The following is a 137547-nucleotide window of genomic DNA, read 5'->3' on the forward strand; positions in this document are numbered from 1 at the left end:
AGAAATGAACGAATGAAACATTTCCATTTTTGTCCACATTTTGGGTAAATTAAATGTTGCCTTGATTTTGTCCTCCTCTGACAGTAGCAGTTGATATCTAGGATCAAGGTACATAAATGAAAGAAAATATATTTTTCAAAACAGATTTGTTCTTGTTTTTTCATTGAAGACAGTAAAAAGAGAAGAGACTTTTGATGTTTCTAGTTTGCATTTTAACCCAGTATCATAAAAATCACCCATGGTCAGTTCATATTGGATCATGGATCAGACCCAAGGTCCATCTAGCCCAGATAGTGGCCAATGCCAGGTGCCACAGAGGGAATGAACAGAGCAGGAAATAAGTGATCTATCCCGTCGCCCATTCCCAACTTCCTGCCCATCCTTGCTAATTGCCATTGATGAATTTATCTAGTTCTTTTTTGAATCCTGTTATAGTCTTGGCCTTCACAACATCCTCTGGCAAAGAGTTCCACGGGTTGACTGTGCATTGTGTGAAGAAATACTTCCTTTTGATTGTTTTAAACCTGCTGCCTATTAATTTCATTTGTTGACCCCTAGTTCTTGTGTTATGAGAAGAAGTAAATAACACTTCCTTCTTTACTTTCTCTACACCAGTCATGATTTTATAGACCTCTATCATATCCCCCTTAGTCGTCTCTTTTCCAAGTTTAAAAGTCCTAGTCTTTTTAATCTCTTCTCATATGGAAGCTGTTCCATACCCTGAATCATTTTTGTTCAGAAAAGAGCAACCTTTTTCAATCCCAATATATGTTTTTTGAGATGGGTTGACCACATCTGTACTCAGTATTCAAGATGTGGACGAACCATGGATTTATATAGAGGCAATATATTTTCTATCTTATTATCTATCACTATCTAATGATTACCAATATTGTTTGGTTTCTCTATTTTTTAGATATCAAGCTTTACAAGTTATGGTAGAGATTGCACATTCCTTCAATGAGTCTTCAACAGCAAGTTGCAAGTGCATGGGCAGAACAGTGACCTCCCTGCAATGTCACATCTATTGCCTCCTAAGTTTAGTTTCTTCAACCACATGAATCAAATCAGTTCAATCTTGGTCCATATCTTCTTGAGCAGCTTCCCTGAAGAGTAAATTCTGTGTTTCCCCTTTATTTTCAATTTGTTATGCTTGTTCTTCAGTTTTCTGGTCCTAATTAACATCGTTTTCACCATGTTTGCTCCATGAACATAATACTACATGTGTGCCTTGGAGTGATTCCATATATAGCAACAACTTTAAGAATAACTGATTTTACATAGTCAGAGGTGTGTCTCTCCTCAATTGCTTTCTTATTTTATAAAGCAAATAAGATCAGTAGTTTTTTAAACTGGAGAGCTTAAAAAATATTTTAACCATAAGCCAAATTTTGTTTTACTGACAAAATTGTGGTTCAGATTTAGTTCTGGTTCAAGTAAAAATATTGGTTTGAAATGGTTCTGGGTTGACTTGCTGCCCTGCTAATCACAACCCAGTAGCAGGTAGAGGGTGGGGTGTGGTTAGTGCTGCACTACTGGCCAGTTGTCTTGCAAGCACCATGCTGCATGTTCTCTGCACTGCGGAGACACTCATACAAAATCATTCCTGCTTCCTAAACTGCTATTAGTCTGGGGCCAAGATTTCTGCAGTGCTGGGCGGAGGTTTCTTACACCAAGTGGCAGGCTGATCACAGATGGGAAAAACATAGTTCGACTTCCACAGCAGCTTGGGCAGACCCATGTTGCTGCTTTGTGGTGCCTGCCCCAGCTGTTCCCCTCCGGCCAAGGTGCCTGAGCATGAAGTGCAGCTTGGTGGGTGCAGATGCTAATCAGGTTCCTGTTCAGGCACCACCAGGGCCCAAGGAGCTTCCAGCTGAGGGTTGCCAGTTTTGTGGGAGGTATTCCTGGGGATTTCATCACAAAATATAATTGTAATTCCTGGAGACTCCAGGCTAATCCTGGAGGCTTGGCAATCCTATTGCAGCTGATAAAATTTGGGCTATTTTTAACCACAGTCAAGTTAGCCTGCGGAACTCCCCCCCAGTAGCTGCCCTAGGGGCCACGGCTGGAAGAGCGGCAGGTGTACGCAGACCTCGGGCCCCGCCCTGGTCCGAGCCCGCCCCTAGAGGGCCCTACGCTCGCTCGTGGGGCGGGCCGCCAGCTGCCCGAGCGCGTGGGCACTCCCGTCTCGCGCAGGCGCATATCTCAGACGCCCCACTCCTGGTAACCAACCCCCGGGGGCAGAGAACCTCAGGGACCAGAAGCGGAAATGGCGTCATGCCCTCAGCGGGGCGGAGTGATGCTTGCGCAGCCCCATCCCTTCCGGCGGAGACACGCCCCGGGGCGGAGCCAAGAGAGTGGAGCGGAGCCGGTAGGAGGCCGGCTGGCAAGTGGCGAAGGGTGAGTGTGTGTGCGCGCGTGCGCGGAGGGGTACGGGACCCCCGCCCCTAATCTGCGGCGGGGGCCTGTCTGCGTGACTGTGTGTGTGGGTCAGAGCTAGCCCCACCCTCCCACTGGCTGTACTGGGGGGGTCCCCGTGGGGGATGCAGGGCTAGCCCCACCCTCCCACTGGCTGTACTGGGGGGGTCCCCGTGGGGGATGCAGGGCTAGCCCCACCCTCCCACTGGCTGTACTGGGGGGGTCCCCGTGGGGGGTGCAGGGCTAGCCCCACCCTCCCACTGGCTGTACTGGGGGATCCCCGTGGGGGGTGCAGGGCTAGCCCCACCCTCCCACTGGCTGTACTGGGGTGTCCCCGTGGCGGGTGCAGGGCTAGTCCCACCCTCCCACCGGCTGTACTTGGGGGGTCCGTGTCTGGGGTGTGTGCGCGCAGGGCTAGCCCCACCTCTCCACAGCCTGTACTGGGAGGGTCCCTGTGCGTGTGTGGGGGCGCTTGGCTAGTCCCACCCCCACAGCCCATACTGGGGGGAGGGTGGGTCCCTTTGTGTGGGGGTAGTATAGGGCTAGCCCCATCCCCTACAGCTTGTACTGGGGGGTTCCTGTATGTAGTGCCCTCCCCCTTACAGCTTGTACCCGTCATGACTGGTCCTTATGACTTTGTGTATGTGTGTGGAGGGGAATGGACAGTGCTATTCCCTCATCCCCTACAACTTTTTTTTTGGGGGGGTGGGGGTTTCCCATGACTCCCTTTTATGGGGCTGGGCCCCTTCTGGTGACTCTCCCGTGCAGGGTCCTTCCCAGCCACTAGGGCCCCTGAGGGCGTGGAATTTACCAGTATGGGGCTTGGTGGGGAGGGGCAGCACCCACATTGCCCCATGTGCTGGGGAGTGGCGGGACTGCAGTGGATAGCTGGTTCTTTGGGGCCCTCTGGAAAGTGGCCACAGACACCCATCACCAGGCTTCAGCAGTTTGTACGGCACCCCGTAACGCTTGGTTTGTCTATATGCCTCTCATGCCTGAACATGTGATCGCTTGCCTGGCTAAAATACATGAATTGTCTTTAATTGCTCCTATCTGTCTCTGTGCGGCTCTGGGCACTGATGCTCAGATTAAGAATAGTTTATTTCAGTTCCGTTTAAATTGTGTAAACTAAATTGAAATAAACCTGTTTAATTTGCAATAAGTGTGTCTGGTTACAGACTTTCCATAAATAACAAAAGAGTCTAATTAAAAGCACTCAAGCTAATTTCATTGCCAATTTGTGTGTAGGCAAGTCCTCCTCTCATCCTCCCCAGCCATATTGCTCATCTGGCTACAAATTGCAGATCACGGCCACGAACAGATTATTCATAACTTGAGTTGAGACAAAACAAAAACAAACAAAAGGAAGTATTTCTTCACACAACGCAGTCAGCCTCTGGAACTCTTTGCCAGAGGATGTTGTGAAGGCCAAGACTATAACAAGGTTCAAAAAATAACTAGATAAGTTCATGGAAGATAGGCCCATCAATGGCTATTAGCCAAGTTGACAGGGATGGTGTCCCTAGCCTCTGTTTGCCAGAAGCTGGGAATAGGCAATGGGAATGGATCATTTGATGATTACTTGTTCTATTCATTCCTTTTGAAGCACCTGGCGTTGGCCACTGTCAGAAGACAGGATACTGGACTAGATGGGCCTTTGGTCTGACCCAGTATGGCCATTCTTATGTTCCCTGTGCACCTTACAACCTGCACACTGAAGCCCATATTTACATCTCAGTCACACTGGGTACACCTACATGGCAGACAGAAATCCACAGCACTGAGCCTCAGAGGCCAGGTGTACAGACTAGCTCTATAGATGTTCGGGCTCAGGTTGGAGCTCAGGCTCTGAAACCTGCCACCCTCCCTAGACTTCAGAGTCTAAGCTAAAAGAAGAACAGGAGTACTTGTGGCACCTTAGAGACTAACAAATTTATTAGAGCACAAGCTTTCGTGGACTACAGCCCACTTCTTCGGATGCATATAGAATGGAACATATAATGAGGAGATATATATACACACATACAGAGAGCATAAACAGGTGGGAGTTGTCTTACCAACTCTGAGAGGCCAATTAATTAAGAGAAAAAAAAAAAACTTTTGAAGTGATAATCAAGCTAGCCCAGTACAGACAGTTAAGAAGTGTGAGAATACTTACAAGGGGAGATAGATTCAATGTTTGTAATGGCTCAGCCATTCCCAGTCCTTATTCAAACCGGAGTTGATTGTGTCTAGTTTGCATATCAATTCTAGCTCAGCAGTCTCTCGTTGGAGTCTGTTTTTGAAGTTTTTCTGTTGTAATATAGCCACCCGCAGGTCTGTCACTGAATGACCAGACAGGTTAAAGTGTTCTCCCACTGGTTTTTGAGTATTTTGATTCCTGATGTCAGATTTGTGTCCATTAATTCTTTTGCGTAGAGACTGTCCGGTTTGGCCAATGTACATGGCAGAGGGGCATTGCTGGCACATGATGGCATATATCACATTGGTAGATGTGCAGGTGAACGAGCCCCTGATGGTATGGCTGATGTGATTAGGTCCTATGATGATGTCACTTGAATAGATATGTGGACAGAGTTGGCATCGGGGTTTGTTACAAGGATAGGTCTAAGATAGAGTCTAAGCTCTAGCCCAAGCTTGAATGTCTACACAGCTATTTTTAATGCTGTAGTGGGAGCCTACAGTCTGTAGCAGGGCTCTGAGACCTGCTGCTATAGGTTTCTACTTGTTGTGTAGATGTACCCATTGACATAAATTAAGGTCAAAGTACAAGAAGTACAAAGATCAAGAGATAAATAGAATGGAGTTACTCTGGATTTATACTGCTGTAACTGAAAATGGATTCTGGCCCTGAATAATACAGAGATTATCATGACCCCTACCATCAGTTATTGAACACCATCCAACCTATACACAGAAAGATGCAGTGATCCAGAGGGAAAAAAGTATTGCTGTGCCATTATGAACTACACAATGTATACACAAGGGACAGAGGTTAGAGTTGTGTGTGTAACCTTAACTTTGGCTTTTTTTGACTTTTGAGCACTTACTAGAAAAATGTTAAAGCTGCAAAGTTTCATTAGAAGTAACTAAACACCCCAGGTTCTTCTATTCTTCCCCTGATGTTCAGAAATCAACAACTATTCACACTGTAATGAGCATAGCCCTTTATCTCAGACTGAACTGACATGGAACCTACAAGACTGCTGCTAACATATTTTCTGTAAACTGAATGCTCCCATGAAAACACACTCCCTAAAGCAAAGTTTTATAAAAGCTTAAGATAACACTCTGTTCAGTGACACAATGGATTTGGATATGCACTTTTGTTGCACTTACAGATGCCTTTTTGATCTCTAATGCTTACGGTCAACTTATAAAAAATCAGAAGAGAATAAACCTGGGTCCAGTGTTTGTACTGCACAAGCACACTATGCCTCCACCCAGATGTCAGGTGAATGTTCCATGGAATCAGGCCCCAAGACATTACTGTTTTCATTTCAGGAATTTCCAACAGTTGGCATTGCTCACTTATTTTTAGTACAGTTCAACTCACAAGAATTACTTTCAAAGATATCCTCTAACCACACAAAACTAACTGAGTTTCTTTTGGCTTGATATATGGAAAGCGGTATTCTATACAGCTAACAGAACTTCAAGCTGCACTTATTCATTCTTTTATCTCCAGGTACTCTATAGTTCCTCAGCAGGGGCTGACAGAGTACGCTACATACAACTGGATTCTGTATGACATCCAAAACTGAGGTCTAAAACTTTTCACATGAGTGAAGGTGTTAGCCCAAAGCTCCTTGCCAAATTTCAACTTGATTAATGCAATTCAGTCTCCCCAACATTCCCCAGGTAGTTTCAAATGTATGCCGTACTCCTCTCAGATTAAACTGTTGTGTGATGTGCAAGTTCAACACTTGAGTTTCCTGCCAAAAGTAACTCCAGTTCAGTGACAGGCAATGAAATTCTTACATTAGTTTGCTATGTGCTCTGAGGCACATACTGAAGTAACCAAACCTGCTACATTTCACTGTTGAAAAACGTGATTTCAGACAAACATTTTAGACTACTTAGTTTTTCCATTTTTGGGAATGCAAGGAAAGAAGAGACACCCTACATCATAAGAACGTCCAAACTGGGTCAGACCAAAGGTCCATGTCCTGTCTTCTGATAGTGGCCAATGCCAGGTGCCCCAGAGGGAATGAACAGAACAGGTAATCATCAAATGATCCATCCCTTGTTGCCCATTCCAAACAAGGTGGGGTGCCCTCATTAATAGTAAGGATAAGAATAACTCTTATGTTTTTTAAATTTTTTAAAACATTACCAATATTTAATTTCCATAGAGGAAAGTTGCTTTAATGTTGGTAAATAGGGATTGTGGTGTGTAACCACCACCTTCACCTCTGCGTTACAGTCTGTGCACTGCTTGATGCAGAGGTTGTATGGAAAAATAGTACATGTTGATGTAACTAGTGTATATTGAAATGCATACACATGGAGATAGAATAAAGGTGGCACAGGCAACCTCCATATTGTCACTTGTTGTCTTTTGAGTGCATTGCTTGCAACCGTAACATTGAGTGTAGTTTTTTTTTTAGGGCGCTATAGAAATCGAGGACCTGTTTATACTGTAGCTCTGCTTTTGTACTGCAATACTGATCTGCAGAGTTCCCGGCTGTTCCAGGTCTCTTGAATATTGTGTTGAATTTTGTAATTTTATTTTTTATATTTACTCAAATGTGCATTATTGGCTAGGATTCCTCTAGCAAGCTCTCTTCTAACATTGGCGAAAGGCTATGGTAGTAATCCACAGGGCCAATGAGTCCCCTTTTGTCCATTCACTTAAATGACTGCATAATGACAGCCAAGCCTGGGCTTTTCAGTGCTTGTGGAAAGGTCCATTAGTGCAGTGATGTGTGTTAGCAGCTTGTTTTTCCCCTCATATGAAGCAATGATTTAGATAAATTGTTCTTAGCTGCACGCTCTGAAACCAAAGTCTGCAAGCTCCGTTTTATTGACTTTGGAGCCAAGAATAGTTCATTTAATTCCATCAACCCAGTGCAGCTAACGTCTAATACAAATTGTGGCAGCTTGTTTTTAACCTTGTGCACTAAAGATCTTTGGAGCAGAAGGACAAAATGATGACTTTTTGTTCCTACATTTTAAAAAATGGCTTGAATGATGAGATTGGAAGGATTTGTGTGTATACAAGGAAACACACCTTGTAACAATGTTACTTGTGTAATGTGCCTGCTGCACACCTGGAGAAGGGAATAGATTTGATTCTAGAGCACAGGTTCTCAGACTGTGGTCCGCGAGCTCCATTCAGGTGGTCCATGGATAAGGTGGACCTGGGCAGCCGCACACGAGTGAATGAAGGCCACCCTCCTAATTAGTGGAGCCGAGCAGGCTTGGCTCCTCTAATTAGGTGCCTGGATCCTGGAGAAAATGCACATGTAAGGTGAGGCGGTGGCCTTGGGGGGATTAGGGAGTAGGTGGGAGAGGGAAGTGGGATGAAAAGAGGGGGTGGGGGGAATTTGGGACGTGCAGGGCTGCAGTGGCGAGAGAAAGAGGCAACTTTCCCCAGCTCCAGGACTGCGGCTGCCAGGGAGAGACCTCCCTTCTTCCGAGCCCCAGCTCTGGGGCTACTGTGGCGAGGGAGAGAGACCCCCCCCCGCTCCTTTCCAGCCCCAGCTTGGGGGCTGCCGCGGCGGGAGGGAGAGGGCACATCCATCTCATTAGAAAGGTAAGACTACTGATATTAAAATATGAGTTGTGTGCTTTTATTTGTAGAACAAAAAAAGTTAATAATTAAGGTTTTATATAGCACTTTTATCCAAAGCGCTTTACAATAGTTACCTAACGGTGCAAACAACATTTGGAAAGATCATTAAGAGGTCCGCCGAGACCCTCAGCAATTTTCAAGTGGTCTGCGGAAAAAAAAGTTTAAGAACCACTGTTCTAGGGAAAGGATGCGATGGTAAATTGACGATGTTGTGTCCGGTGGATGGCCACCCTTGACAACTGACCAGGGAACTGAGGGCTGTGTTTAGCTGGTATGAATCAGATTGGTTGCAGCTGCCTTTGTCTTTAAGGTCCGGCTTGATAAGGCTGTTCAGCGCAAGGTGGAACGTTGCAGTACTGGGAACTTTCATCTCCATGGGCTGAACTTCCATATGTTAAAGATGAAGATTTTCTCCTCCCAAATTGTCCCTTCTCCTCTCTGAGAGAGGTTCCCTAATATCTACTGTGATTGTGATTTCTAACCAAAACAATTCCTGCAGTCTCCTGCTTTCTGCTGCGTGATGGCCTCAGCCATTTGGTACTGGCTAAGGGAGTTTGGAGTGGGCGATGGGGAGGGTTCAGTAAAAAATTGCGTTCACACAACCTGCTCACAGTGTTAGAATTCAAAATGTTAAACACTTGCCCAGCTTATCAGCATTCATTAGTCAATTTATCACATTTTCTTACTTCTTTCTGCAGAGTCACAATTTAAGTGTTCTAATCCTCTTTCTTTCCTTGGATTGAATTAATTCATTTTAGATGACTGTGACACATAGCAATGCTGAGGAGGCACTTGCCTTGTAAGCCACTGCCTCCAAGTGCTTTCTATCTTGCTGAAAAAAACACCCTGTTGTTTAGCACTCAAAACTTGGTTTTCTGGCTGGTTTGTTACATTCTATTTAGGGTGCATTGATTTAAATCACCAAGTGGAAAGCCTCAATTTAAATAATTGATTGTAATCAACATTTCTATTTATAGTTCAGTGATTGCCTAGAGAAAGGTGCATTCTCATTGGTTGATATAACCATTAAAACGTTGATTTACAGCTAAATAGCGCCTTTACACTAGATTTGATAATCTTTTTCTACTTAGGAGGTACACTATTTACATTGATTTAAGCAATTATAGCTTAATATTTTCAGGTTCTTATTAATTGCACATTTTTAGTATGTTAGAAAATAGTGAATGATATATTGCTCATTTACTAGCTAATTAACTTTTTGCTTGTAAATTGTGTCAAGCTACATTAGGGATGGTGATGGTAAATGGAATTTAATTCAACACAACATATACAATTTATTTTTATTAAACAAAACAATCTTAAATGTTTTGCATATGTAAACTTCTCTTATCAAAACATGTTTAACATTTACAACTAAATGAGTTATTAAAGAAACAGAGGGATTAACTGTAATCAGTGAATTAAAAGGATTATTTCAAGTCAGCCTGAGAAAAATTTTAAATATGCCCATGTGAAAGTGACTGGGGCCAGCGGGCATGGCCCCATCACTTTTTACTGGCTATAAGGGCAAGCAAGCGGTTCAGGGGAAAGGGGTGGTGCGGGAGGACGGGTTCAGGGGGAAGGGATGGCGTGGGGCCTCCCCACTTTTAGGGAGCTTCCATCGCTCCTGACTGGAGCATAAATTCTTACTTGCCTAAGTCTCTTGAAAATGAGTGTAACTTTAGGCTGAGCTATTGTGCATTATTTATAAAGTTTGACCTCAAAAGTTGGATGTTTTTCCACTGATTCTTTCTTTATATAGACAAACAGCCTTTAACTCTAAGGGTAGGTCTATACTTACCTCCGGGTCCGGCGGTAAGCAATCAATATTCTGGGATCGATTTATCGTGTCTTGTCTAGACACGATAAATTGATCCCAGATCGATCCCAGAAGTGCTCGCCGTCTACGCCGGTACTCCTGCTCCGCAAGAGGAGTACGCGGAGTCGATGGGGGAGCCTGCCTGCCGCGTCTGGACCCTCGGTAAGTTGGAACTAAGGTACTTCAACTTCAGCTACATTATTCACGTAGCTGAAGTTGCGTATCTTAGTTCGAAGTGGGGGGTTAGTGTGGACCAGGCCTTAGAGTTCATGGTAGATGCTCATGGATTCAGCATATTTATTTTTTATTTAAATGTTTTAAGATATAGTAAGTTTAGTCCTTAACATATTTTGTATTAAACTCAGATTTCAATTTAAGCAGGTTTATTTTTAGAAAGAGAAACTTATTATTTAAATAAAATCAAAAATAACAGTTTAAAATAAATTATTTTTCATTTAAAATCATTTTCATTAATCCACTCTCTCTATTTGGCCATTTTATTGGGGGGGTAGGGGCTTTGTGCTCCTCCTCCCTCAAATGGATAACCAAAATCAATTTAATTTTTACAACTTCACACTTGCAGACTTGGTCCTAACAGGGAGAAAAATCCTTTAACGTGTTAAGAAATGACCAGAGTGTGTATGTGTGAAATCACAACTTCTTACTAATTCTTTTTAAAAACTAAAACTTTTTTCTGAAAGGAACACATGACTGCACGCTGCAAAAGGCTGCAAATTTAAATGAGGATTATTCCAGATTGGCATGGAAGGAGAGTTGGTGAGATTAGAAGTGGCAATCAACTTGATTTTCTGAAAAACACTCCCAGATGAGGTAAATAGTTTTTCCTTAAAGGTGTAGGCAACCATTTTAAAAATGGAAGTGCCGAGAGAGAGCACCCAAGGGGTTAACTAATTTTTCTTCAATCTCAACTCACATTGGGTTTTGGAAGAGTTAGTGGGACAGAACAATCTTATTAAAAATATTAATTGAAAAGCCAGGTGATATAAATTGCAAATCAGGTAATCCCCTGCCCTCCATTTTGCCATGATTTCTTAAGTATCTTGTGGGTTATCCGTGGTGTCTTTGTATTCCATAAAAATTGTTGTACAACTCTATTCTTGTGAAAGGTGAAGCAGGAAATTTAAGTGGAATTAAAATAAACATATATGTTAATCTTGGTCCTACATTCATTTTAATAGCTTCTACCTTTCCCAATAAATATATTGGTAGTGAATGCCATTTCTCAATGTCTTTTGTCACTTCTGTGAGTATGACATTCATGTTTGCAGATACTATCTTTGATAAATCAGAGCATATCCTGATGCCTAAATAGGTTATCTCTTTGCATGAATGAAAGGAGAATGATTGTATTTGAGATGGATTTGGTCTACAAGAAATGTCCGTCACTTGAGACTTGTTCCAGTTTATCCAAAATCTGGGATCTCACTGAAGTAGGTTACTGCAGGTAGAATCGAAGAGGAAGGATTTTTGAGAGCGAGCAGAATATCATCCAGTTATAGGCTAATCTTGTACTCTTTACCCCAAATGGTAATTCCTTCAATGGAGGGGTGAGTGTCTGATATATGCTGCTCATGATTCCATGGCTGTATCAAATAATCGAGGCAATCGAGGGTACCCCAGACACATTCCTTGAGTTAACTGAAAAGTGGAGGAGATAACACCATTTGTCAGAATTGGTCAAATAGATTGGAATTGAACTTGCTGTGAGATGTATGAAGGGGTGCATAAAAGTCTTTATACTGTTAATTTTATCAGGTTCTAGTACAGAATGACTGTTGTCCTGTAGCAAAGAGGATGTAGTGTTACTGGATAAAGCCATTTTAATTTTCCTCGCAAGGAGTTTGCTCGCTTTATCCACGCATTCTTAATGCCGCTGTTTAATTCTGTAAGCATGAATTCAATCTGGGTGAACATACGTTCGTTGTATTTGTATTCTGAGGCAATGAGAGAGTGCAGAAGCTCATTATTCTAAGGATCATCTTTGTTTTTTTCCCCACACTTAGGCTATGTCTACACTGCGCAGCTTTTTGTGACAGGGCTGTACCACTACAGCAGTGCTGCTAAAAGGCGCACAGTGTAGCCGCTGTTTGTCTGCAGGAGAGAGCTCTCCCGCCGACGACAAATTTCCACCCCCAATGAGCGGTGTTAGCGAGTGGCGTTACCGTTGTCAGCAGGAGAGTGCTCCTGCCGATAAAGTACTGTTCACATCAGTGCTTGTCCTCAGACAAAACTTTTGTCTTTCGGGGTGGTTTTTTTTTTTTTAAACACCTTTGAAGGACAAAAGTTTTATTTTTCACTGGCCAGCGTACACAAAACCTTAGCAGCCTCCTCTGTTAAAGAACTAAGTAATTTATTTATTTCTTCTCAGATGCAAATTTTATGCATTCTCCCCTTAAGATAGCCTTCAGTGCTTCCCATAAAGTTGGAGTAGAGGAGACAGTATTTGTATTTTCCTTCCGGAAGTTGGTAATGGAAGTTTCAATCATCTGAAGAAATGTAGGGTCTTTATTAAGGAGATGTGTGTTTAACTTCCATCTTGAGGCTCTTGTAGCACTATGACCACTATCTATGTGAAGAGAAATTGGAGCATGATCAGAGATGATGATATTACTGACTTGAGCCTCCAGGCACGTAGGAGCTAGCACCTTAAATTTCATAAACAAATCGGATCTGGAATAGGAGGCATGAACCGTGGAGAAATGTGTGTAGTCACGCTTTGTAGGGTGCTTCAGTCTCCAAATACTCACTAGTCCAATATACTTCAGTAGAGATAATGGATGGTTTGCACAGGCCTGAGATTTTCATCTGGAACACAGATTTGTCTCTCTCATCCATGACAGCATTCCATTCTCCTCCTAGCTCCACTGGGCCATCAGCTCTATGAAAATGTCAGTTATTTCTGTGCTAAAGGGTGTGTTCCCACCACTAGGATTATATACACTCCCCACAAATTATCCTCTTAGTATTGAAAATACTTTCAGCTATTATGTACCTGCCCTCTGGATCTGACCATGATTGACTAGGAGCTTGGCTACACTTGCAGATGTAGAGCGCTGGGAGTTAAACCAGCCTTCAGAGACCGCAGCAGGGAAAGCGCTGCCATGTGTTTACACTGTCAGCTGCAAGTGCACTGGCGTGGCAACATTAGTTTCTCTTGCAGTGCCACAAATCGCAGTGCATTGTGGTAGCTATCCCAGTGTGCAAGTGGCTGCAACATGCTTTTCATATGGGGGGGGTGGTGAAGTGTGATAGGGAGTGTGTTGTGTGTATGTGGGGGGAGAGACAGTGTGTTTTGGGGGGCTGAGCACGTGTCAGCATGCTGTCTTGTAAGTTCAGACAGCAGCAGACCCCCCCCCCTCCTCCCCTCCCACACAGTCACAGCAGCAGCATTCCACAGTAATGGTTTGCTTTGTCCCGGAGCAGATAAGCATGCTGGCTGTCAGAAATGGGGCTTTGAAAGGGGATATCCGCATGCTTGCAGCTGATTTCAAAACAATGAGAAGAGTGGCCACTTGACTTCAGGGGATTATGGGATGTTTCCGGAGGCCAATCACAGCGCAGTAATGCAACACTTTGTCCACATTAACGCCCGGGCGTTTCAGCCAGAGCGCAGCAAGCTTTATGCTTCTCATGGAGGTGGGTTACCAGGAGCGCTCCAGCTAGGGTGACTAGATGTCCCGATTTTATAGGGACAGTCCCGTTATTTAGGGTTTTTTTTATATGGGCTTCTATTAGCCCCCCCATCCTCTGTCACGATTTTTCACACTTTTCTCTCTGGTCGCCGTAGCTCCAGCTGCAGAGTCCAGGCGCTGTACATGCCTTGCCAGTATGGACACCTCAGGAGTTAGGGCGCCTGGGGCTGCTTTAATGCACTCTAACTTGCAAGTGTAGCCAAGCCCTAGATTGAAGAGTTAAGCTCTTGTGGATTAGTATCACAACTCCCTTGCTTCTGAAAGAGATGTGATAGTAATGCCCCACCCATAGTTTTTTAATTCTGTCTGCATCTTCATTCCTTAAATGGGTCTCCTGAAAGGAAGCTATATGACATCCATTTGATTACATGCCTCAGAGTTTTGATTCTCTTGGAGGGTCCATTAAGCCCGCAGTATGTTCCAGGAACAAAACTTAATAGAATTCATGAAAAATCAGTGGTTGTTCAGATGCTAGTTGATGCCCAATAGATTGACAGCCTCTGAGTTCCTCTCCATGCAAATACTACCTGCCTTACCCATGACATCCCAGATTTCCAGTACAGGCACATTCAGATCTCACCTGGTGTATGCCTGCACCCACCCTCCCCCTCACCCCTGCAATATGAATTTATTAGGAATCTGCCAGAAATATACCTATGTTTACCAAAATACTTAGATGTGCCAAGGTGTATAAATGAATTAAACCTATAGCTTCATAGATATGAATGCATAAGTAATAGCATATAGTATATAAATACCAATATGGATATGGTATATAAATATTTATACAAGTAGACTAATGGAAAAAGATTAACGTGAAGTGACATAAATGATATGTTTGCAAACAAATCTGAATATATTACCACCATACACGTATTTTAATGTATATAAACTTTAAGTACGGGTAGAAACGTAACAATAAATATGCAAGTGGCCATATCACAACTAACATGCAAGTAAACAGTTATGGTGAGCTTGGCTGCCAGTGGGTGCAGAGCACCCACTAATTTTTCCCCGTTGGTGCTACAGCCCCGGAGCACCCACAGAGTCAGCACCTATGCATGATAACACAACAAAAAGGGTCCCCCTCATCTAATTAATACATTTCAGAGAAAGTTATGGTTTATATACTTGGGAACCCTTAATTGACGAGGATTAGTGTGGGGTGGGGGGTTGAAAAGACCAGGAGTCAGGCAGCCACCTTTTCTATATGCCACGTGACACCCTTTCCCCCCACCCCCAACAATTGTAGCTTTAGTTTTAATTTAAAATCATATTTAATATATTAATAAGTGCACCACGGTGTGTTTTGACAAGGAACTAGTTTTAGTAATGAGAGACCCCGCAGAAACCTCTGCTATTTAATCTTTGGGAAGTGTGGAGAAGTCACTACACTTTCATTGCCGATTATACCACCTGTGGATGAATGAGGTGTGGGTTGAATAATTTCTGCAGTAATCAATACAGATACTGTTAAGTTGCTGACTATTACAGATAGACCACTCATACTAAAAAACTAATCAGCCGAACAAGTGGCATTGGACTGAAGCTGCGTAGTCTGCAGGGCAGTAAATGGCACTTGTGTGTATGACATCTGATTGTTTGATGTACCAGGAAGTTAGTAGTAATAACCAGTAGTCAGTCACCCTCATATTCCTGCTGAGTTAATGCTACGTTCCTATTTGATTTTAATAACTTACTATGCCCATTGACCCACTTCAGGGGGGAAAACCAGCAAATGTCTCACAATTTGAACACATGATCATAATGAGAACTATTCCAGACAGGATGACTGTTCTCTTACAAAATGGCAAATGCATTACTTTCTAAGATATGAAGTGGAATACCACTCTGAGAAGCTTAAAACACTTGCTGTGAATGCTCTCTGGTTTATGTTGTTCACCTGCAGTAGAGGGTTAAGATAAGTCTCTTGGATGAGATATGTGCTGCTTTCAAGAGAAGTTTGGTGCCAGTGGCAGAATGAGAAGAGTGAGAAATGAACGACCTCACAGGAAACAAACTCTAGATACAGCTTAATGCACTACCAGGGTCCTTTGTTCTCTTTGGGGCATGGTCTGATTCTTGCCTGCATATTTATACCTGCCTCTGGAACTTTCCATTACATGCGTCTGACGAAATGGGTATTCACCCACGAAAGCTTATGCTCCAATACATCGGTTAGTCTATAAGGTGCCACAGGACTTTGTTGCTTTTTGCAAGGAAGATGAAACAGAATGCCAGTGAGGGAGTGATGGACGTGGCACTTGGATGCAAATTGACAATAAGGAGGTGAGAAATGACTCATGCCACACGGGGGGCCCAAAAAGGAGCAGTGTCTCCTCAGAACCACCCTCCTCCTCGCCATCCTGAGCTATCGTTATAACTGACAGGGAGATGGGTTAAAGTGGCTGATGGAGTTTTGCCTTGTGACTATTTGGCTTCCAGTATGTATTCAAAATATTATTTGTCTGAAGCTAAATTCCAGGCTTTTGCCCAAATAGCTATCCAGAGCAAAAGTTTAGTACAACCCTAGTGTTGTGGGTGTTTCAAAGTGACTTTGCTGCTTGTCTTTTTGGAGAGGAAAAATTCTTTTTGATTTTTGCAAAGTTTCTTGCAGATTTCAAGTTGGCCGTACTTGGTGCTCTCCAAGCATTGACATCAGCAGGGCAGAATTTGGCCCAGTCAGGCCCTGATTCTGCAGGTGGGTCCCTAGTGAGTTCAGTGAGGCTCCACATGGACACATGTAGAATGCAGCAAAACCTCAAGAAAAATGGCAGCAGATCATGGGTGGTTGTGGGAGACATCAAGTGGGAAAGGAATGCTGCTTGAGAGAATGTAACTTTTTACACAGAGAACAGTTTGTGGAAGCTATTTTTTCATCCTGTCAATCATGTTCTATAGTTTCAAACATTTTGTCCTGCATACAGAAATGTTTCACCCTTAAGGTATGTGAAAACACTGCGTTTAGTTCCTAAAATGGCAAGTTGTGTTTCAGACAGATTTCTCCATCTGGGAAAGATGTAAACAAACTGTACTTGAGCCTCAGATCTAGAAAAAGTTACTTGCCCATGATGCATTGTTCAGGGATGAGGCAAAACTGGCATCATGTGGGATATTACTGTAGGTAGAGGCATGATGGCTCAGTGTTTCAGATAGGGTGAACAGATCACAGGGATGAAATATCGGGACGCGGGGGGAGGAGGCGGAGCAAAAAAAAAAAAAGAAGCAGTTTCGCAGGGGGCGGGGGCATTAGCAGGCCCCAGCCATGCTGCCGGACCGCACACAGTGCCCCGGCCACGCGCATGGCCTTCCCCGCGGAGCCTCCCGGCCCGCCCCAGGCACATGCGGCGCGTCCCGCCACCAGCGGGGAGCCCCGCACCTCTCCTGCTTGGCTGCGCTCCAGCGGCTCCTTCCTGGCGGGGCGAGCCGCTGGAGTGCAGCCGAGCGGGAGTGGTTCGGGGCTCCCCAGCAGCAGCAGGGAAGTTTATCGGTTCGGGGGACCCCAGCCGGCTCCTCGACCCTGGGCGTCCCGCCTGGGACAAGTCTTGCCCCCGCAGCCCCTCTCCACCGCGTGTCTCCGGCGGGTGGCCCACACTCCCAGGTCGTGCCGCCCACCTGGGCCCTGCCTGCTCCATGCTGCCCCCGGACCCACCGGGGCTGCAGGGCTGGAGCAGCCTCCACGCTACACTGCAGCGCTCCCGGCCAGCCATGGCTCGTGTGCCTAGGCTGCTGCACAGGGGCGTCTCCTCCCCAGGCCCGGCTCGGGATCCAATGGGGCAGTGAGGGGGCGGGGATTTGGGGAGGGATCCAATGGGGGACGGAGGGGGTGGAGTCAGGGCGGGGGGAGCGAGAGCCCCTTGGGGCTCCGCCTGTGCGCTGGAGCGGAGGGCAAAATTGTTTTTGTCCAGTGTCCTGACCGATGTTCGGTCGGGACGCAGGACAAACAAGTAAATATCAGGATAAAATCGGGACGTCTGGTCACCCTAGTTTCAGACCATGGAAAGTGAGCTAATCCATCCAGCAGAGTGACATGAGAACAAGTGAGAGGTTTGAGCTCAACAGCTGCTCTACAGGTAATTTGAAAGGAGAAGCTTGGCGGGTAGCTATACCTAGTACAGGGTAAGTTATTAGTCATTCTTGAAATGTAGTGGTACATTGCTTCTTAAAGGCTAAAGGGAGAAAAAGGAAGAAAACCTGGAGAGAAGAAGGGGGATTGACTGATGAAAGGCAGAGAGTTAATTGTAAACATTTTAGTGATTTAAATAGCATGTTTCATTCACAATTACATCACAGGAGTGCAGCTGCAGCAGAGGGGTAGAGTCAAATCCCACAGTGATGAGTGAATGTGTCTTCTGGCTGCGGCACTGGCAACCTACCCTGTTGTATGGAAAGCACACGCTGTTGTGTGCTGATATTTGAAAATTGGGCATTCCCTAGCAAAAGGCAGGGCCATAGGGGGTTGCTTTGCAGGTTCCATTCCATGCTCTTCTTCACTTTGACCTGTGACTGATTCTAATCTTTTATCTCCACTTAGAAATTTGAAGATGGTCAGTTTGTAATGTGGACTAAATCTGTAAGTGTGTGAAATCCTCTGCTAAGGAATTGGTTCCCAGCCTTATGGCCTAGGAGCCCTTCTTGGGCTGTGCGGATTTGTTGGTGCCTGTCCCATTGTTCCATGCCCTGTGCAGTTACCATCGTGTCTCCTTTTCTCTCCCTTTCCCCCCCTTGTTGTTTGTTCTTTTTTGGTGGTATTCTCCGTCATAATTTTTAGCTCCTTTCCCCTGGTGGCCCTCCATTCCCATTCCCTCACTCACCAGAAAGCTGCATCCTTGAGAGAGAGCTTCATGGGGAGCCACCTACAACCGCTACCCACAGGAGCAGAAGCGTACTTGCAGTAGGGGATCTCATGACTGCAAGGCCATGGAGCTTCTCTCTTCTGTGCCTGCACCGTTTGGACTAGTCTGGGGCTCCCCTGGGCTGAGAGAGTCTACTTTAGGATATAAAGTGGTGACAGTCCAACAGCTGTTCATTCAAGCTTTTGATACATATTACATGCTGGGGATTCCAAAGTATAACATGTAAATGGTTTTTCAAATAAGAAACCTCTTTTGAGCAGTGAGTCTGAGTCAGTGGGAGTTAAGATGCTGATTACACAGCTGAGTTTAATTACATAATTGCATACTTAACCAGATTTGAACACCTGTTTTGGATTAATTTAACAAACGGGAGTAATCTGTGTTCTATACTACTGGCAGACAAAACATCAGCTGTTAAAGGCCTGGAGAAAATATCTGAAAGTGGGGCTATTGTTTATTTGGAGACGAATGGAAAACTAATTACCAGATTTCTTTGTGATTCAAAGAGCAAACACTTTGGGGTAGGGCTGGGCTGTTCTTTGCCATTTTCGGGGTCTGAGCTTTCCAGCTGCATTTGAATCACCTGCAGATTGGATTTCCAAATGGGAACTCTAACCCTCCCTTTACTGCAGTGGTGTGAGGCCAGGTCTATACTACAGACCTATATCAGTATAACTATGTCACTCGGGGTGTGGATTATGCATAGTTATACCATCCTAACCCACCCATGTAGACAGGGCTAGGTTGGCAGGAGAGCTTCTCCCATTGGCATAGCTACTGCCTCTCGGGGAGGTGGATTTACTATGCCAATGGAAGAAGCTCTCCCATCAGTGTAGGAGCATCTTCACTAAAGGACTAGAGCAGCACAGCTGCACTGCTGTAGTGTTGTATGTGAAGATGAGCCCTGGTCTGCACTACAGAATTACTTCGGTATAACTACGTCACTCGGGTGTGAATAATCCACACCCCTGAGCGACATAGTTATACCAATATAAGTCTGTAGTGTAAACCTGGCCTCACACCTACACGCTAGTGTAGACAGCACTCTGTCGGTGGGAGAGCGCTCTGTCATTGGCTTAGAGAATCTTCACCAGAAGGGCTACAGCAGTGCAGCTGAAAATCTGAAGTGTAGACCTGCCCTGAATACTGCCCAAATAGAGAAACAAATGCTGTGGGTCATATTTTTGAGTTACTCATTGTTGCAAATGAAGGGAAAGTTGCTGAGATTATCAGTATAATTACCTCAGAATTTATTACCCTTGTCCAACCTTAAATGACTTTGAAGTGATTTGTATCACATTATAAAAATAACTTCTCACGGAAGGGTTTGGGACATTGTTGTTATCAAACCGAGTCCAGTGGAGAATCCACTTTCCTGCTATTGTGGTAGGATAGAGGGAGTGTTTAATTATTTTTATTATGGGTGATGGATGCATTCTATCATGTCAGAAGCTGCTCTAGCTTTATAGTTGGAGCATGACGGCACAGCTCCTAGTGCAGAAATGCTGGGCTGAGCTACCCTGGGACTTCCAGTTGATGCTTAATGTAGCAATGAGCAGCACTACTTGGATGCTCAGCCTGTGGCTGGAGAATCATCCCAAGAACCTGTCCTGGTGCTCAGGGCTTCCTTCGTGGTGCTTACCAGTGCAATATTACCTGTATTGCCAGGACCTCCTGCTACAAGAACTGAATGATACCTGGTTCACTTGCTCAGACAGATGATCAAGGAGGAGAAAGTGGCAAACCAGCAAAATGGCCAAATCTGAGTGGGAAATCTGTATGCAAGACCATTCGTTCCTCTGTTCCATTCCTAGTTGGAATGCTTCCTAGCATTGACTCTTCCCATGTCAAGTTTCTGGCCAGCAGAGCTGGTGGATGTGCAGCACCCAGTGTCACAAGGAAGCAAGTTGCGTCTGCCATAGGATTGCCAGGCGTCTGGTTTTTGAAAAGAACACCCAGTTGAAAAATTAAAAGTCTGGTCGGCAGCGCAGCAGGGGCCCAGGGCTAAGGCAGCTCTCTGCCTGCCCTAGCTCCGTGCGGCTCCCGAAAACGGCCGCTAGGTCCCTGCAGCCCCCAGGCGCATGGACGACCAGGGAGGCTCCACGCGCTGCCTGCGCCCTGAGTGCAGGGCAAGCAAGTCCCGTTGGCCAGGAACCGTGACCAATGGGAGCTGCAGGGGCAGTGCCTGCAGGCGCAAGGGCAGCACGTGGAGCCACGGGCCGCAGAGACCTGGTGGCCGCTTCCTGGGAGCCACGGTAAGCGCTGCTGGGACCCCACATCCCCTCCTGCACCCCAACCCTCTGTCCCAGCGCAGAGCCCCCTCCTGCACCCCAAACCCCTCATCCCTCCCCCCACCCCAGAGCCTACACCCCTAGCCGGAGGCTGCACCCCCCCTGCATCCCAACCCCCTGCCCCAGCCCAGAGCCTTCTCGCGCACCATACACCCCTCATTTCTGGTCCCACCTGGAGCCTGCACCCCCAGTCCAGAGATCATAGCCTCCTGCATCCAAACCCCTCATCCCCAGCCTCACCCCAGAGCCTGCACCCCAAGTTGCAGCCATCACCCCCCTCCCACACCCCAACCCCCTGTCTCAGCCTGGTGAAAGTGAGTGAGAGTGGGGGAGAGCAAGCAACAGAGGGAGGGGGGATGGAGTGAGTGGGGGCAGAGCCTCAGAGAAGGGGCAGGGCTTCAGGGAAGGAGCATGGCAGGGTATTTGGTTTTGTTTGATTAGAAAGTTGGCAACCCTAGTCCACCATCCAGTTTTCTCTGACTTCTGGGGCAGGTTGATTTACTAGATGTGGAGTAGAGGTCTCTAGAAAAAGGTGAGGTTTTTAAATTATTGCTGACTGTTGTGGTGATATGGAGGCAGTTATAGCTGTTGGAGCTCTATTTTTGTATAAAATGATGTTTTTTAAAAAAAATTTGCCAGGGATTTATGCTGCTTAAAACATATTTGAATAAATCTAACGAAATGTAGTAGGTGGATGGGTGAGCTGGCCAGTCTGATTCCCCTTATGAGACACCTACTGGCTGTTCACGTGAGCTCCTGCCACTGGCTCTGGTAGCACCATGGTTTTCTCAGTGCTCTCATTCCTCTGCTTCAAGGCCCTTTGTTTTTGGTCACCACTTTGCAGCCTCCCCCTCAGCCCCCCCCTTCTCTCCCCCTGTTCCCCGATGGCTCTTATGGGGGTAGAAATGAAGTGGTAAGCTCTCCACCTCAGACAGAAACAGTTTGCTTCCCGAAACACTGGAGTTGTTAGATTTCAGTAGGTCTTCCCATGCTAAGCTTGTCTTTTCGTTTGTTCCCACTTTACTAGTTTGGATAAAATGGAACCCAGATGCAAACAACCCCTGATCAACAAGGCCATCTCAATTCTCCTTTTCTTTAATCAGATATTTGAAGCAGCTATGTCCACCTTTTATCTGGGATTTTCCATTGGAGGGCTAGGCACCATCTTATGCCATACCATTAGGCACATAGGATTCTTACTACTCACCCTTGCCAGTTGGAAAAAATGCAGCATAAGAGTTGATCCAGGTCTGAGGGAGGAAGCAGTTCTGTTCGTGCAGTATCTGCTCCAGAGGACCCGTGGCCTCAGGCCGTAATGACCATGTGTGTTTCCTTTTAGCACTGAAGGATGTGTGTGAGAGGGAGTGTCCCTCTCTCTCTCTGGCTGGTGAATCTTGCCCACATGCTCAGGGTCTAACTGATTGCCATATTTGGGGTTAGTAAGGAATTTTGCCCCAGGTCAGATAGCAGAGACCCTAGAGGGATTTCGCCTTCCTCTGCAGCGTGGTGCACGGGTCACTTGTAGGTTTAAACTAGTGTGAATGATGGATTCTCTAACTTGAAGTCTTTAAATCATGATTTGAGGCCTTCAGTAACTCAGCAGAGGTTATGCATAAGGCTGCGATTCTATCATGGAGGTCAAAGATTCCATGATACTAAGAGATGTTTTTGCGTTCTTGAAAATTCCAATGAAAGCGTTAGATTTGAGGAAAAAATGAGAAATCACTTATTTCCTTTAAAATCTGCAGTACAAGAAGTGTCAAAAATCCCATTTCGTGCACCATTGTTGCCAGGGCCTGCGTTAAGGGGTAGCAAGCAGGGCAGTTGCCCGGGGCCCCAAACCACAGGGGGCCCTATGAAGCCCAGGCAGCAGGACTCGGGCATCAGCCCCGGGTGACGGGGCTTGGGCTATAGCTTTTTGTATATTTCCATGATTTATTGTTTATTGCCTGCATCCTGTCCATGACTTTTAATAAAAAATATCCGGGCCAAAATCATAGCCTTAGTTATGCGTCTATTACAGGAGTGGGTGAGTGAGGTTCTGTGGCTTGCAATGGGCAGGAGGTCAGATGAGATTATCTTGATGGTCCCTTCTGACCTTAAATTCTATGAGATCTGCTGCTGAGACTCCTGGAGAGGTAAATTATTCAGACAGAATTTGGGCATGTGACTGTTCAGGGCATGGCTCTGGAAAATTGGCTTTGTCATCATGTTTATTGGCTCTTAAATCTTTTATGACAAGCTGTAGTGCAGCTTTTGTTCAAGGCCATTGGAACATTATATTTTTCATTCTTCCTTTCTCTTTTCCCTAACAGTTTAATGAGGCCTGAAAACTAACCTGGTGTAAAGCTGATTTTTATTATGATTGTAGGTTTTAAGCTCTGGGTTTCTGTAACGTGCCTGATTTTTTTAAAGCTATTACTTGTGGCTTTTGGAATAAATTAACAAGCAAACCAACCTGATTATTTGCTTACATGACACATGAGCTGTACTGGTCTCATGAATGTGACTCTGTTTTGACAGACATAGAAACAAAAAAACCCAGGAGTACTTGTGGCACCTTAGAGATTAACAAATTTATTTGAGCATCTGATGAAGTGGGTTTTAGCCCACGAAAGCTTATGCTCAAATACATTTGTTAGTCTCTAAGGTGCCACAAGTACTCCTGTTCTTTTTGCGGATACAGACTAACATGGCTGCTACTCTGAAACCTGTCATAGAAACAAAAGATGCCTTGGTAGACCCAAAGGAAGGAGTTTACCCAAGCTCATTTTTGTCTATATCTACTATTTTTCATTTATTTCCCTTCTGATCCTCACTTTTTGCTGAGGGTTGAGACTGGCTGATCAGGGTCATGGGATTGTAAGTTCACTTGGGAGGTAGGAAGCTCACAAGTAAGGGTCTAGTGCTCTTCGGGTCCTGCACTTTGCAGTGCAGACATAAAGCCACACAATTCCCTTCGCTCCCTGGGGCGCGTGGTAATGCTATCAGGGCACTGCCTGCTCTCTTCTGCCATGCGTGAAAGAGAGGTTTTCAGTAAACTGCCCAAATAACGGGATGCTGGTTATAAATTATTTGCTGATTGCCAGAAAGAAAGTCATGTCTTTGACAAATACTGTTTGACTATCTATAAAATTGGATGAATAAGGGAGAAAATTAATGGCTGAGTAATTTATTCAACTGCTGATAGAAAAGCATAACAAATATTACTGACTGACTCTAGTTTAAGCTCCTACCTTTCATTTTATTCTGGGAAGGAGTCTTCGTCCCCAGATGCTGCAGTCTGTTAGCCCACCCCCTTGCTTTCCTGTCTGAGGCTGGAACTGGTGTGTAGCAGTGTCCGGTGCACTTTGGTTTCTCAGAGACGGGGTTAATGGGCTTGTTTAGCTCCTGTGTAGAATGTCTCAGTGTTTGCTTTTCTCTCTCCTGGGAAAACTCCTGTATCCATTACACTAGGGAATGACTTTCTGATTTGTGTCAGCATATGAGGCTCACCGTCTCCCTCCACCTATATGGCCCTGGAATTGTACTGAAATCTATATTAAACGGCAAGGATCAGTGTGCCAGTGAAAGAAGCGTTCAGTGCATGCTTTTCCCCAAAGGTGACCTACAGATCAGGTGAGGGCCCTCCAGTCTAGAATACTGAAGGCTTGTGGCCCTTCTTTATCTTCCCTATTCCAGCCTGAGTACTGATTTTTTTCAGGTGAATGTCAACAGAGCTATATTTCTTCATCCACATTTTCTCCCCTCCTTGCAGCGTGGGAATCTTCTAATACCAGTCGTTGTTTCCTGTTTCACATGAAGCTGTGCTGAGGCCATGTGATATTTGCTTAGCCCCTATTTAACATCTAGAGTTTTTTTCCTGTGCCATTGTTAATAACTCAGTGCTTTCCAATCCGAAGCTCTGAGGTAGAGACTGAATATCTTGTACCTTGCTTTCTTTGATCTATTCCAAAGTCTATTGTAACACTGTCCTTTCTGTTACTGCAGGTGACGCAAATTGTCTGATGAATTCTGATGAGTATTCTGTGATGGATAACAAGGACTTGGAAGCAGAGATCCACCCTCTGAAGAATGAGGATGGGAAAGCTCCAGATAACCATGAGAACTGTGCAGAGAAAGAAGGTCTCTGCAGGAAGCCCACCCGCTTGTCTCAGCTCTCCCGATGGCGCACTGCTGCCTTCTTCCTCTCATTATTCCTGTGCCTGATTGTGGTGTTTGCCTTTTCGTTCATCATCCCGTGTCCAGTGAGGCCTGTTTCACAAAGGACATGGAACAGGAAATATGACCGTGCGGGTGAGTCTGATGGACTAAACAGTATTTCTAAGCGCTCATTTCCCTGTGCTCATCGTAATCAGGATTGTAGAACCTTGCCCAAAGTGTGGCCTCAATCTAGGGCAAGGGTTGGCAACCTTTCAGAAGTGGTGTGCCGAGTCTTCATTTATTCACTCTAATTTAAGGTTTCGCGTGCATCATACATTTTAACGTTTTTAGAAGGTCTCTTTCTATAAGTCTATAATATATAACTAAATTATTGTTGTATGTAAAGTAAATAAGGTTTTTAAAATTAAAATGAAGAGCCCCCTGGTGGCCAGGACCCGAGCAGTGTGAGTGCCACCGAAAATCAGCTCATGTGCTGTCTTGGGCACGCGTGCCATAGATTGCCTACCCCTGGTCTAGGGCCAGCAAGGACGTTGCCCATGAGAGTGTGAGCTGCAGGTATCCCAGGTCTTGATACGCAATGTCCTATCTTAATTGAAGTGGCCTTCTGGTAGGTGTTTGAAATCTTTTATACATAGGCAAATTAGTGCTGCCCTCAAGCACTAGAAAGGTAGCAGATTGGCCCTTGGTTGGGCAAAGCTTGAGAGGATGTTTTTACAGAATTGACCTTTATTGTGGTTGAACTTTAACTTAAAATGTTCTTTAGGTGCCTTTGACCTGAGACTTAAGAGCAGTAATGGGTCTTTCCTTCATCAGAAATGAGTACTTCTATCTTACCTTCATTGGATTAGTGAAGGGAGAGAAGCGTGTCTGTCTTGTAAATTACTCTCATGCTTAATTCTGAAGAGAAATGTCCTTTTACTGAACTCATGTGTGAAAAGCTAGGTAGAGCTCCATTGTATTCCAGACCCTTTGACACTACAGCCTTCTCTGCCCTCACAGCTTGCTATGCCACTTTAATTGTCCTCCTTCAGTTTAAGGGGAGGAGCAGTGCTTCTGTCTTGTGTGTTCCTAGCATAACAAACCATGGCCACATTACACAGACATTGCGCACATCAGCAGGGATCAAACCCAGTGCTTATAAACCCTGGCCTCTACCCTTTGAGCTAAAGGAGAGCTCCATTGACTAAGCCCTAGTACCAGGCTGTTATATCTGCAAATGCCAGCCATTAGAGAGAGACCATTGCATGCCCTAAATCAGTGTATTACATTAGCACAGTTTCAGACATTATCAAATTCTCAACTGTTTGACTCCCCTAACTGCATAAGCTTTCCTAATATTTACTGCTGGATACAACTGTTGTTGTATTTTTGTGGTAGTGCCTAGGGACCCCGATCCTAGACCAGAGATCCCCCTGTGTTAGGCACTGTTCTCACACTAGTATAAATGAAGTGCTGATCTATCTTGGCATTGCTTTCCCAAAGAAAAAGGGAGGGGGCAGCAACCAGGCTTTTAAGAAAATGCATTTTCCTCCAGTTGACCTGCGTTGTCATTGTGCCCTTCAATCCTGTTGATCCAAGCACTGCTTTCTAGCATCCGGTTTGTGATCTCTCTGCAGTGACCTACAGGTTTCTGGCTGTAGAAGATGTGAACGAAGACAAAGTGCAAGATGTTATCTTCGTTTTCAAAGATACCAATGGCAGCAGCAGTTTTAACAGATCCTGCTCAGATGAAGGTAACTGTGACTCTAAGCAGAAACAGACAGAGGCATAGTGGTGAGGGGTGTGCTTTCTCTTTTAGTGCTGGTCAGTAATGCTGCGATGACCGAGACCCCTTGGGTGGATGGAGTTGTCCTCAGAGATGAGGAATAAATCTCCCAAAGAGCTTGCATTCACTGTCTGTGCAGCACATGTCTAGCCGTGCTGCGGTCTTCTCTCACTCCCGAAGCAGGAACCACTATTCACCAAGCCAGAAGGAAGAGGGAGAATTGAGAGGCAGTGTGAATATAAAGGGGAAACATGAACGCTGGTCATCTGGGGATGGGAGGGGGGGACAAGTTATCCCACTGAACTGGTTGTGTGCACGGACAGGTAGAGGGGAGGACAGTACTCTTCCCTCTGCAATGTGTTCTTTCTTCAGGCCTTTCCGCTCCATGTGCCTTTGTTACTGCTGTCTCGGGCACCAACGGCAGCACGCTCTGGGAGAGGCCTGTCACTGAAGACCTCCTGTGGATGGAGTGCGCCATTGAGCAGCTGGGTGGGGCTCAGTCCCCAGGCTGTCTTGTCATTGGGAACCCAGAGTTACTAACTGCAATCAACCCTCACACAGGTAGGCTAAGGGGCAGAACTTGACTGAACCACACGGGAATCACACCTCTGCTATTGCTTTTCATCCCTTCTATCCCCTGGCGGTAGGGGAACCCTGCTGGTTTATGAATAAGGTACAGGCTAATGCCAGGTATTTCATCAGCATGAAAACATAGTGATGTTTGCAATGTGGATGCATTGGCTAAGGCTGTGAGAAGCCAACATGCTCCCAGCCAATTCAGTTCCGAAGCTGCCATTTTGTCCGGCTGTGTGTGTTGGATACTGTCTGTATCCGCTCCTCCCTCCCTCCTGGAAAGCGCTAGGTGCCACCAAACAGCTGTTAGGAGGCGGGAAGCGCTGGGAGGGGGAGGAGCGGGGACGTGGTTCAAATGGTGTCCCGATTGTACATTGATCGGGACGTGGGACAAAGGGTTAAATATCAGGACATCTGGTCACCCTATTTGTATGATGCAGCTTGTGGCCTGACATGCTTTTTTTCCAGGCCCTTGTTATCCAGTACAGTTGCCTGAGGTACTGAAAAACTCTGAATATTGATTACACCATTAAAGTTAATCTAGTCATCCCTGGCTTCCTTTGATGGGATTTAATGTCAAAAGCAGCCATCATCGAGCACATTTAAGGATTCATCAGAGCTGAATAAATGTGTTCTTAATCAAGTTTTCACCTATTCAAAAGAATTCCCAGCCTATTTTACTACAGAAAGTAGCCTGGAGATTTTAACTGTAGATCCACCAGGCAGCCTTTTCACAACTCCCGTTCAGGAGATTCTTTCTCCAAAGGGGGAACAACCCAGCTACTTTGCTTCCAACAGTACAAGTGAGGACAATGAATTAAAGACCAAGACCTCCATGGTAGCATTCTCTGAAATGCTTCTAGTTCCACACGCAGGGCCAGTTAGGCAGAACTTCAGGGTCTCAATGGGTGGATGAGACAGTGGTGTAGAGAGGAGGGATTTAGATTTATTTGGAACTGGGGAATCTTTTGGGAAAGGAGGAGCCTATATAGGAAAGATGGGCTCCAACTGAACCAAAACAGAACGAGATTGCTGGCAGGTAAAATTAAAAAGTGGAAATAAACTAAACGCTGGGGCAAAGCCAACAGGTGTGGATGAACGGTTCAAACAGAGACATCCCTTATGACAGATTTATTAACAGCCTGGCTCTATATCTTAGTAAACAGGAGAGGATATGTATTGATCTGTCTGGGGATTGGTCCTGCTTTGAGCAGGGGGTTGGACTAGATGTCCTCCTGAGGTCCCTACCAACCCTGATATTCTATGATTGATCAAATACAGGTAGAAACTGAAGAAAAATAGGCAAATGAAAGCGTCCCATTCAGTTACATCACATGAAGGCAGACAACTAAACTTTGACACATTTTACAAGTGCTTGTATACAAATGCAGTAACTCTAAATATTAAGATGCATGAATTTGAGTGCCTGGTATTGAATGAGGATATTGATATAATAGGTGTGATGGGTTCGGTCACAGAGACCCCCTTGGGGCTGTCACCTGATGTGCTGAAACTACCTCTGAGCCTGTCTTTCATGCCAGCTTGGGACTCCAGAACCCTGTCTGGCTGAGCCAGACATGCTAAACTGCTGCAACACAGACCCAGGGTCTGAAACACCCCCCCTCCCCCCAAACTTAACTGAAGCAGCTCAGCAAATACTCCTGTCTCCAGCACCCCGTTCCCAATGGGATCCAAACCCCAAATAAATCCGTTTTACTCTATATAAAGCTTATACAGGGTAAACTCATAAATTGTCCGCACTCTATAACACTGATAGAGAGATATGCACAGCTGATTGCTCCCCCAGGTATTAATCACTTATTGTTGGTTAATTAATAAACAAAAGTGACTTATTCAGTATAAAAAGTAGGATTTAAGTGGTTTCAAGTAAAACAGACAGAACAAAGTAAGTCACCAAGCAAAATAAAATAAAACATTCAAGTCTAAGCCTAATACATTAAGAACCCACATATAGGTAAATCTCACCCTCAGAGATGTTCCAATAAGCTTCTTTCACAGACTAGACTCCTTCCTACTCTGTGCCCAATCCTTTCCCCTGGTACAGTCCTTGTTAGTTCCAGCTCAGGTACTAACGAGGGGATTTCTCATGACTGGGAACCCCTTTGTTCTGTTCCACCCCCTTTTATAGCTTTGGCACAAGGTGGGAATCTTTTGTCTCTCTGGGTCCCCACTCCTCCTTCTAAATGGAAAAGCACCAGATTTAAGATGGATTCCAGTACCAGGTTACATGTCCTGTGAGACCCCAAGCCTCCATTCTTTCCGGAATGACTCACAGGAAGGCTTGCAAGTAAACAGAACCATTTACAACCAATTGTCCTAGTCAATGGGCGCCATCAAGATTCTAAACCACCATTAATGGCCCACACTTTGCATAATTACAATAGGACTTCAGAGTTATACTTCATATTTCTAGTTTTAGATACAAGAATGACATACATACAAATAGGATGAACACTCAGTAGATTATAAGCTTTGTAATGATACCTTACAAGAGACCTTATGCATTAAGCATATTCCAGTTACATTATATTCACACTCAGTAGCATATTTCCATAAAACATATGGAGTGCAACACCACAATAGGCATCACAGAAACTTGGTGGAATGAGGATAATCAATGGGTACAAAATATGTCGGAATGACAGAATAGGTTACACTGATGGGGAAGTGGAACTATAGGTGAAGGAACGCATAATCAAATATAGTAAAAACCCTAAATGAATCAAACCGTACCATCGAATCTCTATGGATAGAAATTCCATGCTTTAATAATAAGAATATAAGAACAGCTATACTGGGTCAGACCAAAGGTCCATCTAGCCTAGTATTCCATCTTCCAACAGTGGCCAATGCCAGGTACCCCAGAGGGAATGAACAGAACAGGTAATCATCAAGTGATCCATTCCCTGTTGCTCATTCCCATCTTCTGGCAAACAGAGGCTAAGGACACCATCCCTGCCCATCCTGGCTAATAGCCATTGATGGAGCTATCCTCCATGAATTTGTCTAGTTATTTTTTTAACCCTGTTACAGTTTTGGCCTTCACAACATCCTCTGGCAAAGAGTTCCACAGGTTGACTGTGCGTTGTGTGAAGAAATACTTCCTTTTGTTTGTTTTAAACCTGCTGCCTATTAATTTCATTTGTTGACCCCTAGTTCTTGTATTATGAGAGAGTAAATAACACTTCCTTATTTACTTTCTCCACACCAGTAGTGATTTTATAGACCTCTATCATATTCCCCCCCTTAATCGTCCCAGTCTTACTAATCTCTCCTCATATGGAAGCCATTCCATACCCTAATCATTTTTGTTGCCCTTTTCTGAACCTTTTCCAATTCCAATATATCTTTTTTGAGATGGGGTGACCACATCTGCACGCAGTGTTCAAGATGTGGGCATACCATGGATTTATATGGAGGCAATATGATATTTTCTGCCTTATTATCTATCCCTTTCTTAATGATTCCCAACGTTCTGTTAGCTTTTTTGACTGCCGCTGCACATTGAGTGGATGTTTTCAGAGAACTATCCACAATGACTCCAAGATCTTTCCCTTGAGTGGTAACAGCTAATTTAGAGCCCATCATTTTACATGTATAGTTGGGATTATGTTTTCCAATGTGCATTACTTTGCATTTATCAACACTGAATTTCATCTGCCATTTTGTTCCCCAGTCACCCAGTTCTGAGAGATCCTTTTGTAGTTCTTCGCAGTCTGCCTGGGACGTAACCATCCTGAGTAGTTTTGTATCATCTGCAAATTTTGCCACCTCACTGTTTACCCCTTTTTCCAGATCATTTATTTGAATAGGACTGGTCCCAATACAGACCCCTGGGGGATACCACTATTTACTTCTCTCCATTCTGAAAACTGACTATTTATTCATACCCCTTGTTTCATATAATTTAACCAGTTACCAATCCATGAGAGGACCTACCCTCTTATCCCATGACAGCTTACTTTGCTTAAGAGCCCTTGGTGAGGGACCTTGTCAAAGGCTTTCTGAAAAACTAAGTACACTATATCCACTGGATCCCCCTTGTCCACATGCTCGTTGACCCCCTCAGAGAATTCTAGCAGATTGGTGAGGGATGATTTCCCTTTACAAAAACCATGTTGACTCTTCCCCAACAAATTATATTCATGTGTGTGTCTGACAATTTTTTGTTCTTGACTATAGTTTCAACCAGTTTGTCCGGTACTGAAGTCAGGCTTCAGTATTATGGCCTGTAATTGCCGTAATAACCTCTGGAGCCCTTTTTAAAAATTGGTGTCACATTAGCTAGCCTCCAGTCATTTGTTAGAGAAGCTGATTTAAATGATAGGTTACAGACTATAGTTAGTAGTTCTGTAATTTCACATTTGAATTCCTTCAGAACTCTTAGGTGAATACTATCTGGTCCTGGAGACTTATTACAGTTTAGTTTATCAATTTGTTCCAAAACCTCCTCTGACACCTCAGTCTGGGACAATTCCTCAGATTTGTCACCTACAAAGAATTACTCGGGTTTGGGAATCTCCCTCACATCCTCAGGAGTGAAGACTGATGCAAAGAATTCATTTAGTTTCTCCGCAATGGCCTTATTGTCCTTGAGTGCTCCTTTAGCATCTTGATCATCCAGTGGCCCCAATGGTTGTTTAGCAGGCTTCCTGCTTCTGATATACTTAAAAAATTTTTTTGCTTTTACTTTGGCTAGTCTTTGGCTAGCTGTTCCTCAAATTCTTTTTTGGCCATCCTAATTATATTTTTACACTTCATTTGCCAGAGTTTATACTCCTTTCTATTTTCCTCACTAGGATTTAACTTCCACTTTTTAAAGAATGCCTTTTTTGCCTCTTACTGTTTCTTTTACTTTGTTGTTTAGCCATGGTGGCACTTCTTTGGTTCTCTTACTGCGTTTTTTAATTTGGGGTATATATTTAAGTTGGGCCTCTATTATAGTGTCTTTAAAAAGTTTCCATGCAGCTTGCAGGGATTTCACTTTTGGTACTGTACCTTTAATTTCTGTTTCACTGACCTCCTCATTTTTGTGTAGTTCCCCTTTCTGAAATTAAATGCTACCATGCTGGGCTGCTGTGGTGTTTTCCCCTGTTGTGAGGAAGCTAAATGCATTTTTTGCATCTGTCTTCACTGCAGAGTATGTGAGGGAGACTCCCACACCTGACCCATTCTTTTTAAGTAGCAAATCTCAGGAACTGTCCCAGATTGAGGAGTTAGTAGAGGAGGTTTTGGAACAACTGATTGAGTAAAAGAGTAATAAGTCACCAGGACCAGATGGTAGTCAGCCAAGAGTTCTGAAGGAACTCAAATATGAAAATGCAGAACTACTAACTGTGGTATGCAACCTGTCACTTAAATCAGCCTCTGTAACAGATGACTGACAGATAGCTAACGTAACACCAATTTTTTTTAAAGGTTCCAGAGGCGATCCTGCAATTACAGACTAATAAGCCAAACAGTACCAGATAATTTGTTTGTAAGAAAAGAATTACCAGACACATAGATGAACATGATATGTTGGGGAAAAGTCAATATGGCTTTTATAACGGGAAATCATGCTTCATCAGAATATTGTGTGACAAAGTTCCTCCTCTATCTTGGTGGGTCCTGCGCTTATTTGCGGATTTTCTTGCCTCAGAGATTCACCATGTGGGTTGGGGAACAGCCCAGAGACCTTCCCCTCTGGGAGAACCCACAGTCCAGGTCAATTGGGAGGTTTAGGGGGAACCCAGGCCCGCCCTCTACTCCGGGTTCCAGCCCAGGGCCCTGTGGACTGCAGCTGTCTGTAGTGCCTCCTGTAACAGCTGCATGACTGCTACAACTCCCTGGGCTACTTCCAAACTCCAAACACCTTCCCTCTTCTCACCACAGGACCTTCCTCCTGGTGTCTGATAACGCTTGTACTCCTCAGTCCTCCAGCAGCACACCTTCTCACTCTCAGCTCCTTGCACCTCTTGCTCACACTCCCACCACAAACTGAAGTGTGCTCCTTTTTTAAAACCCAGGTGCCCTGATTAGCCTGCCTTAATTGATTCTAGAAGCTTCTTCTTAATTGGCTCCAGGTGTCCTAATTAGCCTGCCTGCCTTAACTGGTTCTAGCAGGTTCCTGATTACTCTAGTGCAGCCCCTGCTCTGGTCACTCAGGGAACAGAAAACTACTCATCCAGTGACCAGTATATTTGCCCTCTACCAGACTCCTGTACCCCACTGGTCTGGGTCTGTCACAATTAGAATTCTTTGACGGGGTCAACAAACATTTGGACAAAGGTGATCCAGTCAATATAGTTGTACTTGGACTTTCACAGTCTTTGACAAGGTCCCTCACCAAAGGCTTTTAAGCAAAGAAGCAGTAAAGGGATGCGAGGGAAGGTCCTCTCAGGGATCAGTGACTGGTTAAAAGATACGAAGCAAAGGGTAGAAATAAATGGTCAGTTTTCACAATGGAGAGAGGTAAATAGTGGAATCTCCACAACAGTCTGTAGTGGGACCAGTGCTGTTTAACATACTTATAAATGATTTGGAAATGGGGGTAAACAGGGAAGTGGCAAAGTTTGCAGACAATACAAAATTACTCAAGATAATGAAGTCTAAAACTGACTGCCAGCAGTTACAAATAGATCTCACAAAACTGGGTGACTGGGTAACACAGTGGCAGATAAAATTCAGTGTTGATAAATGCAAAATACTGTAATGCACATTGGAAAACATAATCTCTACTATACGTATCAAAATTAGCTGTTACCTCACAAAAAAGGTATCTTGGAGTCATCATGGATAATTCTCTGAAAACATCTGCTCAGTGTGCAGCAGCAGGCAAAAAAAAGCAAACCGTGTTAGGAACCATTAGGAAATGGTTAGATAATAAGATAGAGAATATCCTCATCCTGCTATAGAAATCCATGGTTCAGCCACACCATTAAGCTTGCATGCAGTTCTGGTCACCCCATCTCAGAAATGATAGAATTGGAAAAAGTACAGAGAAGGGCACAAAAAATTATTAGGGGTATGGAACAACTTCCATATGAGGAGAGATTAAAAAGCCTGGGACTGTTCATCTTCGAAAAGAGATGACTAAGGGCGGGATATGGTAGAGGTCTTATAGAATGTGTGGAGAAAATGAATAAGCAAGTGTTATTTACCCCATCATATAACATAAGAACCATAGGGTCACCCCATGAAATTAATAGGCAGAAGATTTAAAGCAAACGTAAGAAAGTCCTCCTTCAAACAATGAACAGTGTACTTGTGGAACTCATTGCTAGAGGATGTTGTGAAGGCCAAAAGTAAAACTGGGTTCAAAAAAGAATTAGATAAGTTCATGGAGGAGAGGTCCATCAATGCCCGTTAATCAAGATGGTCAGGGATGCAACCCAATGCTCTGGGTGTCCTTAAGTCTCTGACTGCCATAATGTGGGACTGGACAATGGGATGGATCACTCAATAATTGCTCTGTTTTGTTCCTTCCCTTTGAAGCACCTGGCACTGTCCACTGTCAGAAGACAGGATACTGGACAAGATGGACCATTGGTCTGATCTACTATGGTCATTCTTATGTTCTTATTTCTGGGCCATTACCTTCCAATAAAACTGAAGGTGTTAGTCTATTTAAAAAATATTTCTAGTAGCAGAACCTCTGTCTTGAAAGAAATCTCTCAGCACAATTTATCTGTGGACATAATGGAAGCTATATACATGTCCCCCCTTTTGGGTTTAGTTCAGGGGTGGGCAAACTTTTTGGCCCGAGGACCACATTTGGGTGGGGAAATTGTATGCAGGGCCATGAATGTAGGGCTGGGGCAAGGAGTGCGGGATGTGGAAGGGAGTGTGGGGTGTGGCGGGGAGTTCAGGGCAGGGGGTTGGGGTGCGCCAGGGGGCTTAACACAGGGGGTTGGGGTGTGGGGTACAGGAGGAGTTTGGGGTGCCGACTCTGGCCCAGGGCCGCTTACCTCAAGTGGCTCCAGAGTGGCAGCGGCACGTAGCGGGACTAAGGCAGGCTCCCTGCCTGACCTGGCCCTGTGCCTCTCCCAGAAGTGGCCGGCATGTCTGGCAGTGGCTCCTTGGGGCGGGGCAGGTGGCTCTGCTGCACACTGCCCTCACCTGCAGGTACCACCCCCGAAGTTCCCATTGGCCGTGGTTCCCTGTTCCTGAGCCCCCCACCCCCCCTCAGGAGCCACAGGGACATGGTGCCGGCCGCTTCCAGGAGCGACGCAGGACCGGGGCAGGTAGGGAATCTGACTTAGCCCCGGTGTGCCACGTGGCTGGCAATCCCACGGGCCGGATTGAAAACCCTGATGGGCTGGATCCAGTCCACGGGCCGTAGTTCGCCCTCCCCTGGTTTAGTTGCTTTCAGGTCCTGTGTTTTTCCATTGAGCAAGACTAGCATGAAAAGAGTGCTGCCTCCCTGTTAAGTGTATTCTTCACCAAGCCCTTGGCTTCACCAGGAGAAAAGGTGTCAGCCCATATATTTTAAGATCCTAATGTGGACAAGCCAAGTTGTAGTTTTAACATGTTAGCTGGTCAAAGTAAACCCTGGTCTTGCTCAGTGACAAAATTTAGGACACATGTTAACATCCCTGTGTAGACAAGGCAATTCTGCTTCAATATGGTACATTACAAAATGTAGAAAAAGCTCTCATGACTACTCCAGAATGTCACTCAGCCAGGGTCTAAATTTCTGGTAACGCTGAGCTAGTCATTCTCCCTTACAGAAGTGCCCTGAATGTATTGGGTGCTGGTACAGAGGTATATGAAGAGCCAGGCTCTGCCCCAAAGAGGTGTGTGTGGGGGGGTTGTTTTGTTTTTAATAAAAGGGTGGAGAAATGGCAATAATATACAAACACAGTATTACTAATTTTGTAACTGCCCCACTACCTGCCAATCAGGACTGGCTCCAGGATTTTTGCCGCCCCCAGTGGCAGAAAAAAAAAAAAGAAGAAAAAAAAAGCCACGATCGCAATTGCGATCGGCGGCAGCTCCACCACGCCGCTTTCCTCTTTGGCAGGAATTTGGTGGCAGGTACTTCCTTCCGAGAGGGACCCGCCACTGAACAGCCCGACGTGCCGCCCCTTCCCCTTGGCCTCCCCAAGCACCTGCTTGCTGGGCTGGTGCCTGGAGCTGGCCCTGCTGCCAATATTAACTACTTGATTTCAGATTCCCACAGTTCTGCTGACCATGCCAGATGCACATAGGTGCTGGAACTAGGGGTGATGGGAGGTGCTGTTGCACCCCCTGTCTTAAAATGATTTCCATCATATACAGGGTTTACAGTTTGGTCCACTGGCTCTCAGCACCCACACTGTAAAAATTGTTCCAGCACCCCTGCAGATGGCTGCATGGCAGTGGCTACTTGTAAGTTGTTTGATGCTCTGTCCTGATACCATACAGCAGGGGTCCCCAGCGCGGTGTCCGCGGGCGCCATGGTGCCTGCCGGGGCGTCTAAGTGCACCCATGTACTGGCCGGCAGATGAGCACCCACCGGCGGCATTGGTGACACCTATTGACGTTGCCGCTTGTTGGCGGCAGTTCGGCGGATGCTCGTCCGCCGCCACGGTCCTCCGTGGCTCGTCGTCTGGCACCTGCCAGACAAAAAAGGTTGGGGACCACTGCCTTATAGTGAGCACTTCTCCACACCAGGCCTTTGGTGCAACAGAAATCTTCAGCTTCTTCTTTGTGGAGCATATCAAGCTCGCAGTTCATTTCATGGGTAGCCCATATAAGATATCTTTCGGCACAGGGCAGTGCTTGCCTTCCAAACATCATCACCTTATCAGAGGTCTAGAAGTCAAAGAAATAAACAGCTCCTTCCCAATAATCCCTTTACAAATCGGTGATCCTAGAGAGCCACCAAAGGCCAGGGGTAGCTTAACCTAGGAGTAAAATCCAGGAGAGCATTTGGCAAGGTTTTTTTTTCCCCCCGAGAGTCCTGCTCGTATGGTTTAACAAAGGTCCTAACCCCTCCAGGTATCCAAGGCAAATACCTTAGAACAAGGGAGTCCTACATCCTGAAAGGAGAGTCTCACATTTCATCCTCATCTGGTTGTTTTCAAATCGGTGGCGAGACTCAGCTCTCACCACCTCAAAGATCTAGTCTCTCAATTCTTTCGCAGACAGAATAGTATGTTCTGTTATAGATTTCCTGCATATGCATATATCATTTTCCATCTGTTTTTCATTGCCTTCCACTTGCCTTAACTCTGAAAACCCTAAGGAAGTGCAGTTGTACTCTAGGTCTCTGGACACCATTGAAATTCTCCCTCAACTGAGCAGAAGACTGGCAGTAATTGGATTCTGTGCTCATCCTTAATGAGGATCAATATAAGGGCATGAAAGCACCAACGTTCCCTCGTGTTGGATTAAAATGGCCATTGCTCAAGCCTGTGTCTGTGCTAAATCAGACTCCATTTTGAGGCATTGGGACACATTCCTCCAACTTCACCTCACTGCCTACCCAGAAAAGAATAAAACCACCTGCAATTAAATATGTGATGCATCAGCCTGGCCTTCCCTTCATAGCCTCAGGCAACTTTGGAGTCAGGGTATCACTAGCTACAACTTATATTCTCTCTTGCCCTTGTATGTTTGCTTGTTATCTGTGGGGGTAAAATTCTCCGCTACCCTCTGCTCCACAGAGGAACCCTCCCATTCCAAATCTGTTGTGATAGTAACAAATTCTAATGTTGTGGTCAAAGGTTTGGAAACGTTCTACTGAGGTCATGGGCTGCAGCCTGCTCTGCATTACTGCAGACAGCACAAAGTTTCCTTGCTATTCAGCACTGCTGCCCTTATGACAGCGAGCCAGTGATTACCCAGCACTCCTGGAAGGGTAAAATTCCTTTTAGTCTGGAACTGCATGTGTGTGGCGGTTGAATTGTATTTGGAAAATTTAAACAAAGCCCTTTTAGCTTTTTCTGAGCTGGTAAAATGGGATGATAACACAAAATCAAAATATCACTGCTTGCATTTACACAAAAACAATTGGCAAAGGAGTGATCAGACAGGCTGTGTGTCCATTCCTCAGATACGGGAGAATCATGGATTCCAAGGTCAGAAGGGACCTCTGTGATCATCTACTCTGGCATCCTGCATATTGTAGGCCAGAGAACTTCCCACAATCATTCCTAGAGCAGATCTTTTAGAAAAACATCCAGTCTTGATTTAAAAATTGTCTGATGGGGAATCTACCACGACCCTTGGTAAATTGGTTAAGATGCTGACAGAGGCTTCATTATTTTAAAAGTTGTTGGGCACGTACAGTTTATATCTTCAATTGTGATTGTGTGTCCCCTAACATCCAGGTTGGCAGATCTGCTTCTGTGCAGAAGCAAAGATATCAGTAAGAAATTTCTGAAGACTACTTTAATTTAATTTGATAAGTTCATGGAGGATTCGATAAGTTCACGGAGGACAGGTCTATCAATAGCTATGAGCTGGGATGGGCAGGGATGGTGTCCCTAGCCTCTGTTTGCCAGAAGCTGGGAATGGGCAACAGGGGATGCTCACTTGACGGTTACATGTTCTGTTCATTCCCTCTGGGGCATCTGGCATTGGCTGCTGTCGGAAGACAGGACTCTGGGCTAGACGAACCTTTGGTCTGACACAGTATGGCCGCTCTTATGTTTAATTCATTTAAATCTAGACTTCTATGTAGTGTCTTAGGAGTCTGATTAAAAGTCACACAGGATCTTCCCTCAGTAGATCACATCAAATTTACAGGTCATGAAAAGGAACAACGCATGCCAGTTACCTGCTTTGGGCTGGTGTTAGCTGTTCTCAGCAGGCATCAGTCCCCTGTAGAGGTGAGGTTCTCCCAGATCCCCTGTGTCTCTGGAGTTCAGCTGTGGCATACTGTAATGTGCTCATGCATCCATTTGGAGTTTGCTCAGAAGTAGCTTCAGAGTATCAAAGAAAAATCTTTCTCCTAGAGCAGACTCCACAAAAATACTTGCGATCCAGTCCCAGCCAATGCATACACTTTTTTGTTCGTTGTTTAGAATTAGGAAAGATGTCTTAATGCCAGCTGTATTTTAGGCCCTTTCCATTCAGGGCTCCCCAGCTGAAAGCTAGGTTTGAGCTTCATCTATGAATAAAACCTATGAACATTTGAATTTATAATTGAAATGCGAAGAAGACCCGTAACTACTAAGTGCCAGATCTGACACCTCAGTGTGCAGGGCTAGGTGGTGATGCAGGATGGGCTATCAGGCTGTGGGGTATCTCAGAGAACAATAACAGTAACGACAAATTGTTCCTTAGTCCTACAGAGCCACTAAACAATATTCTGAGCAAATGTTTTGCATATTTTGAGCAAATGTTTCTCATAACAGGAATAACTGTGTGTTTCAGGGGAAGTTCGATGGAGGCAGTTTAACAGTTTTGGAGCTAATTATACCGTGGTGACTCCCTTGTTAAAGATACCAGATGTGGATGGGGACGGTGTTCAGGATGTGATGATCTTTACCACTGCAGGAGATGAGGTACATACATCATCACTTTGAACCATGATAGACTCTTTGCACATACTGCTAGGAGTGACAGGAGGTTTGTTTACTGTACCGTTCTAAAGCAGGAAGTACCCCATGGGGGCCTCTGTGAGACCAGCATGTTTCAGTAGGGCAGGTCCCATTGCCCTTCCCCACCCAGAAGGGACATGGTCTTGCTGCTTTTAGCTCAATAAAGTTTTACCGCTCCCTCAAATGAATAGAAATATTTCACTGATTTAAAAATATAAATCCCAATGAAAACCGTACTTTGGTGTAAATATTCCCCTGCTGAGTTTGCAGCCCAGCCATGGTACCTTCCCCTCTAGTGTGTGAGCCACAGTGTGCGACTGACGGTGAACAAGAGTGCACTTGCCTGGCCTGTTCCGTTTGCCCAGGCTGAGAGAAATGCAAACAGCGCCAGGAAGTCAGGTTCTGAAGTGTCCTGCTTGAGTCCTGTAAAGCACAGTTGAGAAGGTATGAGGAGGACTGTGGAACATTAAATCAAGTGCCTTCTGCTCTTCTTTCTGGCCAAACGGATGTTCAAGATCAGCTGGCATTGTTCAGAAAGAGTAAAGCTGGTGTCCTAGACATCCCCCCCTCAATAAATCAGTGAGGCAAGACCTAGCCAGTCACTCTGTTGCTGGGGGTAAGACAAGTGTCCTGTAAAGCTAAATTTCCCTGTTACAGTAACTCCTCGCTTAAAGTCGTCTTGTTTAACATTAACAGAGGGTCCTGTGGCACCTTTAAGACTAACAGAAGTATTGGGAGCATAAGCTTTCGTGGGTAAGAACCTCACTTCTTCAGATGCAAGAAGTGAGGTTCTTCCCCACGAAAGCTTATGCTCCCAGTACTTCTGTTAGTCTTAAAGGTGCCACAGGACCCTCTGTTGCTTTTTACAGATTCAGACTAACACGGCTACCCCTCGGATACTTGTTTAACATTGTTTTGTTGCTGATCAATTAGGGAACATTCTCATTTAAAGTTGTGCAATGCTCCCTTCTAACGTTTGGCAGCCACCTGCTTTGTCCCCTGCTTGCAGGAAAAGCAGCCTGTTGCAGCTAGCTGGTGCGGGCTTGGAACCAGGGTGGACCGGCAGTCCCCTATCAGCTCTCCCTATCCACTCCCCGCTCCTCAAAGTTCCCTGTGCAGCAGCTGCCCAGCAGGCTAGCAATTGCAGCTGTCCCTCCCCCCACTGCCATGTGCTGCTCCTGCCCTCTGCGGGGGGGAGAGGAGGGAGGAGAAGAAAGGGGGTGGGCTAATGTCAAGGTGTTCCCCCTGCTCCTACACCCCGCTTACCCCTTCTTCTCCATATAGAGCAGGGTGGGGACAGGGAGGGAGAGAGACGGAGAGAGGCTGGGGCAGCAGCTGCTGTCTCAACTTCCTGATCCACTTAAAAAGACAATGCACTTAAGAGTGGGTCAGCTTACTTAAAGGGTCAGTGTGCATTTTTCTCTCTCCCACACACAAGGTGTGTGTCTCTCTCTCTCTTTCTGCTGTGCTAGCTCCCCTCCCTCCATTCCTGCTGCCTTGTAGAGTGAGAGGCTACATTAACAACAATGTGTTAACCCTTGAGGACTCAGCCCAGTGCTAGTTCATCATTTAGCACAGGAGTCCTCAAACTGGGGGTCGGGACCCTTCAGGGGGTCGCGAGGTTATTACATGGGGGGGTCGCGAGCTGTCAATCTCCACCCCAAACCCTGCTTGCCTCCAGCATTTATAATGGTGTTAAATATATAGAAAAGTATTTTTAATTTATGGGGGGGGGTCGAACTCCGAGGCTTGCTATGTGAAAGGGGTCACCAGTACAAAAGTTTTTGAGAACCACTGATTTAGCAGTAAATCATTCCCTGGGAAATATCCCACCCTCTAACTTCACCACCTCAGAGAGGGTGGGTGGGTGGGTGGGTAGTGTTGTGTCTGGTGAAGAACATTTTCCTGGAACCTAAGCTCCCCTATGTACATTAATCCTTATGGGGAAATTGGATTCGCTTAACATTGTTTCACTTAAAGTCTCATTTTTCAGGAACATAACTACAACGTTAAGTGAGGAGTTACTGTACCTAATACAACAGCAAAAACACACAAGCAGTTGTTCTGCAGCAGCTTTGTTACTGTTAATAGGCCTAACCTTGCCCTGTGGTAATTATGCACAACAGAAAAATTGAGGCTCATGCCAGACAGTGACACCTAGTAGCCGGATGGGTATGTTGTGAATTGTTTGTGTGTTGCGAATTGCATTGTCTAAGTCGGTGGTTTTCAAACTGATTTAAGGCTACATACCCCTTTCTAAATAATGTAGTCTGCATCTGGAATGGGGTCGTAGTATACCTATGATTAGATTGCAAAGTCTTGCTAAATAAAATGTGTTGTCCACCATCACTGGATTTTTTTGCGTGTACCCCCTGACGCGAGCTCAGTTTGAAAACCGCTGTCTTAAGTCAAAAGCAAAAAGTGATCTAAGGCATGTGAAGTGTCTTCTGATGTGTGGAGAAGGCTCCTCACAGATGGGAGAGCCATATGGCAAGTTGTGCCCAGGCAGCCACCTTTCTGTCTCATGCCGTCAGCCTCCCCAAGGATTTGGGCTGCAGCAGCAGTAGAATGCTAACCTGCAGCAGTGGTGTTAATAAGTATTTATTCTTATGGTTTTCATTTTCTCTGTAGACTCAAAGTTTCATCTATTCGGGGAAGAAGGGGGAGCAGATCGGAACCAGTGGCAGACTGAGTCTGGGTGCAAGGCCTGGTTATCTCATGCATGTGACTAAGACTGGCTCCTACTACGTTCTCTTCAATACTGGTAAGGCCTCTTGCTGGTTGAATACTAGAGATACTCCCAGTACTGAGAAGTTACCATCACTTTGAAATTCATAAATACTCTTCCAGCTTGTCATACAGTATTCCACATTCTCGCAAGACTAGCTTCCAGGTTCTGAAGTGACATTCATGATAAAGCAACAGAAGGAGCCCTCTACTGAAAATAAGAGCTCATCTTGTGAACCCAGAGAGCGCTCTTTACATGTAGTCATGTTCTTTGGACAGTGCATTGAAATGTAAGTTCAAAACACAGCCACTGTTGCCAAGTGAGTATAGGGCGTGTTGCTAAGTTAGTCTGTGCTTCCCTAAGGATCTAATGCACAATTTCTGAGGGGAAAGGATAGGAGAGAAGGCCTCATTTGCACAGTTTAGCACAATGGTCAAGATAAGCTTCTGCTGTCATTCTGATTTCTCTTTGTTTGCACAGTAAATTCTCTTTACGGCTACTCCTTGAAGGATCTCTACAGCATGGCAACTGGGATGGAAAGTAAACTCACCAGCCTCAAGCAAGATCCTCAGTGGGAGAAGAAGATTGAGAGCCCCACACATCACATACCTCTTCTCAGGTAGCAGCTTTACATTCTCCTGACCTTGTGATTTAATTGTGGGGGCTCTGATCCACTGATTGAAGCATAAAGCAGTATAGTTTAGCTGTCTCTAAGATCCACTTAGCAGTGTTGCTCTTGGCTTGTCCAGGAGCATGTTCCAGTGCCAGACAATGAGGAGAAGACTGGGGGGGGACTGACTCAGTGAGTGACAACAAAGTGGAGAGGATGTAATTCTGTTATATGTTGGTTGGGGAAAGACACCAAAGACAGAGAGGAAGTATTGAGTGTGGCACACAGAGGTTAGAACTAGGGGGAAAGTGATTAATTTGAGAGCATGGATTGAGGCTAAATAGTAGGAAAAACTTCCTGGCAGCAAGATCTATGAGATTGTGGAATCATCCGCAGAGGGAAGGGGTGGGACGCCCAACAATCGGGACAGATCAGACAAAACCTATAAAATGTCCTGCATGTCCCAGTCCTGTGTTGGCCCCAGGGAGATGGACTGGATAGTGTAATGTCTCTTCTGTGTTTTATTTCTATGATTTATGCCAAGTTTCAGACTTTGGAGAGTTCCGGTTCAAATTCGTTTAGCCAAACCCATCAATCCAAACCAGAATGCATGCCACGCACACAGTCTTGAACAGCCAACTGCATTGTGGGTAAAGCACAATCCCAATCTGTGCGATCTCTCAAAATTGAGACTATCGCCAGTTAAACGAACTTTCAAACCCACAGCAATGTAAACTGTCCAGCTCCCCCCCACACGCTCTGATTCCTCAGCTCCACTACAGACATCCTTTCAATTCCAACGGCTAGTTAAACATTGCACATCCAAACGCATTTCCACACGAGCCGCACAACCTTAACTCTCCCCTCCACTACAGTCAAATAGATTACTGACAGCTCTGTGGGTTTGGACATGGCTAAAGCATGAGGGCAGAGATCAGGTTGTGTGTCTGAGTGCGGGAGATTGGCAGGTACCAGAATCATGTGTAACTGCAGGGGATAAGGGAATTTTCCAAAATGTGTTTTTGGTCACTCACTCACTAGACAGCATCTGAATTTCTCATGCAATGACCAGGCAGGGAAATCTCTTTATTCTCCAGAGGGGGAGGGGAGCACTTCCAGGTTGCAGTGATCCGTCAGTCATAAAGAAACAAAGGGCACAAGCCCAGAGTGCTTTCCTCATATAGCCGCCTGGAGTGCAGGGAGAGTGAATGCTTTACTTCTCTTGCATGTGGCACCCAGAGGGAGCTGCTCTCTGTGGAGGGAGAGTGCCCAGTTGGATGGGGAGAGCTGGCAACCTGCAGCTTCTCCTCCCCAAATGTTGGCTTCAGCAGAGCCTGGCCTGGCGCATGGTCTTGTGTTCCTTTCCTTTTCCTGGTGGGATGATAGCCTTTGATTTCTACATTGGGCATGCTGAGAATAAAGTGGTATTCTCAGCTAGGAAAGCTCACTAATTCCTTGTCTTGGCCTCTCCTTGTTCAGCTCTGGAGACATTCGTTACCTGGTGAAGGTTCCCGGGAGATCAGGGGAGAATATCTTGGTTGTGAAGTCAAACATGGCTGAGCTTCTCAATGGACAAACTCTTGACTCCCTGTGGACTGTCAACGCCTCCCACATCTTGAGGTAATGCTGCCATTGCAGGAGAGAGATGCTCCTTTCCAAGAGTTTGCCCAATGACACTTGGGGTCCAGGGAAACACGGCCCCTCCTTTGTGTGAAGTGCATGTTTCATATGATCTAGTATCTCTTCACAAAGGGGAGAGCTTGACGCTCTGCCTTGATTCTAGGGAGGGTGGGGAGAGCCTCATTCAATTTCCTGCTGACATGGCTGCAATTCATGGAGTGGGGGGTGGTTGTGTGGCTGTCTCTCCCTGGGAGCCACAGTAGGGAGTGAGGGCAGAGAAGGTCATGGTACTTGGTGTGTGTCTTTTTCTCCTGCAAAACCCTCCCCAATAGCCTGGCTCCAACCCCCACCCCAAATACTGTAGCCATATGAGCAGCTGGAAACTTGGCCTGCTTATTACCTTATATGCCATGGAGGGGTGGGTCATCCTGCATCTTCTCTGAAGGCCAGCGCCAACTACCTGAACCTCCCCTTTCTGTGCCCCAGCCTGGTTACCTGTGCCTCGGGATGAAGCTCCCACTGTCTCAGGGAAGAAGTAGGACCTGGGTGCTGCTTCAGCAGAACTTTCAGCCTAGGGAGCAAAGGGGCCTGACCCCCAGTTCTTCCAGTTAGTAATGCCAAATGCTGAGCCATTGTGGGATCAGTTGAGTCTCTCACCAGGCTAGGTGTGGGCTGGGTACAGGCTGCTCTAGACAAACAGGCACTGGGCCTGAAACACCTGTTCCCTGGCTGCTCGGTACCTTGTCTCAGTCCCCTTCTCCTGTCCCTCTTGCAGCGAGCCAGTGTTTGGTTACTACACACCTGACGTTCTCCACATAGTCCTTGAAAGTGGAGTTGGACCCAACAGGAAGAAGGTTTGAAAGCTCTTTGCTCTGATCCCCCTTTCCTTGCTCGCTTGCTGGCTACGGCGTGTGTTTGATTGGGCTCGAGTGCCATTTGCACAAGGAGTTAGCCCTGCACTGGGCAGAGGGGAGCCGGCTCTCTTGATAGGTGTCAAAGGCCTTTGCTGAGATGTGCGGCTCTTTCTCCAGGAGGTTCCTCCGTCAGCCCAGACAGTCCGTGGAGTTCTTCCCTCCTGCAAGTGATTAACCATAAACGGCAGGTGAATTCAAAGGCAGAGCTCTGGGTCTGATTTCTCCCAGCACCTCCAGATGTGACTCTACATTGACATGGCTATCTACACATAAAGGACCCTAGGTGTCCCCTCCGTGACTGCATCATGCATGTTTCTATGGTGTAGATTTCAGGTTTGATCATCCCCCAAATTGGAGAGCGAGCAAACACCCAGGATAGGTGTTGGGGCAGTCAGAGGAGCCTGGGACTGAAGCAATGGAAAGTTGTATAGCTCTGAGGAGGAACTAGAGCACAGGTTCCAAATGGCAGCTGTGCCGAGCTCATTCCATGGAGTCTGGGTTCGACCAGCCTGCCCTGATCTGATTTCCCCATGTAGCCAAGCCCTGTTCCCGCAGGGAGGTGTGGAGCTGGGCCCCTGACTCTCTGTGCTGTATGGTCCAGGGTAAGCTCTGGTCTTTCTTCTCTGCCAGATCATGATTGTTGAGAGTGGCTCTGGAGCAGTCCACTGGGAGCTGGAGCTGAATTCAAGAGCAGGGAGTCCAAGGCCTGCCACACTCAATACTGCAGATCACCGGTCCATGTTCCTCTTCTGGGGAGAGTACCAGGCAGAGGCCAATGAAACGGTGAGGGCTGGCGAGCGGGGACAGCACACACAGCCCCTTGGGCTCACTCTGATCTTGAACCAGAATTTGCAGGACACCCTCTCACCCCCCCCCATACACACACTGAAATCTGCTAGCCCCGGAGAAGCACTTTGTCCTTCCTGTACTATGTGCACATGCTTACCTGGGCATGTCCAGGCTTTCCTCTGCTCACGTGTGGCCCAGTACCCTTGGCCAGTATCCCGGTCCACACCCCCCTTGTGATGACCTGGGCTGAATCCCCATCGCCACCCCGAGTGGTGGTGCCATGCTGCCTTTGCAGGGGATGTAGCCCAGGCCTGAGGTGCTGAGCAGAGGGGTCTCTGCTTTGCGCAGTGAACGGTGCTCGCTAGACTGCGGGGCAGCTAGCTGTTTCTTAAGCCAAAGTTTACTTACTCACCTGCCAGGCTTTCGAGAGCCAGGCTGCGAGGGTTTTGGTGTGCTCTGGATGGGGCTGGAAAGTCGGGGGGAAGCTCAGCTCATCCAGCAGCAGGAGGAGGAGGTGGTGGCCTGGCAGACTTGCTGTCTGAGCGTCTGCATGTGTCTTTACCAAGCTGTTGGAAAATTGCATGTGCTGGAGCTCCCTGTGGAGGGTTAGATTTGATTTTTCACACTTATGGCAAATGCCCCTGTAGAACTTGCTTTGAGGCCATGGATTCTCTGGTGCCCCTCAAGCATTGTCTGTCTCTCCGTGTCCTGAGCCAGCTCTGTGGCCATGGCATACAGTGGCCTGGATGGGGAAAGTCAACTGGCACATCAGCCTCTCGGTGCTTGGAAACCAGCCAGGGGAGGGGCTGTGAGAACTGAGTGAGGGGCAGTGATGCTGCTGCTCCCACTTGGACCTTTGCCAATGTCTGTCTGATTGTTGTGTGCAGACTTGCTAAGTGTTTTCCCCATGACCGCTGGGTACCTCTTCCTGAACCTCCCCCTCTCTGGGCCCTGTGTGTGGCTGATGGGCACCTGGGGCATTCAGGAATGTTATGATAAACAGACAGGGGCGTTACAGACCAGTGAATAAACCCAGCTCTGGTACTGATGGGACTCATCCAAGGCTGGACTGGTAATGTCTGCCGCCCGGCTCTCACGTTTGGTGCCATCTGGCACAAACTAGCAGAGTTGGGCAAAACCTGGCTTATTTCCCCTAAGCCAGGTGGGTGTTTTGAATATGGCTTCTGCCCAACTGGGCAGGGTGATATGCTTCCACGTCTTGATGCCTCCTGTTTGTTTCAGGGCTCCAAAGCGGCTCGCCAGAATCTGTATCTGTTCCATCCATCCTACCCCAATGTTCTCATGGAGCTGAACAATAGCCCAGACCGAATAGCCGCCTTCGACGGTAAGTGCTGCTCCCTGGGCCCCTCCAGCGGGGACGCTGGCCATGGCAGCTAGCCCTTCGCACTGTTGTCTCTCATGGAATCTGCGGAGTCTCGGGGTTGGCTGCAGTGCTCTGACCTGCCCTTGTCCCGGGCAGGGGTCTGGCTGTGACCCCTTTCTCTCTGTTCCAGTGGTTCTGTTTGAGCGGAGCCGACATGCCTGCTACGTGTTGCTGACCGGGCCACAGAGCAGCGAGGGGCCAGGCTGGGTGTCTGTCACCAAGCGGAAGCTGAAAGAGGACATCACTGGCAGTAGGGTGACCTGGCTGAGCCAGGTGGCAGGGGACAGTGAGCAGTACATCAGGGACCGCTTCTTCAGGATGCGATTCAGCAGCCAAATGTGAGCTCCCTGGGAGACCCCAGAGAACCATCTCAGCACTCTCCTCCAGCAATGGACTCATTAAACCCAGATCACGGACTCATGTGGGAAGCTGACGTTCTTGATCCACAAGCCAAAGGCCGGCTGCTGAGAAAACAGCCACAGCAAATCTACCTGTGAGCCCGCAGGGCTTGGGCATCCCAAATCCTGCACAAGTGGCTGCCAGCGCAGCCAGCCTCTGAGCTGATGGGGCTTCAGTTCCTGGCTGTCCCTGAAGTGCCATCATTTCCAGGAGATCTGCCTCTTTCCCTCTCTAAATCCCGCGATACTTGCTGTGCTGCAGGGCGTACCTCAGCCGGGGCCGCTTTCCCAATACGCCCCAAACTAGGACCCAGGGAGGGCATGTCTGGGTGCTGGAGGGAGGCCTCAGTTGATTACTCTAACCTCGGTGTTTGCAGTGAGGGAGGGCATGTGCATCTGGGTGAGAGCAAGATGAGGAGGGAGTGTGTGTGCGCGCTCACGTGTGTGCGTGTGTTCAGCTGTGTGTGCGCGTGCGTTCAGCTGTGTGTGCGTGTGCGCTGTTGGATTTTCTTTCCTGTTTGCCCATATAGACAGATGGGCTCTCCTGAGTAGGAATTTTTGCCTTTTCCAAAGAGTGGCGTGGACACAGCGTGCTTAGTGTCTCACTGGAATACGGGAGTGCTGCTCGCCAGGGATAATGCAGTGAGATGGGTACTGAGTGAACCCAGCGGGGCGTGCAATGGCAGGTGTATTGGATATGGCAGATATTCTCTGGCCCAGGAGAGCCACAGACTAAAGTGCAGTTCTACTCTGAAAATGTCTCTGTATAAACAGCAGCTCCTTGTTTTCCAAGCCTTCTGCTCCTGTTGCGTACCGAGGTGCAGAGCTACTGCCTACTGCTGACTGAGATGCATAGGCTGCTCTTCCCCCGTTGGTCCTGCCACAGCTGTGCGAGAGGGCACCTGACTTGGCTCTGGTTCACTCATCAGGAACAGAATTGCTAACACAGTTCCACTTGTAGATGATGTAAGAGCCAGAACAAGCCCCTGCCTGGCTACCCAGTCCCCATGGTGCTAGCTCATGCTCTCTGCTCGTCAGCTGGGCAGATCGAGTGTGTATGGGACCCGCGGGGCTGTTTGCAGGCGCTCTTCAGAGTGGAGCTGCCCGTGTTCCTTGCCAGGAGGCCGGCCAGCTGTTCCCAGGGTGCTGCTCGTCAGACATGAATTCAGCCTTGCGACCCCTGCGAGGAGAGTCCTCTGAGCACTGCTACCTCACTGAGTGAGGGGGACAGGCTGTGCAGTGTCTGGCCAAGGTCACCCAAGGTCTCTTTGCAGAGTTCTATCGGCAGCTCTTTCCCAAAGCCCCACCTCCTGATCCCCTGCTCTAATGGCTGGGTAACGCTGCCCCTCAGTGCTAGCAGCCGTGTGGAGGGTAGGACACTTGGGTGCCATTGCAGTGTGGTCATGTTCATTTGCTGTCGCTCTGTACTGAGGTTGCAGTGGGAGGGGAAGAAATGGTGGGGCCTCCCTTGGCATGCCCTGGGGCACCATGCTCCGGGGTGAAATGCCTTGGGGGCCAGGCAGTGCACAGGGGCAGCTCAGTGTGAGGGGCAGTGCCCAGAAGTGCCCTGTCACTGCTCCGGTCGTCACAGCTCCTTGGAGCTCTGTGCTGCAGGCTTGTGAGGTGACTGCTAACCTGGGGTCCTGGTTCTTTGGGAGCAGCACGAATCCGTGAATTCTGCCTGTGTCCAGTGGAGCAGGGGCTGGGTGCTCCAGGGGGATGCTCGGAGCGGGCACTTCGCTCACCTGTGGAGAGAGCAGGACCTGCGAGGCCTCGGGAAGTGTGTGTGATGCCCGTGGAGTTAGGGAACTGATCCCCAGCAGGCACGGACAAGGCTTCCTCACGCTAAGGGCAGGATGTGAGGCAAGGCTAAGCACTCGCCTCCTCCAGGCAAAATTAACTGCAGCATCTACTGTTGGGGTTTGCTGGTGTAGCAACCAACTTTTGACCTTGCACTTCTGTTTCTAAGGGTCCCCTATGCACAACTCCCCACCCCTTTGTGAAATTATACAGTTGTGGAGTGTTCTGCTCAGTGCCCTCACCGCTGGAACGGAACTGCTTTACTGGAGTGAATTAGTGAAGAGAGCAGAGCTAGCCATCATGGGGACCGAGTCTCCCACCATGGCAGCTTGGTTCAGCTGCCCTGCTCTGAGGATGCCCCCAGAACGTGCAGTCAGTGGGATGATGCCTCGGCTCCCTGCTCCTCGTGTCTGGGGAGGGCTCCCCTCTAGCGTTCTCCACAGGGACTGCAGGCTGCATTGTGTGTTGTGCCATGGATTCCCTTGGCTTCTCTTGAAATTCCCCTTCTCCCTAACATGGTCTTTTGAATGGTCTGAGTGCTGGAAGCAGAGCCCAGTCTCGTCTTTGCTCTAGCTCAGGTTCCCGTGATTTGCCCACCCTTCAGGGGCATGCAAACGACCTGAGACCCAATCGCCCTGCACGTCCCTGGGTTGTGCCTTTGGACCTGAGGGATGCCTTACCGCACAGCTGGGCTTCTGGCCCGCACCCTGCTGGTGGCACTGAGCGGCTGTCAGCGAGGATAGCAGGTTCAGCATGCCAGGTAACCCACCCACTGATGGCTTGAGCTGAGATTCTGGAAGCTTGGCTGTGCTGGTTGCACTGTGCCCTGGGCAAATGGTAACCCTGCAGGTTGCAACCCTATTGAACTGATATTTATCATCTGCAGATTGTATCTCACTGAACCTCCTCGAAAGGAACAAGTCTTCAGGGGACGTGGTCTGTGCATCAGGATTGCATTGTGCATTAATGATTCTTGCTGTTTGAGTTTTTCCTCTTCCTTCCTGACCCCCTATGCAGACACAACCCTTCCAGGTAGGCACTCTGAACATTGCCTCAGGAGAGCAGGAGTCTCCGCTTCGGGAGACTTTTCTGGCTTTAAGTTCCTCTGTTAACACTTTCCCTGATAACTTGGAAATCCAGGTTCTCCTGTTAGCAATGTCAGTGCCAAGCTAACACCCTCGTAATGATGCAAGAGTCTAGCTGCTTTTCCCCTGTGTCATTGTTTTTGCAGCATTGAGTGAATGGTTTAATTGTGCCTTGATTCAGTAACTCTGCTGGGCGCTACTAGCAGAAATCACTGCGTGTGTGAACGGTGTATTTTCTAGCACTAGGATTATCGGTTTGGTTCTGTAATTTATTGCAAATGTTGCTGTACTGGGCGTGGTGTAACTGTGATGATTCAATAAACCCTCTTTTGCATTGTTTGTAAACGGTGCTCTGCTTCTGCTGCTGCCTTTAATGAACCAGCGTGGCTGAGCCCTGAGCTCAGGACATGCAGAATTGGGTTTGACAGAATAATAGAAAGTTGTAAAATGTCCTGAGACCCCTTTTCCCCTCTCACCCCCCGCCCCGGAAGGAGGGAAATTGCTCTGATGACATTTCAGAGTAGAGCAGCTTGTCATGTGTTGCATGTAGTTTTAAGTAGTAAACTCCCCCCTTCAGTTTGTCGAGTTAGTCTTGTTTGACAGTGCACTGAAATGAAGTGATGCCAAGGACCATGTCAGCTGTTCAGTCACTGCGATGCACTGAAGCTGCTGTATAAAATAGGGACACCAACCATCTGGGCTAGGCTTGATCCACAGCATCATCAGGAGCATGTCATGTGACTGTGTGACTATAACTGGAAAAGGAGAGTTCCTCTCCTTCCTCAATAGCACTGGAATTTAGCCTGCCTTGCCAGTTCTTCAGGGGGACCTGGTCAAGGACTTTAATAGGACTGGATGCATGTGCCCTTTGAGCTGCTTGTGATAAATAAAGAGCTGGGGTGTTTTCTCACTTGGTTTTTTCCTACTAGATCTCTAAACACACCCATTGCACCAGATCACAGCAGAGCCAGTTATATCCCCAACTGCGGATGCTCTTAAATGGGTTTAATTGATCAGGGGCAATTTCAGTGAGTAGACACAGCCTTAGATATCGCAGGCACCCTGGAAGGCCCATTGGACACCTCAGTGGATCTACATTAGCATTCACATGCTCACTGAAGGGGCCAGGAGTGTTGTCAGTAAGGAGGGGTTCCTGTCTCCAGAATGTTAATTAGTCATGAAGCTCAATAGATGCTAAATTCAAAGTCCCAAAGGGGCATGAGCACAATTTTTTCCCTTTGCAGGTCCCATTTTGTGCTGCTAATAAAGGAGTCACTTTTCAGTTTCTCTCAGTTCATTACTGAACCCTTGGTTGCTTTTATTTCTACTCATTGTGATGTGAAACCGAATGGTTTGTTGTTGGTTTTGTGAGGGAGCTCGAGAATCCAGCTGATCTCAGCTGTGCCTGACACATGGGTAAGCAGCAAATACCCAGGAAGAGATTAAACCTGCCCCAGAGGCTGGACACTGAAGATTTTGCACTGATGATAAATATTAAGTGTGAGATGATGCACTTGAGAAAATGGAATCAGCAGCTGGGTGGCTAGCAGGCAGTCGCAGATGCAGGGAGATGGGGGCAATTGTAATAACCAGCACCACGCTGGATCTGCCATTGCAGTAAAAGGCCATTTCAGTCCAAGCTATGCCTGTGCAGAGGGGCCTGGGGCAGGGGCTGAGTTTAAGGCAGGCCGTGTAAATAGCACAGTGTCCCAGGAGCACTGGATGCAGCTCTAGTCTCCCCACTTAAACAATGGACAGAAGAGTGGGGAGCTCAAGTCTGCCAGTGACTGACATGGCTTCGTCCCTGGCAGCAGGTGCCTGTCTCAGCACCACCGTGCTTCACTCCTGCCACCAAACTCAGCCTATGACCACTGAAGAAGAGAGTCTGAAAAAGCTGTGGGGCTCGTAGTGGATAATCAGCTGCACTTGTGCTGCTTCACACGGGGAGCTCATGACCCAAGTTCTACCCTCGCAGCCAAGACCCGGTGCCAGAAGCACCCCACAGCATTGGCTCTGTAACCCAAGCAGTCCTGTGGCTCCAACCCTTCCTCCCTGTACCTCCAGTGATTCAGCACCAGGATTCTTAGGCCTAGAGCAATCAGAAGGATAATCACATGGAAAGACTGCCCCTCTCCCCATTCCACCTGCAGCAGCTCCCTCTGCCCATGGGCTGGCTCCCTCCCAGCCCCTGCCTTAGCCCGATCCACTTCCTTGTGTTCTGTGACCCTGTCTCCTAAGCCCCTAGCTCAGCTCACCATTTCTCCAAGGCCCTTCTTCAGTGACACTTCCTGCGTTGCTACCTGAACTTAGAGCTCTGCGGCAGGACTGGGGTCCTGCAGGACCCGCTGACATAACATGAGTGGGTAAAATGTACTTCGTTGTGGGTGGGCAAAAAAACTAGACTGCAGTAATTTGTGAGAAAACATTAAATCTATCAGTTTACCAAGAGTCGCCTATTTGAGAAATTGCTAATTTTTGTTTGAGCTGCTCTTTCCTGTACATGTTTATCTCCTTCACTGTGAATCGGTACTGTACACCAGGTCAGGTCAGAGAATCACCCTCAGGTTTTGTTGTTCTGTGACGTCACATACATGCAGACTGTCACTGTCGCAGCAGCTTCCTGTCAGTGCTGTGAGTAGTTTTTCTGTTAAATGTTTTTCAAAAAGCAATAATAATCCTGACATATAAATAACTTGACTGGGATGTTTCAAAGTTCTAAAAATAGTGCCCAAGCAGTTTAAAAAATTCCAGTTTTTTTAAGCCATTTATAGTTATTACAAAAACAGCACCTTTTAAGGCAAAATTATGATGCAATTTGTTTGGACGTTCTGTGTGACGTAGACATGACAGTAGTTTGTCATAGACAGAATTTCACCAATGTAAAGCAAGTTTATTGGGGAAACCGGTTTTAGTACTTAAATTTAAGTGAGGGATAGAAATAGTTTTGATGTCTATTATAACAGGAGTTAGTGTTTTTACATGGGTTACGCAAGATTTGTTTTATTCTTTTAGTGGTAAAAATTGTATTTGAATTCCATTTATATATTTAATATATTAACCAACCGTGGGCTTTTTGGTTTGGTCTTTTTTTAGTGGCAGGGGAGCAAATCCCACACGCGAGAGATTTGGGATCTAAGATTTTTGCAGGTGGGAGTGGAATAAAAATGCAAGAACCAATGCAGGAGTGAGTATTGCGCTGTGGGACAGGAGCGGGATTAATAAAATAGTCCCAGGCAGGGCTCTACCTGCGCTTGCCACAGGCCTGCTGAAAAAAATACATGGCAAGAGGGCTAGAGGAGGCTTGGGTAGAACACCTGCCCACGGGGATGGGCCTGCAGCTCCACATGGATGGCTCCATGTGTAGATATTCTATCACCAACTGCTGCTTCCTGTTCCTGACCTCAGTGTGGGTGGCAGGGGTTGTTAGAGCCCCCTGTTCACACTACCAGGGCTCCCCTGCAGCCAGGAATTAGGGGCTCTTGCCATCTCACAGTGCTGCCTGTCGGTCCAACTGTCCTGTGTAATGGGCCAGTGGGGCCCTCCCCCCAGGCTCTGCTGGCACCAGCTGCATGGCCTGTGGCTCCCCCACCCTGATCTGCATGGCACAGGCCAGAGAACCCCCTGCCCCACTGAGGGTCTATCCTCCCCTGCAACATCCCAGCTTAGTGGCACTCTGGGCTAGTTGACTGCTACCATCCTGGCAGCACCCTTGGTAGACTAGTTATCACCAAGTCCCATCTATTGACCGTTGGCTGGTTTGTTTGCATGGGGGTGGGTGTTTCATGGGTGCAAATTGACATGCTGTCGCTTACCATGGCAGTAGCTCGGTCCACGACTATGTCAGGGGGCTGCCACTGGTGCTTTCCAGGTGCTGGGGGTTAATGGCTGTTTGTTTGACTCTGTGTGGTTAGGCCGGGAGTAGCCACAGGAGAGGAGGGGGGCTGGCTAGCACTTTTGGGGTTGAATTCAGCCTGTGGTCTAGCGCCCCTCCAGCAGAGCAGCACAGCTCGTGGTGAGGATTCCCATAATGGGCGCTGCCTCCGATTCCCCACTAGCCCCAAGATCCCACTGCCCTGCAGCACAGACACTGTGACGTGGAGTCGCTTTGGGGCTAGAGCGTCCAATGGGCTCACTCAGTGCTGGATCCCCGTGGGCTGGAACTGGGCCCCAGCCACCTGCCCCCTGGTTCCACCAGCTGGGTGTGTGCTGTGCAGGGTTAACCTACAGCATTACAGGGAAGACCAAGGAACAAGCCCTGCTCTGCTGCTTATGTAAGCACTGTAATCATCCTGCAGCTGGACCCTGGCTCTGGGCTGCAGAATAATCCTGCCGTAAACTCTCCAACACTGGCTCAGCTTAAAGGGGACTGGAGTGGGGCCAAGGCACCCGCTGATGACATTATACTACAAAGCTGCTTCAGCCGGGGCCCATCTGTGGCCTAGCCCAAGCCGGGCTCTCCTGGCTTCATCGCAGCTCGGTACAAGGCACCACAGATAGCCTCTGCTCTCCCCCTGTGCGTGCAGCACAACAATGGCTTGATACAGTTCCACTGTGCTGTGGCAGCCAGGTTTGATGCACACAGACAGACCCACCGGCATCCTACACTGCTATTAAACAGCACAGGCCATGGGTTTTTAATTGCAGCACAAATGTACCCCAAGTGCTCCTCCACTACAAAGAGCAAGCGAGCCTGGCTTGTAAGATTCCAGGGAGGGGATTGTGGATAAAGGCACAACACACCTTAGCAAACCCAGTGTTCAGCTCCTCAGTGCTAGTGCCCCCATGACCATGCCGGCCCTGTGGGGGTGCAGGCTGTGCTCTGGAGTGATCACTTTCCCAAAGCGGACTCACTATTAACAGTACTAGTGGACGTAGACCTGCCAACCCTAGGCCCTGCTTCAAGAAAAGCTTCCAAGAAAAGCTAGATGAGATGGGGCCGAGAGAGCAGGGGTGAGTGCTGGGGAGGACAGAATGGTAGGATATAGTCCTGGCAAATGGGCTTGATGATGCCCATCTCAGGGAGGCAGAGCCATCTCCTGAACATAGGGACCCTCCTGCCAACTTCAGGCTTGGTCAAGTCCCCACAGCAGGTGCCTTGGGGTTGCGTAGGGCTGTGCCGGATGGTAATCCTGGCATCTCTGCAGCACCAAGCAATTCCCCTGGAGAAGAACAGCACCTTGGGGATGCTCCAATCGAGGGGGAACAGCTCCTCCCTCCATTAACATGTTCTGGGCTAGTCCTGCTTCTCCCAGCCGCATATTAGTGCACCAAGGGGATCGATTGCTTTGAACAAAATCATTTCCTAGCGGGTGCAGTCCCGGTGTGCCATGGGCAGCCCAGAGCAGCCAGCAAGCACCACTCCAGCATTCGTGAAGCAAGAAAAAGGTTAGGATTGATGCTTTTCTTCCTGCCAATTATCTCCAGGAAAAATCTGTTTAGCCTGAGTGCTGATTGTCAGAAAAACCCAACTGTCCGCAATAGCTGGGGAGTGCCTCACCTGCTGCAGCTAAGGAGCCTATTGATCAGCTGCTTTGTAGCTGGCTTGCCAGACTGCCCAGCTAATGCCCAAAGCCAGGTCCCAGTGCCAGGCACCGTGGGATTAAGGACCATCCCTCCCTCACTGAGAGAAGCTACTGCAGCTATCGGGCTCTGCCATGGGGTGTGGGTCAGAGCCACCTCACTGCCCTGCCAACTGGGACATGGGGCCAGCCTACCAAGGTGCAGGGGTGCATAGCAGCCTGGTGGGAGCAGGGCTGGAGGCCCACACCCTGCATCTCTGGGGCAAGGGCTAGGCTCAGGGGTCCCAGTAGAGATAGGCTCCCTGGGCTCAGAGCAGAGGATCCTGTGAGTAGACCAGCAACCCCCCTGGAACTCCAGGGGCTGGCCCAGCCAGACCCCCATGCATGGAGTGGGGATTGGCTGACTCAGGGCTGCCCGGGGGGGGGAGCAAGTGGGGCAATTTGCCCTGGGCCCTACAGGGACCCCCACAAGAATATAGTATTGCAATTTTTTTTTATGGAAGGGGCCCCTGAAATTGCTTTGCCCCAGGCCTTCTGAATCCTCTGGCTGACTCCCTGCATGGACCCTTTGCCCAGAGATGGCACCATCTGGGGGAGATGGCTGTGGGGGTGGATGTGCCCCAGTGCAGAGTGCCTGGGAACCAGCTCCCACACCTGCTTTGCTGGCTGCATCCTCCTTGCCCCACCAGCCCTGTCTGGGTGCCAGCCCCCTGGCAGGGTTGGATTGTGCCACTTCCAGGCAGTTTATTTCACTCCCTGCAGGGGACTAACCCTAGGCAGGCCAGACTAGGTCATACAGAGGGTAAAGAAATACTCTGGACAGGACTGGGTGTGTGAGGGAGAGCAGGGGGCTGTGGGATTGAGGGGTCCTGACAGGGTGGGAGAGGGAGGCAGTCCAGGGCTGCAGTAGGGAGGGGTGCTGGGGGGGTCCAGGGCTGCAGTAGGAGGGCGCACAGAGGCAGGGCAGTAGGAAGGGGAGCAGGAGCTTGGGGGAGGGAGGAGTGTGGGGGCAGGGGCCGAGGGAATGGGATGGGGTGGAGCAGGGGTGGGGGTCGGGGGCAGCGGGGCGGGGCTGGTCGATGCCGGCGGGGGCGGGGCGGAGGGGCTCGGGAAGGCGAAGGTGCGAGGGGATGGGATAGGGTCTGGGGGCCCGGGGGCACTAGGAAGGGGAGAGGCTCGAGGTGGGGGAGGAGCTCGAAGGCGGTGCAGGGCAGCGGGGTCGAGGGGGTTAAGCGCGGCGGGCTCCGGGCGGGCTGGCCGCCGGCGGGGGCAGCAGAGAGGCCCGATGCCGATGCCTGCAGAGCCGCCCCGGAGCCCGCCCGGCCATGACCATCGCCGCCCTGCGCCGTCTGCAGATGCCCGGCCTGGCCAAGGTGAGCGGAGCGCGGAACTGGGCCCGCCCCGGGACCCTCAGGCTCGGCCCCCCGGGGCCGCCCCGGCCCCTCTGTAGCCGGGGAGCCGCGCGGTGCCCAGGCCCGGCCCCCGAACTGCAACGTGTGCCCGAGTCTGCAGACAGCCGGGCGGGGTCGGGTACCCGGGTACTGTCCTGCCCTCCCGGCCGCCTGGGCAGTGGGACTCAGTATCCCGCACACCCGGCCGGTCCCCTCGGGCTAGTACTGCCAGGGGCAGCGGGCGCCCTGCCTCTGTCCTGCCGTCCCCCTCCTACCCCCGGCTGCCAGGGCAGCGCCCTGCCTCTGTCCTGCTGTCCCGTCCCGTCCCCCGGGATGCCAGGACAGTGCCCTCCCTCTGTCCTGCTGTCCCCCCGCCCCGGGATGCCAGGCAGCGCCCTGCCTCTGTCCTGCTGTCCCGTCCCGTCCCCCAGGATGCCAGGGCAGTGCCCTGCCTCTGTCCTGCTGTCCCCCCGCCCCGGGATGCCAGGCAGCGCCCTGCCTCTGTCCTGCTGTCCCGTCCCGTCCCCCGGGATGCCAGGCAGCGCCCTGCCTCTGTCCTGCTGTCCCGTCCCGTCCCCCGGGATGCCAGGCAGTGCCCTGCCTCTGTCCTGCCGTCCCCCCGCCCCGGGATGCCAGGCAGCGCCCTGCCTCTGTCCTGCCGTCTCCACCCCCACCCCCCGCCCCGGGATGCCAGGCAGTGCCCTGCCTCTGTCCTGCCGTCCCCCACCCCCGGATGCCAGGGCAGCGCCCTGCCTCTGTCCTGCCATCCCCGCCCCCCCAGGATGCCAGGGCAGTGCCCTGCTTCTGTTTTGCTTCCCCTCCCTATTGGACAAGGTCTTGCAATTGGGCCCCCTCTTCCAAGTTCTCTCAGCAGCCCCGAGCCATTGCTGGGTTTCTAATAAATGCTCAGGTTCTGGGACCACAGTGGCAGCCTCAAAAAACCCAGCTCCAGGTCCCCGAGCTGGTAAAAAGCCGGGATTGAGGCCCAAGCACTATAGCCCAGGCTGGAGTCCTGCTCTTGGAGCCCTGGGATCCCACCAGCTCTCAGCAAAAAATGAGATCTTCAGCCCTCGTGGATGCAAGAAAAGCTTGAAAAGATGAGGCAAGTGCTGCCTGTCTGAGTCTGCAGAGAGCCTGAAATAACAGCTCTAAGAGCTGGGACCTGCCCATTCATCTTAGCTCTGACCTCGGCTGCCATCCCAAGGGAGAGTGGGGTCACAGCATGGTCGGGGGGGGGCACCCCCGGACTGGGGGTGCCCAGGGCCCTGCATTGCCTTAATGAGGGTTTGTTCAGTCCAGTTCAAAACTGGATTGCATCCCATCTGCTCCTCTGTTCCCATGGGCTGGGGTAGGGCTGCCTGTCCCCATGTACTTTGTAGCCTGGGTTGTGTGTTTATTTTGTCCTCCTCAAAGCAGGGCAGGAATTATTTCCAGGGAGGGAGATTGTTATTTCTGCTGGCTAGCAGCACAGTGGAGCAGGGTGTGACAATGCGGTTCTGGCGGAACCCAACTGAGAGTGCCAACTCAGGACAAATTGCTCAAATAGGGCAGTTACAGCCCAAGGCTGGGGTTTTTTCCACCTCTAAGGCAAACCAAGCCAGCCAGACTAGGAGGACTTCGGTCTCACCCTCTGGCTAACCGCAAGTCTCACAAGCAATCTCCTTAGACACTCCAGTTTCCCAGTATTACCACCAGTGCCACTCATTATGGGGACAAATGGTTATGAAAACCAATACCCCAGTAAAAGAAAAAGGTTCTCCTGATCCCAAAGGACCAAGCCCCAGACCCAGGTCAATATACAAATCGGATCTTACCCACAAATCACGCTGTTGCCAATCCTTTAGAATCTAAAATCTAAAGGTTTATTCATAAAAGGAAAAAGATAGAGATGAGAGATAGAATTGGTTAAATGGAATCAATTACATACAGTAATGGCAAAGTTCTTGGTTCAGGCTTGTAGCAGCGATGGAATAAACTGCAGGGTCAAATCAAGTCTCTGGAATACATCCCCCGCTGGGATGGGTCATTCCGTCCTTTGTTCAGAGCTTCAGCTTGTAGCAAAGTTCCTCCAGAGGTAAGAAGCAGGAATGAAGACCAGATGGAGATCAGGCATCAGCCTTATATAGTCTTTTCCAGGTGTAAGAACACCTCTTTGTTCTTACTGTGGAAAATTACAGCAAAATGGAGTCTGGAGTCACATGGGCCAGTCCCTGCATACTTTGCCGAGGTACAAGGCTTATCTGCCTTCTCTCAATGGGTCCATTGTATAGCTGATGGTCCTTAATGGGCCATCAAGCAGGCTAGGCAGAGCTAATCTCAGCTTGTCTGGGATGTCACCCAGAAGCATAGCATAAGTTTGCCATACAGACAGTATAGAGCCAATATTCATAACTTCGACTACAAAACTGATACACACATATAGACAGCATAATCATAACCAGTAAACCATAACCTTGTCCTAGACACCCCATTTGACCCCCTTTATACAAGATTTGGGTGCCACTACAGGACCTTGGTTGCAACAATGATCTATATGGTCCCAGTTTATGTCAATAACGTCACACAGGGATACTCGGAAAGTGCCACCCCCACACACTCCCCCAGCCCGTGCTGGTGGCAGCCGGGAATCCAATGGGAGCTGGATTGCTGCTGAAAACATAAATCCTGCGTGGGGCTTGGCCGAAGGTCAGTGTCCACACAGCACAGGCCGAGGGGGTCCCTAGGGGTCAGGCAGTGTCCGCACAGCACAGCCCGAGGGCCAGTGTCTGCCTGCCCGAGGTCGGGGGTCCCTGGGGTTCGGGCAGTGTCTGCACAGACTCTGAGCTGGTCTGTGTGATGCTTCCTGGGGGTACCCAGGCTGTGAGGCACCTCGCTGTCACCTGCCCTGAGCATGAAGAAGTCTTGTCTGTGCAAGCCAGGGCTCAGCTCCCCGACTCCACCAGCCATGGACAACACACGCCCTCCCCTCCCAGCCTACACAGTGCCCGCTGGCCCTCGGCAGGTTTGTGATAGGCACGCTTCAGCCCTCTGAGCGTCCCCTGGCATGAGCAGCCCCTGAAGGCAGCGCTGCCACCAGCAGCAACGCAGAAATAAGGTGGCATGGTATGGAGTGGGGTGTCACAGCCTGAAATATTTTCCAAGGGGGTCGCAGCAAACCCCGCTTTAGAGGTCAGTGGGTTCTTGGTAGAGACTTCCATGCCACCCTGTGACCTATTTTACATATATCAACCCCTGGGATCCCTGTAAACCCCTATGTTCCCCTGGTGCCATCTGCCAAGAGTCCCTGGGTCACAGTCTGTGCCTACCTGAGGTCGGCCAGTCTGTATTCACTTGGCACCACTGGAGCTTTTTGCCTGACTTGTGGAAGGAGCAGCCTGGCTGCATGGAGCAGGCCCCCTCCCGTGCAGTCTCCTTGGGCAGGGTCAGCTGCTCCCAAGAGGTGCAAGAACCCCCAGCAGGGAATTCTGGGCTAGCCCGCCCCTGGGAAAGTCTCCTCCTGACCCCAACGGCGAGTGGCTCCTGCCCAGAAGCAGGAGGGGTTGTAGCTCTGCCAAAGCTCTCAGTTATTTTAGTCTGTCTTGTTATAACCCTGGAGGGTCCTGTTACCCAGAGAAACACCCAGTGCCTGTTGGAATCCTATAGAGCTTTTGGCCTCAATAGCATCTTGTGGCAGTGAGTGCCACAGGCTGTGTTGTGTGAGGAACATTTCCTTTGATCGTTGTTGGATTTGTTCCCTTTCAGTGACATTGAATTTCCCTTGTGTTACGAGACCAGGAGAAAAGACGCTCCCAATCTACCATCTCTAGAGCAGTCAGTATTTGATAGAGGACAGGGTAACAGACTCTTACCCATCCCCTCTCCAAAGGAGCAATCCCAGTCGTTTCAATTGCTCCTCGCTTTCCCTAGCCTCTGATCCTTTTCATCGCCCTTCTCTGCACCCCTGGAGCTCTGCCTGTGTTGAGCTGTGGGGCCGGTGCCTTACACAGTGTCGGGACGAGGCTGCATCACTGATTTATGTACAGACGTTACAATGCTCCCTGCATCCTTCCCCATCCCATGCCCCGTGCCCCTGGTTTGGTTTTTTTTCCATGGAGCTGCCCTCAGTGACGCCAGGATTATTTCCCTGAGCCAATGCATGGGCCGGGGTCTGCAGGTCACTGGGAGCAGCTCAGGTTATTCCCTCCGTTGTGTATCCCCCGGTATTTGTCCGATCTGAATTGTGCTGCCCACAGGGCCCCACATTCCCCTCTTGTCTCTGCCTTGCCCTGCCCGCGGGCAGAGGGGCTGGAACGATCGCGGTTTGCTGGCCGATCCCATGCTGAGCGTGGAGGGGGGGTAGTCTACTGTCCCCAAGCCAGCGTTTCCGCTGCTCTCTCCCCCAGATGGAGCGCGTGATCGTAAGCATGCAGGATCCCGACATGGGCATCAAGATGAGAAACCAGCGCCTGCTGATAACGGTGATCCCACACGCCATGACCGGTGAGTGCTGCCAGGCTTCCTGCCTGCCCCTTCTCTGCATGTGGCTCTCATGCCCCCAGGGTTGTCAGTCACCTGCCCCTCCAGCCGCGCCATCCCCTCCACTCACTCGCCCCTCAGGGCTGTACAGCCCGGCCTGAGCCAGTCAGATCCAGGCAGTGGTGACTCGGTGGGGAGACCGCTGTTGCTCACTGTGCGTGTGCACTGTGCTCTGGATCTGAGAGCATAGAGCAGCTCTGGGACTTCCCGTGAGTGTGCAGGAGTGCTAGTGTAATGAGTGTGTCTTGCACTGCAGCTCCCCCCGCTGCCATCCTCTGTGCAAGGTCTCTGAGTGTGCGTGGGGTCGGGGGGTTGATGTGATTGCATACTGTGTGAGGCATGGGTGATTGGGGAGGGGAGGTTGTGTGAGGTGTGTGGAGTGTGCAAGCACTATGGCATGTGCTTGTCACTGTAAGTGCACAGTGTGCGTGTGTTCAAGCACTGTCTGGGGTCTACCCATTGGTGTGTACACAATGTATGTGGTGTGTGTGTGTGTGGTGATCACTGTGAGCACACACTGCGTGAATGGTCGGGGGGTGCGCACTGTGTGGTGATCACTGTGGGCACACACTGTGCATGGTGGGGGTGCACACACTTTGTGTGTGGTGATCGCTGTGAGCGCACACCAGTGCCTGGGTCTGTGTGCGCGCACTGTGTGTGTGGTGATCGCTGTGAGCTCACACGGCATGCATGGTGGGGGTGTGCACAGTGTGTGGCTGCTCCCAGCCCACTCAGCTGCACTCTGGACCTGAGATCCCAGGCCCCAAGGAGCAGCCCTGGGGGTTGGAGGCTCCCAGGCAGCCTGTTGTGGGCAGAGGGCTGAGTGGGGAGCTGGCTCTGTGGCCGGGCTAGGCCCTGGTGTGCTCACTGCTGCTCGTCTGGCAGGCACAGAGCAGAGTGGCTGGGACTGGGTGGGGTCCTGCACAGGCAGGGACAAGGAGGCCAGCAGCCCTTCCCCACCCCTACCTGGCCCTGACTGCCCCACCCCCACATCAGCCCCTGGCCACGACCCCCTTCCTCACGCCCAGTCACTCCCTTGGCCCTGACCTCCTGTGAGCCCCGCATCACCTCTCGGCCCTGACTGCCCCATCCCTTCATCACCACCGCCCCCCTGGTCCTGACATCCTCTCACCCCTGTGTTACTCCCCTGTCCCCACCCATGTATCAGTCCCGCAGCTATGACCCTGCTCTGCCCCCATGTTACCCCCTTGGCCTGCCCCCACACGCTTGCATTACTCCCTCAGCTGTGCCCTTACCTTACCCCCTTTGCCATCCCCCTGCCCCTGATCCCTGCCCCACTACTGCATCACCGCCCCTGCCCCACCCCACCTCACCCCCTGGGCTTGCCCCCTCGTAGCCTCCTTGCCCCTGCCCCACGCCTGTGTCACCTTTATACACAGATGTGGAGATTGTGTCAACGCCCCTCACTTCTGACTCGCTGTCCCCTGTGCTCGCAGCTCCCCCCCCACGCCCCCGGGCTGGGCACCCCTTACCTCCTGCATGATAGTGCCTGGCTGTGCCTGCACCGGTCCCCGCCCAGCTGGGCTGGCCCAGGGCAGGGACGCCAGCCGGCCTAGTCTCCTGTCTGACAGCTCACCCCGTAATGCCTGGCGCTCCTGTCCCCCAGGTAACGACATCGTGGAGTGGCTCATCCAGAAGTACGCCATCTCTGAGGAGGGTGAGTGTCCCCCGCCCTGAGAGGCACTGTGCCGTGGGTGTCAGGCCCCCCGCCCCCACAGGACAGGTATTCGGAGACCATAGCCCTGCAGGGGGCGGGGGGCAGATGAGACCAGCTCACTTGGTTTGCAGGACCCGTAGACGTGAGCTCTGTGAACTCCCCTGCTGGGCCAAGGCAATTCCAAGCCCCAATCTGGCCCCTGTATCACCAGGCTGCCTCATCAGGATGCTTGCCCAAGCCACTCCCCTCTTCTCCCCATGGAGCCTGGTCTGCTGCCAGGGGCGCAGCAGGCATGGGAATGAGCCTCGCTAGGTCTAGCATTAGCCTGCTCCAGGGCGGGCACAGCCAGGCCTCTCCTGGAGCCTGTGGAGTGGGCAGCTCTCTGGGCTGCTGCTGCCAGGTCTGAGTCCCACAGCGCAGGGAAGAGGCTGCAATGCAGCGGGTGCAGAGGTGCAGTTCACCCAGCGTGAAGGCCAAGAATGAGCCACCAAAGTCAGGGTGCTGTGGGGCGATATGGCTCCCATGGCCAGCCTGGCCCAGCCTGCCTGCAGGACCATCTCCCTGGTGCCAATCCTCAGAGCCTCTGGGACTGCTTAGCTGCGGGCACATTGACCTAAAAGTGGAGTGAGAGAGAGAGATGCCCAGTAACACTCATTGGACTTAAACTGCAGCCACTTAAGGGGTGGGGTAAGGTGGCTGCCTGCCGTGTGCAGTGCAGCAGCGAGGCAGGCATGTCCAGGCCAAGATATACCCCCCACCCCACTGGGATACGTATCTCCATCTCCAGCCTGGTATTGAGGGCACAGAACCGTCCCCGCCAGCGTGGTGTGTGGGGCCTGTTTTACTGCCGCCATGGGCAGCATCTCCCCCTCAGTGTCGCCCTGGCCTGGCAGTCCTCCCCGCTCCAAGAGAGCTGTGGCTGGGGGCTGCTGATCAGAGCCTGGGGCTGGCTCCAGCTCTGAGGAGGGAGCGGATGCTACGAATCCCCGTCTGCAGTCCCAGGGCCGCAGCGGCAGGGAGAGATTGCCCAGCAAAGAAAGGATCTGGCCCAAGTGATTTAAACACCTCAGACCACCTGGCCGCTAGCCCAGCAGACATAGCCAGGGCCTGCTGCCCACTGAAGGCAGCTGGCTTACCAGTGGGGCGGGGGCACAGCAGGCCCAGTGGGGTTTGATGTCCCCTGACCTCTGTGTGCTGCCTGGTTTTGCCTACTCAGTGGGATGGGAGCAGCCAGCCGGGTTTGTGTTCCCTCCCTCCCCACGGCGCAGGGGCAGAGCGTGAGCCCACGCGGCGGTGAGCTGGGCTCTGGGCCTGGAGGCAGGGAGGGAGGGTAGACAGTGCTGGGGTCCTGGTGCCCAGAGGGATGCCCCCTTTGTCCCCAACCAGGCATGCGCTGTCGCAGGGACAGGGATAGGAGCTAATGGAAATGGGCCACTCAGCACCTTGGCCCCCAGCCGAGAGCCGCCAGCGCTGACAGTTTCCGGTCAGCTCCCTGGCAGGCTGTATCTGACCCCCCAGCGTTCCTAGGGCCCCGCTCTCCCCTAAAGCCAACCCTGCCCCCCAAGGGAAGTCCTGTTCTGCGTTCCCAGCCCCCGCCCCCCTGTACTCCAGCCTCCCCACCCCTGCCAGAGCAGCCTGGCCAGCGGGTGATGGTTCTGGGTTGGTCTGGCTCTCAGGGGGCCAGGCACGCCCCATGCCAGCAGGCAAGGTTCACATCCTCATGGCTGCACCACCAGGCAGCTGCCCAGCCAGCTGGGGTCAGAGCTCCCAGCTGCCCTGCTTTGGGGCTGGGCCAGGTGCAGTGATATGCAGAGAGCTGAGTGGGGGACCACATACGGCCTGGGCTGTGGCCTGGGCACAGCTCGCGGCAGGGGAGAGCCAGCAGTTGCAGAGCCCCCATCTGGGCTGCCCTGCGAGTGTTCTGTGCTCCCAGCACCAGGACCCAGCTGGGGCCAGTCACCACCACATCTACGACTCTGGACGCTGCCCCTGAATGGCCCCGGCCACTGTGAACGCTGTGCACTCCGCTACCTGTGAGTCCTTGCCCTGGCCATACTCGGCTGGGTGGCCCCTGCCACGCCTGTGGGTGGGCCTGATGCGGCTGGCACTCGCCATGGGCGGGGAGCACTCGGACCAGGCATTCCTGGGCAGGGAACACCCCCTCCCCAGGGTTTTCTGGAGGGGATTGGCGTGAACTCCATGGGGAGGGGCTGCGTTCTCTTGCTCTGGGAAAGCAGGGACCCTCCTTTATTCCTCTGCTTGGAACCTGCTGCTCTCATCTTTGTGTCTTTGCCCCATTCTTGCCCTTCCCTCTTGTCCTGATCCCGTGCTGGGCTCTGCCCGTCTTCTCCACTGCACCCCCCGTTGCATGGCTCTGGGTGGAGCAGGGCCATGGGCCTAGAGGTCCACCTGTCCCTGGGACATGCTCCGCTGGCTGATGTTAGGGACCGGAAGCTCTGTCCCCACCTTGGGGGATGTGCCGGGGCTGGGGCTGAGTCGTGATGGGCTCTTGCTGGGTCGTGCTGTGGGCTCTGCGCCAGGCTGGGCCCCTCAGGATGGCAGCAGCCCTGGTGCAGGCACGTCCCATCTGCTCTTCTGGGCTCCGGGGAACCGGCCTGCAGCTCGGCATGTTCAGGTGCCATCATTCCATCCTCTCTCCCATGCTCGGCCCTGATCCTGTGAGCAGCTGAGAGGTCAGGGAGGAGGCTATGCCTCCAATCCTCACCTGGGGTGTGGGGCTCCTCCCTGCAATGGCTGTGAGGAGCCCTGCAGAGCAATGCTGGCTAAATACTACTGAGCCCCGGTGACATGGGGGCACTTGAGCCAGCGGCATGCCCGGGTTTCGCTACACACCTGAAGAGGGATTTCAGGGAAACTGAGGCACCACATGGGGCTGGAAGAGACTCTAGTGCAGGCGGGAGGAGCAGGCCCAGCGCGGGTCAGAAGGGAGCTGCCCTCTCCTCTCCCAGCCCCCGCTTACGCTCTCTCCTGCAGAGTCCCTGCACCTCGGCAACCTCCTTGTGAAGCACGGCTACATCTACCCCCTGAAGGACCCCCGCAGCCTGGTGCTCCGGGCCGATGACTCCCCCTACAGATTCCAGGTAGGCCTGGTGCTGGAGCGGGGCTGGCGAGGGGCCCGGGCTGGGCCTCTGAGCCCACTCCCTCTACAGGTTCCAGGTAGGCCTGTCCCCGTGAAGCTCGCTCTAGATTTCTTGATGCCCCCAACATACTGAGCCGTGGCAAGGACAGGCCCTGCAGACACTGTGGTTGGCAGCCAGTACGTGCCCATTGCACCGTCCCTGCAGGGTATGGTATCAGGCTAATGTTACCCGCCTAAAGGGTCCTGCCCGGACCCTGGGGCCCAGCGCAGCACGGGCACTCTGCTCTATGACTGAATCCAGCACTCGCCAGCCTGCCTGGCCCTTCTCCTTTATCACACTAGCGGGTCAACGCTCGCTGGACAGGGCCATGTACAGGGTGAGTGAGCCACCCGGCTGCGGGCTCCCTGCCACCCTCGTGTGGGACGTGCCACCTTCCGCCCAGGCTCTGTCCTCGCCCTGGGGAGCACTGCCCAAGCCCAGTCCAGCAGCAGCAGCAGCCTCTTCCTGGCCAGTGAGGGCCATCACGCCCCAGCACCCAGGAAGGTGCACTCCCTGCAGGGCTGGGGACAGGGAGTTTAAAGGGACCCAGCCCAGGTGAGTGCCCTTTGGAGAGGACCAGCCTGAGGGGCATGATGTGCGGCAGCTCCATGCTCATCGGCTGCAGAGCTCTTGTCATGTGGTTTGAGAGAGCCCAGCATGGCTCACCCTGGCACTAACACCCTTCAATGCGGGTACCGAGGAAGCGAGACCCCAACTTTAGGGCTGGTTCCGGCCTTTTGGGGACTGGACAGGCAGCACCCTGCACTGCTCCACTGTACCCCTGCAGATGGCCAGGGCTGGGGGAACTGTAGGAGCAGCTGTGGAGGGAGAGTCTCGCGGCATGGCAGAAACCCCTTTGGCAAAGGGAAGAGGCAGGTTGCCAGGGTGCCCAAGTGAATATGAACAGGCACCTTCTGAAATCTCCCAGGATGCACTGCTTCCGAGTGCTGTGGGATGGGTCCCCAGAGGCAGGCTGGCGGGCGTGCAGGGAAGTCTGCAGTGCTCTGCCCGCAAGCAGACAGGCTGTGCGGCTGGGGCTCACCAGGCTCCACCCAACTGGCTGGGTTGTGTCCTGTAGCTGTGGCCAGAGAAGCCCAGCCCGTGGAGAGGGGCTGCGCTGAGGGCATCTGCTCCGGCATCTCTGGCCTGGAGCTTTCCTGCAGTTTCCCCAGGAGTGGCGGTGTTGATCTGGCCCATTACCAGACCCACCCCCAGCCCAGTGAGTCCTGGCACAGCTCCTTCCCCAGTGGGGCCAGGGCCAGCGACCCACCCTCACAGCTCCCGCTCAGCGTCTGTCTCTGTCTCTGTCTCTCCACAGACTCCTTATTTCTGGACAAGCTCCAAGTGGCCAGCCACAGAGCTGGATTACGGTGGGTGTCCTCTCTTGCTCACCCCCTATCTGCAGGAAATGTGGCTCTGGGGTGCAGGCTGCCGGCTGCCATGTGAGCGGGAAAGGCCCCGTCCCATCGTGGTGTCCCTGGGCCCTGCGATTCCCCGAGCCAGTGCCCGCCCTCCCTCCCCCCATTGGTACATGCTGTGTTTGGCTCCCGTTCCCCTGAGCCCCAGCTGTGGGAGACCCAGCCAGAGTCGAGAGCTGGAGGCCTGGTGTCCTGCCTTGTGATCCTGGCCCTGAGGGCATGGGTAAGCTCCTGACCCTCCCTGATGTCATCCTAGTGCAGAAAGGAAAGGGTCTTCCCTGGGGGGGCATGAGCAAAGGGGAACGGGTGCCCATTAGCATGACTCCTTCTGAGAGATCAAAGCTGAGGCAGTGCCCGGCCCAGGCTGCCAGGGCCGCCCAGCTCCGTGGCTTTGGGCTCCCCACCCTGACACAGCCCCTCTTCTTCACTGCAGCAATCTACCTGGCAAAGAAGAACATCCGCAAGCAGGGCGACCTGATAGACCACGAGAAGGTATGAGCTCTGCCCATTGCAGCCCATCACAGCCCTGCAGGGCACGGGGTTGGGGGGCAGGGGGCAGTGCTGGGAGTGGGGGGCAGGGCACTGAGCGTCCACCCAGGGGAGATGGCTGCAAATCTGAACCCTCTTCAGGTCACAAGTGCCATGAGTTTGAGGGATCTTAGCTTAGCCCGTAGTGGACATTTGTCTCATCTGAGCCACTTCTGAGTCTCTGTTTAGCGCAAGCCCATGTCTGAAATATAGGGGGTTGGGATTAAGGCAGGGGCATTGGTGGAGCTGGGGGGAGAAGCCCAGGATGGGACAGCAGGGGGCTGTGGACAGGGTCAGGGAGCAGATGTGGAGAGTCAATGGATTGGGAGTCCTGGCGAGCTCAGGAAGCTGCAGGCAGAGGCGGCGCTGGAGAACCCTTTGAATTTGGGGTGGGGGGGCCCCACACCCCTGCTTGGTATGGGTTGGGTCTGGGGGAGCCCTGTGGGGGAAAGGCCACCCGACTGACTGCCTTTTACACTCGCTTTAGGATAACTACAACCTGCTGCACAAGAGGATCAACCATACCTGGGATTTTGTGGTGATGCAGGCGCGGGAGCAGCTCCGGTGAGTCCCCTCCAGTAGGCCAAACCCCAGCACTGCAGCATGGCTGGGGGGACAGGCTCAAGCAGTGCTTTGCCCATCCGTGTTGGCACAACTGGCATCAGTATGCCCAGGGCTATGACAATTCGATGACCCGTGGCCACAGACCGTGCTGCAAATTTGCCCTCTCCTGCAGAGTCAGGCTGCAAAGTGACCGGTAGGGGGCGCTGTATGAGTCGGGGGCTTGGCACTCACTGACACCCAGGCCCATCCCAGCGTGGCCTCCCAAAATCATGGGCTGCTCCCTAGCCCATACAGTTTCAAACAGAACCATGAGCACCAATGCCAAGCTGTGTGCCTGTGCCTGCTGGCAGCCTGAGCCCACGGCCAGTCACCCAGTACCTTGGGCAGTCATTGGCACCAGTGCCCACCTACCCTCTGAGCGGATCGTCTCACACCCGCTTTGTCCTAGCGTGAATGGCCGAGCAGGGTGCAGGCCCAAGGGAATCCGGCCCAGGTGAGCTGCGTCGCTGTGACGCACGGGTGATCTGAATTCCAGTGGTTGCATTGTTAATGGTTTCCCTGTTGATCCACCCTTTCAAACTGCCTCCCACCCTTCCCAGCTTCCCCGGGGCACTTCCGCCAGGGAGCCCGTGGGGCCTGGACACAAAGCCGTTGCTGAGTGCTGAGAATGAGCCCAGCACAGTGGGGCGAAAAATCCAGGGTCCTTCCGGACGGGCACTGGTGAGTGACCACCGCAGGGACTGCCCGACAGACTGGAAGGGCCTGAGTCCCGGCAGGCGGCTGCTCACAGCCTGGCCAGCTCCTTCCCACCACCTCCTGGGGCAGGTGCTGGGAGTGGCTGTTCACAGAGGCTGCTGTGTTTCTGCCCTGGTGCCTGGGAGCAGGGCCAGCGGTAGGGGGTTGTCACCCAGGTCAGTGCCCGACCCACCCAGCCAATCACAACCACAGCTTGGCTGAGCGAAGCAGGGACTGGGGTGTCCGAGCACTGGAGCTCAGGGTGGCTCTGCCTGAGCGTGGCGTTTGGGAGGAAGGCCGAAGGAGCTGCCAATCTCAGCAGGACAATTATGGAGCCAGGCAGGTGCGTTCAAGCACTGGACGTGAGTGCAGGCACTGTGGGCACCCCTTTGGGCGAGGCAGGGCCTGGAGCTTCCATTGCCCCACGTGGGGGAAGGCCTAGGCCTAGTGTGATCCCCTCTCCTGGGAGGTGCCAGGACCCGTCTGCGCTGGCTGAGGGGCTGGTGTGAGCGGCTGCCCCCAGCAACGCCGTGCTCTGATGCTACCCTTCTATTGACAGGGCAGCCAAGCAGCGACGGAAAGGGGATCGTATTGTCATAGACTGCCAGGAGCAGGCCTACTGGCTGGTCAACAGGCCCCCGGTAAGAGCGTGCTGGGAGCCTGCCACCGGCCCAGAGCCCTGGGGCCCCTCGTAGCGGGAGGGGGAATGCCTTGGTGGGGCTGCTGGGGAGCCCTGAGGGTGGCAGGAGGACCCATGAGGTGGGGTGAGGAGAGCTGACAGGGTGGGATCCCCGGTCGGGGAGGGGCAAGGTGAACGAGCGGGATGGGACCCCTGGGGTAGGATGGTGGGCAGGACCCCCGGGGTGGTGCGGGGTAAGGCATGCCAGCAGGGCGGGATCCCTGGTGTGTGGGGTGGGGTGAGGCTTGCCAGCGGGGCAGGACCCCCAGGGTGGGGCGGGGTCCATGGGGCAGGGTGGCAGGGCAGGACCCCCGGGGTAGGGCGGGGTGAGGTGTGCCAGCAGGGCAGGATCCCGGTGGGGTGGGGCGGGGCGAGGTGCATCAGCGGGGCAGGACCCTAAGAGCAGAGCAGGGCGGTGGAGCAGGACCGCCAGGGTGGGGCAGGGCGGGACCCCCTGGGGTGGGGAGGGGCAGGGTGTGTGGGCAGGACCCCCAGGGTAGGGTGGCGGGGCAGGACCCCTGGAGTGGTGGTAGGGCAGGGCGGGACCCCTAGGGCAGAACAGGGGTGGGGTGGGACCCCAGGGCAGACCAGAAGATGGGGTGGGTCATGCTGGTGAGGCAAAGCCCCTGGGGTGGAGCGGGGCAGGAGCAGGGCGCGCTGGCAGGGTGAGACCCCCAGGATGGGGCGGGACCCACAGGGCGGAGCAGGGGGTCGTGCAGGACCCCAGGGTGGGTCAGGGGGTGGAGTGGGGCACGCTGATTGGGCAGAGCCCCTGGGGTGGAGCGATGTGAGACGTGCTGGCAGGGCAACACCCCGAAGGTGGGGCATAGCCAGCCTTGTGTGGTGGGGTGACGGCTGCATTCCAGCCCCTTTGCCAGCTATGGGACAGGCACACCACATCTGCCTCACTGGCACTGCCGCTCTGAGCGCCATCCGTGCTGGGCATGAGCCCTGTGTGTCCCCTGCAGGGAAAGGAGCTGGGCCATAGCAGACCTGAGGGCAGACATCTGCAGAGGCTGGGCAGGGAGGGGGAATTCTCAGGTACCCTGGCGCCCCCCAGACTGTCGGAGTCGGCCTGGCTGAGATATGGGCCCTGTGGCGCCTGCCTGGAGGGGCAGGGGGCTGTCCCATCATTGCCTGTGCTGGCAGCTCAAGGGCCCACTGAGGCCTCCCTGGCAGGGCCTCCAGCTGAGGGGCTGCTCAGCTGTGGGGCTGGTCAGTGTGACAGCTACGACTGGCTCCTGCCAGCCAGCACAGCCCCTCCCCAAATGGCTGCTAGCTTCCCCCTGGTGTGAGCCGCCTGCAGCCCCCCAGTCCCAGCCTGCTCCTATTGGGCTGAAGGCACCTCTCCCCTGGTCAGGCCAAGGCCCCTGGACCCTGCGGGCAGCACCCCCGTTGAGCCACGCCAGCTGGATGCATGGGTGGGGAGGTGCCTCCTCCATCCGCCCCCACCCCCACAGGGTCAGGCGCTGGCTCCAGGCAGTGAGTGATGAGCCTGGAGGCCATCCGCCTGCTGGCAGCGACTGCCCGAGCTAGGAGTGTATCAGCTGCCCCCCGCCCCCCGCCCACCAGAGGGCACTGGCTTTCTGGGCAGCCCGCCAATGCTCTGAGGGGCACCCAGCCTGGTACCACAGAACCCTGGAAGGGGGTGGCTGTCCCTCCCCCAGCAGGGCTCAACCCCTGTATCTTAGTGTGATGAGGCTGCAACTTGCCAGGGCATAGGCAGTAGCTGAGGGCTGGCGCAGGGAAGAGAGCCCTCAATGGCCGAGAAGCTGGGGTTGCTCCTCCCACTCCATGCCAGCTGGCTCCCAGGGCTAATCCCGCGCCCCTACGGAGCTCTGCTCCGCGGGAGGTGGGTCTCCTCTCCCCGGGTCATGCAGCACAGCGGGGCACACACAGCCCTGTGCCAGCTCCCAGAAGCTCTGCCCAGGAGCGCAGCTCCCCTCTCAACCCCCCAGGCCAGCTGCCCCCATGCCCGGCCTGGCGCGCTCTCCCAGGGGACGGGTGCAGGCAGCACTCAGCGCATTAGCGCTGGCTCACGGGAGCGGGCCATAACAGCTGGCGTTAAATCCTCTGCCTTCCCTTTAGCCTAATGCCAGTCGCCGCCTGCTGCTATGGGGGCTGGGCAGGCAGACGGGACCTCGCTGTCCCTGGGGGATCTCCCAGCTCAGGGGAAGGGCACTGTGGCTGGATTGCTGTTCTGCCCTGTGCCCAGGTCTTCCCTGCTGGAGGGGCTGGGTGAGGGGAAGTAAGGGGTGCGCATGGCCGTTTGGAGGATATTGGAGCAGAGTCCGGCATTGGGACAGCAGCACCCCATGCCCAAGGCCACCAGTCGTCTGAACACGTCCCACATGCAGGGAGCGCTAACTCCGCGACAGTTAGTGCCCTCGGGACTGCGGGACCAGGCCCAGGCTGCAGCCCCCCAGGGTTCCATGGAGACCAAGCTGCAGCTGGCACCCTGAGGGGCTCTTTCTGTGATGGACAGCTACCACCCTGGGGAACTGGGCTGAACCAGAGGGTGCTGGGCCTGCTGCCATGTGTGTCTGGCTGTGCCCTGCTCACCGCTCTGCCCTCCGTGGCCGCGCCTGCCGGGGGAGCCCAGGCCCCAGACTGGGAAGCCCTGCTCGAGGCGCCCGTCCGGCCCCAGGGGGCGCCCCAGCCTGGGGGCACTATTGAAAATCAGGCTGCGTGTTTGCTGGCTGCTGTGGGTCTGACTGGACAAGACCTGGAGCTTTCCAGCCCCTTTCCCGGCAGGGGACCCTTGGACCATGGCAGGATTATCCCAGCATGCTTAGCCTGGGCTACTCCCTCTCCAGACAGAGGCTGGCCCTGATTCCCTGCTTGGCAGCACAAAGACCCTGCTCTGTGGTGACTCTGGTACCTGGGCCCATGGGGAGCAGGTGGAGAAGAGAGCTGCCTGTAGTGCAGAGGGCATGTATAGCCACATGGGCTCCGGGGACCTGGGCGTGGGGCCCTCTGCCCCTGGGAGCCCTGAGGACGGCACAGAAAGTGCTAAGGGGTGGCCAAGAGGGGCCTGTTCTTCAGGCCACACCCAGTGTGGTGTGAACTGCCCCCCAAGCGACAGCCCCCAGTCCTTTCCCCTCACATCCAGTAGACCATTTGCAGCCTGATAGGCTCCCCAGCTCACCCCGCACTCAGCATCCCCCAGCTCTAGAGCCCCCGCGTAGCCCCTCGGGCCCCGTCAGCCCCTGCTGCAGCTCCCTGAGGTGCAGGTTAGGTTGGCGTCAGTGTGTCGATCCCCGGGCGCTGCACCGGTCCCACGAGGTTGGATCTAGGTAGATTGGCTCTCCCTGTGCCAGGGTCTCAGAGCCAAGGTAGGCTCTGTGCACAAGTGTCCTGGTGGCCAATGCCCAGCTAGTGCGGCTTTGGGCCAGGAGGCATGGGGAGGGGTGATGCCAGGGGGCAGTCAATGGGTCCCTGACCTCATTTTCTCTCCTCTGGCAGCCGGGAGCCCTGAACGTGATGGAGCATGGGCCAGAGCGGAGGAATTGCCACATCAGCCGGGTGCAGCTGGTGAGTGTCCTGCCAGGGTGTGCACCTCTCTCCCTCCTGCTGGGACAGAAGCTCCGTGCCAGCCACACCCTGCTCTGGGGCCAGCCCATGGCTGTTCCCCACTGCTCATTTGCCAGGGCACTTGTTCAGGGGCACAGGGCTCCCAGCAGACTGCCATAGGCTGCTGTCGGGCCTGTCTGCGAGGCTGCTTAGCTCTTCCCAGTCCGACTAGGTACAGACCAGCCCAGCCAGGGCTGCTTCCCTTGGGCTCCCGTGTGCTCCCTTAGCCTGGCCCGGCGGAGTCCCACAGCCATGAGGGACGACGTGGAGCCAGGTCTGGGAGCCTCCCAGAGCCCATGGGCCGCTCCTCACACTCAGAGGTTCACACAGCTCAAGGCCAGAAGGGCCCATTAGACCACCCAGTCCAGACCTTTCACCCAGCTACCCCGGCCAGGGACTTCAGCTCTCGTCAGCGGGACCACGGTGCACCAGTGCCTGAGAATTGGTTACGTGAGACGTGCCCAGATGGGCCCCATGCTGGAAACCCACCAAAGTCCCTCCCAATCTGTGCTGGGGGAAATTCCTTCCCGCCCTCTCTCCCCCCATCTGGGGATCAATCATCAGCCAGACCCAGAGCACAGCGGCCAGGTGACAAGGACAGAGGGTTATCTGTCCCACCCCGAGCCTGCTGGCCCGTCCCCAGCTGGAACCCATCTCTGATGCTTCAGAGAAAGCAAAGAAACCCAGATTACAATTGTGCCTGGGGGGACAACTCTCCCCGCTGCCTGGTGCAGCAACCGGCTGCGGCCCCGGAGCACGAGAGCAGCGTGCAGCTGTTCTCCTAACCCCGAGTGGGGGGAGGTGATGCTGGCTCTCCTGTCCTCAGCATGGCCCTCAGTGTCGCCTCGGCCTGCTGGCAGCTGTGGGTGCACCTGAGCCCCCAGGAGGCAGTGCCCCCTGCCCCAGGGCATGATCCTCTCTGTGCCCAGCCCCAGTCACTGCAGACTCCAGTTGGGTCACTGCTGCTCTCACCCTGGCCCACTCGGCATCGCCGGGTCAGCTTGGGATTAGTCCCCAGGCGTATTAACATCTCTTTCCCAGCTGTTCCCCACCACGTCTCTGATCTCTCCCCTCCCTGTGTGTGGAGTCCCTCCTCCCCGCTGTGTGGACCACCTGCTCGCTAATCCCCCAGCACTGCTAACCATTGGGAATCCTCAATGGGCCGGGCCCTGCAGATCTGCTGGGGAGACAAGAGCCCTGAGGGCCAGGCCTTCCCCAACCCCCGTAGCTTACACCCAGTGTCCGCCCCGCCACCCCTCTGGCCCTGAGGCTCCCCGCACACCATTGGGACAGGTCCCTCCCCACCACTGCCAGGCTGTCCGGTGGATACAAATCTGCTCTGCCAGCGCCTGCCCCAGCCAGCCACTCCCTGGCCATTGGGTGCATTGGGTGACAGGCTGGGCCTGATGCTCCTGGGCTGTCTGTCCTAGCGTGACCTGCCCGACGCCTGCCAGCTCTGGGCACCCTCCCCTCACCGCCACAGAGAGCTGCCACTGTAATGGGACAGGGCCCTGGCAGAAGAGCCAGCCACAGTCCTGGGGGAGCAATGTCAGCAGGTGCCGAGAGGCACAAAGGGTCCCAGTGGCTGCCCCATGGGCACTGAGTCCTCAGCATGGAGTTCCCGGCCTCGCCGCGGGTCAGCCCCTGGTCAGAGCCCTTGCTGCAGTGAGCCGTGGGCCTGGCCTCTAGCCAAGCCAGCCCTGGGATAGCGGCTGAGTGCTTTTGTCGGAGCCACGGCTGGCCTCAGGGGGGGGTGGGGGGTTTGTCACTCAGCAGCTACTGGGTGCCCCATTCTGTGTGTCATGGTGTCACTAATGCAGCCTCCGGGGGCTCCTCTCCTCTCCTGTCCGTCTGTCCTGCCGGCTCCTTACTAACCGCTGGGCTTTGTTTCTCTTCTCTTCTTCTGTCTCGTGCCGCGTCTTCTGTCCAAGTAAGTGTCTCTAACCCAGAGCTGCCCACGATGGGCCTGTGCGATGGGCCAGGCTGCACAGGGCTGGGGGGCACCCAGTTAGAGCAGGGCACAGGCTCCCCCATTTACCGACATGTGAGCGCAGGCTGGGCTGGTGACTGTGCCTCCTGGGTGGGGTGGAAGGCAGCCATGGGGGAAGGGGCAGTGCTCTCCAGTGGCTGGAACAGGGCTCTGGGCCATCCTGGATCCCCATCCCCCACCACGGGCATGGGGCTGGGCAGCGCCGGGGGCTGCAGCTCTTGGGTTTGTGCTGGCAGTCACACTGCAGGGCGCAGCGTCCTCTCAGCGGGCACCTTGCAGTCACGCCATCCTTTCTGGCCCAGCTGGTGGCTACATGGCCTGGCATGCCAGGGTGTCCCCCTCCACAGGCCCTGCATCCTGCGGAGACACTGTCCCTTGGCTGCCTGGCTCCCCGCTCTCCTGGACACCTGCCTGGGATGATGCCAGGCAGCTCTGTGCCAGTGCTAGCGCCTGACCCCTCCTCTCCTGTGCAGTGAGGCGCTGCCTGCAGGGGCTGGGTACTCATTGTGTGCTGGGGGCACTTGCAGGTGCCTGTCACCCTGGCATTGGGTTCATGGCTGAGCAGCTCGCTGCTTTCCCTTCTCCCCCTGGGAGCATGAGGGGCAGGAATCCTGCTGCTGTTCCCCCAGTGCTCTGGCCCTGGCCCAGCTGGGTTGGGGGGCCCCATGCAGTGTGGCTGCCCCAGTGGGCAGAGCAAAGTGCCCTCCAGAGCCTGCCCAGCACCCATGGCCCAGTCTGGCTGGGCTGTTGGACACAGCTGTGAGTCACAGGGCTGGGCTGCAGCTGGGAGCGCCATGGGCATGAGGCTGGCATGGTTCGAGGCGGGCTAGCAGCCAAGCCCTGAGATGCTGGGGTGAACCCCCTCTGGGCAGGGCTGGCACAGCCAAGCTCTTGGCTCGCAGCAGGGGCTGTCCGGGGGCTCAGCTGGGCGCTCACGCTCCTCTCTCGGTCTCTTTCAGCCCGAGAACACGGATTACTACAAGCGGGAGGTGAGTGTGGGGCTGGTGCTGGCCCAGCCGCACCCTGGGCAGTGGGTGGGCAGGCTGCTCTGCAGGGCCTTGGCTCGGGGACTGTGCAGGGCCCCACACTGAGCTAAGGGAGCTGGGTGGAGGGGAGGCTGCTGATGGCCAGTGGCTCGCCCAGCCAGGCCTGCAGGGAGCCGGGTGGAGGGGAGGCTGCTGATGGCCAGTGGCTCACCCAGCCAGGCCTGCGGGGAGCCGGGTGGAGGGGAGGCTGCTGATGGCCTGTGGCTCCCCCAGCCAGGCCTGCGGGTTTTCTGACATGATCGTGACCCTGCTGGAAACTCCACAGCGATGGCTGTGCCAGTATTACTGCATGGGACTGTGTCTGCCGTGCCAGGGCTGATGGGCATGGGCAGAGTGGAGAGGCCATGCCCGTAGCTGTGCCCTGTATCCCGCCCTGCCAGAAGCAGGGGAAGCTGCTAAATCTGTCCAGAAAGGGCTGAGGAATGGGGAGGTTTGGGCCTCAACCACCCAGGGCTTGGCTCAGGCTCTCGCTGTTTCCCCATGGCCTGGGGGTGGGGGTAGGTAACAGCCGGAGCAGCCCCTGCCCCTCTGGGGTCTGTGCCCTGTGTCTCGGGCTGGCCAGGCACTGCTGTTCTCCCCTGAACCCCACTCCTCTCTGCTCCCTCCTGCGCCCGCGCCCAGATCGAGTGCTGCCGAAAGGCCATGGGCAGGACCCGCGTGAAGTCCTCCATTTGCCTGGAGGGGTAAGTTGCCATCTCCAGGTGGGGGTTGGGGAGGGCCCCAGGGAGCCTCACTGGCATTACCATCCTGGTCCCTGGGCACAGGACTAATGCCCTGCAGCTGCCCCTGCCCCTGGCTCTGGGGGAGGGGGTGCAGACAGCTCCACTCACATCTAATAGCGCCAGGCCCCCCCTCAGCTGATGGCTCCCAGTGGGAGTCGCACCTACCCTGTGGGACGCCCTTTTCCAGCAGGGGGCGCTACTAGGATATTAGCATCCCAGGCCCAGAACCCCACTGGAGTTAGCTAGTGGGATTTTTATTCCAGGGCTCCCCCCATCCCCAGCTCTGCCGGTGCCCCTCAATCCTGACCCGCAACCCCTGCTATCCCAGCCCTGGGGCTCCCCCACCCCCAGCTCTGCTGGTGCCCCTCAATCCTGACCCGCAACCCCTGCTATCCCAGCCCTCGGCCCCCAAAGGTGGCAGCGTCCTTATTTCAGCATTGCACTGCAGCCTCCTGTGGCCTGGTGGCATCTCTACCTCGAGCTGGTGCTTGTGTGACCCTCGCAGACACAAGCTGGTTCTGCGCTGGCCCCTGGCCCTGCCTGCCCTGCTGCTTGTGGGGGTGACATGGTGCCTGCAGAAACAGGGAGCCCCTCTAGGAATCGCCTTGGGGCCAGGCCCTATGGCCAGAGCTGATGTAGAGTGGTGCAATGGGCCGTGGGGCTGGGAAGGGCTTTGAGAGAATCTATGCAGCATGACACGTGCCCCGAGGCCTGGCTGGAGCCCTGCCCCTGAGCCCTGCTCCATCCTTAGGACTTGCTGGGAACCAGCAGCAGACTGGGCATCCGGAAGTGCTTCCCAGAGAGCCCCCGGTCAGCGAGGGAGAGCGTACCCGCGCCCTCAAAGAGCGGCCCTTCCTGGGCCTGCCAAGGCATCAGACTCTGTTCGTCCATCTCTCTGTAGAGGGGTACTGGCAGGGCGTGTGGGACAGAGCAGCAGCACTGCCTGCTCCCCAGCGCTGCGTGGCACAGCTCCCAGGCCCCGCGCTAGACCTGCCTGCTGGGTGGAGGCCATGCGGAGAGCCCAGCCATGCTCACCATCGCTCCTCCCTCGGTAGGTACATCAAATTCAACGAGCAGTATGTGCCCCACGATCCCATCATGTCTGGCTGCCTGCCCAGTAACCCCTGGATCACGGACGACACCACGTACTGGGCCATGAACGCCCCCACGTAAGTGCCCGGGGCAGGGGGCATCACAGGCTGCAGTGTGGGGCTCCAGCCTGTGGCTGGTTCCTCCCCAGCACGGGCTGGCAGGGGCAGGAAGGACGCCAGTGCACTGCAGGCAGTGGGCACTGGGTTCCAGGGCCCCTCAGTCGTTGCCCCAGTGCCATGTGCTGTGGTGAGGGTCACTGATCGGCACTGGCCCAGGGGGCCTGCTTGGAGACCTTGCCATGCCACCGGGGGACATTGCTGTGGGCACGAAGGGAACCCAGCCGCCATGTCAGGCAGGGACCAAACTGCACGGCCCAGCCTGGGTGCTGCCATGTGCCGGCAAGGTCCTGGAGGCGCTGCCAGACCCGGCCTAGTGGGGACTCTCCAGACGGGGAGGCTTGGGCCTGGTTCAGGATGATGGGCTGGGGCCCCAGCACAGGGCCGAGCTCCTTGGGGCTCCCCCAGCCTGTCTGGGGGTGGGGGGTCAGTGGCAGCAGGAGCCCTCATGACCTCTCCTCCCTCGCCGCAGGGTGACGACACCGACTAAGCTGCGCGTGGAGCGCTGGGGCTTCAGCTTCAGTGAGCTGCTGGGCGACACACTGGGCCGCAGGCAGCTGTTGGAGTTCCTCAAGAAGGAGTTCAGTGGTGAGTGACCCCCCTGCCCGGCCAGCCCTGGCCCCTGGTGCCAGGCTGGGGCTGGCTTCTCCCTCCTGCCCAACGGGGCCCTGCTGGCAGGAGGAGCCATTTGCCGGGGTTGGCTGGCGAAGGGCTGGCACGTGCAGGATGCCGAGGGCCCCTGCTGCAGTACCTGCTGGGCTTAGAGGGGTCCAGGGGCTGGCATGGCCGGCAGCAGAGCGCCCGGCAGGGATCCTCCCTCACACGGCTCCTCTGCACGTGGCTCCCCCATGGGTCATATCTTCCCCGTCCCTCACTCACCAGCGATGCACGGGTCCCCGTGCCCTGTGGGGCCTGGCTGGAGTGTGAGCCGCGTGGCTGGGCCGCTCCCTGCTCTGCGCTGCCAACAGCGTCTCTCTCCCGCCAGCTGAGAACTTGAGCTTCTGGGAGGCGTGTGAGGAGCTGCGCTACGGGGAGCAGGTCCGCATTGCCGACATCGTGGACTCCATCTATCAGTGAGTGCCAGGCCGTGCCCCCACTGCCCCCTGCCCCCTCCATGCTGAGTTCCCGGCGCACCGAACCCCCACCACACCCCCAACGTGCCGTGCCACCACTGCATCCCCACTGAGCTGAGCCCCCACTGCGCCGTGCCCTCACCACACCCCCGCCATGCTCCGCTCCCAGCCTCCACTACACCCCTGCCGCACCGATCCCCCACTACACTCCCGCTGCGCCCCACCACACCCCCACCATGCAGAGCCCCCACTACAGCTCCACCGCGCCACACCCCCACTGTCCCAAGCCCCCACCACAACCTCACTGTGCCAAGCCCTCCTAACAGCCGTACCGGGCTGAGGTGCCCCCCCCCCAGACCCCCACCACACTGAGCCACCCACACTTCACCTCCACCGCACCCGCACCACACCGAGTCCCCACACGTGCTCCCACTGTGCTTGCATTGTGGACCTCCATCTATCTGAGTGCTCTGCCCCCCGACCATGTCTCCCACTTGACCCCACGCGTGGGTCCCAGCCAGAGGGGGGTGGTGCACAGTCCCCTCTGCAAGGTACTACGGCCCAATGGGCCAATACAGCGGGGTCCCCTGGGGCAGCTCTTTCCTGTGGCTCTGAGCACTGTGGGGAGCACTGTTTGGAGAGCTGGCACGGCTCTCACCTCCTGGGGGAGGGGTGCATTCCAGTCCCAGATGTGCAGGAGAGCTGGGGGCAGATGTGCCAGTCCCAGGTGCACAGCAAAGGCTGGAGGGGGTGGGTGTGTGCCAGTCCTAGACATGCCAGAGAGCTTGGGGGCAGATGTGGCAGTCCCAGATGGGCAGGAGAGGCTGGGGGGAGGTGCCAGTCCCAGACGCGCAGGAGGGGCCCAGGGCACGTGGGGAGGCGGGAGGGCCTTGGCTGATTTGGGGACCTGGGAACCCACAGGGGGCTCCTCCAACTTCTCTCTAACTGCCGACCCCCAACCTGAGCTGCCCTGGCCGGTGCCCTGGTCAGAGCTGTGTGGATGGGACCCGGGTGGGATCTGAGCCCATGGCCTCTGCCCCTCGAACCTGCACGGGGAGCCCCCTGGCCATTGCCCCTGTGGTGCCCTTGCTGGGAGCCCAGGAGCACCACCGCATGGCCCCGAGCCAGCCCTGCTCAGTCTGGGTGTGTGCCCTGCTCCCCAGGCAGTTCCTGGCCCCCGGCGCTACCCGCTGGGTGAACATCGACAGCAAGACCATGGAGAGGACCCTGGAGGGCATCAAGACGCCGCATCGCTATGTGATGGACGATGCCCAGATGCATATCTACATGCTGATGAAGAAGGTGGGGGCCTGGGCCCTGCCCCACACCGGCCCCTCCCCTGCAGCTGGCCTGGGCACTGGCGCCTCCTCCTCGCCCTCAGCTTCAGCTGCCCCAGGTTACCCACGGGGCTGGGTGAACCCTGGGCATTCGGCTGCAGCTTTACCGCCTGGAGTGGGCAGCATGGGTGGGGGGAAGGGCATTCTCCCAGGGCAAGCTGGTCAGTGTGGGGCAGGCTAGTGGCTGAGGAGCGGGGGATGGGGCTGGTCTCTTTGAGAAGTGAGGGATGGGCCATGGGGCAGGCTGGTCACTGAGGAGTGGCGGAGGGGGTGTGGGGAGGGCTGATCACAGGGAGGGAGAAGAGCAGTGAGGAGGCCCGTAGTTGGGCTGGCCAGGGGTTAGGGTGTGAGCCGGCTGGGGGCTCATCCCCCCCTCACGCTTTGCGCTGCCCCCAGGACTCGTACCCGCGCTTCCTCAAGTCGGAGCTGTACCGCAGCCTGCTGGCAGAGGCCGTCGTGCCCCCGGAGACCAAGAAACGGTGAGTGGGGCCCGGGCAGCCAGCGGGCACGGGGTGCCCAGCCTAGGCCTGTGGGGTGGGCAGGCTAGCAAGGGAGAGGCCAGGGGCTTGCTGGGGGAGAGCTGGTCCAGCCCCGCCTCCATGCCAACCCTACTTGGCTCTGCCCCCTCCCCCCTTTGCCAAGCTCACTCAGTGCTGCCCCTGTCCCAGGCACTAACCCACCCTTGGGTGCTAATCTCGCCCCAGACACTAACCCCACCCCATGCTGTCCCCACTCCTAGCCCAAACCCACCCCACATAGCCCCTGTCCAGGAGCTAACCCCGCTCTGGATGCTAACTCTGCCCTGCGCTGCCCCTGCCCTGGGCACTGCCCCCGCCTTGGGCACTAACCTGTGGCGCTCTCTGGCAGGGTTTTCCCATTCATGAGGAAGCAGCGTCACTCCAGCCCGAGCCCGGCACTGCTGCTGCCTACGGGGGAGCCTGAGGCGAAAGTCGAGGATCAGAGCAAGGCGGTCGCTGTCCCCATGGAGAGCTAGGATCCCGTCACCTCCTCCCTACCCCCACCTGCCCCAGGCTGAGCGTTCTGCACTGACGGGGGCAGGGGCTCGATGAAGTGGGGCAGCAACTGCTGGGCCCCATGGGACACCTGTTTCTCCCCCAGCCCGGCCCACCATTGTGGTATCAGGCCCCCCAGACAGGGTGTTCTGGAGGCAACGACGCATCTCTGCCCTGCCCCACCCAGGCAGTGCCAGGGCAGCGTGGGCCAGCCGGGGGGTCTGTTCTCATTCAACGGCTGCAGTTGGCTAGTTGGGTAAGGAGGGCGACTGCCCTGGGCTGGGCCCTGTGGGGGAGCGGCAGAGATGGGGCGGCCAGCTACATGCAGGGCGGGCTCTCACCCACTGGCATGAATGCAATCCCAGGCTCGCTGGCAGGGGCAGACCCAGCCTGCAGCACCCCCTGGGCCCCACACGTCATCAGGCACAGGGAGATGGGCGCTCAGATACCAGTGCAGAGCAGCTCAGCCTCCAGGTCTCCCCCGCACCTCCTCCCACAGGGCAGCCGCAGCCCTTGACACTAAAGGATAAAGCCATATGCCCCAGGAGGCCATGTGCCCAGCCCTATGGGGCGCCCCGCACGGCACCACTGGGGCAGCTCCTGCTCCCTTTGCCTTAGCTCTTAGAGTGACCCCCACCTCCCGGCCCCGGCAGTTCTGTGGGGCGAGTGGCTGCAACGGGCCAAGACACACATGGTCTGACTCCCCTCACTGAGCTGCCCACTCCTGGCTGGGCCAGGCTGGCGGGGGGGGGGGGGGGGGGCGTGCTCGCTGGCACATGAATACCAGGGGTTTGGGGCAATGATGGGCGGGGCAGAGCCTGCCCCATGGCACAGCCCAAGATCTCTGTACCAGCCCTGGGTTCATGGCTGAGCGCAGCCCCTCCCTGAGGGTCACCCCTTCTCCGCACCCCGACCCCCCCAGGAGCACCCTGCTCTGGTGCTGCCCTCCCCACGCCCAGCTGTCCTGCACTGAGCAAAGACACTAATAAAGGACAACTCATGGGCAACCCTGGCCTCTCTCATTGGGGGCTGGCAATGGAGGGGTGGTGCCAGGGGAAAGGGTGAGCAAAGCCCTGGCCCTTATGGAAATCGGTCCAGGGGGTGCGATGGGTGGGACCCTGAGCTGGAGGGGGCTGGGCACAGCCTGGCCAGGGGCCACAGAGCAGTTATGTTGGCCAGCGCCATCCTGCCCTGCCCTGGTGCCTCCTGCAGAGGGCCCCTGGTGAGTGGTTGCTCCCCTGTATGCCCTCCCCCCCGGCAGCATTCCCGCTGCAGTTCAGGGTACAGGGGCTGGGCCTGGTATTAGAGTCAAGGCCCTGTCAGTTCGAACCTTGCTGCCCTGCCCCAGGGAGGGGACAGGAGAGAGTTGGCACCTGGAGCCAGATGTGGCCTGGACTGCTTTGGGGGCTGGTGGACTGGGGAGGATCTCCCCTGGCCTGTTTGGCCCAGTGGCCCTTTGGCATCCTCTGGCCTAGCCCTTGGTGTATGGGCTGCTGTGCCAGCCTGGCCTGGCCCGGGGAGGGGCCCAGCCCAGCAGCGGTGTCACCCCTGAGAGCAGACTGCACTGCCATGGACGCGGAGTGAGAGGGGGGCGTGACTGGGGTTCCTACTCACCCCCTGGCACCTGGCCCTGAGTGAACCCATGTGCCCTGCCAGGGGTGGTGCCTGCCCACTGCACCCTGTGCTGGGGAGTGACGGGGCCGTTACCACAGGGCAAGGGCACCACAGCGAGGCCTTGGGAAACAGCACTGTCGCCCTGTCCTGTGAGCTCCCAGGGAGGGATGGGGGGGCTGCAGCCCAGCAGTGATGCTGAGCTGCTCTGCCAGCCCTGGAGTGGCTGAACTGAAAGCATGATACCCTATGGGGGGTCGGGGGGGACGGACATCTCAGAGCGGGGGGCAGCTGAGGAGTCACCTCAGGCTCCTGGCCAGGGTCACCATGGCCCCAATGGTGCCCTGCAGCCGCACAAAGAGTCTTAATGCAGGGGCGAGACGTTGCTGCGTGTGGGGGAGGAAGCTATGTCTGAGCAGCTGCTGCTGCATTCCACCCCAGAGGTGGCTGCATCGACTCCTTGGGTGTTTGCATGGCACTGAAGCATGCATGGCACTTCCAGGCAATGGCTCAGTGCACAGGGTGGCTGTGTTTGGCTGCTCAGTCTAAGTGCTCGGTGTTATTAGCATTCGCATTGTAACCCTTCTGCCAGGCGCTGGGTTTCTTCTAAAGATCTAACCAAAGCCAGCCAAGCCCCATCCAGAAACCTGGGGCCCGCTGTATGCCAGCCCAGGCCCCTGCCACCAGACCCCTCCTGCAGCGCTGCGCACAGGGGTTGGGCACAAAGAGACCTTGGGGGCAAGGAAAAGGGGGATGAACACCCGAACGCGGGAGACCCAGTAGTTCATAGCAGCTGGAGGTCAGGGCTGCTCCCCAGCCTTGGCCATCTGCCCGCGCAGGCTGAATTCAGCTGCCACTGCTGGCGGGGAGGCTAGCACCACAGTGCTGGGCAGCAGCCTCCGCCCAACCCACGGCCAGACGGCACCACCCGCCCTATTCCCAGGGATCAGCAGCTGCACCCTCACCGAGTCCTCCAGCCCCGTGCTGCACTCCCTGCCACAGCCCCCCCACTGGGCCTGGCTAGGGCTTGGACCGAGCCACTCCGGACACCTTTGCTCTACAGCTTTGGGGCTAGCGTTTCCCAGCAGGGTCAGTGTGTATCACCGCCCCCAGTGCCAAACCTGGCCCAGCCCAGCCCAGCCCAGTTCCTGGAATGCCAATAGGGCCTGGCCTGTCCAGGCAGCTCCCCAGCAGAGGGCGCAGCAAGCTCCCTTCCCTGGCCTGCCTCTGCTCCGCTGGAGTTCCCAGCAGCTACCCCTTTGCCCAGCAATCCCAGCTAATTGTACCCACTGTGGATCTTGGGCAAAGGGCACCTAGCTCAGGAGCAGCACATGGGCTGAGGGCCTGAGACCCCATGGTGCTGCAGCCCACATGCCTGCCCATGGTGACCAGTGCCTGGAAGATCCCTGCCTGCCTTCCCCGCATTCTTGGCAGACGGGCTGTGCAAGGATCCAGCCACCCTGTTTAAACTCTCAGCTGCGAGGTCGGCAGATCTGGGCCCAGGCTCCAGCGCTAAGAGCAGGCAGATGCTGGCTGGCGAGGGGGAGGGGCTGAGGCCCAGCTCCAGGCCAAGGCTGAACGGCTGCATGAGGTTCGTTTAGTGCTGGGCCACGTCTGTCAGCCCAGCTCTTTAATGGCACTGGAGCCTGGCCTGGCGACAGCCATGTCCTGGAGGGGCTGGCTCTAGTGCCCCGGCTGCGATCCCAGCCCACCCTTGCCTGGGTTGTGTGATTGTTCAGACACTTGCCTGGGGCAGGACAAGGAGCCCAAAGGGCTCAGCCAGACGCTCACCTCTGCTGTGCCGCCCCCGCTGGACTGAGCCTGGGCCGCTCCTGGATGGGCCAGGGGGCATCGGGGACTGACGGGAGCGCCTGCCCCTGCAGCAGAGCCTCCACTACCAGCAGCGAGGGGACCGAGTACCTGGGCAGGGTCTCCAGCAATAAACCTTGTTTATTGCCTCTGCTCAGTGCCAGGCACTTGCTTTCACTCCCAAACGCAGCTGCTACCCCAGGGTCCAATGGGCCTAAAATCTCCCTCTGACTAGGAGCCTCCCAGCCTTGGCTACTGGCCTGTGCTGCCTGCCAGGCTGAAGGGAGAGGCGCTAGGCAAGGGGAGATTTTCAGTCTGGGGCTTGGTGGTTGCCCTAAGGCTGCGGTCTTTATGAGCCTGGTGTGGAACAATCAGCAAATAGCTCCAATGCACTGTTACTGCCTCCCCCGGCTTGTGAGTGATGTACTAACTGTTCAGAGCCGGGGCTGGCTCCGGGGAGCCCCACTAGCCCTTTCCAACCATGGACTGCATGCAGGCCCCTTCGGGGCCACGGTGTTGTCAGGCGCTGCACCAACTGCTCCAGCAGAAGCCGCGCGTCCCTCTCCCCTGCTGCCTTCATCTGCTCACGCTGGAATTCCACCAGAAATGGCAGGCAGGCTTGTCTGGCAGGGTTTGTTTGCCATAAAACTTGGGCTGCTTATTCCATACGGCACTGCTGGCCTCCAAATAATGACAGCTGGGTTCCTGTCAGCACTGCTGTTTGATTTCAAAGTGGGGTCTCTAGCCAATGAGTGCCAGGCTCACCTTTCTCACTGGGCTGAAGGTAGCTGCCACGCTGGCATTTTTTCTCCAGGCTCCTGGTCTTTCCCTGCTCCCTAGGCATTTTCACAAAGAACTGGCAACAGCTCCCCGTTCCCCTCTGGGCAGCCCACCTGGGTCACTGTGTTTTTATCCTGGGCCTTCCTACGCATCCCTCCCTTTCCAGCTATCCTCCTCACGGGAGACCGGGGTCAGGTGCGTTTGGGGACACTGGAGTGTCGAGTGGGTACTGCACTCGTTAAGGCCAGGGGAGATGGAGGCGGGTAGGAGGGTCAGTGTGGTGGTGGCTGTGGAGGTGCAGAGAGGTTGATGAGCAGGAGAGAGGAGGAGGCTCGGGTTCAAGGATGCTTGGGCCAAGAGCAATGGCGACCGAAGGCAGGGAGCTGGGTTTTGACCTGCCGTCTGCCCCAGGGAAGCACGTCCGTCCTCCAGACATTCCGCTGAATAAAGAGATCAGGCCGTGAGGCTTCATGCACAAGGGTGGCTGAGTGGAGGGAGTGGGAGGTGCCGTGACTGGACCTGAGTCTTTCTGGGGCACGAGGGGGGTCTAGGGGTGCACGTGGCAAGGGGAGGGATTGGGTCCCTGCTCCAGCCCCGACATGCTGCTGGAGTGCTGGGGCCAGAGACAGCCTGCAAGGGGCTGGGAGAATTGCCCTGGTGCAGGCAGAGGGCTGGGCAGCTCTAGACAGCTGTGTGGGACCCTCCATGAGCCCAGAATCACGAGGGTTTAAAGCCTCTGTGTCTGGGCTGCCCATGCCGCACTGCGCCCCAGGCGAAGCGCAGTCCCTGCCGGGGAGGGCTGAGAATGAGCAAAGCCTCAAGGTGGAGAGCTGATGCTACCTACTCTGCCCCTTCCGGGGCGCAGGCAGGCTTCCCATCAGGGCACCTCTGTATACCGGCGCCCTCAAGTCGCCATATGACCTCTGCGAGGTGCCCTCCTTCCCCTCGCCGCTTTCTGCTGCCCTTCCCTGGCCCCCACCGTCTCGTGTCTGGCGGTATCTCTTGTCTAGCTGGCGCACCCCTCCACCTTGCGGCTGGTCCATCAGCGCTCCCTCTGGGCCATGCTCGGCCGCCCCCTCCAGGTGGGTGCCCTACAGATCCTCTCTGCTGAACCTCCCAGGCACTCAGCTAAGCCCCAGGGTGCTGCTGCTGGCCCATGGGGGGGAATGCAGCACAGCTGAGTGTGCCAGCCTGCAGAGCCCCCTTCTCCACAGCGCCTGCCTGTGGGCGTGCTGGGCGTGCAGCTGGAAACGGCAGGGCGAGAGTGGCGAGGCGCAGGCTCAGCTAGCTATGCTCCCGGGCCCAGCCTGCACTGCAGAGCAGGGAGATGCCAGTCAGCAGCCAGTAAGCACTGCCCTTTGGCAGATCCCACCCTGCTCACTGCCCAGGAACGGGGGTGTGCTGGGCGAACAGAGCTCCTTGCCAGAGCACACTGAGGCTTGCAATGCTGCTGGCACCTCGGGCTGGGCACTTGCTAATGCACACCAGGGACGTAGGCCTGTGCTGGGCCATGGAATGGAGACACCAAGCCAAAGAGAATGTGGTGCTGGTGGTGGTCACTTTTCCCTTGAGCCAGTGTCCGACGGTGGGGCTGTGTTTATTGGGGTGCCATCTAGGCAGAAAGCTGAGGGCCTGAGTATGTGCTGCTCCATGGCCCTTTCCGCAAGTGTCTGTCCTGGCGTCCTAGCCAAACTCCCACCTTGGTGATGAGATTCTGCCACCTGCATCCCTTGCCCTGACGCTGCCATGCCTGCCCTGCGTGAGGATTAGTTGTGATTACAGTAGCCCAGGGGCACTTCCAGTGCCATCCAACAGCCGAACTAGCGCTTCTCCAACCCACTCTGCTGAACGCTGCCCCCCAGCGCCAGCCCCACCCCACGACAGTGAGGAGACACTCGGAAGGCTTTGTAATTCATTAGTATTCATTATAACTGATCAGTGACGAGGCAGTGCTAGAGCACAGACCAGGGAATTAGGACGCCTGGGGTCTATCCCCAGCACCCTGCCACTTGTGCAGGTGCATGACACTTAAATGGCTCAGTCTCCCCGTGTGTGAAATGGGGATGCTAATGTGCCCTATCTTTGTAAAGAGGAGAGAGGGGAGGGCTGGCAGGGGTCTGGCTTGTTTATCACCTCATTGGAGAATGGGGAGCTCTGCCCGCCAGGGCTGCCCTGGCGTTTGGACACCCCGCCACTGCAGGCTGCTCAGCCCTGGGCTTTGGCACAACCCATGGTAACTATAGTGGCCATCCACAAGGCGTGGCTCCCGCCCAGGGCTGGATTTTGAATGTGGCCCTGCCCCAGCATTGGGGTGGGGCCTGGGGGCGGATTGAAAAGCAAACTGGGCTCCCTAGTGAGACATGCGCTCGGGGATTTCAGGGCTGTTCGGATCCCTGATGCCGTGTGCCCAGGAGTGTTGGGGGGAGGCTGCTGCTGGTGCCAGCCGACCTGCACAGCTTGGCTTTTCATGGACTCCCTCCTGACACACCAGTATTGGACTGGCCACGCCTGCCTCCGGCCCTGACAATCCAAGGCGCTGCTGAAAGGGCACTTTTGTGCCCAGGGGTGACCTGGCTTTGACAGCGCACAGCCCAGCTGACAATATTTGCTGTGACTCAGCCGGGCGCATGGCCCACCCTGGCAGCCCTCGTCTCGCCGCATGAAGGGCTCTCTGGGCTGCCATACCCAGGCCAGGCGGGGTTGGAAAACGTCTGTCCTTGACAGAAGCTGGACAGAAGCGTGTGTTTCAGAATGTCCCACCAGCTCCCTCGTGCACTCGAAGAGCTCTGAACTGGCATCTGTGCCACCCACCCACCATGCAGCAGTGTGCGCTGGGGCCAAATACAACCCTCCTTGGCCACAGGAGTCAGACTCTTCCGCATCGAGGGCTGCAGTGGGCAGACAGTTGCTGAGGCTGGCAAAGGAGATGGAGCATTTCTGCAGCCAGGATCCCCAGCACGCAGAAGGGAGCAAGGAGTTGGCAGGCCCTGTGCTGGCCACTTCTCCCTCATGGCTGGAGGGAGCAGGAAGGAGGGTATCCTTTGTGGCAGAGGGGCATGAGCAGTCCCAGGGTCTGTGCCAAGCCCCTCCCCCAATAGCCCTGGGATGGGGAATCTTCTACTGTGCTTCCAGCTGGAACGTCCATTTGGAGGACCTCAGCCAAGCCCTGTGGCATGGGCTGCTCAGACTCCACCAGGAATTTACTCCACCCATCCACGCTGGAGCTCCCTGGGCACGCTCCCATGGCCAATACATTGGGAGAGCCTGTTAATGGCAGAGCCACAGTTGCTGTGGGGCAATACACAGTTGCGCTCGTCTTGGGTAGTGGTTGTGCATTTGAAGTATCAGCTGTAAGTTGATATTAGTGCAAACTCATGCATTTATGCTACATAAGTTCACTGAAGAGCTGCTGCTCCTGTTCCCAGTATGTCCCTACCTGGGGCTGGAGGTAGAGCCAGAGGTAAAATGAGGACAGCTTTTTACCTTTAATTTCCTTCCCCCATAGCCTTGATGCCAAAGGTGCCGTTACCAGTGATAACTCACTGCTGTGCATGTGTATGCTAGATGGTCCTTCCCCAAAAACTCAACCCCACCTGAAAATGAGCTTAGAGATGCAGAATGAGCCACTCCAAAGTTGGAGAGAGCCTGGAGGAGAGCTGCAAAAAGAAGAGGTTTAGTAAACATGAGCTCTGAGGAAAGGTTGAAAGAACTGGACACGTTTAATCTAGAGGACAGACTGCTGGGGAAGAGGGGACAAGATGCAGAAGGGCTAGTCTATAAAAAGTTGTTATAACGAGGACTGTGATGAATTGTTCCACTGAGGACAGGACAAGACGGCTGAATCAACAGCGGGGTGTGTGTGTGGGGTGTTAGTTATTAGAAGCTTTCAGATGATCAGGGTAGGTAAGCTCTGGAGCAGGCTTCCAAGGGAGGTTGTGGAATCCCCGGCCTCTTTAAGAACAGGTTGGACAATCACCTATTGGGGACAGGCTAGGTTTATTTGGTCCTGCCTCCATGTGGGGGGGCTGGACTGGATGATTTCTGGAGGATCCTTCCAACCCTACCTTGCCATGATTCTGTGATTTCAGGGAACGTTAGAGGCTGCTCAAAGAACGGTTGTCTGTTATAGAATCATAGAAGATTAGGGTTGGAAGAGACCTCAAGAGGTCAACTAGTCCAACCCCCTGCTCAAAGCAGGATCAACCCCAACTAAATCATCCCAGCCTGTCCCCTTGAGGTATGTAGAGTCTTCAATTAAATGATCATTTTCTCCAGGGCCCCTCCTTCTGCCAGTGCTTGGGGCTGTGCAGCAGAAGAGGAGGCTGTTGTCTGTACACCCCGTCTCAGTCACTGCAGAGGTTGGAAGGTGGGTGATGACCGAGGCAGGGGGCTGCTGGAACCAAGTGGCTGGGGCAATGGTTGAGATACTAGGCTAGCAAGAAAGAGAACTGGGCTCTGTCTCTGGGTCTTCCTCTACTGGGTGAGTGACTAAAAGCTTTCAGAGGTGGCCACTAGCTCAGTTCCCCCTGTTTTTTCAGACCGTTTGGCCTGATTCCCAGGTGAGCTGAGCTCTCACCAGTCCAACCGTCACCCCAAATTAGTGAAGGATTTTGCAAATTTTGGCCTTAACCCCCTTGTGTAAAATGAGGGTGTGACGAACTGGAACTGTTCTTGCTGGGGTGTGGGAATGCTGACAGGGGAGTGTGACTAGGATGGTCTGCATCGGGGGATGGGAGTCGGCCCAAGGGAACATACCTGAGCTTGTAACATGAGAACCCAGGAGGGGATTGGAGGTCAGGTGACTCCGGGGCCCAGGAAACTGAACAAAGGCTGTGGGAGGGGTCGCTGAAGGCAGAGTGCTGGAAGCAGGCTGGAAGGAGGCTGGAGAGATGGCTGGGAGGCAGAGATGGCTCTGACCCCCCAAAGGGGGGTGGGCTGGCATGCCCTGGGACCCCAAGCTGGACCTAACTGAGGGGGGGCCCTGTTGTCTGTGCCTGCAAGACCTGTCTTGGACTGTATTCCTGTCATCCAAATAAACCTTCTGCTCTACTGGCTGGCTGAGAGTCATGGTAAATCGCAGGAAGCCGGGGGTGTAGGGCCCTGAGTCCCCCAATACTCCGTGACAGAGGGTAATGACCCAGTGGAGTTGTGAGGGTCAATTCATTAGCATTTGTGAAGCATTCAGACTATGGTTACAGCAGCAGAGATCCAGGATTCCTGGGTTCCAGTCCCACCTCTGGGAGGACAGTGACACCTAGTGATTAGAGCAGGACTCTGGGTACTAGCTGTTTGTTAATGACTCCGTGAAGCTGGACCTGTGTAACTACAAAGGGACTTGATGCTGAACTACCCCTTTAGGCATCACTGACAGTCTCAAAACTGCTACTCAGCTGTTGGTCTCGCTCAGTCTTTCCTTTTGCAGCTGCTCCACTTTGTATGAATTAAATATTCATCGGGGGAGAGAGACTGACTCTATAGCCTCTGGATTTGGCACCGCTGTGACCGCTGCTGGAAACCAGTGTCCTGCTCTGGTGTCTACAGTCCAAGAAGGATGTTGATAAATTGGAGAGGGTTCAGAGAAGAGCCCGAGAATGATTAAAGGATTAGAAAGCCTGCCTTATAGTTAAGGCTACGTTTTAGTCACAGGTATTTTCAGTAAAAGTCATGGACAGGTCACGAGCAGTAAACAAAAATTCACAGCCAGTGACCTGTCCATAACTTGTACTATATACCCCTAACTAAAACTTAGGCTGGTGTGGCCACAGGTGCTTGGGGGGGCAGTCTTGGGGTGTCACGAGTGCTATGGGGGGGTTGCCTGGGACCCCTGCTGGTGCTGGGGGCGGGGAGGCAGGCAGTGGTCCAGGACCCCTGCTGGTGCTGGGTCAGGGAAGGGTTGGCGGGGCTGGCAGACTCCCTACCAGCCTCTGCACACTCCCCAGAAGCGGCTGGTATGTCCCTGCAGCTCCTAGGGGGAGGGAAGGCTGGGGGGCTCAGTGCACTGCCCCCACTGCAAGCTCCGGCTCTGCAGCTCCCATTGTCCGGGAACCAAAGGGAGTTGCGGGGGCAGTGCCTCCGCCTAGGAGCTGCAGGCACATGCCGTCCGTTTCTGGGGAGCCCCCTCCCCACTCCTGAGGTAAGCACCACCCTGCACCCCAACCCCCAGCCCTGAGCCCCCTCACACACCCAAACTGCCCCAGCAGTAGCTGGTGCAACTGGCCCAGGGGCGGCCTGATCTGCTCGGGCAGCCCCAGAGCCAGTGCACTGGCCGCTGCAGAAGTCACAGAGGTCACGGAAAGTCACAGAATCCCTGACTTCCATAATCTCTGTGACAGACACAGAGCCTTACTTACTGTGATAGAGTGAGCTCCTTTAGTCTCTTTAGCTTAACAAAGAGAAGGTGAAGGCAGTGGCGGATTTACAATGTAACACACAGTGCCCTGGCATGGGGCCTCCCAACTACAGGGGGCCCCAGGGCTGGGCAGCCCAGCACCGTCCAGCACCCCCTGCAGGGGAGACCGCTGCAGGGGCAGAAGCTGTGGGGGAGAGCAGGGAGGGAGCCATTTAAGAGCTGTGTTGGAGGCGCAGTGTGCAGTGCGTTCTCCTAGCTGGTGAGCCGGGCTCCTGCTGCTGGCTGGTGCTGGCGGCCAGGTGAAGGGCCGGCTGTGGGCGAGCTGTAGGGGAGGCGGGCGGGCACACTCCCCTGGTGGGGCGTCTGCCCGCGCCTGTCCTGCTGCCCTGCTCCTTTGGATGCCGGGCAGTGCAGGTGCAGTCCCTGCTGCTGGCGCCCCCTGGAAAAAGGCCAGGGAAAGGGAGCAGCAGGCCAGGGGGTCTCAGCTCTCACATGCCGCTGCTACCACAGCTCCCTTTGGCAGCGAACAGGAGCAGCGGCCGGGCAGGGACATGTCCACCAGCCAGCCAGGTAAGGCAACCCAGCAGCCATGACTGGGACTGCCCCAGCCCCGAACCCCCATCCCGCGCACTGCTCCCTACACCCCCCCAGTCCCCTGCCCTCACTCCTGAACCCCCATCCCACCCCCACCCTGAGCACAAAACGGGAACTCCTGCACCCTGTGACAATGCGGTTCTGGTGGAACCCAACTGAGAGTGCCAACTCAGGACAAATTGCTCAAACAGGGCAGTTACAGCCCAAGGCTGGGGTTTTTTCCACCTCTAAGGCAAACCAAACCAGCCAGACTAGGAGGACTTCGGTCTCACCCCCTGGCTAACCGCAAGTCTCACAAGCAATCTCCTTAGACACCCCAGTTTCCCAGTATTACCACCAGTGCCACTCGTTATGGGGACAAATGGTTATGAATACCAATACCCCAGTAAAAGAAAAAGGTTCTCCCGATCCCAAAGGACCAAGCCCCAGACCCAGGTCAATATACAAATCAGATCTTATCCACAAATCACGCTGTTGCCAATCCTTTAGAATCTAAAATCTAAAGGTTTATTCATAAAAGGAAAAGGATAGAGATGAGAGTTAGAATTGGTTAAATGGAATCAATTACATACAGTAATGGCAAAGTTCTCGGTTCAGGCTTGCAGCAGCGATGGAATAAACTGCAGGTTCAAATCAAGTCTCTGGAACATCCCCCGCTGGGATGGGTCCTCAGTCCTTTGTTCAAAGCTTCAGCTTGTAGCAAAGTCCCTCCAGAGGTAAGAAGCAGGATTGAAGACCAGATGGAGATGAGGCATCAGCCTTATATAGTCTTTTCCAGGTGTAAGAACACCTTTGTTCTTACTGTGGAAAATTACAGCAAGATGGAGTCTGGAGTCACATGGGCCAGTCCCTGCATACTGTGCTGAGGTACAAGGCGTATCTGCCTTCTCTCAATGGGTCCATTGTATAGCTGATGGTCCTTTAATGGGCCATCAAGCAGGCTAGGCAGAGCTAACACCATGTTGTCTGGGATGTCACCCAGCAGCATAGCCTAAGTTTGCCATACAGACAGTATAGAGCCAATATTCCTAACTTCAACTACAAAACTGATACATACATATAGACAGCATAATTATAACCAGTAAACCATAACCGTGTCTTAGACACCCCATTTGACCCCCTTTATACAAGATCTGGGTGCCACTACCAGACCTTGGTTGCAACAATGATCTATATGGTCCCAGATTATATCAATAACGTCACACCCCCAACGCAAAATTGATGCAGGAAGGGATGTCACAAACATCACTGACTGCATCCTAAGAGCTCTCCACTCTGGACAATGCATCAGCTACAATATTTTCCTTTCCCCTTATGTGGACTATATCCATTTCATACTCCTGAAGGGCTAAACTCCAACGCAGCAACCTGGAGTTGTTGCCCTTGGCCCTGTGCAGCCAGACCAGAGGGGCATGATCACTCAACACAGTGAATTTTTTATTGTACAAATAGGGCTTAAGTTGCTTGACAGCCCAGACAATGGCATAACATTCCTTTTCAATGGTAGCGTAATTTTGCTCAGTGGGGGACAATTTCTTACTTAGATATGCCACGGGATGTCTCTTCCCTCCTTCCCCCTCTTGCATCAGCACTGCCCCCAGCCCAATATTGGAAGCGTCTGTACATAATAAAAAGGGCTTTTCAAAATCTGGGCTGGCCAAAACAGGCTCCTTGGCCAAAGCGCTCTTTATGCTTTGAAAACCCTGCTCACAGGCCTCTGTCCACAGCACCCGGTCTGGTTTTTCCTTTTTCGTCAGGTCTGTGATGGGAGCAACAATGTCGCTGAATCCCTGCACAAATCTCCTGTAATAGTTGGCCAGACCAATGAAGGATTGGACCTGCTTTTTAGTTCTAGGGGTTGGCCAGTTTTTAATGGCCTCTACCTTTACAGGCTCTGGGCGCAGTTGCCCATTGCCCACCCTGTGCCCCAGGTAGGTCACCTCAGCAGCTCCCATTCTGCATTTAGAAACCTTAACCGTTAGATTGGCCTCCCTGAGCCGGTGCAGCACAATCCCTATGTGGTTCAGGTGATCTTGCCACGAACTGCTGAATACGGCCAGGTCGTCTATATAGGCCCTCGCAAAAGATTCTAATCCCCGTAGGACCTCATTTATAAGTCTCATGAACGTAGCCCCTGAATTTCGCATCCCAAAGGGCAGCACTTTGAACTCATATAGGCCCGATTCCACTATGAAAGCGGATTTTCCTTGTGCCTCGGCATCTAGGGGTATTTGCCAGTACCCCTTAGTCAGGTCCAGGGTGCTTATAAACCTTGCCCCTCCCAGCGTATCCAGTAGATCCTCTATTCTGGGTGTGGGGTAAGGGTCAGGCTGGGTGATAGCATTTAGCTTCCTGTAATCCACACAAAACCTCATGGTCTTATCCTTTTTTGGCACCATCACAATGGGAGAGGCCCAGGGGCTCTGGGATCTGGTGATTATTCCCATTGTCAACATGCTCTCCACCTCTTCCTGGATCTGTCTTTGCATCTCTCCCTTGGCCCTGTAAGCTCTGCTAGGGGCTGGGCGGGGACCCACCGTCTGAATGGAGTGTGTCATCCTATCTGTGAGCCCTGGCCTATTGGAGAATGTTTGCTTGTGGTGTTTTAACAGCCTCAGCAGTTCCTTTCTTTGAGGGGGGGTTAAATCCTCCCCCATCTCAATGCTCTCAAGAGGCGTCTCCTCCTGGCTTTCAGCAACCATGTCAATTAAAGGGGCAGATCCTGCCTCTTCCTCAGCATAACAGATTGTGTTCACATTTACCTCCCTTGAATGGTAGGCCTTCATTCTGTTCACATGCACTGTCTGCACACTTCCCTGGACCTGGGGCTTCCTCACATCATAGGTAACCTCATTAATCCTTTCCACTACCTCCATGGGTCCAGACCAAACATCTTTCATTTTGTTCTTCCTGACAGGATCTAGCACCAACACCATGTCCCCTATTTCAAACGCTCTCTCTTTAGCATCTCTGTCATACCAGGCTTTCTGCGTATCCTGGCTCTCTTTCAGATTCTGCTCAACCAACTTCATCATCTCCTGCAAACTCTCCTTGAATTGAGCCACATACTCGGCCACCGGCTGCTCTGCCTCCTCCACATTACCTTCCCACGAGTCACGAACCAAATCTAGGGGCCCCCGGACCTGCCTCCCATAGAGCAGTTCAAAGGGAGCAAACCCTGTAGACTCTTGGGGCACACTCCTGTATGCATACAATAGATACGGCAGCATAACATCCCAGTCATTCTGGCGTCTATCCACATACATTTTCAACATAGACTTCAGGGTTCCATTGAACCTCTCCACTAGACCATTAGTCTGGGGGTGGTAGGGAGCGGCTTTCAGGTGCTTCACCCCACATAACTCCCACAACTGTTTGAAAACCACCGACATAAAGTTAGACCCACGGTCAGACAATATTTCCTTGGGAAAACCCACTCTGCTGAAAATAGAGAACAAGGCCACTGCCACTGTCTCTGCCTCGATATTAGCCAAGGCTACAGCCTCCGGATATCTGGTAGCAAAATCTACCAACACCAGGATGTATTTCTTCCCATTTCTGGAAGGTTTAGGGAGTGGCCCCACAATATCCACAGCTACTCTGGCAAAAGCTTCCCCAATAATGGGCAGAGGCTGGAGGGGCACCTTGCTAGGCCCCCTTAACCCCTTACGCTTCTGGCACAGCTCACAGCTCCTGCAGTAATCTCTCACTGACCCCGAAAGGTGAGGCCAGTAGAAATTCTGCTCTAGCCTGTCGCACGTTTTGCCTATACCCAGATGTCCTGCAAAGGGACTATCATGAGCCAACTTCAACAAATCATTGCGGTAACTCTCAGGTACCACAAGCTGTTTGCGAGCTGTTGCTTGGGAATTCTTCCTTCCCCTAGGTGGTTCCCTATACAACAGCCCATCCTGCATAAAAAACCTGCCTCTCTCTTCACAGGCTGGGACCTGACTCTGAACATCATTCCTGGCCCTCTCTAGAGATACATCACTCTGCTGAGCCACAATGAATTCACTCTGGGTTTTGTTTGGATTCAGAATCATCTCTGATATTTCAGATAAACCCTCACTTGATCCATCTTGAGAGGCACTCTCTGTCTGGTTGCTGCCCCCTTCACTGCCATTAGTCAGGGTATCTGCCCCAGCCCCAAATTCTTTCTGTGACCTGGTCACTACATTAACTTGGCCAGGCACCCCCAATATGTTATTTCCTACCAAGACATCAGCCGGAATCAAATCCCGGACAGCAGCCTTCACATCCCCTTTAAAGCCATCCCACTCCAGGTGGATTCTGGCCATCGGCAGGTTCACAGAATACTCGGATAACGCCACTACCGTCACATACTCCCCCGGCAGCATGTCCTCCGGCTTCACCAGATGTCCCTTGACTATAGTTACATCCGAGCCAGTGTCTCGCCATCCCGTGCATTCAACATCATTGACCTTTGCCTCCATGATAAACCTCTCACTCCCCTGCCATGCCTCAGTCCTGACATAACTGGTGAGCTTATCACCTCCTCCCATGCCACTGGAGACGATGGGGTTAACATTAGCTACTGCTGTGCTTGCACCTGAACTTAAGGTGGAGCTGTTGTGGCTTGGTTCAGCCTGAGTGCTCAGGGTAATGGAGTTGGCATTTATCGTGGCATTTGGGGTTGCTGGCTTTGGGCTGCCCTTCAGGGTCGGGCAATCTGGTCTCATGTGGCCCAGCATACCACAGTGATAGCATGTAATCTGTTCCGTCCTGGGATGAGAGTTCCTACCCTCCGGGCCCCCTTGAACTCCTCTAGAAGAGTCAGGGACAGATTTACTTTTAAATCCCTCCCTCCTCTTGAACTGGGGAGAATGGTGATTAGTTTTCCCCGGGGTTTTACACCCTTCTCGAGCCCTGTTTTGGGTATGGGCATCCGCAATCTCTGCTGCCCGTAGGACTGACTCAGGGTCCCTGTCACACACAGCTGCTCTCACATGGTCAGGCACGATATCTAAGAACTGTTCCAAAGTTATCAAATCCAGCAGTTTTTCAAAACTCCCATGCGCCTTGGCCCCCACAACCCACTTTTTAACAAAACCCATCAGCTTATGAGCACATTCTACAAAAGTACAATCCTTAGGCATTTTAAACTCTCTAAACTTAACTCTGTAAGATTCAGGAGTAACCTTGAATCGCCTTAACACAGAATCTTTAAACTGCCCATAATCCAAGGCTTCTTGTTCCCCCAAGTCATTAAATACCTCCCTGGCTTTTCCAGTCAGTCTGGTCAGCAGGACAGGCATTCGCTGACCCTCGGGGATCTGGTACAGATTGCAGAGGCGTTCAAAGGTAGACAAAAACTCCTCTATATCCTCAGTATCATTGTAAATGGGACACATCCTTTCCCAGTTTTTCTCATGGCGGGGGGGAGGTGGAGTACCAGGTGGGGATGACTTTCTCCGCTCTTCCATTACTTGGAGCTGAAGTCTGGCCGTCTCCTGTTCCATCCTGTGAGTCTCCTGCTCAGCAGCGAGCAGCTCTAGACGTCCCTTACGAGCTCTCTCTTCTCTCTCATCAGCCTCCTTCTTTCTTTGATCGGCTTCTTTCTCTCTCTCAGCAGCCTCCTTCTCTCTCTCAGCAGCCTCCTTCTCTCTCTCTCTTTCTAATTCTGCTATTTTTTGCTTCTCCAGCAATCGAAGATCTGCTAGCTTCTGTTCATGCTCAAATTGCAGTTTACTTGTCACCCTTTGCATTCTAATTTTTTCTGCCTCTTCTGCAGCCTCAGGTAAGGGCTGTGCTCTTGCCCCCTGATCACTGGCTATTAACAGGTTTCTCAGTTCTTGATTTGTAGCTTTCTTTCTAAAGCTTATCCTCTTTTCTGAACACAAATTTTCCAGGGCTTTTTTGCCAAGTCCCTCATATGCTCTTTGCTCAGCCATTGCAGCAGTTCTTTAACCAACAAAACTCTCAATCCCAAAACTCAAATTTGAACAGCGTGGGGTTCTGACCCAAAGCTTAATTGACCTGGTTCTGTGGATCCAAGCACGACTACGCCACTGTGACAATGCGGTTCTGGTGGAACCCAACTGAGAGTGCCAACTCAGGACAAATTGCTCAAACAGGGCAGTTACAGCCCAAGGCTGGGGTTTTTTCCACCTCTAAGGCAAACCAAACCAGCCAGACTAGGAGGACTTCGGTCTCACCCCCTGGCTAACCGCAAGTCTCACAAGCAATCTCCTTAGACACCCCAGTTTCCCAGTATTACCACCAGTGCCACTCGTTATGGGGACAAATGGTTATGAATACCAATACCCCAGTAAAAGAAAAAGGTTCTCCCGATCCCAAAGGACCAAGCCCCAGACCCAGGTCAATATACAAATCAGATCTTATCCACAAATCACGCTGTTGCCAATCCTTTAGAATCTAAAATCTAAAGGTTTATTCATAAAAGGAAAAGGATAGAGATGAGAGTTAGAATTGGTTAAATGGAATCAATTACATACAGTAATGGCAAAGTTCTCGGTTCAGGCTTGCAGCAGCGATGGAATAAACTGCAGGTTCAAATCAAGTCTCTGGAACATCCCCCGCTGGGATGGGTCCTCAGTCCTTTGTTCAAAGCTTCAGCTTGTAGCAAAGTCCCTCCAGAGGTAAGAAGCAGGATTGAAGACCAGATGGAGATGAGGCATCAGCCTTATATAGTCTTTTCCAGGTGTAAGAACACCTTTGTTCTTACTGTGGAAAATTACAGCAAGATGGAGTCTGGAGTCACATGGGCCAGTCCCTGCATACTGTGCTGAGGTACAAGGCGTATCTGCCTTCTCTCAATGGGTCCATTGTATAGCTGATGGTCCTTTAATGGGCCATCAAGCAGGCTAGGCAGAGCTAACACCATGTTGTCTGGGATGTCACCCAGCAGCATAGCCTAAGTTTGCCATACAGACAGTATAGAGCCAATATTCCTAACTTCAACTACAAAACTGATACATACATATAGACAGCATAATTATAACCAGTAAACCATAACCGTGTCTTAGACACCCCATTTGACCCCCTTTATACAAGATCTGGGTGCCACTACCAGACCTTGGTTGCAACAATGATCTATATGGTCCCAGATTATATCAATAACGTCACACACCCCCCATCCCGACCTGCACCCTTCGCACCAAACAGGAGCTGCCCCAGGTAAGCGCTCCACACCCCAACCCTCAGCCCCAGTCCTGAGCCCCCTCCCGCATCCTAACTCCTGGCCAGACCCTGCACCCCAACCTGCTCCTGCACCCTAACTCCCTCTGAGACCCTGCACCCCAACCCTGAGCCTCCTCCCACATCCTAACTCCTGGCCAGACCCTGCACCCCAACCTGCTCCTGCACCCTAACTCCCTCTGAGACCCTGCACCCCAACCCTGAGCCTCCTCCCACATCCTAACTCCTGGCCAGACCCAGCACCCCAATTTTTTTTAATAAAGAGCTCTTATCCAAAGCGCTTTACAATAGTTAGCTAACGGTACAAACAATATTTGGAAAGATCATTAAGTGGTCCGCCGAGACCCCCAGTGATTTTCAAGTGGTCTGTGAAAAAAAAGTTAAACTACAAAAATAATCAAGGTACCTCACTTTATTTTCATTTACCTGCTGTTACTTATAGGAGGAGGATGAAGAAAAAAAAGAATGAAAAATGGGGGGGGGGGGGGAGATAAGAGAGAATGTTCTTTTTCTTGGCTGGGTCCCAAGGAGACCCCCAAAAATGAAGCTGAGCACAGGGCCCCACTAACTCTAAATCTGCCACTGGTGAAGGGGTGACTTGGTTACAGTCTAAGTACCTACATAGGGAACAAATATTTAATAGTGTGTTCTTCAGTCTAGCAGGCAAGGGTAGAACGGGATCCCATGGCTGGAAGTTGAAGCTAGATACATTCTCACTGGAGAGAAGACGTACATTTTTAACATTGATGGTCATTAACCACTGGAGAATCTACCACCACCACCGACAATTTTTAAATCACTATTGGATGTTTTTCTAAGAGTCCTGCTCTAGGAAGGATTCCAGGGCAGGTCTCTGGCTTGTCTGACAGGGGTCAGACCAGATGAGCACAATGGTCCCCTCTCGCCTTAGACTCTCCAGCTAACCAATAGGCTGGTGGTCAGGGCGCTCACTGGGAAGTGGGTGCCAGTCCCTGCGCCAAGCCAGGCAGAGCTGAGAACTGAACCCGTCTCCCCCCGTCCACCAGGCGATTGGCGACACAGCCGGGGCGCGGGCAGCCGGACCTAGTGGCCAGAGCCCGAGCCCGCAGTCCCAAGTCAGGAGAGCAGCTGGAGCGTGCCCCTCCCGGCTGGCTGCCTGCACCTGCCCCGGGCTGCAGCTGGGCACAGCCCCCGCCATCCCCGGGGAGGGGCCGCCAGGCCGCAGGGGAGCGGGTGTGCGCGGCGAGCTGGCGATGAGCTCATCGCGGTCTGGCGACTGCTGACAGCTGGGCTGGGGCTGGCGCGGCGCGGGGGGGCCGCACGTCTCCGGCCGGCGCGGCACGGCACGGCGCGGCTCGCACTCCGGGTGCGCGCGGCTCGCCCACCGGCTGCTCCCCCCACAGCAGGCTCGGGCTGGCGGCCTGGGGCTCGCATGGCCCCGTGACCCCTCCCCCGGCGGCGACCCCCTTCGGCTGGCTCGGGCGGCACCATGCTGGGCTCGGACGCGTGCGAGTTCGGCGGGCAGCTGCTGGAGCTGCTGCGGCTGGCGGTGTGCGCCCGAGGTGAGCGGGCCGGGCGGGGCGGCTCCTCTGTGGGGGCAGCGGGGTGGGGCCGGCACCCCAGCGGGCGAGAGTGTGGGGCTGCGGGCCCGGGGCGGCAGGGTGGGGTGCGCAGAGGCGGGGTGTGTGGAGGGGCCGCCGGGGTGTGTGTGCACGGTAGGAGGGGAGTGCAGGTGTGTGGAGGGGGAGTGGGTGTGCACAGGCAGAGGGGGAGTGGGTGTATGGAGGGCCAGGTCGCCGGGGTATGTGTGCATGGGCGGAGGGGAGTGCATGGCTGTGTGTGTGTGTGCAGGGGCAGGGGGTGTGCACAGGCAGAGGGGAGTGTGGGTGTGTGCAGGGGCCAGGGTCGGGTGTGTGTGCACGTGTTCGGTTGTATGCAGGGGCTGAGGTGTGCAGGAGCCAGGGCTGGTGTGTGCGTGCATGGGCGGAGGGGGGTGCAGGTGTGTGTAGGGACAGTGGGTGTGCACAGGTGGAGGGGGAGTGGGTGTGTGGAGGGGCCAGGCCGGGGTGTGTGTGCATGGGTGGAGAGGAGTGCATGGCTGTGTGTGTGCGCAGAGGGCGTGCACGGGCAGGGGGGAGTGTGGGTGTGTGCGGGGGCCAGGATCCGGTGTGTGTGTGCATGCATGGGCGGAGGGGGGGGAGGTGTGTGTGTGTGCAGGGGATGTGCACAGGCAGAGAGGGGAGTTGGTGTATGCAGGGGCCAGGAGCTGGGGTGTGGCTGGCTGTGTATAGGGACCGGGGGTGCAGGAGCCGGGGTTGTGTGTGTGTGGGTGTGGGTATGGGTGCAGGGGCTCGGGGGTGCACACACCATGTGGGTAACTACGTATCCAGTCGGCTGCTCCCAAAGCTGTCCCTGGCCAGTGCCCCTCCCTGAGGTGTGAGGGGTTCTCCATGCCCAGCAGCCCCCAACAGAGCCCCTTCTTCCTATCCCCCCCCGTGCTAGCTCCTTGCAATCTGGGCACAAGGGCTGGGGGCTGTGTGGGCTCAGCTGCAGCCAGGCTGCCTTTGCTCTACCCAAGGCCTGGCCGGGCACTGGAGGTTCGCTGCCCTCTTGCTCTTACAATTGTATAGATTTGTCCGGATTTTCCATTGTCTTTTCAGGGTATTGAGTGTGGGCACATTGGGGCAGGCCCGGCAGGGCTGGAGCAAGCACTGGGCGAGCCTTTGTTGTGCTGGGAGGAGCAGATGGGAGGTGGCAGGGAGAGGAAGGGGCGAGACAGTCGGTGCCCACGGTGAGCACCAGGACCTTCCCCATGTGTGAGCTGGTGGGGGATTTGATGCCAAGGAGGGGTCCTCATGGGTTGACCCCTTGAGGCAGGGGGCTGACGGGTCACTGCCAGCTGGCATGCCAGCCTGTGCCAGGCAGAGCCGCTATGGCCTTAGGCTGGGGCGTGGGCCCATTTGCTGTCCCTGGTGTGGCTCCAGCCTCGTGCAGAGCAAAAGTCCCCCGCGTCCTGCTGGGAGGACAGCTCTGCAGGCCCAGACGAGTGCTGCTCAGCGCTGATGGTGGAGGGCTGGCAGGGTCCCCCGAGGGCGCGTGGGCTCCGCCACTGTCAATCCAGAGAGACAAGCCAGGCTCCGCAGAGCTGGGCGTGACTGGCTGCAGCCAGCAAGGCTATTGCAAACCCTCTGGAGTAAGGCTAGCTCGCTGACCCCCAGCACCTGCTCCGGCTTGAACCACTGGGAGCAAAGAGCCAGGACCCCAGTCCCAGCCGCTCTCTCAGCACAGCCTCGGCTTATTCCCCTGCTCCAGGGCTCTGGTAGGGAGCAGCTTCCCCGGCTCCTGCCCCAGAGGCCTGTGATGACACCTCCCTCCCATGAGAAGCCTGGCTCAGGGTGGGGAGCAGGGCCCTATGTGGAAGGGGGAGGGGCACCAGGCACAGAGCTGTCTCAGAGCAGAACTATCCCTGCTTCCCTCAGTCTGTCCCTGGGACCGGCCCCTACAGTCCTCTCAGTGGAGCCAGATGATGTCTGCCTTGGGAGCACTCCACAGGTTCCACTGTGACCATCCCCCCAGAACCCTCTCTGGGATTAACATCCCCCCCATATCTATAACCCCTCCTCCCCTTCTCTGGGTTCCAACCAGGCCACCCGCATCCTGGGCCCACCCCCCACCCCTCAGGGATTTGGGACATCGCAACCATTTCCATGGCAACAGGCTGTGATGTCACAAGCCCAACGTTATGACTTCACTGAGGAGGTTGAGGTGTGGTGGGCAAAGCTTGGGGAAGAGGGAGGGAGAAACTGGTCTGAGCAAGGAACTGGTCTGAGCAAGTAACTGGAGGGACTCGCTGTGGGGCACCAGGGGCTCAGAGGATTCCCCCCCACCCCAATCTCCCAGCCATGGGCTGTTCCCCTCTGGAAGAGCCCCCTGGCAGGGAGCCGGTAGAGGGCAGAGGAGACAGCTGCTGGCGAGCTCTCTCTCCATGCCTGAGGTGAGGCTGTGCTGGGCTGCTGTCTGCCTGGGGTCTCTGAGCCTGGCGCGTGCCCTGTACTGGAGTCTGGGTGCTGACTGCTTTATAAGGGGGGCAGGACCCGCTCCACGGCACTGGGGGCTGCATCCTGCACCCTGATGCTGAGCAGCACCCCCAGCACAGGGCACTTGTTCAGCACGGCGCTGTTTGCTGTGGCCCTACTAGCCCAGTGAGCTTGTCTGAGGGTGTGGGGGCCTGCTGGCCTGGAGGGGAGCAGGGGCTTTCCCGTGAGCTTGTACCTTACAGCTGTCACAAACCAGGCCCTGTTTCTGCTGGAGCGCTCTCAGGTGCAGATGGGACTTGGGGCGGGGGTGCATGTGCGGAGCCCTCGCTCTTCCTCCCAACTGCCTGTCGGGTGTTGGTTCAGTGGAGGAGCTTACCCAGGCTGCGGCAAGGAGCTCCAGCCTTGGTGCTTTGTAGGGGGGGAGGGGGCTCATCCAAGCTCCCAGCATCGCCCAAGGCAAACAGGACAGCCCCGACTCTGATGTCCACAGAGACCTAACAAGTGCTTCATGAAAGAGGCGTGAGCCACAACGGGCAGTCTTTAGGGCCAGGGCTTTGGAGCTGTGCTCCGGCTCTGTTCCAGCTCCAGGCAAAAACCTGCTGCTCCGCGCTCCAGCTCCGGGCTCTGCTCCAAAGCCCTGGTTAGGGCACTGGCTCTGTGATGATGCCCATCGCTTGCTCTCCCTTGCCTCAGCCAGGGCTGCTTACTGACAGAGCCCTTTGCCAGACAGCCCACCGCACGCTGTGCCCCACCTAGGGGCCAGTCCCCTGCCTCACTCCTTGTGTGTCATTTGCACCTGGGCAGAGTGGGTGTGAAATGCCAGCAGGTCAGGCTCAACATTGGCTCTGCCCAGCTGTGCAGTGGGCCGTGCTAGGTGCCCGGTGGGGGCAGAGCCAAGGGCCTGCTGGCTGCAGAGAGCTCTGGCTGTGGGCCCTAGAGGGGTTCCCATGAGGTGTTACTGTTCCTGTCAGGTGATGCCTAATCACACTGTTCCAATGAGCTGAGCCCCTAGCGCATCCGGCTTGCCAGGTCCCCACGGAGTCAGTCTCCCCCAGGGGCCAAGCCAAGCTCCATGTGCTACTCTCAGCCTGAGTGTGCACCATCCAGGAGCGGCCAGGCCCATCTGCAAAGCGTGGAGCTGCCATTGTTCCCTGGGAGCCCCAACCCTGAGCACTGTCAGCTCATTAACAATAGCCACCTCTGGAGCAGAGCCTGCTCCTGGCCCCTTTGCTCTGGGGAGCCAGCTGGGGTTCTCTCAGGGACCCCACGGCTCCCTTTTCTGCCAGGGCCCAAGGGGCTGGGATGGGACCTAGCCCAAAGTCCTTGGACTCTCCCTGCAAGCCCCAAGGCTGGGCTGAGTCTCTGGTTCAGGGCGGGGGAGGTGAAGGGGTGCCCTTCCCTGCTGCTGGTCGGAGGCTGCTCATAGAAGGGGGCCGGAGCCTGCCAGGTGAACGAATGGAGGGCGCAGCAGCCCTTTCCAGGCCCTAGCTGTAGGCTGAGGGAAGAGGCTGGTGAAATGGGTGTTAGTGGAAAGCCAGTGCCCATCACCTGGAGCTGTGCCCAGAATGCTGCTCGCCCACACATCCGTGGCAAGTCTGCCAGGCCTTGGGAAAGCTCTAGAGTGTTTGCACCCACAGGCAGCTGAGCTCATGTGCCAACATTTCCCAGTGTGCCAGTGGGTGCGAGTGCTCTTTGGGGTGGGGACAAGTGTGATAGACCCAGTTTGTGATAGATGCTCCCCTCCAGCCCACAGCACAGGCATGATCTGGAGTAATTCTCCTGCAACTGGGGAGCATGTGCCCTGCCCCGGTGCCCAGATGCTCCCCTCCTCACCCCCAGGGAGCGCTCCACAGAGCTCCCTACAGGTACAGTTACCAAGCAACCACCCACCTGGCTGCAGTAGCAGCCTGCAGGTGCTGCACTATTAACTCTTTGGCCGCCTGACTGCATTTTACCAGAGTGGGAGGGAGGGGCCTCCCCCACTGAGACAGAAGGTCACAGCAGCTAGGGGGGCACTGGGGGTATGTGTGCTGGGGCTTGCAGGGCACTGGGCGGTGAGCAGCTCTGGTGTTTGGGCTCAGACCTCAATCCAGAGATTTTCTCTCAATCCCACATTCTGAGTCCTAGCAGCACCCCAGCCTCCTGGCAGAGCCCTTAGACCAGAGGCTGCAGAAATGGGCCTCACCCAGCCAGGTCAGCTTTCCTACGTAACTGAGGAAGTGGGGGGGGCGGGCAGACTGTAGCCCAGCTGTGCATGCAGGCGGGTCTGAGGTGGCAGGGGAGGGAGGAGCCGCCTGTGAGATGGTCTCATTTGGAAACCAGGCTCACCCTTTGTCATAAGGAACTAAATCGGCAGCGCTTGGGCACCCACCAGCAGGGGTCATCCCACACTCCCAACATGCTCTAGCCCCAGCTCCACCAACTGCCAGCTCAGGAGCACTCAGTGTAGTTGTAGCCTGTCGGTCCCAGGATACTAGATGGGCAAGGGGGGGGTGAGGAGACCCAGAGCTCCGTGGAAGCCTGACAGCTTCCCTCTCACCAGCAGAAGTTGGTCCAATAAAAGATATTCCATCACCCACCTCGTCTCTCCATGAGTAGGCAGGCTCAGGTTTGTCCTGGGTACAGCGCTGCCTCTAGCTCTGCCTCCAACGCTTCCCTAAGTAAATGCAGCTCGTCCAAGCTGCTGGCCTAAGGCTAAAGCCAGCCGAGTTCCCAGGTCCCCCCAGGTGCTGGTAATCCTCCCATTCTCCTAGGTAATCCTCCCATTCTAGTGCAATGGGCTCCTACTCCTGGCTGGAATAAGTAGAAGGGATTTTGCTTTCTGCTGTGTGTTACTCCCAGTCCAGGCAGGCTCCCTGTCACTGATGTCTGTGTCTCTGCAGGAGCCCCTCTTTGTCCTCAGGGGTGAGGTAAAGCAGCATTCACTCTTCATCTGTCCAAGTCCTTCCCCACCGGGCTGGTGTCCCAGGCGAGGCTGCAGGCAGTGTCTGACTTGGTATGACTAGTGAGCTAGCACAGTCACCAATCCAGTAGGATTTTGAACTGTCAGGGTCTAGCAGGGCATGTGATCGGCACCATGACATATACAGGAGTGAAGCCTCTGGAGGAAAATGCTGAGCCAATTTCACTTTCCTTTCCAAGCAGCTGTACAATGTAGGCATCTCCCATGCATCTGTCCTGGGTTTTTCTCCTTTAACGATATACGTGCTCCCAGCTCTTGGCATGGAGTGGCTGTTGGGTGGCGCTAGGAACCTGCTTCACTTATGGGAAATTTGGGGAAAAAAACAAACACAAACCAGATTCTAATTAGTAGAATTAATTCAGGTTTTAAACACTTTCTGTGTCTGCCAAAAGCTGTTAATTGATGCAGATTGAAGACTCAGATTTTCAATTGCACATCAGTCGGGAAATACAGCGTTCCGGTTCTCCTGGCAACCTTAAGTGTTTGTGTGTGTGAAGGAGAACTACTGAAGGGTGGGAGGGTCAGTTGAGCAGCTCACAGCTTGTTGATGAAACCTCTTGAGTCTGTAAAATCAGACAGATGCACAGGGCTAGGGCTGTCGTGTCGCAGCTGGCAGAGCTTAAATGAAAGCCGACCTGCAAAGGCAATGTGACAAATGCGGTGCTTTGTGCTTGGTAAGCGTGGGTGGGCTGGGTGGGAACTGTGATGGCTTGAACGGTTCACTTCCCTGCTTCCAAGCAGATGGATTGTTAATGAAGGGATTGGCCAGTACGTTGTCGCTGCTCAGCCTTCCTAGCGTTTCTGCTAGAATGGTGCGATGTCGGTGCTATACAGGCAAAGGCCAGGCCTGGCTGCCCGGCCCTCGCTGCACAATTGCACTGGGTGTTTGAGCTGGGAGGGGGACCCGACCCACACTTCACCCTGGGATTCTTCTACAAATCACTGGCAAGGAAGCGTGCAGCAAACAGGGCACGTTGAGGAGAGCACTGGCCCCGCAAACTGACTCTTGAGTGGAACGGGAACATCAGGTGACCTCATGGGGCCAGTCAAAACTGACCAGTGCAGCTGGAGTTGTGAAGATGGGACACTTGCAGCGAATCAATCCCCTGTGCTGTGCAGTCTGGGGACTATTTGCAGAACTTGCTGAGTACCTGGAGAGAGGGGATCAATTCAAGGACATGCTAAACTCCTCTTGGATGATTCAGGGACACAGGAGATTAGATCTGTTTGTACAGCACCTTGCACAGTGGGCGCCTGGTTCGTGGCTGGGGCACTTAGCTGCTACTGTAATGCACCTAATAGTTAATGTGCAGCACCTTGCACAGTGGGATCCTGGATGCTACCGCAATACTTGTAATAGATAATGCACAGCGCTTAGCACAGTGGGCTCCTAGTCCATGGCTGGACACCATGGTAATACAAATAATAGATCAGGGCAGACTGTCAAACCTGGTGCTTGAGTGCTGCTTGCTGCAAACTGGCCTCACTGATGTTCCTGGCTCTGGGTCACGCAGCGTCAGGCTGGAGCCAGTTCCCCAGCTACCTTCCCGCTGCTTTACCATTCCAAAGAAGAAGAACAGGAGTACTTGTGGCACCTTAGAGACTAACAAATTAGAGCATAAGTTTTCGTGGACTACAGCCCACTTCTTCGTGGGCTGTAGTCCACGAAAGCTTATGCTCTAATAAATTTGTTAGTCTCTAAGGTGCCACAAGTACTCCTGTTCTTCTTTTTGCGGATACAGACTAACACGGCTGCTACTCTGAAACCTGTCATTCCAAAGAGGAGATTGAATGTTTGCTATTTAAACAGGATGGCAAATGTGTAGGGTGGGCACCTAGAGCTGCTGGTGTCTCAAACAAGGCTGCTCCAGAGTGCCTGGGCTGGGTGCCTGTCCTGCTGAGAAGTACCCCTGGGCCCCCCCATGCAGAGCACTGCGCCCCTGAGATGCTATCTAGCCTGTGAATGCTCCCTGCTGGGTTGGGGGAGTGACTCCTCCCCACTTCTGAGCCTTAGCTAGGCTTCACAGCAGCACAGATGGCTAGGTCCCCTTGGAGTGCCACGCCTGATCCTGATGGGTCTGTCCAGCAGCCTCAATCCTGCCTGGCTCTGGGGCGGCACTGGAGATGCGGCGGTCTCACAGCGTGATAGCCTGAGGCACCGACTCTGCACAAGGCTGGGAATTTCTAGGCAGACCTGTGCGGCTCTTCAGGTTCTGGGTGCTCAGATCCCCTTCAGCTGGAGTCTCTCAGGGTTCTTCCTGTCCCAGCAGCACTCATGCTGGGGCTCTGCGGTCCCTGTCAGCTCCCTCACACTGCAGTGACCCTGTGCTGCCACCTGAGGCCACAGAGCAGCCTGGGTGTCACTGGAGGCATCGCTTACCCTGCAGACCCCCTTGCTGGTGGTACTGAGTTGGCGAGAGCCTGACGTGATGTGGAGCCTGGAGGCGGCAGGGCCAGCAGCTGGAGAGAGACTTCACCTGTAGACTGACAAACCAGCTGCAGGGCTGAGCTGTGGGGAGTGTGGCCCCTTCCCATCACTTCCGGGGAAAGCAGCCAAGTGGGCACTCAAGGCCCTGTCTCCCATGCACACCTGGCCCTTGGACATGGGACTGGGATGAGGAAATGCCTTCACCCCCATCTGCAGTGACTAGATCCTAGCTCATGGCCCAGCCCAGGCCGCTCCCAAGGGGGACTGCAGCGTGCTCTTGGGGCACCACTAGGAACGGCACTTGGTCCTTCCCAGGGGCTTGTCAGTGACTGGCCTGGATCTCTTCTATTTGGCACTGGTGAGGCCACACCTAGAGTATTGTGTCCAGTTTTGGTTCCCCCTCCCCCTCACTACAGAAGGGATGTGGATAAATTGGAGAGAGTCCAGTGGAGGGCAACAAAAATGATCAAGGGGCTGGGGCACATGACTTACGAGGAAAGGCTGAGGGATCTGGGGTTATTTAGTCTGCAGAAGAGAAGAGTGAAGTGGGATTTGATAGCAGCCTTCAACTACCTGAATGGGGGTTCCAAAGAGGATGGAGCTAGGCTGTTCTCAGTGGTGGCAGATGACAGAACAAGGATCAATGGTCTCAAGTTGCAGTGGGGGAGGTCTAGGTTGGATATTAGGAAACACTATTTCACTAGGAGGGTGTCACGGAGTATTGGGGGACTCAGGGCCCTGCACCCCCGGCTTCCTGCGATTCACCATGACTCTCAGCCAGCCAGTAAAGCAGAAGGTTTATTTGGATGGCAGGAATACAGTCCAAGACAGGTCTTGCAGGCACAGACAACAGGGCCCCGCTCAGTTAGGTCCATCTTGGGGTCCCAGGACATCCCAGCCCCCCTTGGGAGGTCAGAGCAATCTCTGCCTCCCAGCCATCTCACCAGCCAGCTTCCAACACTCTGCCTTCAGCGACCCCTCCCACATCCTTTTTTCAGTTTCCCGGGCCAAGGTGTCACCTGGCCTCCAACCCCTTCCTGGGTTCTCATGTTACATGCTCAGGTATTCTCCTTCGGGCAATCTCCCATCCCCCAATGCAGACTATCCTAGCCACACTCCCCTGTCAGCATTCACAGACCACAGTAAGAACAGTCCCAGTTCATCACAGAGGGTGGTGATGCACTGGAATGAGTTATCTAGGGAGGTGGTGGAATCTCCATCCTTAGAGGTTTTTAAGGTCCGGCTTGCCAAAGCCCTGGCTGGGATGATTTAGTTGGGGATTGGTCCTGCTTTGAGCAGGGGGTTGGACTAGATGACCTCCTGAGGTCTCTTCCAACCGTAATCTTCTATGATTCTATGCCTGTGTGGTTCTTCCTCTGGGACCATCTCTGCTCAGTTCTGGCAGCTGAGGCTGGTGGCTGCATTTTATCCCTTGGTCTGAGGGATGTGCTTTGGGGCATGTGGGATTGTTGCGGGGGGGAGGGGCTGGCCTTCTGCTAGGTGGCCATTCAGGGCAGTGTGGGGGGCCGTGCCCCGCTCGGTGGCCATGGGTGTGTGTGTGGCCGTGCCCCGCTCGGCGGCCCTGCTCAGGGGAGTTGCTGTGATTAGGCAGGGTGCTGATGGGTGATCAGCTGCTGGTACAGCCAAAAGCAAACAAATGAACTCGAGACTGATCTCTGGCTGCTTGGAGTCTGGCTGCCCTGCCCGGCACTTCCATTATCTGGGGGTGAGGCCAGCGCCTGCTGGGGAAGGTGGAGAATGGCTCTGCAGCTGCAATACACAGACCTGCCGGTGGCTGCAGTGCATGGGGGGTGGCTGGGGCTGAGGCGGGAGGTGCAGAGTGGAGCTCTGAGGACTAGGCTATCCCCTCCACCCAGGCTGCTCTTGGGGTGATGGCTTTGTTCCTGTGGCTGTGAGTAGAGAATTGCCATGGGGAGGAGAAAACCTGGCCCCTTGCTGCCTCGAGACTCCTGTCCCATCCCCTGCCACACCCCATTCTCCCTGGCACCACCCCACCCCACCCCATCCCTGTTCTCCCTGGCACCGCTCCCTCTCCCCAACAGGCTGTAGGTACCCTGGGAAGGGTACCTTTCCCACCCCCAGCTCACACCAGCGTGTCTAGCCCCAGGGATTGGGACCTAGTTGGTGGGTGAGTGGCCATGGGGCTCTCCCATAGGAGGCTGTGGGTTCCTCCTTGCTCTGACTGGCTTCTTCTCCCCTCAGATATCATGGTGGACAAGGATGGTGTGATGCCCCCCCTGGAGGAGGAGATGGATGATGTGGACTTGGCGTACAGGGCCCCGGAGAAGAAGACCCTCCAGGAAATCCAGCAGCTGGATGAGGGCGATGAGAGCTTGAACAAATACAAGCGGGTGCTGCTGGGGCCCATCCCAGTGGGTGTCGGTAAGGCCCCAGCCCAGTCTGCGGGAGCATGGGAGGGGCATTCTCGGTGGGGGAGTGGATTTCTGTTTAATCCTCATCTGGGGGCAGTACCAGTGGAGGAGGACCCACGTGGAAAGTTCCTTACCTGGCTCCTTTCAGCTCCAAACTTGGAAGAGCAACTGAGTCCTGTGGGGGAGGGGTTGTGCCGCGGGGGAAGCGGAAGGTCTCCTCTTGGTCTGGTGTCTGTCCCCAGTGGAGACATGCCATGTAGGGCTGTGAGCTGTGCCCATGTGGGCATGGGGGGACAGGTACATCACTGCACCTCCCTCTGTTGGGAATGGTGCTGCCTCAGCCTGTTCCTCCCTTCAGGGCCAGTCTGTGTCCCCAGACTTACGAAGGGGATGCTGGTAGCTTTCCACCCGCCTCTGAATTGTAACAGCTGTCTAGGGTCGGGTCTGTACTGCAGTCTCCTTGGTTACATTATCGCCATGGTAGTTTCCATAGTAACAGTTATGGAGCGACCTTGTACCTTTCATTCGTAGGTGACAAAGATGGAGACACCTTCCTGCTGGGAGTACCTAAAGCAGGATGGGCAAACTATGGCCTGCAGGCCGGGTCTGGCCCACCAACCGTTTTAATATGGCCCTCAAGCTCCCGCTAGGGAGTGGGGTCTGGGGCTTGCCCCACTTCAGCTGGGGAGCAGGATCAGGGGCCGCTTCATGTGGTGCCCGGAAGCAATGGCACAGCCCCCCTCCGGCTCCTACGTGTAAGGGCAGCCAGGAGGCTACGCTCTGCACACTGCCCCCGCCCCAAGCGCAGCCCCCACTGCTCCCATTGGCTGGGAACTGCAGTCAATGGGAGCTGCAGGGGCAGTACCTGCAGATGGGGCAGTGTGCAGAGCCGCCTGGCCGCTCCTCCGCATAGGAGCCAGAGAAGGGACATGCCTCTGCTTCTGGGAGCCACTTGAGGTAAGCACTGCCCAGATCCTACACCCCTGAGCATCCCCTTGCCCCAGCCCTGATCCCCCTCCTGCCCTCCAAACCCCGCAGTCCCATCCTGGAGCACCCTCGTACACCCCAAACTCCTCATCCCCAGCCCCACCCCAGAGCCCGGATCCCCAGCTGGAGCCCCCAGCCTCAAGCCCCCTCCCACACCCTGAACTCCTCATTTCTGGCCCCACCCCAGAGCCTGCACCCCCAACCAGAGCCCTCACCCCCTCCCACACCCCAACCCCAATTTTGTGAATATTCATGGCCCACCATACAATTTCTATCCCAGATGTGGCCCTCAGGCCAAAGAGTTTGCCCATCCCTGCCCTAAGGTGTAGACCCACACACAGTGCCCCGAGTGGGGACTGCAGTGCGGTGCTGCATTATCACCACTATACGGGGGCTTGGCTGTCCTGCCCCCTTCCCAGGCTACTGGCTATTCCCCACCCCCTGCTTCCTGTGCCTTATCTTGCCAGTTGACATCAGCTCCTCTCCTTTGGCATGAGGGTAAGTGGGAAGCTTGATTCGCTGAGTTAGCCAGCCGGGAGTCCAGTGCGTCTGAACGCTGCTGAGGCTGTAGCATTTCTCCGTTTGCATGGGGCGGCTACTCACCCGTGAGCGACGGGCCTGGGTCTGCGCCACTGCATGGCCTGAGTGGTGACACATCCAGGCGTCCCCTGTAGTTGTAGGCAATGACACAGACTGAGAAGAGCGTGAATAAACGCCCTGGTGGTGGGCAGCGAGCAGCTGTGCACCACTGACCTCCTCAGTAACCCCACAGGGAGTTCACTGCATGCTGCTCCACACCGGTAGAGCATGGACGCTAATGGCGGAGAAGCACCGTTATCTCCCAACTATTAGATTGTTCCCTACAGCATTTTCTCCATGGCTTCGTCTAATCTAGTCTTAACTCTCCCAGGCCCTGGGAATGCCACCTGGTCTCATGTTTGCAGGCTCTTTCCATTTTCCACTTAGCTGCTGCTTAGCCAAGTGAAGAATTTGAGTCTTTGGTCTTCTAAGCCAATTAGTCTGGCTCGCTCCGCAGTATGTTTCTCTTCAAAGAAAAGTTAATTTGCTAAATTCTCCATTTTATTTTATTAAAGGAACAACTGGATGTGTGGCCATTCTTTTGTCTATAAAGGCCACGCTTGGACTCCTTAATTATCAAACGCTTGTACCTTAAAACAGGAGATTCTTGATATTTCTGTCTGAAGATCTCCTTGGAAGACTCGGAGGTGGGAAGGGGGAGTTGAGCTGGTGGTGCTGACAAATGAATGAAGAGCACCCAATAAATATCAAAGGAGATAGCGTTACAGAGGGTGTCACCCAAAAACAATTGTCACTAAAGTTTTGACTTGTCTGATGGAAATCTCATTTGCTCTCAGTTCTGATCCATTTCCTGTGGTGATGCTGGCAGACTGGGCTTCTAGGGGAAAATGGGTATTTTTACCATATGTTAGGATGTGTTACACACATAATGTAGACTAAGGAAGTTGTAGTTACCTCCACCAGCTAACATGTGTTATGTCCTGGGGAAACCTAGGGTTCAGCTTGCCCAGTCTACACTAGGACTGTAATACAAGTGTTAGTGCACCTTTTGTGTAGTGAAGGCGAGGCAGTGGTCTTCAGGAAAATAGGGTAGACAAGGCCTGAATTTCTAATGTAAAAACCAATGAGGAGAGAGCTCTTCCCAGCCAGGCCTTCTCTATTTGTCAGAGAAGCAGGAAAGGGCAGGTGCCCAGTTTCTCCGAATTCACCCAAGTTAGGCCATTCCCATGGGAAGCCTTCCCCAGCTGCTCTAGCTGGCCAGCACTCGCTGGGGGAGAGCAGCAGCAATCCAAAACACTCCAGCCATTGCAATGGGGCAGTTCCTGTGGGAACCAGCCTCTGTGTCCGAGTGCTCCGCTAGCAGAGCTGTGGCTGGAGTCCAGCTCTTCTCCTGGGCCCGTTCACCCAGCCTTGGCCCCCTCTGCATTTATAGCAGCAACAAAGACCAGATCTGAGTGTGGCTGGGCGCTGTCGGCAAAGGCACCTTGGCAAGAGAAGCTGCAGCCCCGTGGTCACACGTGCCCAGTCTGTCTTGGAGCCAGCGCCCAGGCCTGGAGCTGCTGAATTACAGCATTAGGGGAGGGCAGAGTGGCTGGCCAGTGCTGCTAGGTGGGACTCCAGGCTGAATCATCAGTGCAGGGAGGGCCAGTGATAAACAGCAGTTCACAGATGTGCTTTAAATAACACAAAGGAGGTGAGGGCCAAAGCAGCTGGGAGCCTGGTTAGCTCCAGCTCCTCTTGGCTGGGTTAGGGGGAGATGGGAGACAGGAGACGTGAACCCCCTAGTGCAATGTCAACACTGGGAAATAGGGGCCGACAGGGCAGCACTCCTAGCTCACGGTGGCTGCATTTGCCCTCTGGCTCTGGAGGCAACAGTGGGCACCTGAGTGTCAATCTCTGCCATGTACTGGGTTCATTGGAATGTGCGTGATCCAGCCAGGGCTCATCCCCTGAAGATCAGGGCTCCTCCTGCCTGCCCCACAGGGCAACCCACAGCCCCTGGGCTTAGTGTTGTACCTGGGGGGGGGGAGGGGTGCTCCCGGGCCCCCACTAGGCCAGGAAGGGGATGGTTGCAATTCTACGGACTCACCTGCTTGGGGAGGGATCTGGCACTGCTGCTGTTGGGTGGGTCTTTTCACTGCCTCCAGGGCCTGTGGCGGGGATAGGAAGGGGCTGGGGCCTGAGGTACATAGGTGTTATACAGTTCCCTTGTTACAAAAGTCAGCTGGTAAGAATGAGAATTAAGAGGTGGGGCCGGTCATACCTTGGCACAGATTTGTTCTGTGTCTGTACGGCACCTAGCACAGGGTGCCTTGATCCTGACTGCAGCCCCTCAGCACTGCCGCATCCCCAACCCCAGCTGAATAATAATATTGGCCACGGCAGAGCCAATCACTGTATAGAAGGTGAGGGATGCCCACTAGAATGCCCCTGCCAACTGCTGCATCTCCCCTTGTTTGGGACTTCTCCTGTCACCTGCGTGGGTGCCTCAACCCTGTGTGGGCACCCGCCGTCTTCTGACATCAGCCCCGCTGACTCAGACTCTGATCCTTGGTATCAACCCCAGCCTGGAACCTGACTGAGAACTCCTCAGCTGCTCCCAGCTTCAGGTTTGCCCCTGCTCTGACTGTTGGTCCTGACTGCCTTTGTCAGGATCCTGACACCCGTATCTGTGCCCTGGGCATGTTGCCACCTGGCTCTGCCTGCAGCTAGACAGCTGGAGACGGCATGCAAATAAGGCAGTGCCCTAATCAGCATATCTGATGGTGAGGCACTTCCTCATTTGCATAATATTCCTTTTCCCATTCCCCCTGTGCTCTGCCTTCAGTGCCCTGCTCTCTGGCTGGATTCCCCACATGGTCTCTGTGATGGGTTAACCCCTCACTCCCTCTGGGGTGCCACTGAGCCTGCCTATTCCACCAGCCTGGGCTCCCTTACACTGTCCTGCTGAGCCAGGCCCTCAAGCCTCCTCCAGCACACACGCAGGTTGGGCCACAGCCAGCTGCAGAGAGAGACAGACACTGAAATCAGCTCTGCCTGGGAAGACTCAGCTAGGGAATTGCCCAGCACTCAAGTGCACACCCCCTCTGTGGTGTAAATACAAAATTATATCGTCTTTCGCTGCACAGAGAACTGTACAGCATAAGCTCATGAAATGTGCCTCCTCCCTCAACGTGGAGGAAGATATGCACAGTCGTTCGTCCGTCCCCCCCGGCTATGAATTCCACAAACTGGTTTTAGAGAAAACAAAAACAAGTTTATTAACTACAAAAGGTAGATTTTAAGTGATTATAAGAATTAGCAAATGGATCAAAGCGGATTACCCAGCAAATAAAAAACTGCAATGTGAGCTTAATACACTAAAGGAACTGGTTACAAGTTGTAATTTCTCACCCTAAATGTTGTTTTAGGCATTTCTTTCAGGGTCCAGACACCTTTTCTAGGCTGGGCTCAGCTCTTATCTGCCCCCCTCCCCGGTTTCTTTTAGATGTTTCCGGCAGTCATCCTGGGTGGGGATTCAGTGAAGAATGAGCCCTGATTAAGTCACTCCCTGACCTTATATATGTTTTACATAGGGCGGGAACGCTGGTTTCCACCCACCCACCCAGTGGAAAAATACTGGTATTCTATCATCCAGTACCAAGTGATGTGATCACATGACCTTGCAGTGCCAAAGCAGCCATGAGTCAGAGGCATTTGTAGCATCCCAGGAAAGCTGCTCAGGAAGGTGGGAGATTAGCATCTTCAAAGACCTATTGTTCTTCCTAATGGCCCATCCAGACTGATTGCCACTGTCTGGTGGGCGTTCCCCAAGTGTAAACACACTTGTAATTGATACATAGTCAATATTCCTAACTTCAGATACAGAAATGAAACATGGATACAAATAGGATAATCATATTCAGTAAATCATAACCTTTCTAGTGATATCCTCACATGACCCATCTTACATAAAATACATCTTAGATATGCTATAATCATAACAATATTTCTATGAAGAAGATGGGGCGTAGCGTGTCAGTCTCCCTGACCTTAGAGACACTGCCTAGACCAGTGGTCTTCAACCTTTTTATGCCCAAGATCACTTTTTGAATCTAAGGGCAACCCAGGATCTACCCTGCCCCTTCCCCAAGGCCCCGCCCCTTCCCCAAAGCCCGGCCCCACTCACTCCATTTCCCCCCACCCTCACTCACTTTCACCGGGCAGGGGGTTGGGGAGGGGTGCAGGCTCTGGGCTGGGGCCGAGGGGTTCACAGTGTGGGAGGGGGCTCTGGGCTGAGCCTGGGGGAGGGGGTTGTGGTTCAGGAGTGAGGAGTGCAAGCTCTAGGAGGGAGTTTGGGTGCAGGAGAGGGCCCTGGTTTGGGGCAGAGTGTAGAGGTGCAATAGGGGATGCAGGGTGTGGGCTCTGGGAGGGAGTTTGGGTGCAGGAGAGGGCTCTGGTTTGGGGCAGAGTGTTGAGGTGCAGTAGGGGATGCAGGGTGTGGGCTCTGGGAGGGGGTCAGGGCTGTGGCTTTGGGTGCAGGAAGGGGTTTGGGGTGCAAAAGGGTATGGAGTGCTGGCTCTGAGAGGGGGCTCAGGGCAGGGGGTTGGGTTGCGGCCTCCCGCTGGGCAGCACTTACCTTTGGTGGCTCCTGGTTGGCAGCAGGCGCAGCGAGGCTAAGGCAGGCTCCCTATCTACCCCAGCCCCACACTGCTCCTGGAAGGGGCCAACGCGCCCTTGCGGCCCAATGGGCCGGGGGGGGCACATGGCTCCACACGCTGCTCCTCTCTGCAAGCACCACCCCTGCAGCTCTCCCGGCCAATTAGGGTGACCAGATAATAAGAAAAATATATCGGGACATATGGGGGGGGGGCAGGGCGCCACCGAAGCAAAAAAAAAGCTGGAGCGCCGCCAAATACATCCGTCGGGACGCGGGACAAACTGCTGAATATTGGGACAGTCCCGATTTTATTGGGACGTCTGGTCACCCTACGGCCAATGGGAGCTGCGGGGGTGGTGCTTGTAGCGCGCAGAGGGAGACCCAGGGGCTGCACTGGCTGCTCCGGGAGTGGCGTGGGGCTGGGGTAGGCAGGGAGCCTGCCTTAGCGGCAGCCACACTGCACTGCAGGAGATCACAATCGACCAGTTGGTGACCACTGGCGTAGACCACGACTGCCAGCCTGGCTTGCTTAGCACCGCTGTATCCATCACGCTGCCCAGTGCTCCACACACCTCCATGGCTGGCGGAGGGTTTGGGCCGAAACTGTAGGCAGAATCTCTATGGTTAGCTGTAGAGTAATCCTCCAGGGGCTCTGGCTGAGGCAGGGGCTGTGCAGCCTGTCTGAGCCCTGGGAGAGGGAGCTGGTGCCCCCGCTGTGGGGCGTGCCCTGAGCTGGCCATGTATCCCATGGCTGAGTGTGATGGGGGCTGGGGCAGTGACTTGCCCACCTGCCTGGCCAAGTCGGGCTGGGGCTGGCGGGGCACTGGGCGCTGCCAGCCCAGCACTGCAGCAGAATGGAGTTTGGTCCATTTTGACGGAGCGCCCCAGGCTGCCAGGCTCAGCATGTCCTGGGAAGGAGGCTGCCTGGGCCGTCAGCAGGAGCTGCTGATGCAGGGCAGGTGTGTATCCAAATGTGCAGCATGTTGCCGGTGGGGCGGGGTAGGGCCTGGGCCACAAGCACGCCATGGCTGGGCACGAGGGCCTGCTCTCAGGAGCCCCTGCTACAACAGGCCACCATGGGAAAGGGGAGGCTCCCCAAGGAGAGGCCGTGCCCAGTAAATCTCTCTCCTCCCTCCCTTACTATAGGCCTGGCTGAATTCTCCCGGCCCACATTACCATTCTCTCGATTCCATGGCAACGCTCACTGTGCCCTCTCCATGCTGTGCCAGCCCCGGGCTTGCCTTGTGCTCGGTGGGGAGCGGCGCCATGGTAGCCTGACACGTTCTGCCTTGGTTGGTCAGAGAGCCCCCTGGCTGGGTAGGGAGTCCCCACCTTCAGCAGGCTCTGCAGTGCCAGGGCTTCTGAAAGCCTGTTTACAAGATGGGCCTGCGGCTGCATTTCCCTTCCTGGCAGGGTTGGTGCCAGGCCCCGTGGCCTGACAGGCAGGAGAGGTGTGATGCCTTTGGGGGCTCCGTCTCCCCTCCACCTTCCAGTGTGAAAAATGGTTTCAGATTATAAGTAAGGGGGGGGGGCAACAAATTCTGTGAATGAGATGGGGGCTGCAACTGGGAAAGTTTGACAACCGCTGATCTAGAGCCAACTTGCCCAGCAGCCAGCTAGGCGCTTGTGGCTTGTGGCTCGCCCGTGGAGCCTCCCTATGAATCCATGAGACAGCACAGGCCTATCCCCTGGCTAGGCCTGGCTGCGCCGCTGAACAATCCCTTCTGCCTAGTGGCCACCTCCGCACAGCCCCCTAGCTGCAACCCCAGAGACCTGGGCAGCCGGCATTTCCTCTGCCCCACAGTCACATGGGCTGGGCCACCCCTGAAGCAGCTGTTTAGCCGAGGGTGCACTAACCCTGCCTGTCTGAGGACCACCCCTGCCTGGCACTGGGTGGAGCAGACAGCAGCTGCCCTTCTGGTCATGGGCATGCAGGTCCCGGCCTGGCTGGTCAGACACAAGGAGCACTACAGGAGGGTACCTGTGGGCTCTGTAGCCTGGGCAGGTGCTGGCTGCGCCCTGCCATCCCGGCTTAGTTTGAGCTTTCTGAGCAGAAGCTTCTGGCAGGGCAGCTCTTGTCCTGGGACGGGGAGGTGGCCTCTAGTTCTCAGGGTTGTTGGCAGTCATGCTGTCCCGGGGTCCAAGCTGGGCAGAGGCATAGGGGACTCTATTGTAAGGTCCCCGGAATAGATGTGTTGGATTCATGTTGTTTGTGACGTTCACAATGATTGATACAGACGGGTTTGTTGTATTGGTTTATTCTAGTGATATGAATAATGTCAGAGCCATGGGAGCTGCCCCGTTAGGAATAGGGTGGCGGCACGGTGAGCTACTGCTGGGCTAGGGGGGGCACAGTGGGCAGCAGCTGCAAGGGGAGCCTGGCCTGGAGCCGGGCAGCAGGATGGCTCTGTCTGCAAGAAGCTGCTAAAGCAAAAGGTTTGGATGGCAGAATAAGCCGTGTTCTCTTGGAAAAGCCGGGGGGTGGGGGGAGGAGGATCGGGTAATAACCGTGACCAGCTACCGACTCTGCCCCTCCTGCCGTCTCTAGATCCCAGCGTGGCTAACGTCACCTTGACGAGACTGACTCTGCTGTGTGACCAGGCTCCAGGGCCCATCACCATGGACTTAACAGGTGAGCAGGGCCAGCCCAGCACACCCCCTGGCAGGGGCAAGGATGTGGGGGGAGCAGCTAAATAAGCCGGCAGCCACTCGCAGGCTAACCCCCCCGGTCCCGTGGGAGATTCTGCCCTCAGGGGAGGTGTGGGGAGAGGGGGGAGACAGGCCCCATTCGCCCTCAGTCCATCCCTGCTCCTAGGTGTTGGAATCCCAAGGGGACGCTGTCCATGCCCAAGTGTCTGAGGAGGGACGGGCTCTAGGCCCTGGCGGAAGGGGGACAGGGACAGGCAGGCTGACAGCTCTCCTCTCGCTGGTGCAGGGGATCTGGAGGCGCTGAAGAGCCAGTCGTTTGTGCTGAAGGAAGGGGTGGATTACAGAGTGAAGATCTCGTTCAAGGTGAGCTGATCCTGCAGCAGGCAGCATGGACCCTGGCTGGGCCTGATGCACTCGCTTGCTGCATGCGGGTCAATGAGCACCGTCTCCTCTGGCAGAACAACTGGTCATGACTGACACTGCCTGGCACTTGGCTGGTGGCACTCTCTGGAATGTGCCCTGCTGCCTGTGCTCCATGGTGACGCCGGTCAGTGCAGCCTGTGATGGGGGATGCCTGGTGCAGTGACGCTGCTGGGTGCGCGCTCTTCTCACTGTGCTGCGGACTGCGTGCCACTCTCCTGCATGAGAGCCAGGCTGAGCTAGAGGCTCACACGCTGGGGTGGGAAATGGGGGGCAGGGCAGCGAACGAGCAGGACCTGAGGGCAGATAGAGCCCCTGTGTATCAGATGCCGCCCTGGTGAGTGCTCAGGGAGGGTCACCGCCATCTGCCCTGCAGCTTTCCCAAGGCTGCTCTCCATGGGGTCTCCAGAGGGAGGTCTCCTCCGGCAGGGCCCTGACCCTGACCCTTCTGCCCTGCAGGTGAACAAAGAGATTGTCTGTGGCCTGAAGTATTTGCATCATACCTACAGGAAAGGCTTGAAAGGTGAGTCTGCACCTTGGCCTGGCTGGTCTCCAGGTCTTGCATGGGGCTCCGCGGGGGGCTGGTCATGTGGCGCTCGGCAGTGTGATATGGGGTGGGGGTACTCCTGGTGCTAGTCAAGTGTTCTAGCCCCACCCTCGGCCCCGAGTCACCACAGGCATTTAATGCTCCCCCCACACACACTGTTGCCACCTGGTGTCTGCTCCTGAGCATTCGCCCCTGTTCGTGCTGACGGCTCCCCCTTCTCTCTCTGTGCCAGTGGATAAAGACGTCTACATGATGGGCAGCTATGGACCCCGCGCCGAGGAGTACGAGTTCCTGACCCCCCCGGACGAGGCCCCCAAGGGCGTGCTGGTGCGGGGCACCTACCACATCAAATCCTTCTTCACTGACGACGACAGAACGGACCATCTCTCCTGGGAGTGGCACCTCTGTATAAAGAAGGACTGGAAGGATTGAAGCCTCCCCTCCTCCCCATCCTCCCCCATCCAGACTAACTTTAACATGAATTAGGGGCAAACGAGCCTTACTGCAAACACAAGGGCTCTGGTGCCGCTTCCCGGGTCTAGCCAAGTCAGGCAGCCGAACAGGGCACCATGCCCCCCCGCTCTAGTGCTTCTCTCCCCTCTGCCATCTGCAGCCGCGTCCCCCCCATAGTACATTACCCCAAGCAGGCTGCTGAGCCCTAGTGTGAGCCAGTCCCTCCCCTGCCCACTCCCTGCTCTGTGCCTGTCTTTACTTCGTTAAGGACTAGGGAGTGCAGGACTCCCCCTCCCTAGACTCTGCTGCTGCCCAGCGGGCCCCTCTCGGTGTTGAGCCCAGCTCCCCTCAGCATGGCACAGGGCTCACTGTGCCCCCAGCTGCGGGTATTAGGGCCTCCTGCCACTTTCACAAGGTTCTTCCAGACAGCCGCTCCCAAAGATCACCACCACGCCCCTGCCATTGCTTGTGTCTCAGCGTTAGCGTTGCACTGGTGGCAGGGTGCCTTGCATCAGCCTTGCAGTGCTCTGCGGGAGCTCCCTGAGCCTGAGAAGCAGCCGGAGGGTTTACTGGCTTAGCCCAGCCCCCCCCATTGATGGCTGTGTATGTGAAGTCCCTGTCTGTCTGCCTCTCGAGAGATCCCGGCGGGAGCTGCTGTGCCACCCTCAGCGTGGAGCTCTGTGCTGCCCGTTCTGGCCGTGCCGCTTGCCTCACTCCACTCATTGAAAGCCCTCCCCTTGCCACACAACCAGCCCCAGCCTCTAACAAAGCCCAGGGCCCTTTGCATTTGATTCAAATGAAGGTGGCTCACCCTTTGGGGGTCAGACTCCCAGGGCGGGGTCAGGGTTAGTTTTCATTGCTGGGGGGTATTTTGAATACTGACTCTGTCCAGCATTTCCACCGCTGGCTCTGTAGTGAGTGAATGAGTCACAGCTCTGGGTGAGGGTGTCCTGGTTGTGTAAAGGGCTGTGCCAGCTCACAACTCTGTGCCTGCCGGCCCCATGGCCTGTGCTCTGTGCTGGGCCAGTGTAGTCCTGAAGGGTGTCCCGAACGCGTCTGTACTGGCCCTTCCTCACCTGTCCCACTGATACCCCTGGCTGTGCTCTTGGTCATTACCATTAAACGTTACCGCCTCTCTTTGACTTACGCCCGTGTACGCCTGTGCTTCGTTCACGTGCCAGCTGGGTGGATGGGGGTGCTATTTACAACGCAGAACACTGCCTCCCTTCCCCTCAGTTACCAGCAGCAAACAGGGGCACCTGTGCTGGGGGTGCCAGGGAGCGCAAGGTTCACAGGCAATCTATAGACAAGGGAGCACGTGGCTCCGGTCCCTGCCTTTAGGATAGAGCAGCCTGGAGAGCTACAGGTCCCAGCAGGCAATGCGGCCTGAGGGCCTTACCCCTCTGTTCCTTAATGAAGCTCCAAAATGGATGCTGTTAAGGACAGTCTGGACCCCAAGCTGCATTTTACCCCACCCCAGAGCAGACTCTTGGGTGATTGCACCCCACAGAGCAGGCATGGGGGGATCATTCCACACGCACACAGCCAAGGACCTGTCCTCAGGGCGGGGTCTGCTGGGGTTTGGTCATGACCCGCTCTTCTGCCAGGCTGCTGGCCAAGTGTGTGGGTGCCAGCTGGCCGTGGCTGGCCTCAGCTGCCCCAAGCCGTGTTCCCAAATCCCGGGACTGGCCCTGCACCTGGGGACAGGGATTTTAAATAAATGTTGGGCTCTCTCTTGGCCTTCTGCCTTCGAGCCTTCAGGCTGTGGGCTCTGCTGTGGTGGCTCCCCGCTGCGTCTGGTGCTGTCTCCCAGCAGCTCAGGGAGCCTGCTCACGTCCCTGCAGGGCCCCCGAATCGCACCAGTAACACCACAGGAGTGAATGGCTGTTAGCATCGCCCTGAGCCGTCAGCCAGCTCCAGCACCAGTTCCACTGCACCCTGGGCGCAGGTGCCAGCTGCAACTGGCCCCCAGGGCCTCTGCTGCCCAAAGCGACCCAGGCACGTGGGCACGGTGAGGCTGAATGTTCCACCAGTGCCTTCCTGTGAGGGTACCCGTCTGTTACCCCTGACAGCTGCCCATCCTGCTGTCAGCCCACCCCAATGTACCCCTGCCTTAGGCCCTGGCCATTGCTACCATAGGTTAAAGCCCTCTGCCTGGGCCACAGCTGACACTATATTGGGAAAGTCTCTTTGTCCAGACCTGGGACACTGCTCCCCCTCCCCACACCCAGGCCCAGGGCAAGTGTGGTAGGAGCTGCGCCCAAGGGAGGATGCCAGAGGATCTGCACCCAGGGGAGGGTGTCAGGGGATCTGTGCCCAAGGAAGGGTGCCAGGGGATCTGCGCCCAAGGAAGGGTGTTAGGGGATCTGCTGCCCAGCCCCAGGGCAGAATGCAGTGGGAGCTGGCCTTTGCCATTCACAGTCCCCAGCCAGGGCCTGAGAACTGGGCTGGAAAACAGCTTGTGCAGCCACCTGCTCATTCCTGGCTGGACGCCTTATCTGAGGCCGATCAGCCAGTAACAAAGGGACACGAGCGCCATGGGCCAGGCGCCACCCGCTCCTCCGTGCCCTTATCTGCCCCCCTCGCCTCAAGAACGCCTTCTCCTGCTGGCGGCTGGTGCACTGCTTGCCTGCTCCCCGCGCTGTCACCATGGGCTGCTCCAAGTCCCAGCTGCTCGTAGTCCTGCTGCTGTCGCTGGCCTGGCTGGTACCCGCTTGGGGAGAAGACAAGGAAGCCCAGGTCGAGGAAGGGGTGGTGGAGGAGGAAGAGGAGGACGTCGTCTCTGATGAGCTCCTGGAGGAAGAGGGTGTCTTGGTGCTCCATCAGCACAACTTTGAGCGAGCCCTGCGTGAGCACCGCCTGCTGCTGGTGGAGTTCTGTAAGTTGGCGGGGGGGAGGCGAGGCAGCTCAGACCAGGCAGCGGGTACCAGCAGCAGCATGGGCCATATCCTCAGCCAGCCACCCAGCTGGGCTCATGGCAAACCTTGTGCGCTGCCACTGAGTAGCCGTGGAGCCCTGGGGCAGGGGCCCCAAGGATGCCCGCTCCATTCTGGGGTTAGGCATGTGCATTCCCTGCTGGTCACTGGCTCTTGGGAGCACTTGCTAAGGGGATGGTGGCCGCAGCTGTCAGCGCAGGTGCTTGGCCCTGTCAGCTGCCAGTGGGACCCTGGGCATCTGTGCTCCGAGCGCCAGGGAGAGCAAACAGTGGCTGCCCTGTGCTTGGCTGCCCTTCAGCGCAGGGCTCAGGTGGTGGCTTTCCCACAGGAAGGTGTCCTGGCCTGAGAGAGGAAACACTGGCTGGTTAAACATTAATGTGCAGGCAAAGTTGTGCCCAAGGCCCAATGACCCCCTACGGCCACAGGAGCTGGGGACCAGAAGAGTGGCACAAGCAAAGCCACAGAGCCAGAGCCGTGATTAGACCCAGGCAAGCACCATAATGAGCCTGGGCGCAGAGCCTGCCAGGGTTTCCCCTGGGCACAGCTCCAAACGCTCTTTCTGGACACAGAGCCTATTGCATTCTCTCCTGTCCCCTGGCTGCAGAGCCCAACATGTGCTCTCCAGGGCCTGGGTGCAGATCCTGCCATGTTCTCTCCTGGGCACAGATTCCAATGCGCGTTCTCCAGGGCCTGGGTGCAGAACCGGCAACGCTCTCCTGGGGCCTAGATGCAGAGCCCTCCTCCCCACCATTTAGTCTGGGGCCTCCACGCCAGTCACTGCCTCAAGCAGCTCTGCTGGGAGCTCCTTGCTCAAGTGCATGTGGGCAGGCGGGTTGTGGCTCTGCTCTGGCTGGATGCCGGCATCCCCCACAGGGCCTAGCTTCAGAGCCAGAGGCCGTGAAGTGACCCGCATGGCCTGGCTCACAGTGTGGCACGGCACTCCCAAGTATGGCTCCATGGGGGTCCCGGCCAGCCAGGGTCCCAGCATACTGGCTGTGTGTGAAGGGGCCAGGGCTGCCCAGCTGGGCACTGCTGCCTCTGGTGCCAGGCCCAGGCTGCTTTTTAGGCCAAGCTATTTGGGGGGGTGGGAGGTCACCCTTGCTGGGAGTCTGTGACCCCACAGGGAAGCCCTGTAGCCCTGAGGGGGCCTGTCCCCAGTCACAGGCCAGGTGCAGTGAATGGGTCCAGCTTCAGTGTCCCCAGGCCTTGTTGTGAACTGGGGCCAGAGCAGGGCCATGGGGGAGGAAGGGGGTGCGTGGCACCAGGCTGAGTGTCCGCATGGAAAGGAGCCAGAGAACCCCAGGGAAGCAGAGTGAGCGATTTCGGGGGGTGGGACAGAGCCAGCGGAGCCTTGGAGGCACAGGCATGGCCCCCACCTTAGGACTGGCCCACAGCATGTGCTGACAGCTGGAAGGGACCAGCCAACACAACACCCAACAGCATGGGATCCCCCGACAGCCCTGCCGAGCGGCACCGTCCCACCCTGTTGGGTGGCATAGGGGGCCAGCAGAGAGGGCAGAGCACATGGGAATGAGAGGCAGGCCAGGGTGGGTTGTGCTTCCAGGCCCTGCAGCAGGCTGCGTAGCCTCAACACGGCCCCAGTGGGAACCCTGCCCTCCAGGTGGCTGTCAGATGGGCACTGCCCTCCTGGCAGAGCCAACCACAACCATTAACCTGCTAGGGTGACAGCTGGGCCAGGCTGGGCAAACCTGGGCTGTTCCAAGGGGCAAGTCTGTGCGAAGCCCCCTGCCCCACTCTGGGTGCTCATGCCATCCCTCTCCCAGCCCCCAGCAGGCCTCAGGCTGTGACAGTGACCCCTGCTGGACTCTGCCCTGATCGACCCAGGATTGGGAGTGGTGGGGCAACAGAGCTTGTGGTGGCGGAGCCCCCGGAAGGATTCAGCCTGAGGGGGGGGGGGGGCAGGGTAGGCTCCTGGGGGCTGCTCCAGGCAGAGCTGGGGGTCTCACTGCTCAGCCTGCCCCTTTCTCACAGATGCCCCCTGGTGCGGGCACTGCCAAGCCCTGGCCCCCGAGTTCACGCGTGCCGCTGGCATCCTGAAGAATGACTCCGTGGGCCTGCGGCTGGCCAAGGTGGATGCGATGGAGGAGACGGACCTGAGTGCCGAGTTTGGCGTCACAGGGTACCCAGTGCTGAAGCTCTTCCGAGACGGGAATCGCACACACCCCATAGATTTCACAGGTACAGCCTGACACTGCTCGGGGGTCCCTGCTCTAGAGCATAGTGTGGCTGGGAAGGAGCCTTACCCAGCACAGCCTTGGGGTGTGGGGTGGTAGTGTGGAGAAGGGGCTGTGGGGATGGGGTGCAGGGGAGGGGCTGTGGGGGAGAGGGTGTAAGTTTGCAGTGTGTGTGTGGGGGGGGTATAGGTTTGCAGTGCAGGGCAGGGGTGTGTTGGGGCTGTAGCTAAGGGTGCAGGGGAGGGACTGTGTGGATTTGTGGTGCAGAGGAGGCACTGTGAAGGATCTGCAATGTGTGTGTGGGGGGTTGGTGTGGGAGAGGGACTTTGGGGCTGTAGGTTGGGGTGCTGGGGGGGTTGTGGTGCAGAGAAGGGGCTGTGGGGAGAGTTACGATGTGGGGGAGGGGCTGAGGTGGGCATGGGTCAGGATCCAGGGGAGGGGCTGCAGTGTGTGTGTGTTTGCAGTGCAAGGGAGGGGGGTGGGCTGTGGGGGTGTGTGTGTGTCAGGGTGTGGGGGACAGTCTGTGGCTGTGTAATGCAGGAGAAGGGCTGTGAGTTTGCAATTTGGGGAAGGGGCTGTGGGGTCATGGGTCAGGGTGCGGGGGAGGGCTGTGGCTGAAGAGGGGCTGAGTGGGGGTGTTTACAGTGAAGGGGGGGCTGTGAGTTTGCACTGTGGGAAGAGCTATGTGGGCCGAGGTGTAGGGGACTGTGGCTTTGTGACGCAGGGGAGGGGCTGTGGGTTTGCAGTGTGAGGGAAGGGTCATGGGGGCCGTGGGCCAGGGTGCAGGGGAGGGATTGGAGATGTGTGTTTGTTTGCAGTTCAGGGGAGTTATGGGGAGGTTTGGGATGTGGGGGAAGGACTGTGGGGGCCGTGGGCCAGGGTTCAGGGGGGACTGGCTGTGTGGTGCAGAGGAGGGGCTGTGTGTGGATGTGGGTGTTTGCAGTGTAGGGAGCGCTGTGGGTTGCAGTGTGGGAAGAGCTGTGGGGGCCAGGGTGCGGGAGCGCCTCGGGCAGGTGACATGCTGCGGTGCTGTGCGCAGGGCAGCGGGACGCTGAGGGCATTGTGCGGTGGATGCGGCGGAAGGCTGGCCCCAGCACGGAGCTGCTGCAGGATGAGGCCAGTGCCCAGGAGTTCATCGCCTCCCAGGATGTCGTCGTCGTCGGGTTCTTCAAGGTGCGGGGCCTGGTGGGCAGGAGCGGAGGATGTGGGGCCTGGCGGAGCTGCTGGGTGTGGCGCTGGGACAGACTGGGTTCAGCATGCCCCTGGGCTGGGTGGGGCGGTGGCTGCCCAAATTGTCTAGGTGGGGACTTTCCCCACTGGCTGGCAGGGACGGTGCCCACACCACAATGCCCCCTGGAGGCCCTGAGCTTGGCCAGGAGGTGCCACGATCGAATGCCAGCCCTGTGTGCATGCTGTGGGAGGGCCCTCCAGTGACGACCCCCCCACACCTCTCAAAGGCGTCAACACCTCCCCTTCCCTGGTACCCCAGTAGTGCCACATGCCAGCTCTGTGCGCCCAGCCCAGCCCCACCCCCTGCCTGCTGGGGAGCAGCTCATGGGCGAGGGGCCAGGGCACAGTCCCCATGGTGCCAGCCCCCTGAGCACCATGGCATCGTGGCTGCGGGTGCCATGTTGCCTGCTGAGGCCTGTAGGCTCCACAGGCTGCAGCACCATGTTAGACGGCGAGTGCTCTTCACCATGGGGCTGCCGGGAAGCTGGTCTGGGTGGGCAGCGCTGTGCCCCTCCCCCCCAGCTCAGGGCCTCGCGGGGTGTTTACAGGACCTGCAGGGCAAAGCTGCGCAGGGCTTTTATGAAGTTGCCAGTGATGCTGTGGACGTGACCTTCGGGGTCTCCAACAGGACGGAGCTTTTCCAGAAATACAGCGTCATCCCCGACACCGTTTGCCTCTTCAAGAAGGTGAGAGGGGGTGGGGCAAGGCACCTGGCACTGACCCTACCCCAGCTACAGCCCAACAGAGACATGGGGATTCATGGAGGCTAGGTCCATCAATGACTATTAGCCAGGATGGGCAGGGATGGTGTCCCTAGCCTCTGTTTGCCAGGAGCTGGGAATGGGTGACGGGATGGATCACTTGATTACCTGTTCTGTTCATTCCTTTTGGGGCACATGGCATTGGCCACTGTTGGCAGACGGGATACTGGGCTAGATGGACCTTTGGTCTGACCCAGTATGGCCGTTGTTATGGGCCACCCAGAGATGGGCATGAGCACTAGCCCCAGCAGGTGACAAGGTGGGTATGTTGGGATGGGAAAGGCCTGGGAAGATGGGCAGGAGGGGCTAATGCAATGGCCAGGGCAGGGCATTTTCCCAAGGCTGTTGCCCCAGCAGGACATGGCCCCATTGGGGTGCCCTGCTAGTGCAGGAGGCAGCCTGGGGCCCTGCCCAGCCGCTCCCACCTTCGGCTCCAAGCTCTCAGTGTGTGGCGCTGCCCCGCCTTGGTGTGTTGCAGTTTGATGAGAAGCGGGCGGATTTCCCGCTGGACGCGGAGCTGGGCCTGAACAAGGAGGAGCTCTTCCGCTTCATTGGCCTGCACAGCCTGGAGCTGGTGACGGAGTTCACCAGTCAGGTGAGACCACCCCCATGAGAACAGCCCCAGAGAGGCTGTACCCCAGAGAGCTTTACACAGACAGTGCACTGCAGGGCAGGGCTGGCGGAGGGATTACAGCCAGGGCACTGGGCAGGGCTGACGGAGGGCACATGGCTCACAGCATGGCGTCTTCTCGTGTGACAGGTTTCAGTGGTAGCCGTGTTAGTCTGTATCAGCAAAAAAAACAAGGAGTCCTTGTGGCACCTTAGAGACTAACAAATTTATTTGGGCATAAGCTGTCGTGGGTGAGCAGGACTGGCCTAGGGCACATTGCTCTCAGAACAGTAGGGGTGTGTGTGTGTGTTGGGGATTATAGCTGGGGCACTGGGCAGGGCTGGCGGAGGGATTACAGCTGGGGCACTGGGCAGCAGGGCTGGCGGAGGGATTACAGCTGGGGCACTGGGCAGGGCTGGCCTAGGGCACATGGCTTGCTGCACAGCCGGGTGTGGAGTGTGTGTGTGTGGGGGGGGGGGCGGGGAAATCACAGCTCTGTGTATGTGTGTGTGGTGGGAAATGAGGGGCTCACATCTGGGGGTTTCTGTGTGGATGGCAGCCAGGGCACTGGGCAGGGCTGGCATAGGGCACACTGCTCACTGCACAGCCGGGGTGTGTGTGTGTGTGTGGATTACGGGGCACTGGCGTGGGCAGACAAATGCACATGGAGAGTGTCCAGACACACTAGGCCTTTCCCGCCGGCCCTTCCAAGCCCCTGGGGCTGCAGCCGGTGCCCCGGCTCCGTGTGGTAGTTGCTGCAGGAGCGTGTGTGCGGGCGGGCAGGGGGAGGGGAGGCTTCCCAACAGTGTCACTGGGCAGCAAACCCTCTTTCTCTCCTTAGAACTCACCAAAGATATTCGGGGCAAAAATCCTCAACCACCTGCTGCTGTTTATTAACAAGACCCTGGAGCCCCACCTGGAGATCCTGGGCAGCTTCCGGGCTGCTGCACCCCCGTTCAGGGGCCAGGTAACCAGCTAGTCACGTCCCTGGCAGCGGGTCGCTGACCCTGTGAGCTGCAGCATGCCCCACTCACCTGGCCTGGCAGGGCCAGGCAGGCTGCTCCCAGCTGGCAGGGCTCTCGCCAGGGCTGTGGGACACCAAAGCGTGATTGGCATGCACGCACCATGGGCTGGCCTAGCTGGGCATGTGGTCGAGTCCCTTAAGCTGAGAGCCTCCTCCCAGCCCTGGCGTCACCACTCGCTCGCAGCCCCAGCGCTGGGAATGGGAGTGGTTCCTTTTCTGGCCCTGGCTGGTTCGGGAGGGGCCCTGCTCCTTGTGGGGGTGGGGCCCTGGCTCCAATCCTGGCCCAGGGTGGCCGACAGGGAGAGTGGGGGTGTCAGGGAAAGGACAGGCTCAGATGTGCACAGTCCCAGTGCAGGCTCTGTGGGGCAGCGAGGGGTGGGTGGGGGGCTCGCAGCCCCAGCACAGGCTCTGTGGGGCAGTGAGACAGTGGGGCAGTGTGTGGGAGCTCTCGTTCCCAGCACGGGTCTGTGGGGCAGTAAGGGAGCCTGCGGAGCAGGGGGCTCTCAGTCCCAGGCTGGGAAAGGCACTGTCAGGCTGGTCTGGGCTACGGCTGCCCCACATCTTTGCCCCACTGTAGGTTCTCTTTGTGCTTATCGACGTGAACGGGGAAGGCGCCCAAGTGCTGCAGTACTTTGGCCTCAAGAGCCACGAGGCCCCCACCATGCGCTTCATCAACATCGAGACCAACAAGAAGTACCGCATGGCCACGGACGAGTTCGCCACCCAGGCTGTGGGCTCCTTTGCCCAGGCTGTGCTTGACGGCAAGGTCCAGGTGCGCACAGCAGCCATGCCCAGGGCTCAGGCCCGGCCCATCCCTCCTGATAGCAGGGAAGGGAGCATTGCCATTTGCAGGGGTGGGAGAGCTGAAGACCATGTGCCACCACCAGATTAAGTGAGGGCAACCCGGGGGCCCTGGCCACATTCCTTCTGTGCCCCGAACCTGCTGCTATCCCAGCCCTAGCTCCTTTAATGCAGAGCACTTCCCAGCTGCTGTGTAGTGCCCCACTGAGATACAGCCACCTCTGTGGGGAGAGGGGCACCTGAGCAGGGGCGAGGACAGGGGGCAGATCCCATCCCATCTTCCACAGAGAGTCCTTGCTGGGCTCTCACCCAGTCCCGCAGAGCAGATCTTGGTTTCCCAGCCAGCAAACACCAGTGGACTCCCTGACTTCCGGCAGCAGGACAAGAGCTGAGTTGCCCATGCCAAGATCTGAATCTTTGGCTCCAGGGGGTTTGTTCTTAGACCCCCTTGCGATGCAGCTGGATCACTCAAAAGGGACCTTCTTGACCACTCACGCAGACGTTCCCTTTTGTGTGACGTTTGCCCAGAAATGCTCAGCCTGGAGGGCAGCAAGCGGCGTCTACTGTATTAGGAATACCGAGCACCCTCCTCTGCGCTCCGCGCTAGCGTTGCAGGGCCAGGTGCGGGGAACCGGGTGTGAGGCCTGTGCAAGCCTGTGTGGCACACACACAGCACAGAAGTTTGCAGCCATAGCATCTCTTTGCAGCACTCTCTGGAAGTGAGTTAGCAAACAGCACACACAGCCCCTCCCTCTCTCCACAGCCCCATCTCATGAGCGAGGAGGTCCCCGAGGACTGGGATAAGCGTCCAGTTAAAGTCCTTGTGGGCAAGAACTTTGAGCAAGTGGCTTACGATGAGACCAAGAATGTTTTTGTGAAGTTCTGTAAGTATCAGCCCTGTGAGAGTGAAGCTGGGCCTTCCCCTGCCCCAGGCCTGCTTGACACCCTCGGCCAGGGCCTGGTGCAGACACAAGCACCAACTCCATACGCCACCAGGCAAAACTGTTCCGTCAAGAGACTGCCTAGACATGGGAGCTGGAGGATGTGGGCAACTCAGTCCAGCTACTCAGGGCAGAGGGGACATTCCTAGCATGTGTCTGGGGTAGAGCTCACTGTCTCAGGTAACTTTCCCTTCCCTGGGGAGGCGATTCCCCGTCTGCACTGTTTCACCTCCAGGGAGCCCAGCAATTCCTGCCACACTGACCAATCCCCTCACCCCAGGGGGGCGGGGAGGATGGCGGGGGGGTGGCACCTGGTAGGTGTTTGCAGCATGTGTCCCACCCTGCCCTGGCCAAGCTCCACTCAGGCTGTCCAGCTCCTTCGTTGGTCTCCTCCAAGCCCTTCCATCCCTGGGGAGCCATGACCCCTCGCACCGAAGGGACCCGGAGAGCCCTGACCCCACACACTGAAGGGACTCGGGGAGCCCTGACCCCCATGCACCGAGGGAACCTGCGGAGCCCTGACTCCACACACCGAGGGGAATAATTTTAAGTGCCTAGGTCTCCCCCAAGCATCTACAGCATTGCCATGCATGGTGGGCAAAGGCTCTAACCAGCCCAGCCTGATTGTGCTGTGTGCCCCTGGCCTGCTGACTTTGCCAGCTCCTCCAATCTCCTGGCCCGGGTGCTGGAGCTGCCATCCCAGCCCCAGTGCTCTGCCCCCACAACACTCCCTGCAGAGCAGACAAACAACCTCTCTCTGTCACGGCAGATGCCCCCTGGTGCACACATTGCAAGGAGATGGCACCTGTCTGGGAGGAGCTGGGTGAGAAGTATAAAGATCATGACAATATCATCATCGCCAAGTTGGATGCAACAGCCAATGAGATTGTGAATCTCACCATCCATGGCTACCCTTCGCTGCACTATTTCCCTGCTGGGCCAGACAGGAAGGTACTGCTGGGGTTGCCTGGATGGGATGGGAAGGGCCCACTGGGATGGGGGTGCACTTGGGTGCAGCTCCAGGTCACTCCTGGAGCTGTGCTGGGTGACAGCAAGGAGCCATTCTAGGCCCTCAGCTGGACATTGCGTGCAGCACTGGTCCCCCAGCTCACACAGGATGCAGAGCTCAAGGGCTTCAGAGAAGGGCGACGAGAAGGATCAGAGGCTGGGGAAAGCGAGGAGCAATTGAAATGACTGGGATTGTTCCCTTAGAGAGAGGGTGGGTAAGAGGGGACAGAGTAACAGACTATCAGATACTGACGGCTCTAGAGATAGTAGATTGGGAGCGTCTGTGCTCTCTGTCTTGTAACACAAGAAGAAAGAGACAATCAATGATCCCAGAAGGGAACAAATCAAACAGTGATAAAAGGAAATATTCTTTCACACAACGCAGCCTGTGGCACTCACTGCCATAAGATGCTATTGAGGCCAAGAGCTCTGTAGGATTCCAACAAGGACTGGATGTTTCTCTGGGTAACAGGACCCTCCAGGGTTATAACAAGACAGACTAAAATAACCAAGTGCTTTAGCAGAGCTACAACCCCTCCTGCTTCTGGGCAGGAGCCACTCGCCGTTGGGGTCAGGAGGAGACTTTCCTGGGGTGGGCTAGCCCAAAATTCTCTGCTGGGGGTTCTTGCACCTCTCAGGAAAAGCTGGTGCTGGCAATGTCAGAAGCAGGAGATTGGGCTGGCCCAGGCCTAGCATGGAGGGTGGTGGGTGGAAGCAGGCTATGCTGCTTGCAGTGAGGTCCTGGGAGTTCAGCCTGCAAAGAGGCAATCCTGCAGCACCATTGTCTCATGTTTCTCCTCTGCCTGCACCAGATGATTGAGTACAAGAGTGCCAGAGACCTGGAGACCTTCTCCAAGTTCCTGGAGAACGGCGGGATGCTGCCTGCGGAGGACACACAGCCTGTGGTTAGTAGAGTCCCAGGGCTCCAGCGTGCCACTGCTTGAAGCTGGAAGCCTGCTGGCTCAGGCTGTTGCTTTAGCAAGGAGGTCACTCGGACCAACTTGTCCCACCAACCTTCCGCTAGCCCATGAGCCTGCAGCAGTTGGCTCCACCCAGCCCCAGTGACTCTCCCACCATGGAGAGAGATGTGTCCCTCATGTCCCTCCCCCCTGGTCCCTTGCACCCCTTTCCCATGAGGCAGAGGGCTGGGTCCCTTACCAGGGAGAGCAGGATCCCTCACACCTTCTCCCCCACTGTCCCTCATGCCCTTCCCCACTTTGGAGAGAGACATGTCCCTCCTGCCTTCTCCATGGGGTCCTGGCTTTGCCCCCGACGCATGCCAGGCCTGCTTGGGGCAGTGGTTTCCATGGTAACCACCCTGCTGTTCCCCAGGTTCCTGAGAGCCCAGAAGAACCCAAGGACACAAATGGGACACGCCCGGTGGATGCCCCTGAAAGCAGAGATGAGTTATGAGCCCTGCCCTGCACCCATCCCTGGGACCCCTAAGAGCGTGCACCTGGGGCATGGACTGACCCTGCACTGGGCTGGCCTCTCGAGCCCTGTCCCCGGGCCCTGCCTCAGGCAGCAGCTACTCTCCAAATGGTGGCAAGGCCTATGGTGAGCGCGGCCTGGTACCTCCTCCTTTTGCAGAGCATCCCCAGCTGGGAACAGGGCCATCCTCCATGCCCCCCACATGCTCCCAGCCTCCACCCCATCCTGCAGCACTGATGGCCCAGAAGCCAGGCCCAGCGCACTGAGCGTCGCTCACAGCTCCCCCAGGCAGCGACGCCAGTACCAAACACCTGTGCCCCAAAATCGTGAGATTGACATAAATGTCATGAGACCTGACACCCAGCTGTGGTGGTTCTTTGTCTCTGCTGCCGGGTGCAGGTGTGGGGTCCCAGCCCTGCAGCCAGGAGGGTAGCACTGGATGGTGCTATTGAAAGCTGAGACCTATGGCAGCGCCTGTCTCTCGGAGTTGGGGCTTGAGGAACCCCTCCGATACCATGAGCCTCCTGACAAATCTCGAGCGAGGGCAACAGCAGGGCGTGGGCGAGTGGGGGATGGGCATGTGGCAGAACCAGGATCATGAGGACCTGTGTGAGTCTCCAGCTTCAACCCCAGCAGCTCACTTTCCCAGCATGTCCCCCGGAGGGGGAGAAAGTGGGACAATGCATGGATGGCATGCTGGCACTGTGAGAAATGTGGCTGCTGTCCCACGGCCCACAGGGCCTTCCTCACCTTACAGCAGGGAGGGCCCCTGGGCTAAGTGTGAGCCTCCATCAGCTGCAATAAGATTGGGGCTTATCCCCCTGCAGCATGAGCTCTCCCTTGGGCACCATGCTGGGCTCCCAGC

General features: G+C 54.6%; 4 protein-coding genes across 5 annotated transcripts; all 4 read left to right on the top strand.

Annotated features, from left to right (window-relative positions):
• The first annotated feature begins 2326 nt into the window (after nt 1-2326).
• Nucleotides 2327-49597, top strand: FAM234A (family with sequence similarity 234 member A). Its single transcript, XM_054042029.1, has 12 exons — nt 2327-2400; nt 24885-25190; nt 26675-26791; nt 27196-27384; nt 39763-39893; nt 42561-42693; nt 43138-43276; nt 44747-44887; nt 45663-45741; nt 46432-46584; nt 47833-47935; nt 48105-49597. Exons 2-12 carry the CDS (start codon nt 24902-24904, stop codon nt 48314-48316), a joined length of 1686 nt encoding a protein of 561 aa, XP_053898004.1. The 5' UTR covers nt 2327-2400; nt 24885-24901; the 3' UTR covers nt 48317-49597.
• An 8391-nt stretch (nt 49598-57988) lies between these two features.
• RGS11 (regulator of G protein signaling 11) lies at nt 57989-84131 on the top strand. Of its 2 annotated transcripts, none has more exons than XM_054042127.1 (17): nt 57989-58149; nt 62550-62646; nt 64310-64360; nt 67355-67461; nt 68819-68870; nt 69352-69410; nt 69934-70010; nt 71305-71386; nt 74890-74958; nt 77953-77976; nt 78655-78716; nt 79811-79924; nt 80436-80551; nt 80949-81036; nt 82200-82338; nt 82770-82852; nt 83241-84131. In XM_054042127.1, the coding sequence occupies exons 1-17, from the start codon at nt 58102-58104 to the stop codon at nt 83365-83367; spliced, it is 1395 nt and encodes a 464-aa protein (XP_053898102.1). In that variant the 5' UTR covers nt 57989-58101; the 3' UTR covers nt 83368-84131. The 2 variants fall into 2 exon arrangements, with proteins under 2 accessions (XP_053898102.1, XP_053898101.1); XM_054042126.1 differs by having other exon boundaries at nt 57990-58149; nt 77947-77976.
• An 18605-nt stretch (nt 84132-102736) lies between these two features.
• ARHGDIG (Rho GDP dissociation inhibitor gamma) lies at nt 102737-124891 on the top strand. The gene is made up of 6 exons (XM_054042522.1): nt 102737-103252; nt 113341-113520; nt 122225-122308; nt 122612-122688; nt 123205-123268; nt 123525-124891. The coding sequence occupies exons 1-6, from the start codon at nt 103180-103182 to the stop codon at nt 123722-123724; spliced, it is 678 nt and encodes a 225-aa protein (XP_053898497.1). The 5' UTR covers nt 102737-103179; the 3' UTR covers nt 123725-124891.
• Nucleotides 124892-126338: 1447 nt separating this feature from the next.
• PDIA2 (protein disulfide isomerase family A member 2) lies at nt 126339-137039 on the top strand. Its single transcript, XM_054042523.1, has 11 exons — nt 126339-126623; nt 128674-128880; nt 129916-130049; nt 130655-130792; nt 131346-131462; nt 132319-132444; nt 133079-133273; nt 134066-134186; nt 135013-135194; nt 136064-136156; nt 136584-137039. Exons 1-11 carry the CDS (start codon nt 126395-126397, stop codon nt 136662-136664), a joined length of 1623 nt encoding a protein of 540 aa, XP_053898498.1. The 5' UTR covers nt 126339-126394; the 3' UTR covers nt 136665-137039.
• The last annotated feature ends 508 nt before the right edge of the window (nt 137040-137547 follow it).

This window comes from Malaclemys terrapin, chromosome 10 (genome assembly GCF_027887155.1).
Source record: "Malaclemys terrapin pileata isolate rMalTer1 chromosome 10, rMalTer1.hap1, whole genome shotgun sequence".
NCBI classification, from domain to species: Eukaryota; Metazoa; Chordata; order Testudines; family Emydidae; genus Malaclemys; species Malaclemys terrapin.

Bases quoted from the DNA above. Each gene is read 5' to 3' on its own strand.
- ARHGDIG (XM_054042522.1), top strand. From the start codon at position 103,180: ATGCTGGGCTCGGACGCGTGCGAGTTCGGCGGGCAGCTGCTGGAGCTG. The intron at 122,309-122,611 runs GTGAGCAGGGCC...TCGCTGGTGCAG, and splicing joins CATCACCATGGACTTAACAG to GGGATCTGGAGGCGCTGAAG. The intron at 122,689-123,204 runs GTGAGCTGATCC...TCTGCCCTGCAG, and splicing joins GAGTGAAGATCTCGTTCAAG to GTGAACAAAGAGATTGTCTG.
- FAM234A (XM_054042029.1), top strand. From the start codon at position 24,902: ATGAATTCTGATGAGTATTCTGTGATGGATAACAAGGACTTGGAAGCA. The intron at 39,894-42,560 runs GTACATACATCA...TTTTCTCTGTAG, and splicing joins TTACCACTGCAGGAGATGAG to ACTCAAAGTTTCATCTATTC. The intron at 42,694-43,137 runs GTAAGGCCTCTT...TTGTTTGCACAG, and splicing joins CTACGTTCTCTTCAATACTG to TAAATTCTCTTTACGGCTAC.
- PDIA2 (XM_054042523.1), top strand. From the start codon at position 126,395: ATGGGCTGCTCCAAGTCCCAGCTGCTCGTAGTCCTGCTGCTGTCGCTG. The intron at 128,881-129,915 runs GTACAGCCTGAC...TGCTGTGCGCAG, and splicing joins ACACCCCATAGATTTCACAG to GGCAGCGGGACGCTGAGGGC. The intron at 132,445-133,078 runs GTAACCAGCTAG...GCCCCACTGTAG, and splicing joins CACCCCCGTTCAGGGGCCAG to GTTCTCTTTGTGCTTATCGA.
- RGS11 (XM_054042126.1), top strand. From the start codon at position 58,102: ATGACCATCGCCGCCCTGCGCCGTCTGCAGATGCCCGGCCTGGCCAAG. The intron at 64,361-67,354 runs GTGAGTGTCCCC...TCTCTCCTGCAG, and splicing joins GTACGCCATCTCTGAGGAGG to AGTCCCTGCACCTCGGCAAC. The intron at 71,387-74,889 runs GTAAGAGCGTGC...CTCCTCTGGCAG, and splicing joins GGCTGGTCAACAGGCCCCCG to CCGGGAGCCCTGAACGTGAT.